Raw genomic sequence first — 142,311 nt, forward strand, 5'->3', positions numbered from 1 at the left:
ACTGGTCACTTGTACTTGTGTTGTTGTACTGTATATTTTTTTTCTATTCTTATTTACATGTGAAAGTTTAGATGAATGGTTGAGTGAATATTTGTTATTACGTAACTCCAGAACGTCTAAGCGTATCTCGCTGAAGTTTGAAATTTGGCATAGATGTAAAATATATCCTGAAAGAACTCATAGGCTGTTAAGTTTTTTTTTAATTCCGTGCGGACAAAATCGCGGTTGATAGCTAGCGATTTATAAAATGGGACATTTCATTATTTATATTTCCTTCTACTTCTATTTATCTTAGACATTTTGAGAGTACTTGCGATAAATTATCCAATGAGATCGTAAATGTAATTTTGTGTGTAATTGATACAAGTTATCATGGTACAAGAGTATAAGCCTTTCATTATTAATCTAATGCTCGAATAAGCGTGTCGCGAAGCTATTTCGCGTGTTATCCGAAAACCATTATGCAAACACAAAGCTCTTGACTTTACGTGATAAGCACTAATGATAAACGAAAGTTGCTTTAAGCTGTAAGCTTTTTATCAATATGCCAAACAAGTGATTGTATGTGACAGTGACAAATTGGTAGATTTGCCCTTAGCTCTATTAACGCTTTGACATGTAAAACACTTTGATATATTCATATTCTTATTACTTTTATTATGTATGAAATCCTTTTGGCGAGCTACTTTAGACTAAGAAAATGTTGTTTACCAATCGTAAAATGCCTTATAAAAAATGTTTTTTAATTTTAATTAATCAATTTGAATGAAATGTAGCATTTATTAGCATTATTTCTATTAATATTATTGAATAACAATTTTTTTTAGCTAATAATCTTACTAATATTATAAATGCGAAAGTTTAGATGGATGGATGGATGGATGCTTGTTAGAAGGTATCTCCGGAACGACTCAACGGATCTCTATGTAATATGGCACAGATGTAGAACATAGCCTGGAAGAACACAGGCTACTTAATAAATTCTTTCTAAGTTCCGCGCGAACGGAGTCGCCAGCGACAGTTAGTTACTGTACTAGTTAGTATACTATTTATAAATAACCTTAGCTGGAACTCCATTTTTTTGTATTAAATACAGAGATAAAAGGAGGCTACTAATATTAATAAATATATTTATGCATTTAGGGTACAGAGTGAAAGTGATAGTGTACAAATGTACTTTCGCTTTAATTCTAATAGACTAACAATTTTTCTTATTAAGTCTTTAAAAATTACAGCATAAGTTAAAATAAAAGCCAGATATAACTATGTCAATTTATTTACATCCAGTATAATGAACTTATCACCTGTAACAGCGCCCTCTATTATTAATACTGACGACGGGCATATTGATACTCGTGCGCGTAATTCATGTGGCCTGTGCTAATTGTATAATTGTAGCTGTCGTATAAGTGTTATACATTGGATCTTGTCCCAACCAGTTGAAACACCAGTTATATTACCGTCAGATATACAATTATATGTACAATCGAACTTGGATAAGTGAGAGTTGAAGGGACTGCGATATTTTTCTCGCTTATTAAGGAGTCGTCCGACGGGACAATGACTCTCGCTTATAGAGGTTTCCCACTCATCTAGTTCTTTCTTAGTCAGGTTCGACAGTTATATTCAGGGGTAACAGTTTTTCGTAACTAGAATAAGTATTTGTTTTACTATCTAATACTAGCTTTTACCGGCGACTCCGTCCGCGCGGAATAAAAAAAAATAGAAAACGGGGTAAAAATTATCCTATGTCCTTTTTCTGGTCCTAAGCTACCTGCCCACCAATTCTCAGTTAAATCGATTCAGCCGTTCTTAACTAACACGACTTTCTTTTATATATATAGATATAAAATTCTCGTGTCACAGTTTTCGTTCCCGTACTCCTCCCAAACGGCTTGACCGATTCTCATGAAATTTTGTGAGCATATTGAGTAGGTCTGAGAATCGGCCAACATCTATTTTTCATACCCCCCCCCCCCCATTTTTTAACTGCGCGCGGACGGAGTCGCGGGCGACAGCTAGTAATGGATATAAATTAAGATTCTATCTATTACATCTTGAATAGTTTACATAAATATCAGTCATTAGTTAAATCTGAAAGAGCACATAGGCATATTATATTAGTAAAATTGCTATTCGACGGAGCTCGGCTTGAATAAAAGATTTTTTCTTTAATACTCATGACTTAAATGTGAATATGTAATCATTATGCCGAATAATTGTAAAGACTATCTCCTCTAGTGGACCGAACAGCAGATCTATGTAACTAGTTTTAATCACTTAACACCCAGTGACCCGATTGGTCGGCAAACAAGCTTTCACCCACTAACGAACGTTTATAAAATTAACTACCAATACTGCGTAAATTGGAAACACATAGTAAAATAGCCTAGTCGCATATTCAGACCCACCACAACGTTTTGGAAACCGAAGTTTGAGGATAAGAAAAGTCATTATTTTTGTCTAAATTGTGGTTTCCTTTTTTTTACTTGTTTGTTATAAATCTAGTTTGTATCTCATATACCAGAATTATCGCATAGATACAAAAAATAAAGTGTTCAGCAATGATGGCGTTTTATTTTTCCCAGATAAGGCGGCAAACAAGCGGCGAGAACAACGAAGAGAACTTAACCCATGGTCAACCACGACATTGAAGGAACTGCAGATGCGTTGCTGGCCTTAGAAAGAGATACGCTCCTTATCGGACCCTAAGACGTTCTGGTTTTGAAATACCGCCAAGGGCAGACCTTCGACAACGCGGCCGTGAGATTCGGTTATTTTATAAAGTTCTATAAGACGTATATACAACTGACCTCATAAGAGGCGCCGAGTAGGTACAAATTAATGGATATTATGTTAGCTTAATTGAACCCTGTCATGTTTATTTATACTCGTAACCTATTATCATGTTAAAATCTTCCCAGAACATTATATGAGCATTAAGTAAACACGATCGTTGAATAACATTGATTCAAACTATATATTCATATAAAATAGTACTATTACTTATCTACTCTTTAATCAATATGTCTATTTATAGAGCAATAAACTTAACTGGCCCGGTAGAAGAGGCGCTGCTATCATAGTTGTATAATAAAAAAAATATGGAACCTACTTACTGCATAGAAAAAGACACAAAAATTAAGCCATAACAAGACAAATAGTGAGATAAGATTCTCGAGAGGCTTTTTGGACACTGACAGGAGAGTACTAGTGAGTTGTTGTAATTTAGTTCCATTCATGCCCACCGGGTCAAATACGTTTGTCGGTCTACAATTGACGCATTCACTATTGATTATGGAATTTAAATACTGTTATTCTAATTGATATGGAAACTCTAATTTATACAAACAATCAACGTTTATTACATTGAACAATAGAAGATGCTCACGCTGCTATTTTATGAGCCAAGTCTTGCAACAGAGAGTTGCGAAGTTAGACATCAGCTCTACTGTTGACTAGATTTTTTGAAACTATTGCTTGCTGAAATAAAATAATAACAAAAATTATTCTTTAAGGATGTTCACTATTAATATTTCTCTAGAGTGGGTGCAATGTGGAAATTTTATTATAATCACAATGTTGCAATGTGTAAAATTAATTACACGATAATTGAATTAAGAGGTTGGTTTACAATATATCAATTTAATTACCTAATATTTATTATTGACTATATATTATTTTATATACAGAATACAAGCAAATCTTAGTAAAATAACAAGTGTAACATTAATTAATTACTTTCTTTCCCGAGATTATGGTCAATAAAAATATGTGAACAATTTTAGTAAGGGAAAATATCACCATAACATCGACGTAAAAGAAATGAGTACAGATTTCTATGGTAACATTGTATTTTTACGAGATAGTCGTAAAATAAAAAGACATGATTAAACGATGTAATTTTCTTGAGCCGCAAAAGCATTTCATAAGTGGTGGGATTATTTTGCGATGTATTTTTTTTCTTTTAAAATTAATACAGCTAAGTCATAACTAGGGTAACTTAGTTATATTAACATATTTTATACTAATACCATCACATATATAAAAATCTAATAAGATTTTAAAAATGTAAGAAAATGAAAACCCCTTAATAAAACAACATAAAGTTATTCAAATCAAGAAAATAAGACTTTAAAAGTTATTAAGCTTTAGAACATAAAGCATAATTTTTTTTTACAACAAATTCTTTCTACTGTATGTAGTTATCTTTATTTAATCACGAGAATCAATTAACGTCCCATTTTTTGCCGAAAGTGAAATGATACGCAAAAGAATCATCATACAGATTCCGTTCCTTCCCCACCGGATGCTGTCAGATATCTGATTAAATGCATATTAGTTCGAGATGCGCGTTGTTGTCAAGTTTTATTTTGTGATGGGTCGCGGAAGCGGCGCGTGTGTCGCGCGGCGGGCGCGGCGGGCGCGGCGTACGCACCGCTCGAGTTCGCTCCGACTGCGACTCGGAGCGGAGTTCATTCGACTAGTAACAGTCGTGTAAGCTGCACGTATCCCGCGCCCGCGCACGACCCAAACTTTACTCGCACGCTCCGACGTAACGTGAATGAAGTGGTGATATTATCATATCGAGTTTTTTTGGTTCTACAATACTTTCATTTTATTTATCTCGCTGACAGTTCAGCGGCTGTTGTGTTGTTCAATTTGTTCTGTGACTCTGCAAGTTGGAGGTGTACGGTTTATTTTCAATACGGCCGTCTGTTTACGGTGAGTGCGTGTTGAATTTCAATGTATGTTTATGTAGAAGTGTCGTCCAGCTGATTTATGCAGACGAGAGGAGATCGCGCCATGAACTGCATCGCCGACCGAAGGTCGTGCGCTGCAACACAATCGGTTTCTATGTCACTTGATTTGTTTTGAGTTCTAAGATATCCGTTTCGATACCCACAACTCATTTTTGATTTATCCTAAAATATTACGACCGACACCAAGTTTTTTTTTTTTATTTTTTTAAACACGATCTGAAGGTAAACGTCAGTTTTTTCACAATATCTCACACTGGCAACAAAACCAATTAAATGCGATTAAGGAAATAATTTAACAATTTTATCGCATTGTTCACAAGCAAATGAAGCACGTTTAATGAGTTTTAAACAGAATTCTAAGCGTTTTATATTCATTAATAACCATTTAATTATCGGCTTTATTATCAGACGTACACGAACCAAATGTGTGCTTTAATTTCATATTGGCATGCGTTGATGTCTTTTCTAGGCTTTTACAAGCTTAGGCCTTCCTTGGTTGCGGATTATGAAATTACAATTGTACACGTTAGTGTCATGTACAAAAATTGGAGCAATTGGATACTGATAATCATAATTGTCCTCACAAATTCTGATAGTTCTTGTCTCGCAAACAACACGAGTCAATATTATTACGATTCGTTGTTTACATGTCCCTTATAAATTATTCCATCGAATGTAATAAATCCATTCATCACATTCTATTACATGTTATGTTTAAGTAATTAATACCTTAATATAATATAGACGAAACTAAGTTGCATTTTATTTTACACGACATTAAAAATAACATAAATTAAAGAAAACATACTTTTAAAGCTTTAAAAAATATAATAAAAACAGTATGTTCGCATAGGCAAGATTTAATATGTTGTTACCGAGTCAGTCACAATTATTTTCAAGGTTATTTAATAAAAAGGAATTATAAACAAATATAATTGATCATCACTAAAAACAATTTGTTACAAGCATCGAACACATAAGAAGGAAATCTTTATATTTCATGAACGATACCATATATCTTAGGACAAATCTAATACTTATTGAAATTGATACGATAATTTGTAATTATGTAGAAAAAAATGATATAATCATTGATAGTACAATTAAGATATGTATTTGAAGGTATTGCTTAAAGTGTGAATTCCCACCTGTTCGTTGTCTTTCTTGAATTTGCATTTATCGTACATCGGCGGTGTTTTATTCTCTGTGTTATGATAACACAAATGTCACAATCTATAAGAAATCAGAAGCCGCGAGTTGGATTACACATTTAAATCAACATTGGTGCAATAGATACTACGCACTTTAAAAGGCTTGAACGTAAAGCTAGTTTTGTAACAGACGTTACTATCAAATATGGTTTTATACAAAGTTATAATACATATCTGTTAAATATATAAAAGTTTTAAAATGGACCAGATATTATGACCATAATCCGATAACTTTAAGTTCGTCTTGTACAAATTAACAGTAAACAAAAGGTATAATTTTTTATGTGGACTAAATCTCACAATATTAAATTCAATTTATTTGATTCTAAATTTCAATTTTAAATGTAACTTAAAATTATAATCAATGTGATTTATTGTGAATGGGCAAAAATTAGATGAAAAAAAGCCACTAAGCCTTTCAGATTCAAATTAAAGAAGAATTAAATATATTTTTGGATAATCATAGATGTTAGCATGATTTACTCATATAACGTGCTGCATTGGGTCAGCGGCCTTAAAGCTCCAACGGAAGGGACAAGGGAACAAAAGGCCGACGAGTAGGTTAACTACTCTATTGATGCCAATGATATCATATGTTTCATCGTATTTACCACAATTGTAAAACTTTATAACGATTTTTAACCAAAACATAATTCACATTTTTGGAAGAAGGAAAAGGCTAATTTACTTAACCTTTATTTTAAATATATATTAGGATCCTATCCTTTAAAAGAAGAATGTTAGTTGTTTATACTAAATAGAACAAGAGCGTTTTAGCTTCATTGTAACTAATAGCTTTGTAGGTGATGTTTAGCACAATTGCTGTCACAATGTTACTAACACAGGTCGTAATGTAAACCGAATAGTCCGTACCGCGCGCGCCTTGTTGAAGATTAGATTACAGAAACTAAACAGATGAGTACACGCTGTGCAGTTATATTCTGTAACAATGCATTATACTAACAAGCATCAACAATACATTTTAATCTAACTGTATACAGTTACAAATTATAAAAGTAAATTTTAATCTCATTGGTTCAGAAACCACCTAACTGTATTCAAGTGTGTTTCATACTGATGAGATATATATTTTTAAAACTCACTCAATAGCCTTATTATTATTTTAAAAGGGCTTTTAGCGTCGTAGTGATAGAAGAGATTGCATTGACATTGGAACGAGCGCTCGAGGCGAACGGAACCTGTCGCAGAACAAACGCGCACTCGCGACTCATAAAACTACCAGCTTATTACTTTTATATCTCTTTTACTATACCTACTTTTACTTACTTATACAGTACAGTACTTGAAAAGAAATAAAAAAACATACTTCATATAACTCCCTTGTTTAAACAAAGGAAAGTATAATAATTAGTTTTTTTTTATATTCAAATTAATTTATGTTACGGTTATTTTAGCGTTATGTAAACAGCTTTAATCGAAGGTACTTTCAATTCAATTGGACATATTATCTTTTTTAATAAAAGTATTTATAAAACCGCTTTCACCGTAACGTATTATCTCAAATCAAAACTTTTACTATAACAAATTGCAATTTTTTTATTTATTTACTACACTCAATAGAGTCAATTCCGGACGATACTTTTTTTTACAAATGATGTTTATTTTAAACAAATTTTCTCAAGCATGGTCAACTAAAACCTGAGTACATGGCAGTGCCCTCGGCGAGCTTAGTAACATTTTGCTTAAGCTGGGAGAACGTCATTGCTACTCCACATTTTTTAATAAGTTTATTAAAATTACATCGGAAACGATCTAATAAAATAGTAAAATGTATTAAAAATAAACATTCAAATACACCTCGGATTGTGCAGCAATTAAGGTGTGGAAAGGCCTCGTAAGCCGAAGCCGATATAACTTCAAAGAGTCAGCGTGAAAGCCGTGTCGCGTTCACGCTGCGCTCGCCTCCATTCACGTCAATTTACGTCTACGTTAATAAACTTAATTATAAATAACGACTATCGCTGTTAAAATAACACATTAAATAACTTTTAAAATGTCTTTCATGATTTAGAATAGAATACTGGTGAAAAATACTGGATTAAAATCATCGTAACTTTGCTGTTACAAATACCGGCCGGTTATCAGTCAGTTGCTCGATCAATAGATGTTTTTCACATCAACTAATGAGATTTGGTTTTTGTATATCAGACCATGTGAACAAAGTGGGCACAGAATGAGTTGTTCCCGCGTCCTCTCCCACGGTTCCCGTCTTTGAGTCGATCGCGCGGACACAACAAAAGCTATACATTAGCCGCCGACTTTTTCTTAGCCATTGTTTTGTTCACCGCTGATACCTGGAAGTTAAAATTTTATTTTTCTTATCTTTTATGGAATCAAGATTCATGATGTGTACCGTGTTACTGATTATTACCCCGAGAGCTTGTGTTTTTTCTCAAATAAATAAATTATAATACACATCTATTTCGTTGTAAGCGTTTTTTTTTTCTAAAATAACAAATTCTTGAATTTCAGGAGTTACGGTTTTTCGTATTTTTACCGCTTTGTACCATTAGTATATATTATACTAACTTTGGTTTAGGATTTACTAACGTCGCCGAAGAAGGTTTGACTTAAAAAACTTTAAAACGAAAACGCAATTTTGCTTATGAAATTATTTGATTTAACGTACTATTTCTTTGTTTATCTATATTAATAACGTTAGAGTCTTAAGTACGACTGCACGCTATGTTTGTTTTTTCTAAGCGTATTATTTTGTAAACTTACGTATCTTTGAATAGTTAGAACGATATTTCCTTGTATAATCTACGTTCTCGTGTTAATATCGTATTTCATATTTCTTACTAATGTTATAAATGCGTAAGGTTGGATGGATGGATATTTGTTATTACGTATCTCCAAAATGCCTTAACGAATCTGGATGAAATTTGGCATAGATGTAGTAAGAACACATAAGCTACTTACTAAGATTTTTTTTAAATGCTCTGACGAAATCGCGGGCAAATGCTAGTATTTAAATAAATACAAGATTAAAAACGTATCCGTTGTGATACAAGCGCGGCACTAAGGTGCCCGTGCGTATAGGAGATGAAAACGTTTTCACTGGGAACTGTGCCATGCGAATACACTAAAGTTGACAACCGACCGAGTTCAACTTATTTATTGCCCTTTTAAAAAGCGACGGCCCTTCTGTCTTACAACGTTTTATCGGTGTCAGAAATAATTCCGTAATTGATTTATACGAGTACCGAATATACCGATGTCGTTCTTACACTCAAATGTAATATGTAACAGCAATTTAGTTATACGGTCTTCTGCACAAATGTAGAATACATTTTTTTTTCTTTTTTTTTGTAGCATTGCCAATGAATAGACCCATATTATAAACGAGTTTTATTAAATTTATGTATTGCGTTTTATTTGAAACAAAGTCTCTGAATCTAAAAGTTTTTGTAATATTTTAGTCAGTCTAATTATTTATTTTATTTATTTTATTTTTATTATTATTTCTGACCAACTTATAAGATTACGCGGTCTTAAGAAATGTCAATGAATTTTTTGTTACATCTAGAATGATCTGATGTTCTCGATTACATGAATGTATGTACAAAAAGGCGAGGCGAATGAATGTGTCGTTTTAATTAGAACCATTTCACGCACAATAGTCTCGAAACTAGCACTGCGGTCCAGTTTGATTTTAATTGCTGACTTATTAGAACTCCGGAGCATCTTGAACTGCATCGCACGGGCGTATTGCAGACCGGCTGCTGCCAGCTAAAGGCCGATTCACACACTAAAAGTATCGTGTTTTAACACTCAAAACTTTAAAATTTCCTTGTATGAAAAAAAACATATATTGCAAAAAAAAATTAAAAACCATTCGTTCGTAAATATTTTCAATAAATAATTCTAATCACAATTCACAATTATAAATACTGAACAATTATAACTCGTGCAAACGGCACCACCTCTTTGTGAATGAGACTTTACGCAGCGAACAAAGTTTACCGTTGCCGGTTGTTATTTTTTTTTACTCCTCTTCATTTAATTCCGTGAAGTGAGGTAACGGTGTTGCTCACATTTGTTTTGGTTCGTCACATACGCTACACACTGTTGCATCTTATATTTTAACAAGTTATATAATACTAAGCTATATATATTAGGTCCTTACATATGAAATTGGCGTTTTTCGTACTGGCCACTTTAATCACGAATTTCTCCTCTTTGGTAAGGAATTCCAAATTCAAATTTGTACAGCTATAGACTCATGTATTTGTGGTTCGATGACCGTCATTCATTTGTTTTTTTTCTTCTGTTTTTTTCTGTTTGCGTCACTCATTTTACAAAATGGAAAACTTAAAATATCGCATTATTTACGAGTACGAGTTCCACCGTGGCACTAGTGCTGCGGAAACGACTCGAAGGGTGATTGATGTGTATGGCGGTCGTGTTGCAAAAGAAAACACAGTTCGTTTTTGGTTCCAACGTTTTCGTTCTGGAAATTTCGATCTGCAGAACAAGCCCCGTGAACGGCCTGAGACTCAAGTTGATAATGAAGAGTTGAAGGCTATTGTGGAAGCGGATCCATCGCAAACCACGTCCGAGTTAGCTGCAGGCTGCGATGTTAGTGATAAAACTGTTTTAATTCACTTGTAGCAAATTGGGAAGATTAAAAAGCTCACCTCACGAATTGACTGAAGCAAACCGGCAAACGCGCGTCGACTGTCGCGTTACATTACTAAACCGGCACAATAATGAAGGTATTTTAAACCGAATCATTACCTGTGATGAAAAATGGGTTCTTTACGATAATCGGAAGCGCTCAACGCAATGGTTGGACCTGGCCAGCCAGCCAAATCCTGCCCCAAGCGAAAATTAACCCCAAAAAGGTTACTTGTTAGCGTTTGGTGGACTAGTGCCGGTATTGTTCATTACAGTTTTCTCAAATCTGGCCAGACTATTACGGCTGATGTCTATTGTCAGCAATTGCAAACCATGATGGAAAAGCTAGCGGCTAAACAACCTAGTCTGGTCAATCGCTCCACGCCACTGCTGCTTCACAACAACGCTAGACCACACACTGCGCAACAGACGGCTACTAAATTAGAAGAGCTTCAATTGGAAAGTCTAAGACATCCTCCGTACTCCACGGACCTTGCTCCAACAGATTACCATTTTTTTCGAAATTTGGATAACTTCTTGCAAGGGGAAAAATTCAACTCCGATGGGGCAGTCCAAATCGCCTTCAAAGATTTTATTGATTCCCGTCCGACTGGTTTTTTTTAGTAAAGGGATCAATGAACTACCTATGAGATGGCAAAAGTGCATAGAAAATAATGGTTCATACTTTGATTAATTAAATATATTATATTAAAAAATATTCGACTTTTTGTTCCACCCATACAAAACGCCAATTTCATATGTAAGGACCTAATATTTCAATTATATCTTTCCCAAACAAAAGTTAGGTTATACATGTAATTATACACTGATAAATGTGCAACTATTATATTCAATAGTAAAAAAGCTAATAACACCCCAATGTTTATATTTTACCTTATTATTACTTTGAAAAGGTAATTTTTCGACATCGCTTTTGAAAAACCATGAAGTCTGAATTTCGTCGTGTCGATATATTTAGTTATTAAATGATTTTAAATTAGCAACGCAAAAAGCTATATCTCTGTCGACAGGACACCTGTTTCTTCTCATAACAAACTGTTTCGAATATTACAGATAAGATTTTTTTCCACACCTATAATATTTTTTCCTCTATCCCCTTAAACATATACCGCCTTATTATAAAACGTGGTCTAACAATAAAACCTGGTTTAAACCTACATTCGAAGTGGTTTATTTAAAATTCATATTACAAAACTTAGTTTAACGTTAAACCTGGACTATCTATGGTAACAACTTTAAACCATTGCGTCCCCAGGTTTAACTATTTAGACCACAGATTTAGACTTATATCAAAAGTGTAAAATTTAAGGTTATTCATTTGAATTTGCTATCCGCTTAGTTACGAGTTTTGTGCCTTATCGGATTTTTGTTAAAAATCTGATTTGGTTAATTTAATGGACATGGAAGACATTGAAGATATTGAAACATCTCCAATATTAGAAATGTCACGTCAACCTAATAAACGTCGAGTTCGTTTGGATCCTTTTGTCGAATTGTCGAATGAAGATTTAAGAAAAAAGTACCGATTTACTAAACGTTTTGCGGAAAAAATAGTGGATCGAAAAAGTAACGCACGATTGTGCGACTAATTGACGCAGTATTTCCTAAAATATTAAAAATTAAATAATTCTTCCGGATTAAAGAAAGTTTTTAAACGTAGTAGTAAATGAAGTAGTAGGTAATTAATTATTTACTTTCTTCTCAGAAGTCCAATTTGCAGATCATTTTGCATATCGTTGATCCATTTTCAATTAGTTTATTGACAATTACACACGTAAAAGCAAAGATCGCGCGGGGCGGGCACTTTCGAAAGAATTCCGTTTGACGTGCTTTATTCTATTCCATTTTATATACATACCCGATAAAAGATAGCCAGATGTTACAACTTTCGCAGAAACGGAACGTTTATTATCGAATGACATTTAGTGAGCGAATGATTATCTGTCATAATCGATTGACCGTGGTTCAAATTCTTAGTTTATGAAGTTCTGCTTTGGTCTACGTTTTGTAATACGGATTCATTTAGACCATGGTTTTAGAGATTAAGCTAGACTACGTAATTCGGGTTTAAACCAGAGTTGTTGAGATTTTTTGTAATAAGGCGGTTAGACTCGTTAATGTTGGGAACTTTTAAAAGGAAATAACACTTGTCAATCAAACAAAATGTAGTATTTGTAGTTTTTGTATCTTTGATCTCATTTAAAAACATTATTTTTACTAAAATCTGTTTCTTTTTCTTGTAATTTTTAACTATATCTTAATTTATTTAAAAAATCATTTAGTTTCCCTTGAAAAGCAATAGTTTGCTTTGTCGTTGCATACATCTAAGGTCCGGAACAATTTATCTACGTCAATATTTCACGCCACGTTAATGTCTTCAACAGCGGAATGGTTTTTCTAAGGAAGTGCGACTTACACTACAACATAACGCCATATGGATGTGCAATCGACCACTATGTTATATAAAAACTTTAACATTTATTGGACTTCAAGCTCGTAAGATATGTAATTTGTTTTATAAAAAATATAAAAATAAAAACTGTACTTTGTAGGATCGTTGTTACCGTTCATATGTACGAGAATTATAATCAAAGGAAATTTAAGAGTAATAAATTGCAAGATATTATATAACATTAACCCATTTATATATTATAATCAGTTTATATAACTAACCTCTAAACAGTATCTAACTGTTTACTTTTTTACTATGAAAATATAAATATATAGAAAAGTCTTTTGTAATTTTTTTCTGAAAATGGAGCTTTCTTGTGATCACTCTTACCTTCAACATATTTAGTTGTAAGACTATCTCACCTGTCTATAATATTTGATTGTACTAAACTTTCTAAATTTCTTCAGTCTAGCTTTCTAAGGCAGTAAGAATGCGGCGTCAGGAATTCGATCATGTTACAAGATTTAAACACAGGCCATCCGATCACTAAGTTATATAAATGAAGTTCTCGAAAGACGTCAAAAATACACGACCTTTAGGAAAGTTGGTAGAAACTGTATAGCTTGATAAATATGATCCGGTGTGCAAAAGTGACTCTTAATTACCATTATAGCACATTAACGCCTGTCACAAAATCCTTGTCGTAATGTTGCTATCTTGTGTGTTATTTTCTATGTCTAAATAAGTCCTCTGACCGAAGTACCCATGATAACAGCACCCCTCTCATCAAGCCAGAAAAGTTTGTCGCACTATATATTAGAAGTATGTTACTCATGTAAGCAAAAAATGTTTATTTGTTATTTATTGCATTCACCTTTCAATTCTCACAACCTTCTTATTTCCATTGAGAATATCGTGAGAAGTGATTTGACTGATGCTTGTGGAATTTGTTGAGTCGGTCCAAGAGTATGCGGCCGACGCACGTGGCTATGTAATTACCTTACAATGATTGTAACATATTTATAGATCAACAATAATACAGTGTGTAAACGATATTATTTACAAAGAATCACGCAGTTCGTACATCCGATCATAAATATCATCGGATTTATAAACATCCCATGTTTCAAAAAGAATGACTCCAACAAAATAAAGTATGTAAATATTTCTTAAAAAAATTAGTTATTACTAAATTTCAGATAGAAGAAATAACAGAAACCATAAATATAAAATGTCAAAGAGCAGTAGGATGGCCAATATTTAGTATATAGGCGGGAAATTAAATTTAAAAGTAACAAAATAACCTATCAAACATTAATAATAAAGCAATCACTGCAATCTATTTATTGTATAGCAGTGATTTTGGTAACAAATATACAGTTAACGAATCATAGAACTTTAAATATTATTTGTGAATATTCTATGAATATTAACTAAGGTTATCAATACATCGTGACAAGTGAGGTCGCTAACGAGTGTGGGCACAGCGCACCGGCCAGTGTATGTGTACTCAAAGTTGCATTGATTAATTGCAATGGACATAATATTTACTATTGCTAACAACTGCTCTGTACAAAGTCAATTTACACACAATAATCATATCAATAGTAACACAATAACGCCTCACAAAAGATAGTTGGTGTAAAAATTATTAATTATATTTCTTAATTCCAAATAATTAAAGCTTCAATTTACGCAGATGCTTGTTCTCTTTCAAGACAATATTCGAATCTCCAACTGTAAGTAAATTGTATCAAGATGATTAAGCTATTAGCGATTGAAACCCTTGATAAGTTAAGTTAGCAAAACTTTAAATAAGGTGTATTTAAAATTAATTTAATAAAACCTAACTACGTTCTATATATACGAAAATTAAATAGGGAAAGCGTGCGAGCAAACACGTACACGAAAAATTAACTATAAACCTAGTTTACTTAAATGTTATAGAGTGTAATTACGCACTCCAACGAATTCGATTAAGTGATTCGTTCTTGAGAAGTCGTTGAAGAAAATCTTTCCCACACACAGTAAGTTCTTATGTACTACTTTACTATTCTAGAAACTTTCTTTTAAAATTAACAAAGTTGATTTTTTTACTAAGTTGAAGTAAATATTTTGTATCAAATTTATATTGATGGTAAGCAAGAATATTATACAATTTATACTCGTATAAATAATTTAATACCATTTGTTAAAGAATTTTAATACTTGTCAATGATCGCTTCTTTGAATCTCGAGTTACTGGTAACCAATAAATCGCAGTTGTAATCGATGTTTTTCTTTTATAACCTTACACAGCGCACTTCTTCACCGGATCCTTTCTGGAAGCTCTAAGATTATACCCAAAGGTGGGCATTAACTCGTTAATCCGTTAATCGTTAATTAACGAAGTTAACATTTTCCTTAACGGATTAACTTTTAAGTTAAATTCAAAAAGTGTTAACGCTCTTGTTAACTTCCGTTAAATTCTACTTCCGTTAATTTAGTCCGTTAATTGTTACAATAGACACTTATTGACGTGTTGTCATTTTATTTAAATTATGCATCAGGCTACATTCGTAAGTTCGGCTATGTTCGGCGACCGTCGGCGAGTCGAATGGAGAACGAGAGAGAACGAGAACGAGCGAGTGTGATGCATGTTATACAATACACCGAGCGGCCGGGATAGACGTGATCAAAAGAGTACCACAGAATCCTTGTTAGAAAATAGTGACGATTAAACAAACTTACCTCTATCAAATATTGCGAAGTTTAGGCGCTAGACACCTTCAAAGTTTATTAATTATTTCACATTTACACAAATATCTCGAAAAGTCTTTATTACATTTTATTCACATTAAAACTGGTTTTCTTTTATTTAACATCACTTTTTTTAGAACAAGACTTTGTTATAAAATCAACATAAGGTTCGAAAACACTTTACTCTTAATACAATAATTGTTATACGTGAGACGCAAAATCTATTAAAAAACGATAAACTCTGCGTTGAATAGCAATCAAAATAATCGAGTGTGCATTACTCTTCAACGTCGTACCTAAAATACAACTAAACTTTGTTGCAGACAAAATGTTTATTTTAATGTTGGAGTTTAAAGACAACAAAAAATATAAAAAAAAATAGTTTATGGTTCATTTGAAAAAGCGTACAAATAGAATTTTTTGTCATTGCCGTAGATAAGAAACAAACAATGAAAAATAAATTTAAAAATTCGAAAGACGAAATGTGCACGCAATAAACGTTCCTCAAAAACAAAAGGGATTTAGGTGTTTATTACCGTCGTTTGTTTTTTTGGAGCTTCTTCATAGTCAACGAAAAATAATTTTAACAACAACAAAAATATGAACAAAGGATCAAATGGACAGCCGCACAGAGAATGCGATAACGAACTCGATAGATTTATGGCCCCAACCCTTCTGATGGTCGGGGATGCACGTGCGCTGCGCAAAGACAATAGAGAAGATAATTAGTTTGTTTACAAAAAAAAAGTATACGACAAAACGAGAAAGAATGAGGAAAAATATAAAATAATTATGTTAGTGAAATAATGTTTAACTGTGTTATACTAAATTTAATATATGAAATGTCGCCACAAGTGACCTTTACAAAAAGACATCGATTTTTTTACGTATATCGAAAGTTTATTTTAAAATTAATCGAATGTCGTTGAAAATAATTCAAAAAATATTCTTACTAATTAACTATAACGATTTTATAGGTGATAAGAAAGAGAGAAGACATCACCCGTTTTTGTTATGTCGTGTAACTTATGCTCTATACACTGAGAGTAATTTAACTTGATTTAACATATAACAATAGATCGGACGATAGATCATTAGATGATAGAAGTTATCGAAGGCATCTCAGCTGTATAGTTTGATGCGTTGAGATGTATCACTGGATTGGTTATATAGTTTATTTATCAATGTTATAATAAGTTTCCTCTTATGTTAGAAGTTTTATTTATTTATTTATTTATTTATTTAGCCTTTTTATTCCAATATTTGGACCCCTTTCTGAGTATAGGCCTCCTCCAACCTTTTCCACCTGTCCCTATCTCTTCCCTGTTTGATCCAATCTCTTCCCACCTCTTGTACTATATCATCTTCCCAACGTTGTTTTGGTCTGCCGACTTTTCTTGCGCCTGATGGACCTTTCCATTTGGTGGTTTCTACTGTCCACCTTCTGTCTTTGCAACGTGCTATGTGACCCGCCCACTTCCACTTTATTGATAGTGCGTCTCTCAGAGCATTTCTAATCTTTGTTTTTTGCCTTATCTTCTCGCTTCGTACTTTGAAAATTTTTCTGATCCGCAATATGCTTCTTTCCATTGCTTTCTGTGTGTTTTCTATTTTTTGTTTTATCTTCTTTGTGTATATCCAGGTTTGGCATCCATATAATAGGCATGGCATGATACACGTGTCCATCACTGTTTTTTTCATGTTTAAGTTATAATTTCCTTTTAATATTTCTTTTAACGACCAAAACTTTTTCCATGTTAAAGATATTCTTCTCGTTACTTCTTCTAAGTTGCTATTTACGTCGAATGAGACTTGTTTTCCTAAATAAATGTAGCTATCGACATATTCTATTGTGTGTCCGTTTGTCTGTATTAGTCTTTTGTCGCTGTTAGTCATTATTTTTGTCTTATTCGGATTCATGTCGAGTCCAACCTTTTTGCTTTCCTGATCGAGTGTTGTTATCATTTCTTCTAGATCTTTAGGTGTTTCAGCAATAATTGCAATATCGTCTGCAAATCTCAGATGGCTTAGGTATTTACCATTTATCATTACGCCTTTTCCTGTCCAGTTTATGTTTTTAAATATATCTTGAAGAACCGCTATAAAAATTTTCGGTGAAAGCGGGTCTCCTTGTTTTACACCTCGTTCAATTTTGAAGGGTTCTCCACTAGTTTCAAGTCTTACTTTGCCCATGCTATTTTTGTATATATTTTTTATTATGTTGATATATTTTTTGTTTATTTTTAGCGAGTTAAGTGCATTCCATATGGAGCTGTGGCTGATGCTGTCGAATGCTTTGCTGTAGTCTATGAAAGCTATGTAGAGGGGTCTGTTAAATTCCCTGTATTTTTCTATCAGTTGTTCTATTGTCTGCAAATGATCGATAGTGCTGAAACCCGAGCGGAAACCTGCCTGCTCTATAGGTTGTGAGTTATCAATTTCTTGGGATATTCGTTTGAGTAATATTGTGGCGAAAAGTTTGTAGATGCTCGACAACAGGTTGATCGGCCTATAATTTCCTATGTCCTGCGGGTTGCCTTTTTTGAAGAGAAGGATAATATCTGACGAGCACCATTCCTTTGGGACTGTCTCTGTGTCCAGGATCATGTTGAATAATTTGGTTAGATGGTGTAGTAATATTGGCGCTCCAATTTTTAAAGCTTCATTGCTAATTCCATCTGGTCCAGGGCTTTTTTCGTTCTTTAGTTGTTTTATATGAGTGTGTACCTCCTTTTCGTCGATTGGTTGGACCGTGTTCGTTTTTGTATTAGTACGATTTGTTTGGTATTCTGGTATGTCCTTGTCTCTTTTCTTATATAGGTTAGAAGTTTTATTAATAAATCTATATTAATAAATAAAAAGTACTTAAAAAATGATGTCTGTTCGTGGGTAGCTGTAGCTAAAATAAAATAAAAAAATATTACCAAATTATACATAAATTTAAATGTCCAGTTTTTGGAGTATGAGCAAATGAATATCCGGGTGCAAATAGTAACAGATAAATGTAAATACTGCACAAAAGTTTTGATTGTTTTCTTTTGAATATTATCACATGTCTTACTGTTTAATAGAAAATTTATGTTGTCTAAATTTAGTTAGCTCTCTAATTCCGTGACATCGGATTGTCAATAAAAAAATTTACTGAAAAAGTCAATTGTCCATCATTGTCAGTGTAGTATATAAGTGTGTGTAACTAGTGCATGCTATGTCATTATTATGGTACAGGCATTAGTACATCGCTCCTATTGTCTAAATTATATTTTAGTATATTATATAACTAAACTATAGATAGGATTAGCGATCGCCCGAGATTTCGTAAGCGCAGTAAAAAAATAGCCTAAGTTCTATTGAAAGTCTCGACAAAATAGGTCCATATGATTCGGAAATTATTCATATGGCCATTTTCCGCTTGCGCCTTATACTCGTAATATAAACAAAAATTAACTTTAACTGTTAACTTTAACTTGCGTTAAATTTTCGTAAATTAAACGCTTTAACGATTAACGAAGTTAAATTTTTATTTAACGAATTAACGATTAACGAAGTTAACTTTTTGATTAACTGTGCCCACCTATGATTATACCCTATTTTAAAGTTCCGAAACGCCATAATCGTTTTTTTATTCTGCTCAAGCAATAAAAATAAATAACCTAAATCCCTCCAAAACATAAAAAGTACAATCGTTAAATATTTAAAAGTGCCACATTTTAATTTATAGCACTTTTTATGATTCCAGTAACAAAAAACAAAGTATAATATGCATAAAAACTAAAGCCAGGTATTTAAATGTTAAGCTAAGCTAGCGATTCAAAGCATAAATAGCACATTCTGGCTTAAATTAAAACATCTATAACGCAAGTGTAATAATGCAAGTGTTTGGGGACAAGACGTACGGCGCGCAATGAAAGTGACAACCGCACGAAAGTGGCCTGCTAGATTTATTTACACTCATTCGGAATAGACGCGGGCACTTCTAAAACTGGTGTCCACTTAACATCTGTGGACCGGCCCGCGTCACTATTTATAACGTGGGGCTAAGATCTGCCTCCATCTACGGCAAACTAGAATGCGCTCAACGACCGACATCAATTAGCTTCGCCTCGTAAACATTGAGACATTTTTATCTATCCCTCTTTGTCTTCGAACGTGTAACTAGCTTCTTCCTACCTGTTTTTACTTAACGTCAGCCATTTTTACACGAGGTTGACGAACCGTGCCCTTTACAGCTCTTTGTTTGTAAACAACCAGAACTAATTCTGCACTCAATGCACTCTTGTTGTGATTTAAAAATGAGTTACATTCAGTTTTTCCGCAGATGAAAGGTACATAAATCATCAAATTGCATGTCCTGCCGCCGAACACGGAACCGATTACGATGTATTAACCTTAATTGGCGCTTTCAGAGCAATTTTGTAAATAGAACAAGTTATAAAATGTTACATAAAACACGATGAGTCCGACTCAATTGAGTGATCCCTCGCTCATCCGATACTTATGCACTCAATACATTGAATTCAAGATTAAAAATCTTTATTCCGATAATCTTTGCAACAAAACAAATAAAATCGTCAGTTTTAAAAAAAACATAGCATCGTATTTCTAATTCAACTACGATAAAAGTAAAATCTCGCGGAGGTCAATTATCAAAACTGTTGAGAGAGAAATGGAATGTGTCCATGCAATAAGATAATTTCGATTTCCTTTTATAGAAAGTAAGTCTATTTTGATAAGTAGCTAACGCATGTAGTCACGTTAACGAGCTGCTAACGCTTAACCCGAGAACCTGTTGAACAATAATAGCTGGTACCAGATAATTAATGCCTCGTTTTTAAGTGGACACAAATAGACACCGCCAGTTCATTGATTGTTGACAACCATTTGTCAACAGAACACGAAGCCATATGATTATAGATTTATTTCTTATGAGCACTTCTTTGACTCTTGAAAGACCATTCAATTTATTAATTTGATGAATAACTCACTATACATTGTGACATTTGTCAATAAAAATTAAGACCTTGTTTATTATTTTAAAAAATATGAAAATAGAATATAGAAAAAGATGTTGAATACAAAAAAGGAGCGGTAACGAAAATGGAAGCGGGAGTTAGTAATGTCACGTCGCTTCATCGTAAGGGACGACGATCAAAGGTTCAAAGTATGTCAGATGGCAACTCCCAATACACTTAAACAGCTGTCGCATCTTCTTATCATCATTACTACTCATGTTACCGTGGGTTTTCGAGACCAAAATACCCGTTTAAAAGATTTAGCTATCGCTGTTTTGTCAAAAATAATTACAGGTATGACAATGTTTTATACATAGATTTTAATCTCAGAAACCAATGATTAGTTTATAAATTGTAATCTTTCTTCTATTTATTCTTATTCCCCACAGATTATTTCCTACACACAATAAATACTACACACTATAGTATTTATATTTATTATTAATACGAAAATTATACGCAACAATAAATTGATTATTTTTTTTAAGGCACATTTACGGTTGTGATATAATAAAGTTTACGACTGACAGTCGCGGCGGACACGGGCACGAGCAGCATAGAGGCATCAAATATTAATGCGAATGTGCATCCCCTTCATCCTCCCTCGCCACTTCGCTTCTTTCTGATAAATACAATGCCTTTCAATATTTCATAAGATGTTCAAACGACGCAAGATCGATTTAAATTTTATAATGTTACTAGCTGTCGCCCGCGACTCCGTCCGCGCGCAGTTAAAAAATGGGGGGGGGGTATGAAAAATAGATGTTGGCCGATTCTCAGACCTACTGAATATGCTCACAAAATTTCATGAGAATCGGTCAAGCCGTTTCGGAGGAGGGAACGAAAACTGTGAGACGAGAATTTTATATATTAGATTTGAATATTTAAAAAAATGTACTTTATTAATGTACCTACTATTGTGCAATCCAAGTATATTAGTGACCAATGGAGTTATTATTTTGCATACTAGCAGTGGACCGCAACTTCGTACGCGCGAAATTAAAAACTAGTAGTAACGAATATAGCCCATGTCACATGGGAGTAGTGTAGCTTCCCAACTGTGAAGGAATTTTTCTAATCCGTTCAGTAGTTTAGGAGCCTATTCAATGCAAACAAAACATCAAATCTTTCCTCTTTATAATGTTAGTATAGATAAGGAAGGTACGAAAAGACGCCTAATAGAAAGCAGTAGTAGAAGTTACAAAAATTACAATTAGTGTTTTAGTTGTGTGCTGGAATATTGTGCAGTTCATTACGATTCTATATAGCCTACTACACCAACAATACTATTAAATTGTGCAAACTAAAAGAAAAATGAATCATAAACAGAATGCAATCAGTAGAGTCCTTCCTTCTTAAGCCTACCTAAGCATGAAAGTCCTGCACAAATAAATTGCAACTGATATAGTATGTACCGACGTCGATCCCCTAAGGGATAATTTCAGTCTCCCCTGTTGTTTATTTACTTTTCTTGCGTTCAAGTGCCACGAACGAGACGGGAAAGCATTTGAGGTGAATACACTACAACTGCGATTTCAAACGCAAAGGAAAATGTAACGCAACACCTATAAATACAGTCAACAAAAGTTTTTAAGTCTTATCACAAAGGTATAAGGTTCTAATCGTCTTTGCAGAAGCTTTTACACAATAATATGTACCATCCTTCCACGTATGATTCTTTCCCAGTAATCTTTTATAACGCTTTATATTGACCTTTTAAATTAATCTTTTAATTACTTGTATCAAACGCTTGTAATAAATCGACATAAAAGTTCAATTTGCAAATTAATTATATTAGTATCATAAAACCGGTTGATTTATTCTGTTGGTGAAATGTCACATAACATTTCATTTAACGTGAAATGCAATGCTATTTTCATCAAAGCGAGATTGAAATTAATCGAATAGCAGAGATAAGCTTTATGACAGGAATAGTTGTTGCAATACGAGTATGTCTATATTCTATCTCTAGTTTTAGCGATTCCAGTATTACACAAGAAAAGACTGTTGTAAAAGGCTGATCTTTTTTGCTGTAGGATCATTAGTTCTCGGTATTTTTATTTTATTTAACAACTGTATTTTTGAGTATATTACAATTTTTCTAATAAGGAAACAAACTCTCTTGAAATTGCTAATTGGAAAAAAAATGAAAACGGTACTAAATTACAATCATAAGTAATTACTTATTATAATTAAATTATATTTCTGGTTATTTAATAGTACTTTAGTGCATGTCATCTAACTTGCTGAGAATTTGTAGCATAGATTGCTGGCGTTATTCACATTTCACGGCCATTCCGTACGCATTCCGTGCAAATCAACGTCTCAAATAACGTGCGCTTGTTTTGACACTAAATTCATGATGCATTCCTACATTACATATTGTGAACGAATGGCATTATTGGAGGTTATTAATATTATATTAGCTATTTTTGTTGTTGTTATAACGTTTAAATTCACAGAGCGTATACTACTCGTATACGCTCTGTGTGTTGTGTTGTAATTAGCATTACAATTTCATTAAAAAAAAATAAGTAAACATTAAAGCCTTCCTAATTGTTGTTTCTAATTTTTTCCGATGGTTAATTTCAATAGATTGTTATTAAATTTTAAAAACTTTCGTGAGACATTATCAGTGAGCTACGGGCCGCGTCTGTGAAATAATACCAGTCCCATTCACCCTGATGAAGGGCTCGAGACAGGCTCGAAACTAGTCGACACCCGACGAATATACGTCAGTGTTTTAGCCGTTTTCATAATAGTTAACAATAGATTGTTGCCCAAAATATGATAGATGGCGTATTGTTAACTGGTCTTTGCATGCCTGTTTATATATTTTAAAGAAGTACCCTCGTCAAGTCACGTCCATCAAACAAATAAAAATTCTGTACTATACGCCGCGCCGCTTTTCCGCAGACCGATTTGTCAATTGTCAATAAGTATGACTAGCAAATGGGACCTTGCCTTGAAAGTTGTGAACATGCGAACACGTTACGTACAATATTCAGTAAGAATTATATTAAAAAAGAGTCACAGTCAGCCGAATCTTGAACTGACAATTTTTTACTTTAGTATTAATTAATCCTGTAATGAGGTACTTATATCTTAAAGGTAGGCCTAAGGTGGTGATCATTTATATAGAGAAGAGATTACCAAACTGCCTACAAACGTAGTAAAATGTACGTAATAATTCGGATAAACAGCACCTCGCGCTTTCCCTCTCCCATAACGTCCATACAAAAGACCGCAACCGAACAATGGTGATTGTCCGTAAAATAAAGTACCAGGCGATCAGAAGCAATACAACAATAATGAAGACATTGCAAAGGTGTCTCGAGGAGGCGAACAATAGCAACGTGCCTATTCGATTTCTTTTCCTTTTCCATCAATTCCATTCTTAACGTAAGAGCTTAATGATTTTTCTTAATATAAATTAGAACAATAAAAACATCGTATGTGTCAGGAGAAGAATTCTATACAATTTATTATTATCCTAGTTCTTGGTATTATCTCCTTCACATTAGTATTTTGATAAGAAAAATATTCTATTACTGTTATGCATGATAAAAAAAATTAAAACTTGTTAATATTTTTAAGGCTGAAACCGTTACCATTCATACTACGAGTATAACTAAGACTGCTCGCAAATTGCTAAAAAAATTGTCTCATTATGAGTCAACCTAAAGTTTTGGGTGAAAAAGTACTTTACTGTGTACACAACGAAAATATAAAATGCAACAACAAATGGCATGCATCAAGGACGTAGCGGATGCAGAAAAATAACACTCTTCTCCGGATACGAATATCAAAGAGCCGCTGCCACGTGTTATCGCTTAACGAGCAGCGTCATCGGCTTTAAAGATCGCCTTTCCCAGAAAATGAACTTTTGTTTTTACCTTTTTACTTTCACCTTTACCACAAGTAGTGCGGTAACTAACCAGATAAAATCGAATAAGATAGGACAAATAACATTCTGCCATATATTTATAGCGACAAAGTAATTAATTTAGCCGACAAAAACATCATATAATAAAGTTATGATACGATACAGCTACGTCCTCATTATCATGGATTCTTGCCAGAAATATCCACCGATATCGGCGCAAAATTTCTAATTATATAAAAATACGTACATAATGCGAATAATCTTTATCAACCAATCTTGATTGGTAAATTTTCTAAGCAGCTGAATTTAATATACCAGTTTTATTAATTGCAATATCACTCAACGGTATTTCAATAACAACTACAATATTGACATGCACCGCAACTGACTTAATTGCATTGACCTCAAAAAGCCTAAACGAGTGCAGGGTATTACCGGCCAGTAATGCTTCTAAAATTACAACATTCATTAGTTTATCTATAAACATGACGCCTATTATTTTATCATAAGTGTTTTTGTACTTGGATCGTCACAAGTTGCCACTGTACATACATTAGGGAGCATTGAATGCGCTTCAAAACGCACGTATATAGACGTGTCATTACCGATGTCCTCAATAATGAATTAGTCACTCAAATTAATCTTTATTTCATAACTATCTACCAAGAATCGAAATTCTAGCAAAAATACTGGCTTTACGAAGACATTTGCAAAGGCTGTGTTGCGTAGCTTTCAGTATTACAAATTCATGGAAACACCATTTAGTAATGGGTAGAACGTATTACTAAGAGGTCAACGTTCTCTTTGTCTCATCGTAATCGTGAAAAAAGTTTTTTAAAAAAGTCGTTAATTTCATGGCGTATTCTGTACCGTTATAAATTTGTTCGATGATTAATAAAATAAACTCAATTCAGCCAAAATACGGTGAAAAGCTACGTTGAAATCCTTTTACATTTTACATAATTATTTCAAACATAGAGTAAGTACGGTGTAAATTACGAGTGTAAAAGTAAACATTAGAATAGTTTTTAGGAAAATTGTTTAAATATTTTCATATCGTTTTCATATTTCTTGAAATTAATTTAAAATTAAGCTGTCTCTCAATTCGTTACTAAGTGAAACATAAGACCTGTCGATGCAGTATGGCTATCGTTCCTAGAATCAATTCCTTGTAATGACTCGCCCTGCATCGGCCGTTCCTATAACTAATTTCACTAATGGCGGGACCGTTGACATCAAGTGCATTCACTTCAATCTATATTCATTGTCTATCGTTACTATGTATGGTGTGCTATATTCTTATGTACAAACATCAAAAAAAGTTTGCGATCAATTACAAAAGTGTTCACAATTTAACGTTTATAAAATAAAATATCTTATGTTATGTCTCACACGGTAGAGATACTTTTTAAATACACCAATTTTTGTTATTGCATGCACTTTTTTGATGTGTGTACTTCTAAATAAAGACTTCTTAACGTTTAGGTTAGGTTGTTTGTTCTGAATAGTATGCATGATTAGATCGACTGTATTTTCTAAAAAGAAAATATATTAAATTAGTGCATACACAATCATACAAGCTCATGTCCGCGAAATATTACGGATTTCCATGAAGCGCAATCCTGATACTTCTATCTCCCATTATTAAAAAAAAAGTAATAGATGTTCCAATCGAATTTCAGGATGTACACTCTGACAAATGTTTGCTCATATAATGGCCACAGAAAAGACACCATGGTCTAAGAATGTCGCATCTTGCGCAATATATGCCCGCTTTCAGATCCGTGAGATAACATTCACGTCCGGTTAAATATATGAAATGGCTTTAGAGTTCATGTGTTATGAAAAGTTTTTGAACAAACATAGAAATATACGCTATATTTTTTGGTTTATCTTTTCAATCAATGTGTATTCATAAATATTATACCATTATCATAAGTTGACGAAATCAAATTATATACACTGGAACTCATCTTTTGTGTACAAAGCCGCATACCTTACAGATAATTAAATTTCAAAATAGATTTTATAAAGTTTACGTCATCACGAATAACGTCAGTCGAACTAAAAATAAAAGTTCCAAAAAATTGTATAAACTAAACATTTCCACGTTTATGTAAATGCAGTAAACATGCGATTTGACAAAGAAATAGAAGGTTTTTAACTGAATAAAACTTTAAATGGCTTGATTTAATCAGGAATTTAATAAAAATTTACGACAATACTAGCTATCGCCCGCGACTCTTTCCTCGCGGTGTAGCACATACAATAATACATAAAGCCATTGTACCGAAGTTATTCTATTCATAAAGGTTGACTATAATGCGGAAGTGACTGTGATGTCCTGCCTCAACCGGAATTTATAATGTTCTCATCCATCATACGAAAGGGAAAAGCGCTACCGAACGCCGTCATTGCGGCTACGCTATAATTCAAAAGTTGCGTTTTCATTACTATTAATATTTAATAGCCAATATTTATCACTCTATTACTCATAGTTAAGTACACTCATCTGATCTTAATAACAACATAAGTGATCTCATGACCGTATACCTTCAATAATTATAGTAATTAGTGAATTTTGTCAGCTTCGTCGTTGATGGTCCTGTAATTAATATCTTTATATCTTGATTGTACGAATGTTTCGCCTTTTACGAATTAATAAAGTGTAATTTTGCAATACGTTTGAATAATCTCTGTTCATACCATGTTGATTGATACAATTGAAAGAAGAGTTGAGTCATTATATGCAGTAATGTATAATGTAGATACATTTATTACGCTAGCACTATAACGTCACATTATGTCGACTTCATTTTAATCTGTTGTTTGTATTGTCCAACGTAGGAGATAGTAAATTTTCTATAAATGGAGCCAATTATCTACAATATTTACAATGTTTTTATAACATAATTTTACGTTACAATAAACGTTCATTCATATAACATACTTGGCACACTAGGTAGGATGATATATACGACACACCTACAAGATAAACCGACGAGAAGGTAAGCAAGAGCTGTTTTTTGCAACATATTAAAGATGCCGTCATCAAGTAATTGTTGTCTATTAGATAATATCGCAGATATTAACTATTGATGCTTAATAAAAAGTATGGGATTCATTCAAAAGTGAATTTCATTCAATACGTACATTGTTAGGTGCACTTGCACTACAGACGTGAACTAGTAATTGTTTTGCGTAACAAGCTCGTATCGTGTCCGAGCGCAATGACCTTCAGCATCATACGACAGAAAAAAAATTAAATAATCTTTTGTATTTATAAAACGAACATCTGTCGACCGCGACTTCGTCCGCGCTGAATTAAAAAAAAACTTAATTAGTAGACTATGTGTTCTTCCAGACTGTATTCTACGTCTATGCTAAATTTCATCGCGATCCTCTGTGACGTTCTGTGGTGAACCTTTTAACAAACTTCCATCCATCCGTCTTTACATCCAACCAAACATTCGCATTTATAATGTAAGGAATTTGTAGAATTTAAACAACAAGGACTTTAATTAAATAACATTTGTTGCCCGTTTAAATAATATAGAAAAAACGATAGGAATGCTATAAAAAGTCATGCCAGGATTAGAAAAAATATTTCCTCGGAAATAAAAAAGCATGACTTCTGCAACCGATTCGTTGCGCCGTTTTTATCGCAAGGCAACATTAATGACTCTAATACACCATGAAGGCAACTGCTGTTTCTTACCGCAAATGCGTACATCGATAGGTAAATATATACCACGAATAAGTAACAATTTTATACGTATTCTTTGATAACTGCGATGTTACTATTAAAAAGCTTGATTGAAAAGCTTTAAAATAATTAAAAGATGTTATAAATATAATATTTGTAGATATTAAATAAATGTCATAAAGTCTATATAATTATTTTAATAGTGAAATTCATTCATAAAACAGCTTCTAACAAATTTTATTAGAACTTGATATAAACATCATCCACATTATCGTCTTAACAAAGTTATTTGCATAGATAACGTTTTAAATCTACTTTAGAGTTGTCATAAATAAAGTGTGAAGGGATTTTAAAGTGATATGCGGTCGAATAAGTCGATAGTTAAGTCCCACACCGGCGCCGGCGCCAGTTGACATTCTTGCCACATCGCTGAGCAACTTTCATGAATAGTTAGCAGACTAGATCGAGACTGCGTCTTTGTTGCACATCGAACACTTGCTTTGTTTACATTTATGGGGAAAAAAAATATATTTATCTTTACATATGATAGCAAAAATTAGATTTATTTTATTATTAGACTACTATTTTTTTTTTTCTCCTTAGAAATAATGGTGCAATAGTACGACAAACATTTTTCATTTTGTTATTATCCAACTCTATTAATTTCTCTTTTTCTTTATCTTCCAATATGTATATGTCCTATGTAAGTATATTTATTTACAAAATCATTGGCAACAAACCGATACTTTTCAGGATCTTGGTATCCTTTCATTAGTTTGTGCAAAAAAAACAAAGGACAGTCAGTCGTAGTAACCGAGAAATCAATTCCAATAGATCACTGTCTCATCAAGTAGGTCACCTTACTTAAGACGACAATAGGCTATGTAACAAAGGTAATTGATTCAAATTCAGTGTCATTTGTGAGTGCTATTGCACACATCTGACCAATTTTTAGTCGTTGATTTTTCTACGTAAATAGTAAGAATACAATTGATAAAATACTGTGAGTCAGGGTACCTAAGGGAACGATATTTGAAAACATTCCAAGAAAGTGAAGATTTATAGGATTTGAACTGTTATAGGCGATAAAAATCGTAAACCTTTGAAAACAATTTTACGACGGTATTCAAGGCACGTGCTGCAATTTCAGTTCTTCTTAAAATATCAGGATTAAAAATAAATCGATTAAAGCAACAATAGGCGCTTAAAATTACGATGAAAATAACAAAAGTGTCACAGCACTATACACCATTTTTACTGTGGCCCTGCTGTCTACCAAGCCTATATTACATACTTCAACTGCCAAGTTTTAACTGACAAAGATATAAAGTTCCTGGGCAGATGATGATGTAGTAATCCGTAGTTACTTGCCAGTGATTCTTTGTCATATTTTATCATGAGATGCACATATGCTCTAATCAGTAGTAGGAACAGTTTACGTTTTAATACGTTCATGCATGGCGCTTATCGTATAACTTTTGCTCTCATAAAAGCTTATCATTTAATTATTAATTTTCTTTATATTCCTCGTGTCGTAGAGTCATAACGAGAGTGTGAAGGCTGAATAATGACGTTACCTGTATTTACAGCCAATCATAAGTCATGATTATAAAACTTAGATCGTAAGATTTTATAACTATGCTAATTTTATGTATATAATATTATGGGAATAGAATTCATAAAGTAAAAACTATTTTTGGAACGAAGTTCCTTATCGCGCGTTGTGAAAGGGGGCTAGACGGAAAAAATTCTTACGAAAAGTTGTCACGACACTTTTTGCTATAGTAAGTATGTTATCGACGAATGAGCGTTACTTCACCATGGCAACGACGTGACAATATATAACGAAAATTCATAAAAAATAAAATGTACTTCTTGTGAAGACTTAAGTTTTTTATTCATAGAATAAACATTGGTTCCTTCGCTAATTAATCGAAAGGAACTTCGTTCCATCCGGGTGTCCCTTGACACCTCTCAAGTTTTTTTTAAATTTATTTTTTGTTTTTGCATTTATGCACATAATTTTGTTTCTTTTATGTTAAAATAACTAACAATTTAGCCACCATCCCGCGTACGTTCTATCATTAGTTTTCACCCCGTAGTTATCATTTGAACATGGATTTGTTAAATTGACTGACTCATTTTAGAAATAAACAAATTCGAAATTTATTCGTATTTGTTTCATAACAATACATTTATGGAATGACATAGAAAAAAATGAATGACACGATAGACCAAACATACAATAAGGTCCTTGTACACGCTTGTTTAGTTTTACCGTCGTAGATTTGCACACAATGTTTAGAAACATATGGCGACCACGTTGTGTGTCACGCTTCGTGTTCTACAATAATACTGTTATTACACACAAATACCTATTCCAAATGTCATACCTTTTTTATTTTGACATAACCCGCGGTTTTGTTTGCGTATTTAGTATTAAGGAAAAATTCAACTAGAAAACTGATATTTTTTCGAATTACATATTTAGAATTAACATTTAAAGTAAACACTTTCAAACGACGGCGTGTCTGCCGTAGCTACCATAGTTTTATCTTACTAATATCTTAAATGCGAATGTTTAGATGGCCATCCTCCATCTATGTTTGTTAGAAGGTATTCATAAAAAGTATCCATGTAATTTGGCGTAAACATAGAACATAGACTGTTATTTTAAATTCCTCGAGAACGAAGTCGCGGGAAAATCTAATGTATAATAATATAAACAAATAAACTTATTAGTTGCAATCAAAAGTAGCGGTGAATGAATCTTCATACATGGACGCTGTAACATGCGCTGTGTACACACATTAAGTAATTGGCATTATGCATTCTGTCTATTATTAATTTACCACTGACATAATTATTAACATAAACCAGGCAATGTTTATTTAAAACACTGCAAATATTTGTATATATGTGTATGGAATGCTTAATTTATTATAGCTAAATAAATACACATAGTTTTTTTTAATATAGTCACTGATACTCAATTAATTAATTAATTTCACTATAGTGAACATTTTGGTAAGTTCAAAAACAAATATGGTTTCTATAACTTAATTCTAACGAATCTTTTAATTTTATTGCCTTTTTAAAATCTTAATTATGTGATCAGATTTTAATAATGACGTTTTATATTATAAAAAAGTAAAATAATAAGGTACGCGCGATAAACGTTAATAATTCGCACTGGTTTCGCAGTCGTGTTACAAACATGGTAAAACGGAACTATATATGTAGTCCCGCCGTAGCTCCACACAAGGGCAACAACAACCATTTAAGTACATTTATAACGTCATAAAAATATCATATACTGCTATTGATTTTATACGTCCAATTAACTAAATAAGACAGTACTACGGTTATCTTTGAAATATCCATTAATAGAAATTGAACAAGTGAACTAACAAATATTTGGTATGAGATAAACGTTTTGAATGCTATATTATGAATAATAAATGGATTCTCGATTTGGAGACTCGATTATAACTATGATAGTTGAATCACATTGTTCCAGAAATTATCTCGATTCATCGTTATATATTGTGTGCAATGAATACCTGGCCGACTGTAGTCAGATTCTCGGGAGCCGGTCGCCCGAGACGTCCAATGTTTATCGTCCATACAGACCAATATTGACATTCTCTTTGTCTACAAACTGATGGCTAATCTCTTTGTAGTGGATTCTCTTTTGTGTTTTGTTATAACGTCGTTATTATTGCTTTCTGATTTTTACTTCAGCCTTTGTACAATCAATGTATTATCTGGAAAGTAAACATGATTAGGCAGTTTTTTCGAGGTTTATAAAGATTTATAAAAATATAAAATATATATAAGCTGATTCAAGGTACGAGTGTAAGGTTTCGACGTTTTTATTACAACCGAAATAATAATTATGATTCGACGAATGACTAACCTCTATATTGGATCACAAATATCTATAGATTAAAATAATTTGGATATGTATTAATTGTTATGCTATTTTTTATACTTTACCCAAGTTACAAAAAACTAGAAATAATTATGATTTTGAGTTTTGTCTGACGATTGACTGTCGGAAGCGTTTCCTTTTTCCTTTTCACTTCCTCCTTAGCTTTGCTTTACTTATATCTTTTATCTTTTAAAAGCCTAACAATGCTAATCATATTCTGATATCTGAGTGCTGATATTGTTGGTCACTTAACATTACGTTAGCCACACTCGTTTGCCTTTTTCCAAAAAAACTTTCTCTTAATCACATAAAAGTACAAATATCGGTGAAATAAATAGTTGTCTAATTATCGATCACATACCCATCGGAACTTTTTCTTCTCTAGCACTGGCTAGTTTGGGACGACACGTGGGCTCGGCCGGTCCACTTTCATGGTTTGTGTGCCATCGCGAAGCATCCACAATGTTGCACCGCCACATTCTGCGAGACGCACATCACAGATATTACTAGAAAGCGCTCCCTATGAATTATGTCTGTGGGACACCAGACAGGAACTATGAGAGGAGGCCAGTTTCAAATTAAATTTTCGCACTATGTAAACCGATATCGAAATACGAAAATCAACGAAAACCGTGCAAAATAAAACTACGAATCTAAGTTTGTAAAGTATATCAATCAATCAATACATAGTATAAAACAAAGTCGCTTTCGCTGTATGTCCGTATGTATGCTTAGATCTTTAAAACTACGCAACGGATTTTGACGCGGTTTTTTTTAATAGATAGAGTGATTCTTAAGGAAGGTTTGTATGTATAATAAATGCATAATATAGTAGAGAAACACTGATAAATTTAAAGGTTTCTAATGTGAACGCTGTGAACGTTGTGTATAAGGACATTCTGTAGTAGGTATATTTTGCATTGCACCCGTGCGAAGCCGGGGCGGGTCGGTAGTATGTATATAAAGAGAAAAATTCATACCAAAGGCTAAAAAAGATATTTACTTTTGGGCGTTGGAATTTCTAATGTGCCAGACATTTTGTTTACGAAACTTAACTAAAATAACTATAAATAGTAAAACAATTTCAATAATCTTATAACCAACGAATGTGAATTGAGTAAGCAACATTCTCGACTATTTGAATAACAAACTCGAGTTGCCTTTTATACTAAATCAAGTCGGTTGTTGCTTATATACTCGTATGCTTTTGCTCAAATATGCTGCCAGAACTTTCTTAATTTGGGTACTGTGAAACTTTAAATCGTATCCCCGAACACTATTTATTCTAAACCAAGGACTGAAACTGCTCGATGTTATTGTATTATTCCTATTTGTAAATACTTTGAAAACTAGTTCTAGAACAACATCTTCAACAAGTCGTCGCAAACATCTAAATCAAAGTGTTGTAAGCTAGATATTTTCGATTTTCCTTTAATGTTGAATTGAACTCTAGTGCTTTTCATCTCTAACTCATATTATGAATAGTCGCATTTATAAGTGTGCATAAAACCATCCACTAAATTAGACACGATATACTGTCACTCATATCCCGATTGCTGTAATTTCATAAAACCAAAGTATAACAATCGCGAATTATAAACGCGACAGGTTTTTCCATAAATGTTATGGAATGTTTATGTTAATGTTTAGACTTGTGATGTGTTGTAAACTATAAGTATTGAAATACCCAGTGATAGAAAGAAAAGTGCTTACTGCAATAGAGGTATCTTATTAAACATTTCAATTAATACTCTTGTTTCCTGGTTGCAGGTCTGGGCCGGGCGACTGCCGACGCCCGTTATAATGTGACCGGCGCACGACAACGCGCGTCTCTCCTCAAGGTAAGCCTATCACTTGCAAGTTACTATTTACGCACAAACGAACATTGTACTGTATACAACATAAATCATAGCGCTACAGTGATATTAGTTAGGAACAGAAACAGACAATGTGAATAGAAGTTAGGATGTTTCTTTGGCACTTCACTTATCCAACGTAACCTTAGAAAAGGTCGCAAAATTCCATGACGTGTTCTTTTTGGTCACAATACTTTCCCAGTCTTGGTTGCTATTATCTCTTAGAACGTACGTTAAGTAAGTAAACTATTCTTAATATAATAAAGAGGAAAGATTTGATTGTTTATGTGTTTACATTAAAGAGGCTTCTAAACTACCTAACCGATTCGAACAAAAGTTTCACTGTTAGGATGCCACACTATCCCCGGGTGACATAGACTATTTTTATCACAATTTTTTTTTAATACTTCGCGGACGAATTCGCGAGCTACTGTTAGTTTTATATATACATACAACCTTTACAACAGCTACGTAATAATACCAGTATAAACTCAACAGTAACGTACTCTAAAGAGACATTACCTACGTATTCAGTTAATTAGCCTTGACCTTAGTATTTGACTCTTTATAACTTGACACATGCAATGTTGTTAAAATTTAGATCAAGCATGAAATTAAACTAATTTACCTATTATTATAGTTCAGAAATTTATAACAATACGCATAGTATTGTAAAGGAAATTCAGTGTATAATAAATAACTTACGGCATACATAAATACACCTTTATAGACCGATTTTATCACTCGTTTATTCGAATTCAATTTTTGTTTTTAATAGATTACCATTACCTTATAAATAATTATATCGATGAAATCAAAATACCGAAGATTTGCAAAAATGTACACGAAAAACGCATGGAAATACAATTGTTAAGGCGAACTTCACTCTTACCGCGTTCGTCGAAACCAGACGTCCCCAGACGTGCTGAAATTTTTCACGGTCTTTCGAGTGTAACGACACCAGCCGAAACCTAAATATGTACCAGTGAAATTACCGAACACACATTGAGATAAATTCGTCGCTAAAACAAGTCTCGCAGCGATCAGGTAACCTTTAAAGGTCTGATTGTTCGCGCTCGCCGCTGGGCGCGCCGCACGTGGCCCTGAATCCGCGGTCAACGAAATCTCTCACTTGTATTATATATAATATACTTTTTCAATCACATTATACATATGTACTATTTCATATAATTTAAGTATTTATGCCTACTATCAGAAACCTTTGGTTTTCAACATTAGCGACTCACTGTAACATACTTTATAATCATGGAAGGTATTGAGATCAATCGGTTTTCGATAAAGGATCATAAATGTTAAAGTCGCACCATCTGTAATTTAAATGGTTATCATCAATGTATGACTTAGTGATCAATTGAATACAGGTCGCATGACCTGTACTGGTAAACATATATGCACATATACGTACAACTACTAAACCAGACGTTTATGCGCTAGGTGTCAACGTCTAAATTGAACGGACCCTAAAAAATTATCGGCTCTAGCGACAATTTCCTGTTTGACACTCCGAAGTGAATATGTTTAATCAATATTTGATCTCAACATATATTTGATCGCATTTTTTTATACCCGATTGAATTTTTCCAATTTCTAATGAAATGTAGTTTTAAAATAAAGTTTGTAAAAATTTAACTTTGATATTGTGAACCTGAAAAAGATTATAACTTTATAAAATGTTCGCTAAGCAACAAGGTGAAAATTACTGTAGTTAACAAATTACTTATCGTTACCACGCCCATTTTGTTAAGAAGTTATCGAAATAAATTTTCACATTTGACAAGGATAGAAAGCTGCAAAGTCTGTCTTCGATGTAGACAAACAAATGTTTATAAAACGTCACACATTGCTTAACAACCGAAATGTTTTATACTTTACGAATCGAATCGCTATTAGTGACAACCGTGACTGCCGAAAAGTAAAGATGTTTCGGCACATGTTTCACTCTATAGGGTCACAATATTTCTTATCATTTCAGGACAATTATTTAGATAAACCTTAGGGCTAACTTGATGAATTCTTGGTGATTCTACATGGCGTATCGTATTTTTGTCTGACTGACAAGAGGTAAAAGTTTCTTGACGATATGTTTTTTCATAGTACAAATAGCTTAGGAGCAAGCGACATGAAATCGCCATGAACCACTGCCTACAAATAATGGATTCGGATACGATGACGATGTACAGAAATTGTCATTCCTCTTACCAGGCCCTTCTTATCCAAAAATGGCGGAAAGGAGACAAGGCCTCCATCATCTAACTCATTAGATGCTATCGTTTTTGTTGACTCTTGTAATTTATTATCCTAAAAGGTATAAAAGCTTGGTGAATTTAGTCTCCAGTCAGTAGGTCGGCGGTCGCTGTTAGCAATCAGTGGCACACTTACCCAAGCGAGTGACAAAACGCGCAGCTGCGGGGAACCGAATCATTATTGTTAATATTAATAACATACAAAGCGGTCGAACCAGATCAAAACCAGTACAAACTTAACAAACGCGGCAAATTTAGTAACATGTTTAAAAGTTTAATTAAACTTAATAAAAACTTGTATAATGAAAGTCTTGACCGTGCACCAAATAAAGTTTCTTTTGACAACCACTTTAATTTAATACAAATACTGTACGTTTTTATCAATACCTGATAAATTTCGAGAAATGATGATAATGAATGCGATGTTTATTTAGGGTTGTATTGCCTTTTGACGACCAATTATTTCACTCACATAGACATCATTATTTAGTGTATGTCAAAAACATTGGATAGATTGAATTTTTAGTTTGCATTTTTAGAATATAATGATCTATAAACAAGTTGCACAGTTCAGCGCTATTATAACCAACGCTAGCTATATTTATAATAAACATTAAATTTAACACTAAGGAAATGGGGATTGCCAGACATCACTTGAATATCATTATAATATTTCCCAAGACCTACAACAGCAATGAGTCACGTAGAAAGCAAAACCAACAACATTCTTTTTAAATTACATTCTTTCACAATCACATAAAATATACCTACTAATTAATTTGATATTTTACAAAAATATGTCATAGTTTTAATATGATGATGATATTGTCTACACACGTGTTAAATTATCACAAATTGTAAACATGCTAAGAGTATTGTTAACTTCCTATGACCATGAATGTATAAATTCACTGCCAATTTGCATTGCCAATCTATTTACTGAATAATTTTAGTTGCCCAAAATATTATAATTACATAATAACGTAAAAAGGACTATCCATAAAGAGTAAATTGTAAACAATATTAGGTTATCCTGCCGTTTAGTTTTACTCTATAGGGTTTTTAAACAATCAACCATTTGCCAACAATTGGCAAAAAAGAGGAAAACTGTTAGCTATGAGAAAAACATAAAAAACAACAACTTAGTCACTTTAATCATGAAGGAAAGAAAAACAATGATATGCTAAAAACTGCTATGACAAAATTCTCAGCAAAGACGACCGGTCTACCACCTGTTTATGTATTGACAAATTTATCACTACTAATAGTTCCCAGAGCAACCGCACTGTGTCAATAAGCTATGTCCCGAGCTAGACACGAACTTCGCACGGTAGTTACCTAATATGCAAATCTGCCCGATATCGTGCTTGTCCAGTTAGCGGACAACACTTTCTCGACGCGGACGCTTTATTACCATACAATGGCAATAGTCTTTTTGCCTCCGATGCCAGGAATACATGCACGAACGACCCTCCTCTAACGACATGTAAAATCATAATATCAATAAACTTGGAGTGGTATCAACGCACGAACTGTTAACTGTACTTTATTACCTTACATTCTATACTTGTCACAATGTAATAGCCCTATTTACCTTACAGCCAAGCTAAACAAACAATTCGCATCACACTAATACAAGCTGATAAAATGAGCATTTTGTTACATGACAACTCTGGATACTCCTACATATAAACTTTTTTTAAAAGCGAGTCACCCCTCGCATTCATTATCACATCCCACCTGCGGCTGGGGTGACGGCGACGGAGTCCAACCGTGACTGTAGAAAGTTGGGAATGCACGATCCCCTACTTGCTCAACGTGTCGATTCACGCACTTGTATTAATTAAAGGAAACAGATACGCATCTCAGATATATATGCACTAAAGCCGGCACTGCTGTTAGCTGTAGACTCAATTAACGGAGCCCTTATCATTGCTTTGATGAAGATTCGAGCTGCACACCGTGGCGCCGAATATTCTCAGAAGCACTCGACGCAGCTCGAGTTGAAAGCTATATTTGTGTGCAACCCTGCACTCGCACCTCTGTTCCGCGACTGTCGTCTCGCTCACGCATGCATGTCAAGGTAGGGTTCAACATTCGAGGATTTAGTACGCGCCGATAATAATACGTCGAAACGGAACATTCGAAGCGATGTCTTGTGGATCTGTTTTAATCTGTATATATGAACGATTCCATTGGGTCAGATTCTTATCGAACGTCAGATCCGAACTAAACGATCTAATTTACGATGCATATCGATCGATTTCTAATCAATTCAGGTGCAGAATTTTTGATAAAGTCGCATCAAGCAAGCTTTAAAATTACCGAAAGCTTCCGCGTGCGTGTTCGAATTGGCCGGCTCGGTGGCGGCGGCTGGAGATCATTGCCAGATGTCGGCGATAGATCGCGACTCGCGACGGGGTCAACAGCCACTGCCCTTGTTTCGCAAGTAAGTTATTTACGCGACCAAACAATAGCCATCCACATCGCCATGACTAGGTTCAAGGGAACAAACAATGTTGACAGTCGGACATATTGTTATTACACAATAAGCCATGTCGTAACATACTTACGATCATCGCGACTGTATTACCGTTCAACAATAACCGGCATACAGTTTGACCCCAATACATTGTTCAACAAAAGAGTTTTGCGCGTATCTTATTTTTACCAATATAATACAAGACACGTGAGGGGTCTATAGACAATGTCATCACATTCAAAAACACACAATACAGATTATTGGAGCCAAAGAATTTTTGCACTTTATGCATCACATAAAAATGTTTTTAATTTTTAACAAATGTTTAGATATTCTTTAAAAACGTTGTATAAATCATACCTTTAGCTCGTTGGTTGCTTTCACTTTCCTTATTCTTATTCTTATGTTAAGAAGACTTCAAGGTCAGGTTTATCTACTGGTATTGTGGTAAATAAGTACATTTTAATTTTATTAACGTTTCTTTTTAGTCACACTGTAGTCATGTTAAAATAGCGAAAGATAATTTAGTAGTCAGGATTCTTGGTTTTTTTCATAACATATACTCTTATTCGATTAATTAGTGACTAAAGAATAAAATCTTATTACTAACCAGCTTGTCAATCAAGTGTAATGGGAACGTTTGATGTAATAAAACAATAATAATCAATAACCGATACAAAAGTCATGTTACCATTGCCCGTACTCCTTTTTTGAAAGTGCAATTACTTAACCATTCTTTCACTAATGTAAGTAGGCGTCGTTGAATTTAAATCAGTGATGCATAGAAATTGAAAGTAGATGTGTCTACATATCAAAAACGCACGCCTTCCCTTACTATTACCGAGGCAGTGGCTTCGGATGAATGAGCTATTGAGCTAATGGATAAGGTCGAACCTTGATCTAATAATTGACAGTGACAATTCTAGCTCATAGTCAATCTGTCACCTATCTCCTTGAAAACATGCAGATACTTTGCTAATATTAAGATGTATATTTATAGGTTCATATATAAGTATGATTTAACCCTAGTTTTCTTAAAATATGTATTTGAAAACTTCTAAAATAAATTAATGAAAATATTTTAACTTTTTTACACTTTTACATATGAGAGAATTAGAATGTAACAACTTTAATTCAATCTTAGTTAACACTGATCATAAAGAAATGTTATGCAAACATTATAAAATTTAAGACAAAATTCCGCGATCACGAAACAAAAGAGAAATTTAAGTACACCTCTACGTGCTAAATTATGTATTGAGGATAGAAATATTGTTATCTCGGTATTGATTTTATTTGTAAACAATTAATTACCAGCTGTTTTTCTCCCTCCATCTCGTATCTGTCGCACGGAGTTCACATCTGCATTATCACTTCCGTAGTTTATATCTATAATAAAGTTTCCACTTTGCAACACATGTGAGATTAATATTGTACGCACTTCCATACACAAATATGTTTGCATAATACATTATGTATTATGAATACTTAATATCAAAAAGTCAAAAGCACAATTTCAATAACATTTATGTACTCGTATATAAAAAAGGTATTCAGGAACACAATTTTAGATGGAATGTAACAATTAAGTACATATCTGAACATAATACATTCACGTACACACTTGCCCAAAGGGATCAATATAAAACATAGAATATAGTAAATAGAATACAACACATAGAATTTTAAAGCTGGTACTTGAATCATTATTTATTTAACTTGTCAGGTGATTGCGATGTGGTACACGTGGACCGTGTTACTGCTGGTGTCCTGTGCGCTGGTCGCAGCGGAGGGCCAGGCGGAAGCCGCAACGGGGGCGCAGCCGGAGGCCCCGGCGACGGTGACGCCCGGGCCCACCGCGACGCCCCGTACGCCGCCTCGCACGCCACCCCGCACACTCGATCGGCAAGCCGCCGAACTTGCCTGGCGCACCTGGCTGCAGAGCCCGGAGAGCGGCAACCCCAACGCTCCAGCGAGACGGATCACGACCAAGTCCTTATTCATAACGCCGCTCGTCTGTCCCAAAGGACAACGGCTCGATCGGAACGGCTGTGTTCAGGTAATTGTTGTTTCTATTACAATATTTATAAGTTTATATACTATCGACACTTGATATCAAGTATAAATGAAGTTTTAAATGTGCTATGTCTTATCATTCTTCTATTAATTGTTATTGCAAATATAAATAGAACTGTTAAGAGTTTAAAATAAACGACAGCAATCAGCAATCAACAACTGACCAGTCATTCCACTTAGTCTGCAAATTATGGTAATCGAGTCGTAAAGGTACTGGTAATGGATTGGCGTCATTGTGTCAACTGAGAACGTTAATTTACTTAGGTTTCTTACGATGGGTCCTACGTTTAATGATTTCTTCTAAGACAGTAAATGCCACCGCACTAATTGCACCCTTCATTATACAAGTTTTATTTCAGGCATACGCATATGACTAATGTTATATATTACTCAATCTTTTTTACAGGTGGTGACAGTCGACAAAGATGAACACGAGCGCATCTTACTTGAACATTTAAATGCGTTGTTCACATCGGCGCCAGGCGGCAGCGATGTGCAGTACGACTACGGTGACGAAGAACCGGGGCCCCTGCAGCTCTCTATACCCATCGGTTATGATGCGCAAGCATCTCCTCTGCAATCTCAAGATCAAGGCGACACGGTAAATGCTTTAAAATACCATATTAAAGCCAAAACAGTTAACATTTTCCTCACAACAAAAAACCAAGTTTAGTTTATCCAATAATTCGTTGACAAATCCATAACTGAATAAAAGATTCATTAAATTTTTGTTTTCAGGGGCAGGACCTCAACAACATGAAAATCGACAAAAAAGGCGATAATACTCAAACAAACGACGCCAGCATAGAGGCTGAATTAGAACTGCTGAAACTACAGCAGGGTCATAACAATACCACTGGCACGAAAGGCAGCCACGTTATAAGCCAAAACGCACTGGCCAATTTCTTAGCCTACCACGAAAAACCAAAGCGTGACAGTCCCATGACCAATTCTAGTGAAATAGAAACTTTGAATTCGACAGACGTCGGACAAAAGGAAGAAGTTTTTGGACATGTAGCCGTTGATCCCGTACTATACGATACTTCTTATCAAAATCAACAATCGTCAACAGAGCATGCAATTGAATATTCTGGTGAATCATCATCGACTGATAGCCCATTAAATGCTTCCAATAGTACAAATATCGAAAGCAGCTCTGCAGGCTCGTCGAAACAAACAGACACGCCAGAATTGAAAAAGGAAAACGATAATTCTAAACTAAACCCTGAACACGATTACTCCGACATCGGCGAAGCGATAAAGATAATAAGCCGATTCGCTGAAGTTACTACTGATGACAATTTTGCTAAAGATAAAAGTAATTCGTCGAAAGAAGAAGCTAGCAGCATTTTGGGCACCCGTACGAAGCTGCAATACCGGCGAAATAAACCGAAGCCGGCAGAAAACGCGGAAGATACAACGGTCAAGACTCAAGACAAGATGTCGAGTGACGACAAACTTCAAGAGAACCATCCAACTAAGAATCTATACTTTAGATATTCTTGGCCAAACCATTTACGCTCACCACCGTCTGATTATCCTTTTAAAAATGTACAAGACTACTGGCCGGGACAGCGCCATGTGGGCGGGGTGTACGCAATGCACGAGAATCCACGGCGACATCACCACACTTATCCCCATAATTATTTCCGGCCACGTTCGTATCCATACGCAGACTACTCACAACTGAACCCGCGGCTGCGTGAAAACTACTCCGGACTTCATCGATACCCCCACAGAGTGGTGCATCACGAGGCTAGTCCGATCAGACCCCACACCAATGATCGAGATCTATACACCTTGCTCGGTCTCAGACATTGGTTCAGCGGCGAAGGCACCTCCAAGAGATAGTTCGCTTTTCCAACATGGTAGATACAATTGACGTTACCCGACGACATATAATGGAAGCTATGGGAAAATGTTTTAAACTCAAATATTAACTCTCAATTGCATTTAAAATTAATATTTGTTAACAATTATCAACTTAGAAACTTCCTGTCGTCTTCTTCGTCCATAGCTTTCAATATATTAGCTTATTTATTTCAAAGCCAAATATTACAGTCATAGTTAATTATTTTCGTAGCTGTATAAGTTCTTGTAAATACTCTTCATATTGAGCGTTTAATTGCAACTAAAAATTAAATTGTTCTAATAGTATTATCGTTGTTTTGTATTATGTAAATTGTTGTATCAATAATTATTTAATTTTTATCTATTTTAACGATGTATATTTTTCTCGCTTTATATTTGTTGTTGTGAATTAGTCGAATGTACCTAATGCAAAAATATGTTGTCGTACAAATATAACCGGCGCGGGCTTGCCACAGATAGTAATCAAAATGATTATTATTTTTAAGTAGGTACTTAAAGCGCATTCGTACTGGCGCTTTTTTTAACCGCCTTAAAACTGGACTATGGCGGCTCTCGAGCAACGAACGCTTTATAATCACTCTTGTTCCTTTAGCCTAGCGCTCAAAATACAACACTGCGCGTTAAAAAACCGAAGCGTTTTAAAAGCGCTGCCGTATGATCAGATACATGAAAATTCATTTGTTCTATTTGAACGCTTTTTTAACGCGCGATAAAAAAGCGCCAGTGCGAATGAGGAATTACTGTAGAGCTGTGGATGCACAATTTTTTTACTTTTTCAGTGTAGATAGAATCATTACAACCCACCTAACAAATCGCCTAGTATGAAAACTTTCTCAATGCAAGATTTTTTTTTTAAGTTTTGTAAGAAAACTTATCGAAGTAACAATTTTGCTTTAGATAATAAATAATCTTGCCAAATCTTATTTCAATGCATATAAACTTAATTATTACATGTGTATATGCAACATAATAGTTACTATGTCTTGTCTTGTATACTATACAAAATTTAATTATCTATGTGGTGTTTTAAAAATTAAATCCTAAATAAATAACTGAATAACTACCCATATAATGATCCCACCAAAGTTTAGTTTAAGTCTTTAGTTTCTTATTACAATAAAATTATTTAATACTAATATGTAAGATGTATGTCTAAGTGAATATTTTCAGAGTATTTCTTAAAATATAGTATTTAAATTCATACTAAATTAAATTACTTAATTCTTTGGAAAGATGAAATTAATAATTTAATATAATATCATTTGTATCTATAAAAATCTAATTAAATCTATTTAAATACATATTTTAAACCAGTGTGTCACATGTAGTATTCATAGATATATAAATAAATATTTTACTATCTCAATATTTGTTACTATTTTTGGATGTAATGTCAGTTTCATAAAATAATTTATAACTATGTTATAACATTTATTGATTACTGAACAAGATTTTTTAATCAACTAAACTATAACAAAAAAAAAAACTATTGGAATTTTTAACTATTATGTACAAATAGAATAAGAATTAACCATATCAATGTTGGAAACTTTGATCTTTGATAAATTAAAAAAAAATCTTATTCCTGCATACCGATGAATAAATAATCAAAAAATTATCAATGCCAGTATTTTATTGTAAATATAAATGTTATATTAAAACGATTGAAATGAAATCATATAATGTATTTTTATTTAATTCAAAAATAAAAGACCTCCATGCATTTAGGATATTTTATTGAAAAAAAAAAAAACATTTTCTTACTAAGAGTATGAACTATTAGAGCTACATATGATAAACAATCTTGTTCACATAATATTTGAGATTCCCTGATCTTGCATATACATCAAGGCTCCATTCCGTCAACCCAAACATACCTCAGCTCAACAAACATAATACAAACAATTGTAATATATAAAATTGTATGTCAGTAAAAACACTTAAAATATTGAGTAATAATCATGATCATGTTATAATTTACATTCTGATTTTTTTTTATTCTTAATACATTTCAATAGCCAGCTATATAAAATAAAATAAAAAAAATAAAAAACATTATTTCCTAGTTTTTAGTGTCAACATTTTACAAAACTAAGCATTAATCTTATGAGTAAATATTTTGTACAAAATATCACAATGAAAATACTTAAGATATCGGTGACACAAAAATTTCACTATAGGGTAAGCATTACGCTTAAAAATTTACTCTTTATGTGTAACATTGCATTGCTCAAAAACATTTAAAACATGCTAAATATGTCTACCAATTTGCTAATTGAAGTATATGCAAGAACAGCTTGAATTTGTAAAGAAAATATCGGAAATATTTACTGGGCATTTTTTGTTCAAAGTATAATCTCTATTTCATCACCCAGCCTATAGTTTGGACAAAAACTTAACATTGATACTTTGTCTTTTTGAATATATCATGAAATTACAACTTAATAATTATGTAAGTACTATCGGAAACAAATATCCATCCAAATTTCAAAGTTTCCATTTTGTGATTTCATCTGAACTCATAAATTTGGATGCTGTGTTCCGGGACATGACTTAAAGTCAAAGATTGATACCTGAAAATTATTAAATACTCAATATGGAAACATAAATTAAATTTATGTACATAAAATACATAAAACTTATAACAACAATGAATACACTTTCTTACTCCATACCTATTTAATAAAGCAACTTAGAATTAAAAAAAAATACAATTAAACATTAGCTTACCATTCAGAACTTCTATGATAGTAGTAACCCTCTATTGTAGCAGCAGACTTATGGAAGCATATGTAATAGAAACCAGCAAATGAAGCACCATTTATATCTTTTATTGTATGGTCCGGCACAAGAAAATGTTCTTTCCATCTCATAAATACATAATCGGCTTTTTCAAGAGTGTCATAGTCGAAGGAATCTGAATTAAATGTCTTCAAGTATGGTACAAATAGGTCAAATTTACTCTGGAATTTAAACGAAAAGAAAGTTAACAATACAATCAGAACATAACATGTAATGTCAACATTTATATACAAACATTATAAAAACGAGATAAATGAGAAAAACAATCATTCGGGGCAATAATAATATAGACCAATGCCAATTCAAAATATCAGACTTATTTCATAGTTTTATTAATAGTATAAAGTTGTTAAAGCAATCAAAAGGACTAGTTTAGATAACAATGTATTCAATAGAACATACTGCTTCCCCACTCGACCTCTAAACAAAAAAAAAATGGAAGCATCAATCTACATAGAGGAAATGGGATTGATATAACTAGTGTTCTACTAAGGATTAGACTGCAAAATTTATATTTGCGTAAAACTTACCCAATGTTTTCTATCAACATCCTCATCGGCATCCCATTTTCTTGTGAGGAAAGGATATTTTGCTGATATAATTTCGCCATCAAAAAACGTGGTCAGTGTCGGAAATTCCTCTGTTAGTCCCTTAATCTTAAGATAGCCACAAAGATATGAATTTTCCTCATCGACATGCTAAAACAACAAAGAGTTATATAATTTAAGTCATCAAAACAATGATTACCCTAACCACAAATTCAACTGTTTGTATTCTTATTTGTTTACAATAACATACATATTGGCTATGTACTAACCTAAAATACTGTTAAATACAAAAGTTCTAATAATAAAAAATAATCTTGAGATACACACAAGCGGTTTTTCTCTATTTGCGTATTTTGTTGTAAAATACTAACCTGTAAAACTACTTCAACTTCATAAGAGTTTCCTTTGGATGCTTGATGGCCGTGAAATTTTGATCCGTTATATAGTAATGACTTTGTTACACCGGGTTGTTTTGAGTTTGCAGGGGGAGGTGGAGTTATATCAACTTTAACTGGCATTATTTTCCATTAAAACGGTGACCTATCTTTCACAAAATAAACTGTATGTAATGATGACAGATTATTTGACAACCACATTCATAATATCTTTTTCTTTCCAATGTTTTCTTTGACAACTTTGATTTCCAGTTTCCAGTAAATTCTACATAAAGTATATCAGTATCCACATTCAAAATATCAAAAATATTATTCGTATTGATTTATACTGTATTTCAATGAAAAAATTATATTTTCGTTATTCCACGGCGTTGTTTCAACAATTAAAAAACAAACAATAGCATATACTAACTGAAAACACATTGCAAGGTTTGAGGAGAGTGGTTTACTTTTAATTTAACATATTAAAACATAACTAGGTGTGCAACCTAGGAAAATAACTTATTTATTTACCATAATAAAAATTTGGTGGAATCAGGTATCAGGTGCAATAATTTTATCTGGTATACGTCATCTACAAATCTATGGTTTTATTATAATGGTAGGGTTTCATCGTTTGGTTGGTTTCGTTGACCGAACAACTTGTTTATAAATTGTTTTGTTTTGTAGTATAATTTAACAAAAGTTTTTATAATTGTTGCTGTAACATCATGATTTCTTGTGTAATTGTGGGAAACATAAGTATTACTAAGCGCCATATTTCTGTGTACCTTTTGTGATCAAAAAGCAATAGTAGCGATATTTTCTCACATAATTATGGTTAACTGACGTTACTCTGTGCATCCTCAATTATGGCAGAGCCAGGTTATTATCACGGGGATTATATTCGACACCCTGTCCTTTATGAACTTGGTATCAAATATGGAATTAAGACGGAATGTATTCCAGAAATAGCATTGCCGTCTAAGTTGGAGGAACTCAAGGATGTCATACGTAGAGAGATACGTAAAGAGTTGAAAATAAAAGAAGGCGCGGAGAAACTCCGTGAAGTGGCAACTGATCGAAAATCACTTTCTGACGTAGCAAATCTTGTGAAAAAAGCTAATCTAAAACTAAATGAACTCAAATCAGATTTACAAGAACTGGAATCCCAGTTACTTCTATCCCGAGGTCAATCGACTCCAACCTCACCCGAGGACTTATCGTACGATGAAGAAATCATCCTGGCATCGGAGGCAGCGCAGCAGCAGCGGCAGCTGGGCGAGGGAACTGCAGATCGCAAACTGGCCTCACTTGAAAAACAGTTGAATATTGAATTAAAGGTAAAACAAGGTGCCGAAAATATGATTCAAAGTATAAGCAGTAGTAATCAATCCCGTGATAAAAAGTTGTTGGCAGAGGCACATCAGATGCTTGCTGATTCTAAAGATAAAATTGAATATCTTAAATTACGTATATCTAAAATGTCTAAACAACAAAAAGAGGATAATGCCGGTGCTAATGGTGATGGTAGAACCTCAGATATGAGTGGAGTAGATCCATTGCTTGATGAAAGGATAGCAGAACTAAGAAATCGTTTGCGCATAGAAGCTGCAGTTGTTGAAGGATCAAAGAATGCTATCAGATTATTGCAGAGTGATAAAAAGGTGACAGATAAAAAAGCACTTCAGGAAGCTCAGACAAGTCTTCTGGAATCATCTCAAAAATTGGATTTATTACGCTTATCCTTGGACATGCGGCGTCAGGAGCTGCCAGTGGAGAGTCCTGCATTTATTGAATTAGGTCATGAGTTACGCAGTACCGGCTCGAGCCCTGGATATGTAAGCTTAACTTGGGGTGGTGGATCAAGAGCTCAGTTTATGTCACCAACACCAATGATTAGTCCTTGTGTACAAGTTACCGGTACCCTTGAGGTAAGATTAATGGGTTGCCAAGATCTTTTGGAAGAGGTGCCTGGTCGCACCAGACGTGATCCATTAGCCAGTCCCTCAGACTTGAAGTCTTTTGTAAAGGGTGTCACAATTCGTAATTCTATGAAGTACACATACAGCATTAAGGAAGATACAAGTAATGAAATTATGGCTGTCCTAAAATTGGATAATCATACAGTGGCTCAAACAAGCTGGCGGCCATGCTCTCAACAGGCCTGGGATCAGAGGTAAGGCATTAATTAAAATTTCTAACTGACATAATATCCATCAACTAGATAGGTGAGCAAATAATGTTTTGTTTGATTTTTAATTGGTTTACACTTTATGAACCTTAATTTTTCACATAATAATATTATATAGGAATAATTGCTTAGTAACGTAAAGTAAGTAAGTAAGTAGCTTAAAAATTGTTTATAAACTTTTTGGAAAAATGAATACATTTTCTCTTCCCTCTAATTATTGTAGAATCAGTTAGAACTTTAGTATCTAGACTTGCATACAACTAATCAATAATTTTGCAAGATTCCATGTAAAATCTGTTTACTTCAATTTTCATAGTACCCGAGTTCAGATGTGTTCTTAACTTCTCATTTTTCATAGTACAATATTACTACGGAAACTAAAAAAGTTGTGATTATGTACAACTGGTCTGGTACAATTGGATAGAAGGAATAAAGCCAAGGCCTTATGCTGTATTTTGATACCTTTAGGGTTAACATAAAACCTCTAGTAGATATTTCATAACTTGAAAAAGTAAGAGTACTGTTTCATTTCAAGACATATTTTTGTGTAACAGTATTGAATCTTACATCACATATTTCTACATACATTGCCTAATTGAAATTTAAATGCCCTTTCAATTTTTGACCACATTAATGTTTTGTGTATTTTATTTTAACATTGTGTAATTTTGAACGAATCTGATAATGAAATATTCAGAATTAATGTTTTCAATTTATTTTATTAATATGCAATTTGTAGGCCTTGTAGGTTGTACTCATATTCCCTCTTCCCTTGAATTGTAATCTTCAACTTAGTATGATTACTCACCTAATCTTATCTGTAGGCCATGTCACATATTTATATAATGACTAAGACACCTGACACACATGCAATTTTATGGTACCTATATAACTTTATATAACTTTGTAATTGTACTTTATCATTTTTAAGTTTTTGATAATTATTTAAATTATTGTTATTAACGTGATGAAATTCAAACTATGATTTGACTGAAAATAGAAATAAATCTACTCTTTACCTCAATTATTGATGCTTCTAAAGAAAACAATAAAATATTTCTAATAAGAACAAAGAACATCTTTTATTAGGAGTGTTAGAAACTTTACTGTATACACACCAACCACCCAATCTTTCACCTATCATCTATCTTAGTTGCGACAAGTTTTCTAATGGTGACAGAATTTTAAAAATTGTTTTGTATTTTGATTTATTCAATAGTTTTCTTTTATCTTTTAGTCATCTATTTTTTCTCAACAATAGGCCATTTTTAACTTAAATCTAACTAAAATTAAATCAAGTTTGTTACATGACTAGTATTTATTGCAGTAATAAATTTTGTTTTGTCATAAAACTGCATTGTGTAATGCAGTATGATGTAGATTTTAATAATAAAATGCTCTTGCATTTTCACTGTTCTTTTTCACTTAACCCTAGGAGTAAGATAAGGACAGGGCCAATGATAATCAGCATTTTCATTTATTTTTATTAAAATCAGAACTAGAGTTGATTATTTTAAAAGTAGGAAACTAAGGTATACCAATGAATCACACATATTATGTCCTAACTGGGAATCAAACCTAAGCTTATAACTTATGAGGTTGTTAAGTATGATAGTCGCTGATTCCTGCAGGCCCTTTTTACATGTTTCCTCCTCCGCTGAATAAAGGTAGGCAACGCATATGAAATTGCGTATGTCTATGAGCGGTGGCATCTCTATTTCGACAAATTTTGCTGCACGCTTTCTCGAGACCTTACTTTGTACCATGATACATATATATGTGAACACACAACTCATGCTAGTAAACCAGAGGGGTAGGCAGAGATCGCGGACCTCTATTTGGCGTGGCCAAAAGAACCTCCGCAATTAACTTTTCGCTATTTCGGGAGACGGAACGTGACGGGTGGCGAGCCGCGTCGCTGTCATTTTCTCCCGGGAATTCACACATCTTTGAAATTTCTTTTCGCTGATATGTCCAGATTGCATCACGATGTTTTCCTTCACCGTAAGAACGTCGAGTAGATGTCATATGTAAATCGAAAAACACATTGATACATGGTGGGATTCGAAACCAGGACTTGCAGATTACAAGCTAAACCCCTGAGCCACCGACGCTCTAAAAATTATTCTCATGTAGAGTAGAAAAAAATTAATGTAAATTCAGTCTTTGTTAATAAAAAGAATTAAAAACACAAGGTAAATGAGGGGGGATGAGAGTGGTGGGAATAGTGTCTGTAGATGTAGTGGTATCCTTGGTACATATTTTAAATATAAAACCTCCTAAGACACAATTTTTTTTTAAACCTTTACATTCAATTTTCAGATTCACTATCAAGCTGGACAAATCAAGGGAACTTGAAATAGGCATTCACTGGAAAGATTGGCGTGGACTGTGTGGAGTCAAATTCTTAAGATTGGAAGAATTCATTGATGATATTCGACATGGGATGGCTTTAGAACTGGAACCTCGAGGCCTTTTATTTGCTGAAATCAAGTTCTTGAATCCAATAATTTCGAGAAAACCAAAATTGCAGCGTCAAAGAAAGATAATTAAACAACAGGGAAAGAATATTCCTCGGCCACCATATGGTGAAATGCATATTCCAGCTGTTATACTGGGTAGACTTTTAAAACGTTCATCACCATCTATTCAGAATATTCAATCTGCCCATATTAGTCAACCCCAGCAAAATATTTATGAGCCATCTTCTATCGACAGCAAGGATATAGAAAATCCCAATGCTACTCTTGTAGGCATGGCAGGTGTGAGGCCACTTGGTTTACCTGCCACGCCAATTACACCACAAGTGCCTGTCACTCCTCCGCCAAAACCGAGTCTGCCTTTACACCCTCCCCCTAATGTTTCAACACTTCGAATGGAAAAAGAACTTCAGGAGGCATTTGCATTTTTAGAAGACTCCTACACTAGGGATAATTATGTTCCAAAAGACCCTCAAACTCCATCATGCAACACACCATTAGTTGAATATCCACCATCACCATCTCCTAAACTTGTTTTGGAATATCCAAGTAATGAAGATCAGATTGTTGAAATTACTGGTAACATGAGGTTATCATCTTCTCGCTCGTCTTCTGTTATAGAAACATTAGGCAAGGAAATTGATTCTAGAAGACAGTCTGGTGAAATGTCAATGGAAAGTTTCAGACTTCTTAGTGTCCTGGGAAGGGGTCATTTTGGGAAAGTAATCTTATCACAGTACAAACCTACTAATGAATATTTTGCAATCAAAGCTTTAAAGAAGAGTGATATAATTGCTAGGGATGAAGTAGATTCACTTTTATCTGAGAAAAGAATTTTTGAGGTAGCTAATGCTATAAGGCACCCATTTTTGGTGAATTTGTTTGCATGTTTCCAGACAGAACAACATGTGTGCTTTGTAATGGAATATGCCGCAGGAGGTGATCTTATGATGCACATACATACTGATGTTTTCACAGAACCTAGAGCAGTGTTTTATGCAGCTTGTGTTGTATTAGGCCTACAGTATTTACACGAAAATAATATTATTTATAGAGATTTAAAATTAGATAACTTACTGCTTGACACCGAAGGATATGTTAAAATTGCTGATTTTGGTTTGTGCAAAGAAGGAATGGGATGGGGAGATCGTACTGGAACATTCTGTGGTACTCCAGAATTTTTAGCACCAGAAGTACTAACAGAAACTTCTTATACAAGAGCGGTTGATTGGTGGGGTCTTGGGGTTTTAATATTTGAGATGTTAGTGGGCGAATCGCCATTCCCGGGGGAAGATGAGGGTGAAGTCTTTGATTCAATTGTTAATGATGAAATTCGTTATCCTAGAACTTTGTCTTTGGAAGCGATAGCATTAATGCGCCGTTTGTTAAGGAAAAACCCAGAAAGACGTTTAGGTTCCTCTGAAAGGGATGCAGAAGATGTCAAAAAACAAGCATTTTTCCGTAATGTTAACTGGGAGCAACTGCTACTACGAAAAGTAAAGCCGCCATTTGTGCCAACTATACACAACTTAGAAGATGTTAGTAACTTTGATAGTGAGTTCACTTCAGAAGCACCAGTGCTGACCCCACCAAAAGAACCACGTCCACTAAGTGCTACAGACCATAAACTGTTCCAGGACTTTACATATATGGCAGATTGGTGCTAGGCAGCTAGTAAAGTTGTTATTATTAATTTATAGTATAATTTCATTTTAAAAACTATAAACCCCCTTTGCCTTACAAAACTGAGTGAATTTCTGTATTTTGATATCTCTCTAATCTATAATATGTAAGGGTGTCTGAATAGATACTCATTTTAACTTGTATTTAATGCAGTTAAATGCAATATTTTATAATTAATAAAATTGTGTAATTTAAGACCATAAGTTTTAAATAATGCTAATCTTTATTTTTTTAAACATCATGTTTATGTAGTTATAAAATTGAATAACTTAGAAAATAACGATTATTGTTAAGAAAAGGCGTGTCAAATAAATCTTTACGTTTTCAGTCAATTGTTTACTTATTCTTTTTAAATAAAGGTATCATCAAACACTATTATTATTTTTAACTAAATCTGTAAAGACGTAATATCTTTATTTATATAAATAATGAGCATAAAAAGCATAACACCTTCAAGGAGAAGTTATCTATTTACAACAGTTTATGTTTATAACAATTTAATTTTTTTTAAAACATTACCAGCATTAACTTAAGTGAGTATTTTTCCAAATACATAATTTTAATTAAAGACAAATATTTTACGAATCAAATATCTTTTAACTAATCTGAACATTACTTCAAAGTGAAACAAAAATATGAATTTGAAAAATACGATTTAAAGATGAGTTGAAAATATATGAAGTTCACACTATGTACACAACTCACACACAGAACTAAGTCTCAAATATGAATTCATGTAAAGTTCACATCCTTGAGCCTTTGTGTTGGAGCACCTTGGCTCTATCCGTTGGCTCTATGTCATTGCTGTTTAAAGAATTTCCACATTCTCTACTCACAACGCAAAGAAATTCAGAATGCTCATCATTGCCATAATTGTATTGAGAGCCAATATTTATCAACTGCTCGAACTTCCACCCGTCAGACAAAGTAGACATCATTTGCGTCAACTCTTCTTCATGGAATTGTAACACTCTGTAAACATGTTTTTTGGAATCTTTTAGTGGCCGTCGTTCCCGTAGACATATTCTTTCCTTAACTAGTCTTATGAGTTCAGTTATGTTATAAAACTCAGCTTCTTCCAAAACTCCTTCTTCGGCAATGTCGTTATTGATAACGAGTTTGCCGTGTCGAAGATAGTTTAATACAGGCGAAAAATATGTCGGATCTCTATCTATTAAATATGCACCGGTTTCATCCTAAAACAAATATCTTTATATTATTTATGACCAAAGGTAGCAATTAAAACTTATGATGTAAACAGAACCAAAATCATACTAACCCTGTCTGAAATTAAGTCACTATCCTCTTGTACCAATCGATAAAGAAACGAATTAGGATCTCTCGACAACGTTGTCTTTGTGGTTAAAAAGTAAGTTCCTCCTACGTTTAGTTTAACCCATTGCTTACTACTTCGTCTTTCATTGTTAAATTTTTGTGTATTTTCTTTTAAATAATCGCCATCACACATCGAGTCCGCCATGGTTTTAAAGCATAGACAAAAAATCGTACATAAAGAACTTTTAATGTTGACGTCGAAACTTTTTTCAGTTCAAGTTCATTGAAAGAGTGAAAATTTTTAAACAACCAAGCTCCAATTATTATTATGGTACTCGATGGCCTTTAATCATTAAATATAATAGATGCCCTGTGAAATGTGAACAACGGCATGTCCTGAAATTTTTTATAAGCAAATTCGTAAGTAATTTAAGTATTGTATATTCTGTGGTGCTTAATTTTTTTTTCTTGTTATTGAATCTTTTATATTGTCTATGGAAAGCTTACTTTCGTCCGTCACAGAAAGTTCGAATTTTTATTTTGGAGATTTAATTTTAACATTATTTAGCTTTGAGTGATCATAGTAAAATAATATCGTAGAATGCGTTTAGATAGAATGTCACTTTCGTGAAGTAATAGAACTAGTTAATCATGATGAGCAACAATATAGAAAACGACAGATCAAACTCAACTGGAAAAATGTATCCAATAGATCTTGCACCACAAAAGATTACTATAGTTAAAAGCATGTCGAATACAGAAGTGAAAATGGCTCATTTAATTACTGGTCAATCAAAAACATCAGGGTCCGGTCAATTAATAACTCATGCTGGCTCCGTTGGCCTAATGCGTTCAACTGCACAAATTATAACTCCTGGCGTCTCATCTCAGGTAATTAACTATTTTTAACATTTCACTATCTCAATTTTACTATATTTCCCAGTTTAATTGTAGTCTTACATTCAATCGTAGTTTTAGCGGGCAGAACTTAACTACATTATCATAATGCGCGTCACTAATGATGGTTGGCAAAAACTACTACTACTACTAAATTTTTGCATAACCGTATGCTTATTTCCTGACTAACGATGCATCTTTAAAAACAATTGATGCATACATTTACAATATTCATAAGTATTTAACAAGAAATCATACCTATAGAAGCTTGATAAATATACCCTTTCCTTAACCTTTCTCCAGTTTGTCCTTTGTTGAACTATCCATTGACATAGCATAAACTTCTTTTATATCCATTCAGATTTATCAAACTTTCAAATCTTATCCTAATTCTGGTTGCAACAAAATTAAAAGTCATTTTCAAACAATTTTAGAACATTTCCTTTTTTCTGTAATAGTTATCAATCACAACCTTACAATATACCTTCCACAATCAAGCACATATTTTCACACTTTCTCCTTTGTCCTGCCTTAGAATAAAGTTTTCTTCATCCTCTGATTTTATAAATTTATGCTTATATTGCATGCACATCTTTATTCTCTTTCTATGTGTTTTTTACATTTTTTACTTAGTAGTCAAGTGCTGGGTATTTTAATGCTTGTTGGAATCATATCACTTTTAAGTTATATAAAGATTCTAATAAAGCAATGAAATGTTTATTTTTTATGTTACAGCCACAGATGATTGTGAGCGGGCCACCAATCTTTCAAGGCACCCCAATAATAAGCCAAGGCTCACAGCTGTTAGGTCAAACTTCACAGATTATAACACAATCACAGATAATAAACTCCAGTGGTATCATAAGTCCAGGCACACAAATAATCAGTCAAGGAAGCCAACTATCGGCACAAGTTTCTAACTCCAGTAACTCTGTGTCTAATATACAATCAAGTGTGGCATCATCTATAAGTGGAACACAAGTGCTCAATGTTGGTGGACAGCTTGTGAGTGGGTCTGGGAACCTAGTGGTCAGCTCTTCTGTGAGGACTATACCTCCAAGTGTGCGAGTGTTGCCTCCTCTCCCCCACAATAGACCAGGTAAATTAAGACCAATCTCTTAAAAGTACATCTCTTACAATATCTCATAAGAGAAGTAACTCAACTTTGATTGGTTGATATAATATTCCTCAACCTTATATTGACTATAAATAAACATATCAATTCATCTCTTGTTTGTATTAATTTGATTTATTTGTTTTATTGTAGTTTGATATAAGCTACCTATATGCATTATTATTTTTTAGCAAACCAATAATTAAAGTATTTGTAGGGAAACTTGAATCTGTCAGTTCAAAATCTTTGAATTACATCCAATAACTAAGAATAGGTTTAATGTATACCAAAACTAAAGACATCAAGTTATAGTTTTGTTAGCATTTACTATTCAGTACTTTTAGAATATAGGTAAGTCTTAACAATTTTTTTTTTTTCAGTACTGTCAAGTGTAAATGTGAGTACAGCAAGTGGTGTATTAGTTAGCAAAGCAGTAACAAGTCACGTGCCAAGAGGTCTGGCAGCCGGGGCATCACTAGCAGTGCGTCCCGTTACTCCCATAGCTGCCTCACAATCTGCCGGTAATCAAGGTAAGGGCATTACCAATATATCCTGTTCAAAATTTTTTTTTTATTAGGAAGATAAACAATTGGAATACCAGCATCAAGTAACTTCAAAGAAATATTTTATCAAATTCATTTACAAAAGTTGTAGAATGTAATTGAGAATACAAAGATTCAGCAAGAAACAAACAGAATTTTTAATAATAAAATGTTACATTACAGTTTAAGTATTCCTGTTTTTAACATCTTTGTTAAAATACCATGGTTATATAATCACACTCACTCTGCATGTTATGCAAAATTGCTGTAGATAATTTTTTTACTTATACTTAAAAGATGAATAAATGTTTACATTTTTAGTAAAGTAATGTCATTTTAATGTCATAGAGTAGATAACATAGACACAACAACATAGTGTAGATACACACTCAATTACCACAGATAGGTAATATGTTGACAAGCTTTACTTCAAAGTTAATTATTGTTTTTTGTTCTGCACTTGTTTCTAAGTCATCTTAAAAAAAACAAGTGAGATCAAATTCTTATTTATATCTAAGTGACTTCTTCAGTTATTTTTACTACAGTCAGTACATACTTCTATTTTCTATGCACAGGGCATAAAACTACTTGTTTTAGTAAAAGTAACATGTGTCTAGAATTGTAATTCAATTGAATTTTCATAAGTATTATTCTGATGACCATATGCTATGTAACTAGATAAGTGTGCTAGTGAACTTGTTTGCAATAAAGTTCATTTCATAAGTTTTTTAATATGCCAATGGCTGCTCTTCAACCGAGGTAATGTAAATCTTCACCGGATTCAAGGATGGGTGTGGGCTCAGTACGATCGGGCTCAAGCTCACACCATCATCGGTGTAGAGTAGCGGAGATGGAGCAGCGGCGGGACAGGCAGTACCCGTCCGCCGCATCCGTGGAGCCATTGAGCGGTGGTAGGTACCTCCCTTGCAGGGAGACCAACAAAGTGGCCGTTACCACCGCGGCATTGTTATTCTGTCGACAGATAGTATAGTCAAACCAAACCATCCAACAACTACATATACTGTATTGTAGTTATTTAAAGTTTGTGGCGAGGACTATACCATTCCATTCAAAAAGAGTGTGTATGTACTGAACTAATTAAGTTATATGGCTCTAGAATTTTGGAAAGAAGGGTGGAATAAACGTCGAATTATTGGTAATTATAATTTTACTAGGAATTTATAAAATTAGTCATATGAATATTAACACTGAATTTGAACAGTATTAAGTGCTTCAGTGCTTACAGGTGGTGGTGCTTGGTCGAGTGGGAAAGGACGTAGCGCGTTAGTGTACCAAGGACGCGGCGTGGTGCCTCGTGGGGCCGCTCCTCGCGCGCCCACGGCCACGCCCCCCGCGGCATCGCCCACGCCCACGCCGGTGTCAACGCCTACGCCGCAACCCAGCCAGTCCCCGCACTCCTCTATCATCACTTTGACTACCAGCTCCATACTTACTTGTAAGTTATTATAAACTTCGTCAAATATTCAGTGTCAATAGAAGTGATAAATAACTTAAGTTACCCAACAGCGAGCGGAGTGATATCTAATGCGGTTCGCGGTACGTCGCCCCGAGCGCCCACGCCCACGTCGACCGCCGCAGCGCCGCGCCCACTGCCGCTGCTGCAGAGAAACTACCAACCCACTAAGGTTAGTAAATACTGTTTTTTTTTTTTTTCAAAAAGCTTAGGAACTCATGTTTATTTTGTCATTTTATTTTATGTCACCAGATAACGCCAATTTTGTTTTGTTAGGTTGTAAGCGTTGCGAATGTGGGCGTGCGCGGTGTGGTGGGCAACAGCGCGCCCTCACAGCTGTACTACGAGGTGCCTCTGGGCAGCCAGCAGCACGTCGCACACCAGCAGCAACAGCACCACGCGCCGCAGCTGCTACACCAGGTGCAGCAGCTGCCGCGCCCGCTCACTCCTTACAACCACAACCAGACCGCAGTACAAGGTTTGTGCAATTGATATAATGTGAAATCTATTATTGTGCAACAGAATTTTTGCATTTGTGATGATGGAAATACTTTTCACTAGCGCTAAAATATCTATATCCGCATGGCACATGTTTATTTACGCTAATGTATAATTATCTCACAGTGAGCGTTGTGAACAGCGGCCAGAGTGTGAACGAGGCGCGGCAGCTGGCCACCTCGCTCGCCGCATCCACCATCCTGCCGAGACCTTCCATTCTCAGGAAACGAGACATTGATGGGTAAAAATTATATTTAATTAAATATATTTAGTTGGTTAGTAGCTTGGATTGTTCTTAATACAGTTCAGGGTATTTAAGCAATAATACTATACTACAGTTGCTTCCTAACTGCTGCGGTGCGATAATTTAAATATACAATTATTTTGCAGATCACCATCAAAGGTTGGTAACTTTTTGTCGAGTGGTGGAGCGGTTGGTTTGAGTGTGTACCGCGAAGTTAACAGCGGCGTCGGTGTGGGCTCAGTGGGCGGCGGCGCGCCGGGCTGGGAGGACGTGCCGGCGGGCGCTCGCGGCCCGGGCTCCGGCTCCACCACCATGTCGGCCGCATCCTCGCCTCCGCACGATGACGCCGAGCCCGCGCCGCCGCCGGCGCCACAGCCCCCTCACACGCCTGACCTCTCACCCCGCAAGAAGCCCAGGAAGCAAATGTAAGTTTAACAATTTTGTTGTCTGCGAAATTAAATGAAAATTCATTGGCTTTACGCACTATGCGTTTTGCAGCTTTCGAAGATAAGACTTAAACTGAGTGTATGTTGTTAAAATATAGACGAACCTATTTGGTTGTGGGTAACCAGGTGGTTCATAACCAAAAAGACGATTAATTAACAATTATCAATGTTGCAGGTTAAGTAATGAAGTGCGGCAGTGCGAGTTGACTGCGGAGGACGCGCCGCCTACACCCCCGCCGCCCGCCAACCCTCCCAAACGTAAGATCTCATACTACTTTAATTTAATAAGACCTTTAACATGTTTGGTGCCGCTGACTCACAAATCGACTTCAGTAAAATGTATTCGGCGTATATGAAGACATAGATAACATCATAATGGCATAGACACGTTACCTCGTCTGTGTTAGAACAACTGTTTATTTCAAGTTTCTATTACTTTTTTTTGGGATGACGTAATAACTATGCTTGTATTTCTTTTTATAATGTTGCAAACGGTGAAGCGGCCATCTGAATTTACCTAATTGGTGAAACGTCCGATGCCCATAGACATCCGAATTGCAGATGCGTTGCCTACCTCTAATCGATAGAGGAGGAGACGTACAAAAGCATATTTCCCCTTCCTATGAGTCTCTTATCTATTGTGCAGGTCCCCAGCTGGGGTCAGGGTACGTGTGTGGTTGGCGCGGCACTGCGCTGCACTTTGTACGGCCGGCGGACGTGAGGCGACGAGAGCCGCGAGCTCGCGACATCCTCGCCATCGCCAGCCAGCGACATGTCCTCGCCAGCGCTGACGGGTGGAAGGTGCACCATCTCACTGCGCAGATGGACGACCTGGTAACTGGCACACTTGTACAGGCACATTTTCATATTCTCCACTTACAAAAAAAAAAGTTAGACATTGTAAAATTATCTGTAACACTTAAATTTAGCATACAGTCGAACCTGGATAAACGAGAAACCTCTATTATTGAGTCATTGGTCAGCCCCGGCGGAAGATCTCCATAAGCGAAAAAAATATCGCGATCTCTCTTGTACTTTCGTTTATGCAAGTTCAACTGAAATTATATTTAAAAATAAAATTAATTATAAATGGAAGAAAATAATGCTTTCACATATAAACATTTCTTAATTTAGCATACGTATGATGCGATATAAACAAGTTGACACTAAACTGGTAATAAGTGAAACTGTGTCATTATGAAGGTATCGCTGGAGGCAGACGTGGGCTCTCAGCTGGCGGGTGTGCTGCGCGCGCTAGAGACAGCTTCGGGCCGCGCGCTCGCCGCACTGCAGCCGCATGAACATGCGCTGCTAGAACTGCTCAAGGTAACTACATACTACACCAAGGATTACCAAAGTGGTTTCGGTTTCCTAGGTGTCCACATAAACGAAAAATGATTTTGGAGGTCGACGAGATCTAAAAATCGACCCCTATTAATAATAGTCTGGTAACTTAAAGCATTGCTAGTTCTCACTTTGTCTTCTTCTATTGACCTAAGTTAGAATGAAAAATTACACGCAGTAGCAGCTGTTTTAAGTTAGCTTACCATTATGAATAAGGGGGTTGATCTTAAAAGTAGGTAATTTGACCATGGGGGTCTGAAGTAACAGTTCATTTTGGAAAAGGGGTCACTTGTCCAAAATAGTTTGGGGGTCCCTGTACTAGACAGTTTGTACTCTATGCAGTACACGAAACTCGACACTCATTGTTAATTGTACCATTTTTTTATTTCAAAATATGTAAAATATTCCTTTAACAATATTTAGACAGTAAATAAATAAGTATTTATCAACGATATTCTTCCAGGGTAACATTCAAAGGAGCAAGATAGTTTGCGAAGGCATACAGGAGGCGCGCGAGGACATACTGCGTGTGTTCAAACACAGGAATTTTGTGTCCGACATTCTGACGCGGCAAGCGGACAAGCGATGTTACAGAAAACATCGCTCACAGTCGTAGCAAATAATTATAGCGTTTTGTTTTATTTTTGCCACAGAATATGCAATTATACAGAATCCTATAGACATATGACAAGTCTATGGTATGAAATGTCTATATAAACTGTAAATATTGTAAATAGCGTTTACCTTTAAACTTATATTTTGTATCATTAACTATGAAATTGTTAACTATAAAATGAACGAGTTGTGTTTAGATTGTAATTAGATTTTATGAGAATAATAAAGCAATTGATGACTCATGATGACTTTGTTTTTATTACCATTGGTTTCTGAAACTAAAATTTTACTAAATCTTTGACAAAACACATATTTTTGTCTCAGAAACATAAGGCTAGTCATTTTAAATTTTCTTTTTAATCTTTAGTTCTTCATACAACTGAAAGTATTAGCAATGCTAGTAGAAGATGGTAAACATGCAAGGAGTGGCCATTCCATGTCACGCAAACAGCGTCCATTACAAACATCATATAAGTTGACAACTTATATTTCGACAGATAAGACTTGTCCTAAATCCCTAGCTTGGCCGAAATTTTCACCTTAAAAAACGCCGAAAGTTAAAGTCCAAATAAAACATTTTATGGTACAGTCAGCTTCATAAATATAGTGGCAGTCAAGATATCCAAATATATAGGAACACCTAAAGTGATCAATTATATAAGTACAACCAAAGTCATCAAATTAATTGAAGCATCCACTCTGCTCAAAAAGATCGAAGCGTTCACATCGTCATATATATGAGTACATTCAAAGTGCCCATAATTATAGTAACAGACAGAGCGTCAATAGTAACGAAGCATCGAAAGTATGCAAAAATATCGTAACATTAGACAAAATTGAACTCTGTCTCTATTCGCTTAAGATACACTTTGAAATATACTACTTCTGTTAAATTCATTTGACATTTTATAATCAAAACATTTTTTTGCTATTTACTACAAGTTTACGTCCCGCATGACAGATACTAGATAGATAAGCAATATCAAATTTTAATTTGTCACCATATATGCCAGTTTGGCTTTACGGCTTAACTGTTCGCTGTAATACGCAGTTTTGGCGATTCGAATCCCAAACTTTTTTTTACATTTTTTAAGGTTTTTAATTTTATTATCAAAGCGTTATATAAAATTGAACTTTATCGCAACAATTATTGGTTACATTAGTAGTCGAATACGACATCTTTAAAAATTAAGGAACCACAATATTCCTTGTCCCTTTTTTTAACCGAGTCGTCATTAGCATGTTTTTTTATTGTTCACGTTTGTTATTGTAAGTTTCGTCACTTAATTCCGCGCGGACTATGTCACTGGCGACATCGAATACGTGTAATAAATCTATGCTTGGAAAATTCTACTGCAACCGGACTGAAGATACCTAACAGTAAGAGAAAAATATTTTGATACAATTTGTCAATTAATTTAACAGAATTTGTATACTTTCAAAGTGTATTTCAAGGATATGGATATACGAATAGAATTCAATTTCAGTGACCGCAATGACAAGTGAAAACACTCTCCGCCCACTCGCTTTATTCCGAGATGGCCGAACCTAATCGTTATTAATTTTATATAAATATTTAATACCCCAAAAATAAAAAATTAAAATTGTTTTTGTTAAGTAAAAAACATATTCTAAGTAAATTACCAGATTTTTCCTTTTCATTAAAAAAAAACAAGCTCTATATGTGATTGATAATATTGAAAAATAAAAACCTTGTAAGCCTGGGATTCGAACCATTAAACTTACGTACTGCGGCGAAAATAGTAAAACACTGAAACTAGCACATATTGTGACAAAGTAAAATTTGATATTACTTACTAGCTTTTACCCGCGACTTCGTCTGCGCGGAAATAAAAAAAATGCTCACAAGATGAAAAGTTCCTATGTCCGTCTCCTAGTTCTAAGCTATCTCCCCATCAATTTTCAGCTAAATCAGTTTGACCGATCTTGAGTTATAAACAGTGTAACTAACGCGACTTTCTTTTATATATATATATATATAGATTAGGTATCTGTCATGTATCGTCAATTTATAAATTTTAAACTTTATAATAATAAGAAGAAAAATGTTGGGTTGTCCGATAAGTTCGTGCCCATTTTTAAGGGAAGTTTTAAAGGCCCTTAAGTTTTGGAATACCTACGTCTTTTAAATTATATTTGTTCGATTTTATTGCAAAACGTCTTATGTATTTCGGCAAAAATTAAGTGAATCAGTTTTTATAAAACTGATAGAAAAGAACGAATCGTGTCCTACCATTTGTCAAAATATGGCTGAAGTTATCCTCGTTTAGTATGTACTAGCTTTTTCCCGCGACTCCGTCCGCGCGATATAAAAAAAAAATAATAGAAAACGGGGTAAAAATTCCTATGTCCTATTCCTGGTTCTAAGCTATCTGCCCACCAATTTTCAGTCAAATCGATTCAGCCGTTCTTGAGTTATAAGTGGTGTAACTAACACGACTTTCTTTTATATATATAGATGTGTTATCTAAACATGTCATATGTTTTTAATAATTGTAATATATTCGGGTCTATTCTAAGCTACCTATTAAAAATCGGAACGAACTTATTAGACAACCTATTATGTTGATACAAAGCGTCAAATGAATTTAACAGAAGTAGTATATTTCAAAGTGTATCTTAAGTGAATAGAGACAGAGTTCAATTTTGTCTAATGTTACGATATTTTTGCATACTTTCGATGCTTCGTTACTATTGACGCTCTGTCTGTTACTATAATTATGGGCACTTTGAATGTACTCATATATATGACGATGTGATCGCTTCGATCTTTTTGAGCAGAGTGGATGCTTCAATTAATTTGATGACTTTGGTTGTACTTATATAATTGATCACTTTAGGTGTTCCTATATATTTGGATATCTTGACTGCCACTATATTTATGAAGCTGACTGTACCAACAGAAACTTTCGTGGCTGTTACTCGACAAATTCTGCATTTACTTTTTAAAAATTTTGGATTTGCGTTATCCTAAATTTTACTTCGTTAGCTTATAATACTTACGACTTTATCTGCTTTATTAACAAATAATTTTAAAATTTAAATAAATCATTTCAAAAAAAAAAAATATATATATAAAATTAATTGATGTGCATATAAATTACGAAATATAAGTGTGCCTTGTGATGTTTGCCTTTTCAACAGAAAATACTAAAATTGTCTATAATTTTATTGGCGGGAAAATCAGTTTTCATAAGTATTCCCGCGCTACTTGTTCTTCATTACTGTTTAACAGTTTAAATTAAATTTTGGTTTAAAATATAACATTGCTATAATTACAATGTCCGTAAAAAAGTCTGCTAAACTAAACTTTATGTCTGGCGATTTTGATGAATCTAACTTTTTAAAAATCTCGCCTAAGAACAAAAAGGTACAAAAGCGGCAAAGAATTGAAGCACAAGAGGAGGAAAATTCAACAGCTAATAATATCACAGCATATAAGAAAAAGAAAAACGTTGAAAGTAAAGAAATTGGCAGCGAGCCGCGTCAAAAATTGGTGAATGTTATGAATGACCAAATTCTAACGAGGTAAATATTTTATGAAACACTGTTTTTTACATTTTTCAATGTGTACTTATTACATTTATTACACTTTTCAGGAAACAAACATACGAAAATTTACTCAAAAGTTTAATGGAAGTTGTAACTAATCTAGAGGCAGATTACAATGTTTTAAAAGAAAATGAACAGAAGCTGGAACACCTAACAGGATCATTCATCAAATGCATTCAGCAAGCTACTAACTCACATAAACAAAAATTGAAGACTTTGAAAGAAATTCATGGTGCATTTAAAAAAGAGTAATATACACAATACTTTATGCATTTAATGTAGTGTTATTTTGTATCATATTCAAAATTTTGTCTTTTTATAACAGATGTGAAGAAATGGAAGCAGATCATAAAGCAGAAACCAATAAACTTGGAGAAGAATTAGAAGAGGATATGAGAAAATTGCAAGAAAATCTTGTTTCAAAAATAAAGCGTAATGAATGGGAAAATTTGCAAAAAACCTTCTTTCAAGCAATGCAAAAAAATTTTTAATTTCTGATTATTTATTATGCCTATGAGTAAAAATATTCAATAATTAAATGTACTGCTTATTATATGATATGTTTATCTAATTTAAAATTTAATTAATTCTTTGCTTTGAATAAAATACTTGAAACCTTAATTTTTAGCTTTATTTACTTAATCTGTTGTTTTACCAAAAAAAACCTGTTTCTTATGTTTGTTTTTGACTTAATTACTACACATAATTAAGCTTCATAATATGTAGTACTGGAACTTTCTACTGATTAGAAGGGTATTGAGTGTCTAGTAATATATAAAGAAACAACTACATAAAACTCATTTATTTTAATAACTTTCTATATAAATATTATACTAAACATTAAGGACTACAACATACAAAATATGTTACATTTATTCTTTGAATATATTTTTTATGTCTGCGCTTCCCAATACTTGAGCAGTAACTGAATCTGGATTTTTAGGAATAGTTTTGGAAGCTAACTGCCGCTCCACAGAAACTGCAGCAACTGATTTTTCAATTAGTTCTTTTTCTGGTACTCCCTCAGATTTGAGCTTTTCATATTGTTGTATTAATCGTTTAGTTTGTGTCTCGCCTGAAGGATTTAACATGTTTATTCCTAAACCATGACCCTCTGAATGGAACTTTCTGTAATCAATTGATATTTTTTTATTAATTCACATAAAAAACTCTTACAACACCACAAGAATTAAATAATAATAACAAAATACAATATAATGCAAAGAAAGCAATGACTCATTATAGTTTTGAGTACTATTTATAAGTAATTTGAATAGATAGACCAACTATTGAATTCACTTACGATCTTATGGCATCCTCTTTATACAGAATTTGTCTAATTTTTTTCACCTCGGGTTTAGGTCTAGCAAATCTGGGTTCTTCATTTGGAGGAAATGCTCTGTACACATCAAACCAAAGAGGCCGGTCATCAGGTTTCATTGCCCCGCGTGTAAGGAGACCTTCCACTCTATAAAATTATATTAAAACCGTTCATTATGTTAACTGACAATGTTTATAAGACTTAAAAATCAGATATTACAGTAGAGTACTAAGAGTTTTGTATAAATTTATATACCTTGTAAATATTGTACCAATCCTTTCTAAACGACTAGTAGCCATTATATATAAAATTTAATTTATGTTTGATTATAATAAAATGAAATTAATTTGTAGTATTTAGTTTTAAGGTTAACATAAGGCTTTAGGCTTTAGTAAAAATAATTTATTGACATTTTAACTTTTTATCACCGATCAAAGAGTATAACGAATTTACTGTCATGGATTGCCTAGCTTTTGTCATTTTAAAATCTACATCTACAGCTCCACCCTGCCAATCAATAAGATGAAATCTAGATAGGAATATTGAATTACATCTCGGCCCCCTTTATGACCTTGTATTTCATAACGAAAAAGTGAAAACTCTGTCGCTTGATGCATAACGTGGCTTGGCACAATTTGATTATAAAGGCAAGTTCACACTAGAGAAACAGAAGCAAAAAACTGCACCAAAATTGATCTGCCGTGCGTTAGATTTGCCTACCACATAATAGCTATTAGCAATTACATAGATAGGTATTATTATTCGACTATACTTAATATAGCGCCCTTTGGCTATAAGCGACCATCGAGTCGTAGTTTTCCCCCCTTTTGCGCGCCTATATGAATCTGTATGAAATGCGAATGTATGGTACAGAACCATTTTAAAACTAAACTTATATTTAGATACTAAGTCTATATCAAGTTTACTTATCAGTGGATACATGAGGGAAGATGAATACGAATTTAATTTTAGCGCACTAATAGCTCTATTATAAAAGAGATGAAATCAGCTGGAATATTAGAAACAACTAACATCATAGTATAGTATAGTTGTATAGGGATTTTGATCTCTTACTACATTCCTAATTGTAATATTGGGGAGCGATTAGGATATCGTTTTCATAAAATTCTGTTTGAAACACAAAGTATTTCACAAGTACAAAGCGCGGACGACTCACGTTTATTAGTAATCACTATCTTATCTAGCAGTGATAAGCCTGTGCTAAAAAACACACCCGTGCTCCTTGTGGCGTACCGTAAACTTAAGTTTTATAAAAACTCCCTTTTATTATTGTGATTACTTTATTAAATCTGTTATTAAAATAACTAAGATGGCTCAAAAGAAGCCCCTTTTGTTCTACATTGCTGCTATTTTAGGTAAGCTTTGGCATTATATGTACTATGGCTATATGGTCTAAGTAAATCAGATTAATCGTAATTAGTTTAGTAGGTAAACTGTCCGTTAAAAATAATAAATTCTAGCGCTCAAGAAAAGTTTAATCGGTCCAAAGAAAATAAAATGCTAAAAATGATTCATTCATAAGTTTTGGTTTCGCTTAGTTTGATATTTTATAAAATAAGTTTTGTCAGAAGGCAAAACTAAATTCATATATAAAATTAATGCATCATTAAAAATGTGTAATTTTCAGTTATATTAAGCACCATCGCTCAAGAAGCAGAAGCGAGAAGAAAAATTCTTAGAGGAAGACGTGTTATGACAAGGACATACTACCGTGAGTCATTGTTTTTGTATTTTACTTTACTAAAAACAGAAATAGAATTCCACAATACGCGTTTTAAACCCATGTGAATTATCAAGAATAAAATTCTCCTACTGACAGACCTAAGCCAGTAACAGAACAGCACCACTGTCCACTCCTGTATAATGACAATACTGCCTTCCTTCTCATATTATTGAAAAAATTAGCTGTCGCCTGCGTCTCTGTCCGCTAATTATAACTTTATAAGTAGCCTATGTGTTCTTCCAGACTATGTGCTACAACCGTGCCAAATTTCATCAATATTCGTTCTGGAGATACCTTCAAATAAACATCCATCCATCCATCTAAATATTCGCACTTATAATATTAAGTAAAATAAATAAATAGATAGCAGTTCTTGGTATAAAAGTGGTGCCATTTTTTTAAAACAACGTTTAACTTTAAACACAAAACGGTTTTTTCTAGATGGCAACGCTGTACCGGCATGGGCGATCAGTCTGATGGCGGGAATAGGAATGCTGCTCGTTGGTGGAGTTCTGTACGTTGTAATGCGTAAAATAGTGCTTTCGTCTGAAACTGGCTCCCTTAATACATACCAGCCGGCGTTACAGAACGAAGATGTTTAATTCGCTATTTTTTTATAACTTTATTTAATTACGAAATTTTCTAGGTTTTAATAGATTAATTTTATGTTTAAAACTAACTTGTAACTAAAATACCATCCGGATCATTATAAACTTTGAGTAGGTGAAACTACTCTATAATCACAAGAGTGCATGTTAACCCTGTTGATTTTGGTAATTCGGATTTACGAGATTTGTAAAATTTTCTGTTACAAATATTCGTATAGTAAACAAAAATGTGAAATTATTTTACACATCTGTTTCAAATATCATGTATTTTAGTTAAGACTTTTACAATAAAACACAAATAAATTAAATGAAACCGAATTAAATCATTTTATTGAACCTTGAATGTCTGATTTGAATATATTACGAGATTAATCATTTAAAATGAGACGCGATGCGTTAAGACAGACAGGTTAGAACTCTCTGCGGTGATATTTGTCGGGGTCGTAGTATGACGTCACGACGACCCGATTGCTGAACTTGCGCCCGGTGAGAGTCTGCTGCGCCTTCTGACAGTCAGCAATACTGTTGAACTCAACAAATACCTGAAGAAAACAAGCAAGAGTTATTCAACATCTTAATCTGTGAGTTTTTGTTGTTACCTAGAATACAATTCAAGTGACATCTATATAAAACTAGCTTTTACCTGCGACTCCGTCCCCGCAGAATAATAAAAATGCACACAAGATAAAAAAGTTCCTATATCCGTCTACTAATTCTAAGCTACCTCCCCATCAATTTTCAGCTAAATCAGTTCGACCGATCTTGAGTTATAAATAGTGTAACTAACACGACTTTCTTTTATATATATAATAAGATATCTCCTCACCTTTCCACAGCCGGGCACATCAACACCCTCTAGGGGTCTAGGTATCTCAATACTGCGGACACAGCCATATTTATTGCACTCCTCTCTGAAAATAATAAAATTATATTAGCAATTGCCGACAATCCACAAAAAAAAACATTTTTATTTATTAAAAAATTAGTTTGATAATCTTCTGAAAAAATTAATTTGCTTAACCCAGAAACTATGAACTGAATTTAAACTTTTTTAATAACTTTTAACAAAGGATTAAGTTTTTTTATATTGAAAAAGCTAGCACTTGACCACGATCCCACCCGATGAGGTGATGATGTGGCATCATAGTTCACATGGTGTTGCAATGCATACATATCATATAAACTTACTTGATATCCTCGAGAATGTCTTCATATTCCTCTTCGTCGCGCAGTTCATCCGGTGTGACCATGTTGAGTAGACACAGTACTTCAGTGGCTGGACCAGCGCCTGCCAACGTCAGCCCGGCCACTTGCAAAGTCACCGGTGCTGCGCCCGTCATTGCTGCATACCATATATATATTTTATAATCTTATCCTTGTAATACAGGCTGTCTCGAAAAGCTGTGTATTAGATAATTCGTTTAAAATTTACAATTAAATTATCAAATGGTCATTGATGATTTGTTAAGTTAAATTGTACACAGTATTTCTGAACAGCCTGTATATGTGAAATATGTTTATTTTATCCAGTAGATAATTTAAAAAGTTGTTAATCTTGATACTACTTGTCATATACCTCAAAAAGATTTTGTAATTAAAATATAAAATGAACTAAAATTGATATTAAATCTGACTTACCACATTTCATACTAAAGTTACACACAATACATAAATGGTATGTTGTCAACATGCAAGCCAATCTTGACCTAGATCATGGTACGTAAACAAAAATAATACAAGGTTTAAACAATGTGCTATAAAAAATAGATTAGAGATTAGAAATTTTAAAAGTAAATTTGTTTTCAATTACATTGGATGTACACACCCAAGGTGGAATTCTTGGCACCGATGCTCGCTCGCTGCACAATTAACTTCTTATCTCCTAGTTGCATTCCATTTAAACCTGCAATTGCCTTAAAAACGAAAAAAAAAATATATATATTAAGAATCTTAACCAAAGACATTTACATATTTTATGCATTTATTAAAGTTATAATTAAATTTTACAATGGTAGACACCAGCAACAACAACTGTTGCACGAATTGGCCGGTACGCCCAGTGAAATACCACGATCACACAGAAGACAGGCGTCAAGTGGAAGTAATTCCGCGTACAGTCTGACGAGTGTAGTGCCGGAGGCCTAATTGTAGTCCTTTTTCCCTTCCCACCCTTTTCTTATAAGGAAAGGATGAGAAGGGGAGGTGGATTGGATGGAGGAGATGCATAGGAAGGTTAAATATTCTCTTTTTGTGCGTCTCCTCCTTCGTTAATTATACAGTAGGCAACGCATTTGCAATTGCAAATGGCTATGGGCAGTGCTTGCTTCGCCATATCGGCGAATTCATGTGGCCGCTTGCCACCTTGTAATATAAAAAAAAAGTTACCTGATCCGTCATGGATATGTCTACATATTCAGCAAATGCATAGCCCTTGCTGAGACCTGTAGAGGAGTCCTTCACCAAATTGAAAGCACGGAGCTGACCGAATGACATCAGAAGTTCTTTCACCTGTCATATATAAACATATGTAAGTCTTTTGCCATTTCCACTTCTACACGGACTATATATAATAATTACTTTATTATATATTGATACAGCTAATATTTGAAAAAAAAAAATAGTTCCCGTTACACATTGTTTGCAGCATACATATAAATAATACAATCTGACCTGCGACTAGCTGCATGTTAGAATCAGATATGAATGGAGCTGACTTGCCTTATCATGCCGGCGTCTCGGGCAAGTACGAGACTTGTGTGAGACTGAGAGACAACAGTGACACGCGGGCCGCGAATGTGCCAAATCTAAGCTAGGGAGGGGCAGAAAGCAAACTATCAGTTACTTGTCTCAATTGTATCTCGAGCGTGTAATGTACACACTCGTCCGTTTCGAGTACCTGAAAATACCTGAAAGGGACCAAAACATAACGCGATACGCTGCTTGCTGCACCAAAGCCCTGTCAACTGTTGAATCTCGTCCTGAAAATGGCAGCGGCCTCTACAGTCTATTTAATGGGAACTACCTAAATAACCTAAAATCGACAATATCTATGCAAGGCACATCCTGATCTTAAATTTGATTACTGAAAAACAGTAATTAATTATCTATGGGAAATTTTGTGATGTTTATGTGAAAGAACATTCTTCACCGTTTTTGCCTCTGGAAAATATTGCATTGGTAACATTTTAATGTTAATAATTCTGTGCAATATTTTCCAAGGCAATGTTAAAAGTATCAGAGATGGTTGCACCCAAGATGGTACTTCATCTGAAACATATAATTTATGCAGTTTTAGTTGCACTTTGAGAACTATATATATACTATATATACTATATATATACTATATATTCTACTATATATATATACTATATATTCTAAGATTTTTAATGTGAACAATCACAATAATCCCTATTAATGAATCAAATACGGAATGGCAGTCAGCTTTTATCATTTAAATTGTATTATTGTTTTTCATTTATTGTAAAAATTATAGCATGTAATAGTAATTAATTATTGAATAGAATTCACTATTCTTGGTCATCAGTACGGGATATGGAAACATATATAGTAAGTTGCATTAAAATTTATATTGGGCGAAAAGACTAGTCAAACCTGGATTAGCGAGAAACCTATATAAGTAAGAATCAATCTCTGGCCCAACTGACAATTTCCATAAACCATGACCACAATAGCACTGTTCTTTACTTTTTTATCCCGGTTTGACTATTAAATATATATATATATATATATATATATATATATATATATATATATAAACATAAGAAACAACTTATGACTTTCAAAAATATTTAGTATATATCATTTTCTTTCACAAACAAATCAAGTGCATTGTCAATGCAATATACTGATTTGTCCTAGAGCTTAGTTTTCTAATATAAAAAATAAATAAATAGTATATTTAATAATAACTAAATAAAGCCCACTTACTTGATCTTCATTAAGATAGTTGGGGAGGCCACCAATGAATATCTTATGTGGTGAATCTGGCACAACTGTACTTATAACACCAGCTGGAAAAATATCTCTCATTATTATAGAACTTAATCCATATCATGGACATAAGCAGATATTCCAAGGTAATTTTGCTTATTAAGACAGTATTTATGTGTTCATAATCAATAACCAAAATAAATATACACATAAAAATATATTGCCTCACCAATATTGATGCAAACAATATTTGTAATTTACTAAAAGTTAATGAAAAATTACCTGGCACATTTATTGCTGGATTCTCGGTGCCAGGCATTGGTTGATAATCATGCGGCCTCCTTATCTTCAAACTCTGACCTTTGAAGTTTATCCCATCAAAGGCCATAGCTTGGGTAGTTTCATCAATAGATCTAAACTCAAGGAATGCAAAGTTTTTGTCCAAGTTTATTTGGCAAGCTAATACTGGATTACCAGCCGCTTGCGCTAAACCTGACAGGTGCATCTGCTGATTGAAAAACTCCATTGTCTCTTCTTCGGTGACTCCAAACGGTATGTTTCCGACGTACAATCTTCGCGCTTGTCTTGTTATTGTTGATCCGACTACAGGTACTGCAGCTTGTGGCGTGTCTGCAACGATGTTCGCTGGTATTTGTCCGGCTGCCTGCATGGCCTTATATTGCAAAGGAGTAATATGCTCAAATCCCGGTGGCGGTACATCCCAATACAGCGAAGGCTTGCGGCGACGGGATCTCTTAGACGGTGATCTTGATTTACTTCTCCTCTTCTCTCTTCGGTCTCTCGATCTAGACCTTGTTCGTCGCCGTTCTCTCGAACGAGATCTGCGTCGCCGATCTATGACGCCAAAATGTTTTGGATTAAAATGTGCTTAATATGTTATATACCATATATTTAAAATTACACATACCTTTATCTTCACCCATGGTATAGTCGAAGTTATTAAAATATGAATATCTTTTTTCTGAAAACGTTTAGTGAAACATCAAAAACAACACACAGGATTCACAAAATGGCTTCCTCTTCCTTTCGATGCTTTGGATTTGACATTTGGTTTATTTCTTAGGTTGGTATTGCAATTACTTTTCATCTGTGGTGCGATAGGACAGAGAGGGACTTAGTGGCACTTTTTGTTTATGGACACAGAAGTAATACATCAAAAAAGATTGAAAGTTGAATAATCTTTGAGACTGAGTGAAACATCTGTCAAATTGTTTGAGTTCAGTTAGTTTTGATTTGACGTTGGCGAGTTTGCGGCTGGTGATGGAGGGAGGAAGTGGAAGTGAAAGTTTCTTCTTTAAAACAAGTTCTATTAGTGTTGTAATAGTTTTTAAATAATTCGATGGATTTAGAAGTTCCTTAGTGTAAAATAAGTCCATTATAGTCACCCTTGATAACTTTTCATAAACAATGGTGCGTGTTAAAGTTTTGTGAATATTTTTATTTATTATTTTTGTGATAAAATTAAGTATTTATGTATAAGTTAATGTATTAAATAAAACTGGATGTTACGAAGAATGCACTACACAGTACAAAATATTATTTATGTACACTTAACGATTGAGGAAGTTTGAAAGTAGCGCCAGTTATCGAGAAATTGAGGAGCAGAAGAATAGCGTGGTTTGGACATGTTATGCGGAGGGATGATAATCATATAAACAAAAAAGTGATGAGATTGAATGTGGATAGCTATAAAGGAAGAGGAAGACCAAAGAAAGTATGGATGGATTGTGTGAAAGAGGATATGCGTAAGAAGGGGGTAAGTTCAGATATGACGGCTGATAGAGATGTATGGAGGAGTAGTAAATACTGTGCCGACCCTCAATAGGGATAAGGGCAGGTTGATGATGATGATGAACGATTGGAATTACTTTCAAATAATTTAATAATTTTTTTTTCAGGATCACTTACCTGGTGATGGCTTAAAATATAGAAAAAATAACAACAACTATAAAGAAAATGGCTTGCATGATAACGAAAATAAATTAAACAATAAAAGTGATGATATACAAAAAGGGAAAGTTATTGGCTTAGTTTTTGTGTCTTTGCTTCTGGATCTTTTAGCTTTTACTATGATTTTACCATTGTTGCCGTCATTACTTGATTATTACGACAAGGAGGAGGGTAAAGGAAATTCTTTGTATGCATCTTTAGTGTATGCTGTGAGAAGCTTTCAGAAGTTGACTGGTGCACCGGATAGGTTTGCATCAGTGCTTTTTGGAGGAGCACTGGGCTCTATGTACAGTTTCTTGCAGTTCCTTACAAGTCCTATTGTTGGCAGCTTATCAGATGCCTATGGAAGAAAACCCATGCTGTTAATTTGTTTAGTAAGTGTTTTGAAATTATTTGCTCTACAGAAGTTTATTTTTTTTTACCTTCATTCTAAACAATAGTAGTAAATAATACAGTTTCTTGCAATATTTTCTGTATCTATTAGTGCTTGGATTCTTGTTTTTGATTCAATATCTAATAAGTTAGAGTATAGTACTCATAGATAAATAATATATCTTATTAAAATAGAACATGATAATATAAGAGATGATACATATAAAAGATAATGTAAGTACATGTTTCAAATATCTATAGGTGATTAGATAATAATTGTATGTTCACAAATGAGTCACTATGTGTTTTTCTATATTAAATAATGTTCTTGTAAATTTAAGATACTAATAAGTAATTTCTAGTCACCCGTAAAAAATAATAATGCATAAAGATGTTATGTGTTATAAATAAACCAAAGAACTGTAAAATCTAATTGGATAATTTTAAATGTTTTCCTTATAATGATCGGTTTTGTCAAGGATAAATGAATGTGAAATTTTCCTTTATTTAGAATAATGATTTCCTAATTTAATTAACCCTTTAAATGTAATGTAATGTATATTTATAATTTATTTTGTAAATAAACTAGCTGTCGCCCGAGACACCGTCCGCGCGGAATAAAAAAAGCATAATGAGTATAGCCTATATGCCAAATTTCATTGAGATCCAATGAGCCGTTCTGGACCACCATTCAAACAAACATCTATTCACTCAAACATTGGCATTTATAATAAGTAGTTGTGTTTATAATTTAGTAAGTTAAGTAGTTGTTTTGTAACATAATAATTTCTTTTAGTTAGGTATAGCAGTGTCTCACGCATTATGGAGTTGCGCAAGTACATTCAGTATGTTCGTATTGGCGAGGTTCATAGGAGGTTTGAGCAAGGCAAATGTCAGCCTTAGTATGGCGATTGTCACTGATGCTTCAGGAGAAAAGACAAGGGCACGCGGAATGGTGAGATTTTCTTAGAATAATATTTATTGAAGTTTTTACTGTTAGCGGAGAATGTTGGAATGTTTTTTCGTATATTTTATCTATATTCTATTTAACTCTCTTGTATAATTTGATTTTTCTTTATATTGTATGTCTTATGAATTGTTGTTTATTTTAGGCTCTCGTAGGTTTAGCATTTTCGATCGGATTCATAGTAGGTCCCATGGCGGGCGCCTGGTTCGCGATGACAACGGACACTAACTTCGGCCTGTGGGGCCAGAGACCTGCTTTGTATGCTCTCTCTCTGTCACTTGCCAACATTGCACTCGTGTCTTTGTTTTTGCCAGAAACATTGTCAAAGGTTGGTATATATACATCACATATTCATGAATGTAGCAAATAGTGTAAAACCCTGTTTCCACTAAAAAAAAAATCGCCACCGATTTTAGGTACACCTGACTCAATTGTATTCAAAATGGTACATAATATATTGCCCATAGAAAAAGCAGTGTCTTGTGTAAAATAGGTCTAATATGTAGTTATGAATATGGACTTCATTCTTTGATGTACTGTTGGCTTATAAGGCTTTTTCTTTCAGGATAAAAGAGCACCTCTCTCGCTGTCTCTTTCTAAAGCCATCGAATATGTGTCCCCTTGGCACCTATTAAAATTCTCCGCCGTTGAAAATCTGTCGCAGCATCAAAACAAAGTATTATCTAACCTGGGATTGATATACTTTTTATATTTGTTTATTTACTCCGGCCTTGAGTTTACTATAACTTTCCTGACGCACCACACCTTTGCCTATACAGCTATGCAGCAAGGGAAAATGTTTCTAGTTATAGGTAAGTTAATCAGTTTCAATAAATACCCTAATTTTTAGCTGTTTAAATAAAAAAAAATGTTCCGTTATTTTTATCTATCCAACCGTAATTTAATCTTGAGTAATTTCATAGTGAGTCGCGCGGAATCTACCAGGGTTTTAAAAAAATTATATACTTTCTTATTGAAAATATCTTATAATATGTTCATATGAAAATATAATTGAAACATTCTTTCTCTCTGTAGACAATGAGTAGCATTTAGTTTAAATAAACATTTAGCTCAATGCATGCATGCATTAATTATATAGTAAAATGAGGATATTGAATATTTCAACTATAAATTCAATGTAACATAAGTTTTTATACAACTGTGGAAGGCAGATAGTAACTATAATAAATTGTTTTAAACTTGTATTTATGACTCAAATAGAATATTCTATTGTATATAAGAATGTTTTTTTTTTGCGTTGGTGTTATATCTTAAATTTTCATAATAGTTATTGATACATATTCATAATATGTTAATGAAATAATTTAGGATCAAATTAATTACGTATATAAGTTATACCTTTAATCGATTTACCTTCTTTAGGTGCTTCCAATAAGGGAAAGTTTGTTTACAGGATTAACTGTAGTAAAAAGATATTGTAATACGAGACAGAAGCCACACACATTTTTAAAACTATTTTAACTAACGATTTTCATTACTTCGTGACACAAAAGTCTACCAAATGAAAGTACAATGACTGCGTAAGAAATGTTACTAAGGTCAATTTGGCCATAAAAGATATAGAAACATAATTTAGTCGTGAAAATTAAGCTGTGTATATATCATGTCGTGAGCTATACTTATGTATACTTAGTCCAGCCATAAGTTCTGTTACAAATGAAAATGCATTTTTTTTAAATGAAGCAATGTAATATTAATAAAATTTATACCTACATATTTATTAAGGTCTCAGCAAAAAATAAAAAAATATTCTATTCAAAATGGCCATCTTTAGTTTTTATACAGGCCTTTAATCTGTTTGGCCACGAATCTATGGATTTACGCACTGTATCCAAGAGAAATTTCGCCACTGCTTGCTCCAAAGATTTTTTAAGAGACTCAATGCTGCCGTGTCGTTTAGAGCAGGCCATGTCCTCTAAAACTGACCATAATTTGAAGTCTAAAGTGTTGAGGTCTGGGCTAGATGAGGGCCAGTCTTCAACTCTTATAAAGTCCGGAACGTTGGTTTCAAGCCAGCCTTGGGTAGTTCGTGCCTTGTGACCAGGTGCAGAGTCCTGCTGGAAAGTCCACGGTATATTTTTAATAATTGTACTGCTGAGAGGTTTCACTGCATGATCCAAGACTGTATCTTGATATACTTTGGTTAAAGTTTCCACTCCTTTTCCACAAAAATGTAGTTTTGTGACTCCTTGACACGCCCCACCAAACCATCACTGACGCAGGATGATGACCACGTTTTACCTTTCCGACAACTTGAGCAGCTTCTTTAGAACTGTGAGCGTATACATTATCATTTTGCTTAATGTAGTGTTCTTCAATCGTGAAAATTTTTTCATCGGTAAAGAGGATATTTCTGTGCCTTTGTCCTGCGTATCGCGACAGAAGGCATTTGATCGATCCACTCTCTTTAATTGTAAAGATTGATTTAGGGCATGTCCTGTATATCGTCGATAAGCACCGAGCTTCAGGTCTTGTTTTATAATACGCGACAGAGTTCTAGCGGGAATCTTCATTTCTCGCGATAAGATTTTTTGCTTCCTCATGGGGTTTCGACGAATTTTGGCTTTAACAGCATTAAGAGCCTTTGTAGTTCTAACAACACGCGGCCGCCCCGATCTTTTTTGGTCTTCGACAGACGAAGTGATGCTGTATCTGTTAATAGTACGATATACGAACATACGGCTGATACCAAGCTTTTGAAGTGTCTGGAATATGATCGACGGCTCCATACCCACTTTGTGTAAGGCGATCACTGCAATCCTATTTTCTTTAATACCCCATTCCATATTGTAATTTGATAATGAACACAAAAAAATATGTGAAATGGCGCAAAAACGAATTAAGTTTTTAAAATAATATACGTGTTCAAATTTAAAAATAATTAAAAAGTAAAAAAAAAGAAATGCTTTTATGTAACAGTATTTATGGCCAGACTAGTTATATATGTATATATGTTGTATGTGTTAGGTGTGATAATGGCGGTGCTGCAGGGCGGTGCGGCGCGGCGACTGGGCCCGCGAGGTGCGGAGACAGCAGCGCGGCTGGCGCTAGCGCTCACACCCGCCTCCTTCCTGTGCGTGGCGCTCGCCGCCAGCGCTGACCCCGTCCTCTTGTCACCCATCACCTGGCTGTGGGCAGGACTTGTACTCTTCGCATTGTGTAAGTGGATTTTGTTAACTCAAATCTGTGTAGATAATTCTTTTGGTCTTCTTTGTGTCTATGTTCAAGTTTAGTAGGTATATTATACATGCATTAGATTCTTAATACTACCCGTCTAGAGATGTTATCCTTCATATTTTAAAATTCTTCTTGTCATCATTCGCCCCACTTTAAAATATATAATATGCCATCTCTCCTTAGTATTTTTGAATTTGTCTGTATGTATGTGTGTAGCGACAGCGTTCGCGGTGTCGTGCATGACGTCACTGGCGGCTGCGCAGGCGCCGGCGGGGGCTCGCGGCGCCGTGCTGGGGGCGCTGCGGTCGCTGGGTGCGCTCGCCCGCGCCGCCGGGCCGCTGCTCGCCTCCGCAGGTCAGTAACACCTTCATTTATATTATCTATACAAATTAATAAAATTGCAACTGTCACTAAATAAAGATAATAGTATTCAATCCGAACTATTTTTTTTATAATTCTAGCCTACTGGTGCTCCGGCGCTGCTGTGACTTACTCTCTGGGCTCAATCGTCCTCATCATTCCAGCTGTGATGTTATTCAGACTGAAATCATGAACAATTAAATATATAAAATGTACACAACAAGCAATATTTAAATCTTAAGACAATTTACTTATTCTTACTTTTACAATTTTTTCTACTATTTACTATTTTCGTATTACGATTGTATTAAAATCCAACTCGAATAACAATCAGTATTAAATTATTTATTTATTAAAAATTGTTTTATTTTACCTATGACTTATAAAGAAATAATCAATTTTGTCTTAAAGACAACGGCTCTGTGTTAAAATGAGAAAATCATATGCTTTTTTTTCAGATACATTTTCACATTCACTTCTTTGATAATATTTTAAATAAACTCAATTGGGTTTTTGAAAAAATTTTTTTCTTTGAAAAATGGAAAGATCATATTATATAAGTTTCATTACAAAACTATTTTTGTTTTTCGCAATAATTAAAAAGTTATATCAAAATAAAATAAATTTTGAATCCAGTACCGAAGACGAGCCGACAACTCCCGAATCCGAGCGCGTGTGACGTCATAATGTTAGTTTTTACTCAGTCACGTAAAGAGACAATAAGTACAGGAGCTTTGAGCTTTGATTTATTCCATTCTGTCATTTTTAAATACTCAAAAATATATTAAAAATGTCAAATCTCAAAAGTTACCGCTCTTGTTTTGTACCATTATGTACAAATACTACAAAGAAAACTCCTGAAAAAATGTTTTTAAATGTTCCTCAAGACGAGAAACGTCGAAAAAAATGGTTTCAAGCAGCGCTTCGAGATAATCCTAAAACAAAATCGAACTTTTTTTGTTGTGAAGATCACTTTGATGTAAGTATTTCATAATCATATTGTTATTAGTTATTTTTTGTCTAAATGTTTAAAGTAAATAACTAAAGTTCAATCAATTAACTTTTTTGACTGTTTTAAAGGTTATGATTTATTAATTATTTTTCTACTGATTATCTAAACTGCTTAAATAATACATTCATAAATCGTAATCTGATAACTAGAATTCAGTTCTATATTTTTATAATTTCGTGACTTTTTGTTGTTGTTTTGTTATGCATTGAACTATATTAATACAGTCAAAACCGTTTATAGCGACATCGTTTAGAACAACATACCGGTTAAATTGACCAAAATCAAAGGTCCTGGCTGAATGTTATTACATATCTTTCCTATTAATACCTGTCACCGGTTGTTACAACTATCGGTTTTTACGACTCAATATGAGTAGTCCCTTCGATGTCGTTATAACAGATTTTGACTGTATTTGTAAAGTAAATTTTAATGTTTTGTTATTATAAAAACATTTAAATAATTCTTATGATTTGATCTTTTCCAGCTAAAGGATGATATGGAAAATTATATATACTACACAACAATGGGAGGTAAAGCCAAAATTAAAATTGATGTGGTACCACACAAGTTCGAATGTCAACCAAATCGTAAACGACAGGGGACTTCAATGATTCTTAGATCAGCTGCAGAAAAAAGACGAAGACAACAAATAGTTCAAGACATTTTAAGTGAATCTTCGGACAATGTGGAAATTGGTAATCCTCAAGAACCAAACTTTGATGCCGTATCAGTCGACACTTCTAATAGTTGTACTGTTGCTGTTCAAGTGAATAAACGTTCTAAATATCCTAATGTGTCAGTTCAATGTAAACTTCCATCAATCGGTGTAGATAAATCCTGCTCACCAAGTAAAACTGGCAGCATTAGTACTGCAACATCTCCAATTAAACCATTACGTCAGAAATTAATTTTCATAATTACTCAAAGATGTTCAGAAGAGTTTATCATCTAGTAGTTTTACAACACATTTGAATAGTTCTCAAGAAATTTATGAAGCTTCAGAAAATACCAGCTCGAGTACTATAAATTCTAGCTTACAGTCTCCTGTAAAAAAAGCTGAAATCCTAAAAGTTACAAATTGCTTAATTAATGACAATTTAAAAGCCTATATTGGAGTCCCTCAAGAATGGAATGTGATGTTAGAACATCTTAGTGTTATATCTAATATCAATATTACCAATATAAAATTATCTTTCATTAAAATACGACGCCAAGATAGCTTTGAAAGATTGAGTGAACAGTTTGGAATGAGTGTCAGCAATGCTAGTATTATTTTTAATAAAACAGTTCCTATATTGGCACATTTCTACAAAAAGCTTGTTTACATGCCTGAGCTTAATAACATAAAAAGAATACTACCAATACCATTTAGAACTTCATATAGTCATGTGATAGCTATTATTGATGCATTCAAGATAGAAATTGAAAAAGCAAGTGATCCAGAGTATCAATCTTTAACTTTGTCAGAATATAAAAGTGTAATACTTTAAAGTATTTAATATCTTGTACAGTCAGCTTCATAAATATAGTGGCAGTCAAGATATCCAAATATATAGGAACACCTAAAGTGATCAATTATATAAGTACAACCAAAGTCATCAAATTAATTGAAGCATCCACTCTGCTCAAAAAGATCGAAGCGTTCACATCGTCATATATATGAGTACATTCAAAGTGCCCATAATTATAGTAACAGACAGAGCGTCAATAGTAACGAAGCATCGAAAGTATGCAAAAATATCGTAACATTTGACAAAATTGAACTCTATGTCTATTCACTTAAGATACACTTTGAAATATACTACTTCGGTTAAATTCATTTGACGCTTTGTATCGACATAATAGGTTGTCCAGTAAGTTCGTTCCGATTTTCAATAGGTATTTTAGAATAGACCCGAATATATTACAATTATTGAAAACATATGACATGTTTACATAACACATACATACTAAAAGAGGATAACTTCAGCCATATTTTGACAAATGGTAGGACACGATTCGTTCTTTTCTATTAGTTTTATAAAAACTGATTGACTTAATTTTTGTCGAAATAAATAAGACGTTTTGCTATAAAATCAAACAAATATAATTTAAAAGACGTATGCCAAAACTTAAGGGCCTTTAAAATTTCCCTTTAAAATGGGCACGAACTTATCGGACAACCCAACATTTTTCTTCTTATTATTATATAACGCTTAAAATTTATAAATTTACGATACATGACAGATACTTAATCTATATATATATAAAAGAAAGTCGTGTTAGTTACACTGTTTATAACTCAAGATCGGTCGAACTGATTTAGCTGAAAATTTATGGGGAGGTAGCTTAGAACTAGGAGACGGACATAGGAACTTTTTATCTTGCGAGCATTTTTTTTATTCCGCGCGGACGAAGTCGCGGGTAAAAGCTAGTAAGTAACATCAAATTTTACTCTGTCACAATATGTGCTAGTTTCAGTGTTTTACTATTTTCGCCGCGGTACGTAAGTTTAGTGGTTCGAATCCCAGGCTTACAAGGTTTTTATTTTTCAATATTATCAATCACATATAAAGCTTGATTTTTTTTAATGAAAAGGAGAAATCTGGTAATGTACTTAGAATATGTTTTTTTCTTAACAAAAACAATTTTAAATTTTTATTTTTGGGGTATTAAATATTTAAATAAAATTAATAACGATTAGGTTCGGCCATCTCGGGATAAAGCGAGTGGGCGGAGAGTGTTTTCATTTGTCATTGCGGTCATTGAAATTGAATTCTACTCGTATATCCATATCCTTGAAATACACTTTGATAGTATACAACTTCTGTTAAATTAATTAACAATTTGTATCAAAATATTTTTCTCTTACTGTTAGGTATCTTCAGTCCGGTTGCAGTAGAATTTTCCAAGCGTAGATTTATTACACGTATTCGATGTCGCCTGTGACTTAGTCCGCGCGGAATCAAAAGACGAAACTTACAATAACAAACGTGAACAATAAAATAGTAATAGTAACCAATAATTGTTGCGATAAAGTTCAATTTTATATAACGCTTTGATAATAAAATTAAAAACCTTAAAAAATTTAAAAATAAACATACATAGTTTGGGATTCGAATCGCCAAAACTGCGTATTACAGCGAACAGTTAAGCCGTAAAGCCAAACTGTCATATATGGTGACAAATTAAAATTTGATATTGCTTATCTATCTAGTATCTGTCATGCGGGACGTAAACTTGTAGTAAATAGCAAAAAAATGTTTTGATATAAAATGTCAAATGAATTTAAACGAAGTAGTATATTTCAAAGTGTATCTTAAGTGAATAGACATAGAGTTCAATTTTGTCAAATGTTACGATATTTTTGCATACTTTCGATGCTTCGTTACTATTGACGCTCTGTCTGTTACTATAATTATGGGCACTTTGAATGTACTCATATATATGACGATGTGAACGCTTCGATCTTTTTGAGCAGAGTGGATGCTTCAATTAATTTGATGACTTTGGTTGTACTTATATAATTGATCACTTTAGGTGTTCCTATATATTTGGATATCTTGACTGCCACTATATTTATGAAGCTGACTGTACACCGGATGGTTTTATAAATTTCATATCAAAAGGATTCGGAGGTCAAATTTCAGATGAATTAAATTAAATTTAAAGAAAGAGGATTATTAGAAGAGTTACCCGAAGTCTGTCATGGCTGATCGAGGATTCAAAAATATTGTTTCACTTCTTTGACCACCTTCAATTAATTCTAGAGTTAAATTATTACAATCTGATGTCTTACAAGGCAAACACATAGCTGCTCTACGTATTCATATAGAACGCGTCATCGGAAGAATGAGAGAGTTTGATTTTCTCAATCCTCATGCGGTTGTTAATCATAGTATGTTACCTTTAACAGACTATATTATTATTATTGCTGCAGCACTAGTGAATTTACAGACGTCTATAATTTCAACTTAAATTTTTTAAGAATATTTTTATTACAAAATAAATGACTAAATGTTATGTTTCATTTGAAGTAATATATTTATCATTAATTGCATTTGTAAACCAACATCAAAATATTATGATCAATAATTAATTAAGACTACTGAATGTTTAAGTTTGTACAGATTTTAGCAGTCTTGTAAATATATTTTTGGACCAAAATACTAGACATGTTTTAATGAGAACTTGTGTATGTGCATGCATATTTCAATTTTTAACACAAACTTGTTCATTTTCTTTATAATTTGGATCAGCAACACAAAAGATACCTTCTCTTTTACCAGCCATTAACATCTGTAGATGCATTTGAGCATTACACTTCAAGCTTATTTTGCCTTTCGGCAAAAAAGTGTCCACTGATTTTTTACTAGAGGGACATTTTATCTCAATTATTGCATTACCAATAACTCCATCAGGAGATGCTGCAAAAACTGGATGACTAGGTACAAGATAAATCCGTGGACGCGTAATTTTTACTTTTAATTCTTTCTCCAGAACTTCAATTATCTTTTTTGATTTTTTCCTCGAGCCATAACGTGAAAAACGAATTTTTTTTGTCGTTTTTCACGTTACATATCAATAAAATTAATAATTAAGTTTTAAAACATATTAAATTATGCATACAAAACAAATGAACATTTCGATTACACTAAAATGTTAATTTGATATTAACTGGTATTTTATCAAAAATTTCAGGCACGTGACTTGTTATAGATTTAACAATTTAAATTAATTGACAACATAATTTTGATTAAGAAATATAGGGTAAATATCTTTTACAGGTATTCAATAAATTAATAGGTAATTGTCCTAATTTGATTTGCAAGACGTTCTTTGCGTCCGAATTGTAACAAAACCTTTTTAGATAAAAAATCCTGGCTGTTTACATAGATATAATCTACTTGTTTTCATTATTGTTTCCATGGCAACAGTTGTTTGGATGTCACATTGGAGGCATTTAAGATATTGCTTTATAAAATGCCATTATTTAGCAATAAATTCACTCCTAAAACTATACCCGTCCGTCGAAATGATACTTCGGTGATAAGAAACGAGTTTGGCAGCGACTACGCAGCAAAGGAATTATCTATAGACTTGAGTCCTCTTAAGATAAAGTTGGGCGACTTTGAAGTGTCATTTGAAGAAGGCCAATGGATACCAGGTAGATTACAATTTGTATAAACAATTCGCCTTTGTAGAGTTTTATTAAATGCATAAATAGCGGTCATTTAATTTAATACATTCAATTATTTTAACTTTGCTTATTTTTTCATGTTATAAAACATAACCGAGAAATATCACTGCTAGAAAAGTACGAAAACAATTGTTCTTTTTTTAAATAGCATAAGAGATGTTAATAAATTTTTAATAAGTTACTATGGAAACTTATTCACAAAATTTAGCGTCCGGTCGAGCGGGTGCAGCTCACAAGGAGAACCTGCGTCTTAAAAAGGAATTGGAGCAGTTGGAGGAAGAGAATAACATGTTACGTCTCAAGTTCGAAATCCTATTGGACATGATGACTGACAAGACTGTAGAAGCGGAGCAGCAGCAGCAGGAAGACATGCAGCGCGCTCAGAGCCTCAGCTCATTGAAGAAGACTAAGAAGCAGAAGTGGTGAAATATTCAACACTTCTGCTTCTTAATATTACTTTGAGCTTCACCTGCGATAACACTTGTATTATTGTTGTCTCTGCTTTGTCCAAAGATAATGAAAGGGATGATAGTATGATTTACAAGTGTCAATGCTGAGTTCTGGGGTTTATTGTAAATAATGTTGTAATCAGTCTGTCAATCTCTATATATCGATATAAACATTAGATTGTTAAGTAAAATAACAAATAAATTAAAGAATTATGTTGTTTTGATACAACTCTTCTTGTATTAATCTTCAGAGTAATAATCACACTCAAGAAAAAGTGTGACATATGTATTTTTTATGGAATCATAGAAATTAATCAACACACTTAAGATATAATTATATATGTTATTTAAAAAAAGTGCACGAATATAAATTAAAATAAATGTTTTATTTACATTTTCAATAATATACAACAATAACGGACTTACATATAAGAATATTAGAGTAATGGCAGGGGATGAAAATCTTACAAACAATATATATATGGCACGTTTATATAAACAACAATAACCAGCGGTTTTGAATAGAATTTTAAATATCATTTATACTTATAATAATACAGAATGAAAAATTTACAAAATTTAATTTTTATTGCTTTCGACAATCCATTGGACCTTTGTGTATTTTATTGATTGTTTGGGCATCGAGACCTCGTGTGCCCCTCCTGCCTGCAGAGGCCGCACTTTCTGCCCCGTCCAGCTCCGCCCCCGCCCCCACCATCACGACTGTGTCCCCCGCCCCTACTGCCCCCGCCCCCGCCCCGCCCGCGCCCCCTACCTCTACTATTGCTAGTGCTGCTGTTGTTCCACTCCACTGAAAAACGTCCTCCTAATTAATAATAAATACTTCAGTAGGAGAGAGAAGACCCCACGGTAGGAAGCTCTCCGGTTTACAGTTATCCAAGAACATTTATCGTATTTTACTAGGTCTGTGTATTTTGGATTTCTGTAGAAAATATATTTGGAAAAAAAAAAGTTGTTACCATTTGTGCCGGAATCCGCCCATTGGAAGAAGTTGCAACGCGAGCTGAAGTCTTTCGGACATCCGTAAAACGGTCGGCCTTTATTAGGACCTTCTTTTTGAACGGTTACTCTGAAACAATGGATGAATACTTAGTACGAGCTCACTTATACTATTTACATACTAATAAACTATTTTCAATCAGTGTAAATTAATATACTGGTACAATTTAGACGTGCGTTATAGGATGCGTAAGTGACAGTGTGCGTGCGTGATAGTCAGCGTTCGTGACAATGAACGCGCGTGACAGTGTGCATGCGTGACAGTGAACGTTCTTGACAGTGTGCATGCGTCACAGTGAACGTTCTTGACAGTGTGCGTGCATGACAGTGGCAATGTGCGTGCGTGTTCATTATTCTTCGTTGTATCTTTAAATTACCGTCTGGCGGGGACGCCACAGTTGCACATAACATTGTCTTCATTGGGCGTGTAGTCTGTCCTGCTGAAGGTGGGCGCTATGCCCCAGCCTCTCGAGGAGTTGGAGGTGCCGGCGCTGGGCGGCGCTGAGCCCCGGCCAGAGTCTGGCGGAGTCTCGAACTGATTCTGGACTGTATTCTCAGACTCCGGTGCCCAAAGGAAGAAATCACACCCACCGTTTTCTCTCATTGCGGCACATTTGTAGAATTTTTTACCTGTAATTTATAAAAATACTAGCTGTCGCCCGCGACTTCGTACGCGCGCAGTTAAAAAAAAACTAAATGGGGGGGTGGTTATGAAAAATAGATGTTGGCCGATTCTCAGACCTACTGAATATGCTCACAAAATTTCATGAGACGTCATGACGGTCAAGCCATTTCGGAGGAATACGGGGTTCGAAAACTGTGACACCAGAATTTTATATATTAGATTAAGATAATACGAAACTATTTCATTCGTTGATGATCTTACGTAGATTTTGATGAAGAAATAAGTATAATATTCATTTTTAATAGTATTATATTACAAAAGAGAATAAATTATTTTAGCCAAAATGCTGATTCACTGTTGGTTTCTAAGACCATATCGTCATCCATGTCTTTATCTTTGACAAAACAGAGACGACAATATGTTTAAAACGGGGATTTTGGTCTCAGAACCTCAAGGTTAGTAAGTCTAAATGCATGAAGGAAAAGAAGTGATTTTAGTAAACACACTGACCGAAATTAGCGTTCTGTTTTCGCACAGTGAGCTGTATCGCCGGCTTGTTGCAGCTGCAGAGGACGTTGTTATCCTCAGAGTCGCCCACTATCCTCGGCGCAGGCAATCTCGTCTGCGCTGTATTTTGCACCCTATTCCCATTGACTGTGGGTGCAATTTGCCCTGTTTGTCTATTCCCAGTATTATTTCTTGTCGGCATATTTCCTATAGTCGTTTGTCTTTGTGCTTGATGTCTGATGTTATTTGTGCGATTTTCAACTATCGGTCTATTGTTATTAGATATATTTTGGTTTGAATTAGGTTTGACAGAGGACGGGTTTATTTGAAGTATATCTAAGAAAGCGGGATCGCAGCCGCCGATACAACCATCGTATGGCGGCGGATACAAATGACTTATTGAATTGTTTCGCCATTCGAATTTCACAATGTTATAGTTTGGACCACACTGAAATTAAATAATAACTGTAATAGTATAACTGAAAGAAAACAAAAACATGATCCTATTGCCTCTTTCTCAGTCTAAAATTAGTAGATAGAAGACTAACTTACAATAGGACAAGTTCGATCTTGTACTTGTAACGATTTGACAACATTTGGCAGCCAAACTGCGTTCTTACAACTTGGATACGATAGACAACTAATAAATAATTCGTCTGCATTATTCTTTTTCTGTCTCAAAGTCATTCCGGATCCGCATTTGGGACATTTTAATACTAAAAAAAAACAAAGTTAACAAAAATAAGAAATACAATTTCACTACAATTTGTACACTTGCAAGACATTGAATGGTACAATTTATAAATTTATGTAAAATTTAATTTACCTGTAGGCATATTGACAGGCAATGTTTCTGTTGTAGGAACATACTCATTGGGTCGTTCATTGAAACGTTCCGCAAGTGCGTTGTCTATTTTATTAGCTTCTGCTGTTACCATTATATATGCTTCTTTGTATCTTGCTATCTAAAATGTAATCAAAGGTTAATTTCGTTCAATTACTGACAAATTTTTAATTTATTTACAGTACAACAATCGTACTCCAGTCACCCCATCATATCGCTAATAAAAAAGTTTTCAATTGAAAAAAATACGTACAGACAAATCTGACTAATATTATAAATGCGAATGTTTGGATGGATGGATGGATGTTTGTTTGAAGGTATCTCTAGAACAGCTCCACAGATCTTGATGAAATTTGGCATAGATGTAGAACATAGTCTGGAAGAACAAATAGACTACTTATTAAGTTTTTTTTTAATTCCGCGCGGAGAGAGTCGCGGGCGAAAGTAAGTTTCTCTATATAACATAATTGTTTAGACTGTTTTCCACTGAGCTACTAGTGGCAAGACGCGTTAATGAAAACGTGGTCTAAGCTGTTAGTTCTACTAATTAAATCTTATACGACTAAATGATTACAATCTTTACATTACCTGTTCAGCTAAGACGATGTCCGGTTGCTTGGTGCCTTCACTGATGGCCTTGAGGTCAGCCTCCAGCTGCGCGCGCAGATGTGGCCGCGCCATGTTGAGACCCATCGCATCGTAGCCCTCCACCAGCCCCATGCCCAGCAGACCCGGCACGAAGTGTACGGCGTCCGCCAGAGCTACATACGAACGATTTTTTATCGTCTCTATGTGCTCCGCGTGAGTCGCATCCGTGCCTATAATCAAAGAATTAAATTTACTACCCACTTAATATCATAATCATCAGCTCACTATACGTCCCCACCGAGCGGCTCGGAGCCTACCCCAAGTTAGGGGTGTTTAGGCCATAGTCAACCACGCTGGCCAAGTGCGAGTTGTTTGACTTCACACATATCATTGAATTTCTTGTTTCGATGTTTTCCTTCACCGTAAGAACGTCGGATAAATGTTCATATGTAAATCGAAAATCACATTGGTACATGGTGGGATTCGAACCCAGGACCTGCAGATTGCAAGTCAAGTGCTTAACTCCTGAGCCACCGACGCTCTTAATATTATACATGGTAAAAATTAGAGCTGTAATTTAAAACAAATACTTTTTACCTACAAGGACAAGGTTCAAAATGTTCAGATATTAGAAAAATTTTAAGTAATCAAAGTTGAAAAATATAAAAACTGACCAATGCCATGTTTTTCCATTAAAGCAATAAGATCTGCCTCCGTCAACAAGTTGGGCGGCGATGTGTTTCCTTCAACTAAGTCTATACTTGTCGGATTGAACGTTTGTCCATTCTGTAAAAATATTAACCATTACAAATACAAATAAAAATATGAACCTATTTTACTAGAGTTCAAAATATTTGCGGAAGTCAACTTTCAACCTCAACTCAGTAATGTAGCCATTACTGCAGCACATGTGTCTTTAGTTGGTGACCGTTATGATTCATTTGCACGAGCGCTTTTTTTAACGCCGCGATAAAACACGGCGTAGAGGACTCTCGAGCGACGAACGCTTAAAAATAACTTTTTTTTTTCATTCGTCTAATTCTCAAAATGCAACACTGAGCGATAAAAAGGTTAGCGTTTTAAAGCGCTGCCGTATGTTTTGATACATGAAGATACATTTTGTTCTATTGGAACGCTTTTTAACGCGCGTTAAAAAAACGTCCGTACGAATGGAAGCTTGATACCATTTTACCACTTTGAATGCGACTAGTTTTTTAATATTTACCTCATAGACGTGTATTTCTTTGGAAGACCATTTATCATAGGGATAAACTTCTAGATAATTCCTTGCGATGATCATAAGTCCACTGGCTGAGAAGGTCTCGTTGGCGACGTCAATGCTGACCGTAGTCTCTTGACCTTGCGCGTCTTTCGAGCAACATGCAAGGAACGAGCGCACTATGAACTCGTATAAACGCTGTTCATTACCCGACAGACCTTTAAGTGAGAATATATTATCTATATATATATATCTATATATATATATATATATATAGATAAAAATACCTATATGTTTATGACTTCGATAGCTATCTTTATAAATTCACATTAAAAATGAAGAACTGTTTTTACAAATGATATTTTATATTTATTTCATTTACCTTGAAGCAAAAACATTGTACCTCTTTTTTAAGAAAATTACGAGAAAGGATGAATTTTAAAAAGTTAAAGTTAATATGGAAAAAACCCGTATGGATGAGCAATATACAACCACTAGTGTTATTTAATTTGGTATTATTATCTATAAAATATCTTACTGTTGGTATACTTTGTTGGATGTATGGGAGGGTGAGCTTTATCACTCTTGTTCCCCTGGCGCGGCGTGGGCCCCCCATCGTCCAGTATCCCCTGAGCGAACCTCCCCCAATTGGGGTCCCCGGTGTGATGTTCCACAAGTTGTCGCAAGTTCATCTCCTTTGGAAACTCATTAGTTTCTGTACGCGGGTAGCTGATTAAACCTTGCGTGTACAATTTTTCCGCTAAACGCATGGTTTCTTTGGCATTTATTTTAAGTTTTCGAGATGCTAATTTTTCCAGTTCCTGAAAATTATACATCTTGGATTAGGTACCATAGAGAATTTTAAGTCTAGTTGTATTATCCTATTTCAGGTGTAAACATAGTCTAAAAACTAATTTGTGAGTTTACAATTAATGGTATCACAGGAAAAAGAAGACCAGGAATAAAATTAGGAAAAATTTCATAAACATACCACTGTGTCTAACGGCAAAGGTCTCCATTTAGACTTAGGTTTTGTTCTCACATTTACAACCTTTGCAAGTGGGTTTTCTATGCAAATATCATGCAGGACTTCGCAAGCTTCCTGGTCAAATAGTCGTATTCTGTCCCATGCAAAATCAACACTTAGATTGTTTATTGTATGATTCACTGGAAAAAATAAAAATAAAATAAAACTATTCAACCTCTTTTGAAATTTAAATAAAACAGTGATTTAAATGATATTTACTTTTATTCAAGGATTTCTGTTACTATATCTATAATATAAAAAAGATTTTTATACAAGGGAATAATTTTAATTGATCTTCTACCTTTTATTTTCCAAAATGTTTCAGCAACAAAGTTGTTAACTGCCCTATACCTTTCCACAACAAATCCAAGTGTTGGAAACTGACAAGATCCGTAGCTAATAAGGCTATCTGCCAGTTTTGTTGGGAAAACTTTTTGTAACCGTAATGTCTGAAATCTTGTAAATGCAGCTCCTATAGAAAAGGAAAATTTAATTTATATATTATATTCGCGTTGTAATATAACATCATTAATGTATGATGTATTTAAACAATTACCTATCCTTAAATCAAGTTCTTGCCTCACATCAACTGCGTTACTGATATTCCTGTTAGGTTGCTCTAAGTTCTGCAATGCACGACGAACGGACACAGATGTAATCTCAGAGAACTTTGCACGGAATATTCTCAGGTTGCTCTTAACTGCGCTACACACCTCTATTATCTCGAAGCCTATATTTTCCCCTTCTCTGTCGCAATCCGTCCAGATGATAAGGCCTTGACAACTTCTTACTTCTTTTTCTAGTGTTTTCTATAATAAGCTTTTAGTCATTTTTTCAGATTTAACACTGTCTGAAATCCTGAACTTAATAATCCTTACCTTAATTTTTTCATAGTTTTCTGGACAGTACTTTATAACTGGCGCGTCAAAAAGTGTTAAGGGGTTACATGACTGCCAACTTTTATATGAACTTGCAAATTCTAATGCAAGGAGATGACCGGATACTGAAGTCATTACCATTTGGCACTTTTGACCCATTACTTCTGCTTCAAACTCATAAATTTTATTGTACTGCGATAGTCCTTCCCGCTAAAATATTAAAAAAAAATTAAGACAGGCCGATAACCTCTCCAAGATCTTTAAAATACATTATATGTTCATTACTCTTTTTGATGTTCCTCTTGATAAATGAAGCGCAATATTCTTAGCAGCGTCATTTTTTTCCGCGACATTTAGATATTTCATCGTGTGCGATTTGCTTCTTTGAACCAAAATTGAACCATAACTCGAAGTTACAACGAAATTATTTTTTCTTATAAGACCAACAGAAAACCGACATATAAAATACATATTCTTACTGTTATTACATCTTAATTAAAATTGCATGTTGTAATAATCTTTCACTTGAGTTAAGGAAATACAAAAAAATGCCGCCAAAAACAAAATTAACAGAATCAAGGCAAAACAAAACAGATATTTGACAGATTTGTCATTTTTATTAACACCAATTTTTTTAATTTTATGACCTGGTAACACAGACCTTCAAGTCATATGTTATTTGGAAAATGTTCACTAAATTGTTGGAGTCACAACACTTCACTTCACTAAGATTTGTCGTTTAAATTGTTTGAATTGTATTTTTTATGTGTTTATAAATGGGTTTATAGGATGTTGGATCTTGTAGTAAAATGTTAAGTGGCGGCGGTTTTAACACCAACTGTTATTGGTATCAAAGAGTAAACGTCGTAGCATTGATAAAAGATTCTACATTTATCAAGTTTCTTGTCTATTGTTCCAAATTCTTTGTTTTGTTATGTTTTTACTTTGATATGTGTGGTTATTGCATTTATTACAAAAGCAATTGTGTTGATTACATTAATATACATATATATCAAATGTTAGGATGATAACTACGCATTTGTTGTCATCTTATGATTTGAAGATAGTTAAAATGTGTTTTTTAGTTAATTGTCTTAAACGATTTAAAAGTTCACAACAATGGTTGAGTCGACAAAACGCTGATCCCTACGTTGAAAAGGCCAAAATATATAATTACAGGTCATTATTTATTAATTTGTAAGTACTAGTTTCCTGGGGGAAGGTTAATAAATATATATTACATAAAGAATAATTTTTAGGTGTCGAAGTGCTTTTAAACTTTTGGAAATGAATGAGAAAACCAATATTCTCACACCTGGATTAACTGTTATCGATCTAGGTGCTTCTCCTGGCTCATGGACACAAGTCGCCGTTCAGAAAACAAACTCTGATGGAGCTGATAAAAATAAACCAAAAGGGACTGTACTGTCAATTGACAAACTTCAAATATATCCTATACAGGTGTGTATAATATGTGTAACAATTATTATTTCATTAATTAGATATACAGTTGGAGATTAGAATGTTCCATCACAATCTTTCTATTCAGTCTCATAATTTATATTATAAATGAGTATAATAAGCTAAAAGTATTATTTTTGAACTCAAGGTTAGAAACTAATCACTAGTCCCTACATAATTCTTACAGCTTTCATCATCTATTGTTCACATTGTATAATATACAATTTACATTTCCAGGGTGCTACCATTATGAGTAATATGGATTTCTCAACAATAGCAGCTCATGATAAAGTTGTGGAAACACTTAATGGTAAAAAGGTTGACTTAGTGTTATCTGATATGGCCCCAAGTGCTACTGGCATTAGAGAATTAGACAAGGATAGAATTATAGGTCTCTGTTACATGGCAATTAGATTTGCCGCTCTAGTCACTAAAGTTGATGGCAATTTATTATTTAAAGTTTGGGATGGGAAGGAAGTACCAATATTGGAAATGGATTTAGAAAGATTTTATAAAAGTACAAAGATATTGAAACCAAAAGCAAGTAGGTCTGATTCATCTGAAAAGTTTATACTTGCAAGAGGGTTTAAGGGAATTCAGAGGCCATTGCAAAATGGGCGATGGGGTTGAAAAACTCATTAGTATGACTAATTATTATAAAAAATTGATTACAATGCAAGCCCTATGTGTTAAAAAAGAAAATTATAAAAAAATCATTACATACTATTATCATGTAAATATTGTTTTATCTGTTTTAAATATAGAATTTTTTTAATGCTAAACAAGATCAATAATGTTTGCAATAATTTTTTTAACATGTTCTGTTTTATATATTTAACAATATATAAACTCTCATCTGTCACAACCCTATTTAAAATGTTTCACAAAAAAATGAAAGGATTGTCTATGGTAGTACATTAAAATGTTACTTTTGGTTTATTAATAAACTTATATTATGTGACATTGTTAGCTATTAGTTTGTAAAGTCATAATAAAATGTTACTAGTCTTGTAGTAATAGTGTTGATGTCTTCCATTTGTTTAGTATTCATATGTTTATTAACTGTATCATTTTTGTAACAAATGTCATTTGTATATAAGACATACTTATCAAATAAAAGACGATATTTTAATAATTTGAATATATTTATTTCATTCTATTACATTATATGAAGCATATATTTTTCTTCGTTACCTACTACTTAGTACACCCTAGACATGCAAGTATAACCTTGATTAATTTACTATTGTTAATTTGTGCATGTCATAAAACATATATATGTTTTATATCTTAATATGTTAAAAATGACCAGATAAGCTTTAAATTATTAACCAATACAAGATTCTCCTGATTTAAAGATAAAAAATATCACAAGTTATTGTTGTAAAATGCCACCAAATATAAGCATCAATGTTGTAAAATTTGGACGTAAATAGTTATAAATAATCTTTTTAAAATTATTAAAAATATATGTCTCCTATTTTATATGTGGCCAGTTGTAAAGTCAGCTTTTAGCTTAGTTGTTTTAATAAAAATAAACTAATCTACGACGCAAAACTAATGTTATTTTTTGCGAATGCCTCCTGTGCATGACACAACCACTTGTTTTGCCTTTATGACGTAATAATGCAATAAGTCTTTAAACACATATGTAAATATCTACGAAAGCATCTAATTTGTCGTCATTTAAGGCGTTTGCACACTTCGACATTAAAAAGATGAAGTACCATCATTGATAGATGCGCTAAGCGGCCAAATATTAGATCGATAAAGAAGGCCATTGAAAAAAGGGACAAAACTCATGTGCGTTAAATGTATTCAGAGAGAAGTGTCTCTAGGCCATAGAAATTTCTCTCTGCCTACTCTTTTATTTAAACTATTACGGTTAGATTATCTATGATCTTATATTTATATATAGTAAATAATTATGTATTATATACAGTAAATTATGTAGGTACTGTCTATAACGCATATAACAAACACATTAAAATGGCGCGGCACATTATAAAACACATCTGGTCTATCAATGACAAAGCTGTAATATTTTCAAAATTCATATTCAATTGCTGCATCGACTGAAGGCACTGCTGTATATGAAAATATTTTCTTACGACATTGATGCACCAATGTGCTTATAGCTTTAAAATATTTTATATATTTTAACACATTCAGTGTCATTGCGATGTAGAACTCGCCAGGCGAGCTGATGGCACTGGACGTGTTAGGGACGTTACATCAGCCCATTCTATGAAAAGAGTTACATGCCTCAAGAGAGGTAACCCTTCGTCGAATGGGTTGATATATCCGTGGTGTGGTTTTATACGAAGTGCGTGCGTGTGCCGTGTGAGAGTTTGTTGAGTTGTGCGGCGGAGAGCAGACTGGAGTGTGCAGCGTGGTCGAGCAGTAGGAGCCGCTCTCCGCGCTCGTCAGCGAAGTGCCGCGCGCATTGCATTGCCGACACCTCCATGGAGAAACTAATCACAGCGCAGATCGCGTACACAAATGATGCCACGAACAGCGCACACGTGAAGTCTGAAATGAATTAGAATTAATTAATATAGACTGAATTCACCTGTTATCTATGTTTAAAAATAAATTTTGAATAAAGTAAAAGATCGCGGTAGGCCTTCTTTATTAATTGATGATGGCAACGACAAGGATTGTCATTTCTTAGTGACAATCCTTGAGGAAAACTTCCTACAGTTGTATAGGCAGATAACCATAAATTCATTGCTAACAGGTTAACTGTAAAAGAAAGATCATCTTGCTTGAGTCTATATGTCACAAAAGTATCGTTTTGAATATACCAGAATACTTACGGTACATGTTGTGACCATTGAAAAGATTGATGACACACGGGTACCCGTCTCCGATAATGATGGCTGATATCAACAGTAACAGATCAATCATTGCTGCTACAATCCATGGGAATATGTACTCCTTCTTGTACTTGACGGCTCCGTGGAGCAGCGAAATGGAACACATCAAATATATCGAAGTCAGAATCGTGCTGGTGTAGAGAACTATCACTGTTACTGAAAAAAAGTATAAAAATTTAGTAACTTTAGTTTTTTAGACATTAGTGGGCGGAATGCAAAAATACTTGTATATTTCATTACCTAATTGTTAATCAAAATATTATCGCTACACTAAAAAACACATATAAATACAATACTTAAAGTGTACCAAAAGAAGTAGACGAGTATTATAAGTGTCGTTATTTATTTTCTTTAGATGGATTTTTTTTAGTTTGTACAACTAAATAAAATTTACGTGTTGTATTCTTACATTGTATTGTTTTGTAAACTTACCAGATGCTAGATATTGGGCATTAGCAAATCTCCGTTGATTATTAGTGCTAATAACATCGCCCTCGTGAAATCTCAACTGGTTACCATAAGCTACTTCGTAGAACCCTCGCCTCTCAGCATCGTCTTCCATGTCATTATGAAGCAAAGTAAGCATTTCGCCAACATGAGAAATGCCAACTAACAGTATTATCAAAATAAATGATGATAGCGCCTGAAAATATAAAATAGCTATTTATCTTGACGAAAAAAAATACGCATTGCGTTTTTAGTTTATACTTACAATTTGATGGACGGCAATAAGAATTGTGCCTTGACGTAAATTGAAAAAGAACAGAAAATTGTTCACACGTCTTATCATTTTGTTTAATAATTTACATTCCTTTGGGTTATCGAACATTTTTGTTATTTATATGAGACGGAGTGATTTACAGCATAGTTGGTGAGTGATATAAACATCCAGGCGTTTCAAAGCATTCGGTAAGGTCGAAGTATTCGACATTGCGCATGTTTTGTACGATCGATTTTCTACTCCCCTGGTGCGCATGTTTTTAATATTTGATATTCTTTTCTCTAAAAGTTCATAGGCACCACGCAAATAGTTGACAATAGATTTTATTGAAAAACTGCTGCATAAGACGTTCAAAAACGTAGATAAGAATGCGCAAGGTGTTATATTAGAAGAATGTATGTTTAACTCTGATAAATGCAGCATGTAGTATAGACGTGCATTTAATATCTACAAGACGACTTCTACGGTGTAAATTAGCTTTTATCGCAGGCAGTATTTTTCTGTTATCCATAACACAAGAAAAACGATGTTTTCTCTTCCTATATATGCTTCATTTTGTTTTTAATCAAATAGGATATTTCTTTTTCATGTACATCCTCTCCTCTATCCTTGAAAGGCAGTAAACACAACTGCAATCACAACGGTCGGTATTTTAACCATTTTAGATAGCCGCTCGTTTGCTACCATATCATATAAAAACATAGGCTAAAATATATATTTTTCCGTTTAACAAGAAAAGCGTGTTTTAATTTCGTGGCTTTCTTTTTTTTTGGAACCGAAAATTCGCTTCATGCAGTGTAGAGAAGCTATGCTTTTATCGAGTAGTTGACAGTTAAAGGCATTATGATATAACATTTCAAACACATTTAATTATTATAAATTAGTTTTAATTCACAACTTACAATAGTAGTGATAACATTATGACTTTATGTACCAAACTTTTAGTTGGCGTTAGTATATTTGGATTATATTGAACTAAAATCTATCACAAATAAAAAAAAAATATATGTACACGAATTTTGCTTAACATGTTGATTTCGAAAATCATGCCATTGAAGAGATAAAAAGCGATTTACATTTGCAATTAGCAGTTCGTATCTTGGTTAACTATGTATGGATTAAAAATAAATTATATCAAGTAGGTGCGTTAATGGCAGATATTTTTTTTTATTATTAGAACAAACCATTTGGTGCCATGAGAAGTCTACTTGATAAAGGACATGACTTAATTTCCTAAACATATTGCCATTTATATATAGTGTCTGTATGGAATTTGAGTACATTTTTGTGATAATTTGTTTTGTGAAAGGGTGCTACTGAATAAATATATCTAGAAATTATCCAAAGCTGTGCGAACAGAATCAGATTTTGTTCGTAATTATTTAAGTCGTTGATTACATTGTTAGTTAAAGAAAATACGATTTATGTGACAAATCCTCACGTAGTCGAAGGCAGTTTTATGCCGATCGCTATGAATAAGTTACGTTCTAGGGACGGATTGAACTAAATTTGTTTGAAGTTGTTACAAAGTTATCTTTATACATACGTACACGTCACAAGCTATTTGTTATATTGAAATCGTAATTTTTTGTATTTAAATTTAGAGCCCCGTTATAAAAACGATGAGTAAAAAGTAATCAAAATAAAATTGACTTACTATCCATCTTAGCAAAAAAAAAAATTATGGCATTTTGTGTAGATCTTCACTTTATGGGCTCGTTTTATTATGTATTATACAAAACAATTAGTTGTGTAATTTATTAAGAGGCGAAGTGACAACTATTTCCAAAAAGCAGGCGCTAAATTTTCAAATATTAAATTGCAGTTAATACGAGCAAACGATAAATGCAAAATAAACTATTTATTAATTAAGCCTCGCCACACACTTTCAGTTTTAACTGCACAGTTCAACTGGCTTTACTGTGTTTTCGATTACCTTGACACTTGTATTGACAAATATTGTCTGTGTTCTGTCAAAAAGAATGTCAAAGATGACAGTTTATGTCAACACAAATGTCAGTGTAGTCAAAATCCACAGTTATGTACAACCGAGATCTAAACATACGAAAGGTAAATGTTACGATTACAATATTATACTGACTTATTTGTAAAAAAATATGCAAATGTATCATATAAATAATTACTACAAAAATAACAGATAGGTTAGATTTTTTTTTGGAGTTGCATTTGTTAGATTCAAGTTACATGAATGAAACTAGATTTCAATTTAGACGAAATGAAGTTAGCATATTTAACATATTTAAATTTCAAAATTTGTACAAATAGACACTTCAGGAGTGTTACGTACGTTTTTTTAAATTCAAACAAATAACAATCTCCTTGGCTTATCTACATTTTGGTGTTATTAAATGTTAGTGGACAAGTATACACAATGTAAAAAAAGTTTTTTTTTAATCTTAAATTTATCACATGTTCAATGAAACATACATGAATGACTTATTAATGTAAATTCAATGTTAGAAAAGATGTTTAATTTTAGTACATACATTAAAAATTTAACGAGTTATACAAAACATTAAAAAAATACATTAGATAAAATCGGTATTTTACATTCACACGAACTAGATTTAACTATTAATAAATGATACAAGGTACAAAATTATAAAATACAGCAATACTCAAGCACTATAAAATGAGACCTGAATCCGATGATGTAGAAAGAATATTTAGTACGCAAGTATGTGTGGGGTGCTCGGTCTCATGTTATTGGCCACGCGTAGCATGTTATATTCTGGGAACCCTCATACATATATAGGGTATAAGATGATGGACGAAATATGTGTGGAGTATGAATCAAGTCTCATATATGGTCAATATGTCTAGATGTTTTAAGATAACATTACCTGATAGCTTTCAAACTAGTTATACCCATACTTTATATCTGTAATCTAAAATGCAGCTATATCTTGAAAATAAAAAAGATAACGTTATTTTTAATTCCATTTAGTCAATATTCCCTTATATTGTTTTCATTTATAATTTTCATGTATTATAGAATCAATTCAAAATAGTCACCCCTAACTTGGGGTAGGCTCCGAGCCCATCAGCGGGGATGTACAGTGACCGGATGATGATAGAATCAATTTAGAACCATTTACATATTTTGACTTTAACTCGCTCACATTTATTAAACTGGCTGTACTCATTAATATCACCACATTACACAATTAATGCTAATTTTTTTTATAACTAGGCACATAATGATAATTACAATAGTAAATAGCTAAATATAAGTTGATTTGAATAAATGGACAATCGGGATGCTACGCGATATTCACATAATGTTATAAATACATAACACTTATATTCACAATGTATTTTTGTTAAGTAACAATACCTTACACTAATAGCTTATATTACTAATCACAAATCCGTTGTCGTTTACAGCCTGTAATTTGTTAATGTTTATAGTTGGACATGAATTAGAATTTATCAACCATTTTTTTTTATAGATTTCTTCATTTTTCCGATAAATAGAATAAAAAAAATTAAGTGAAAATGTCAGTACAGTCTTGGTATACTTTTTGGTTATATAATTTTTTCTTGTTAATTTTTTTATTGGAATCTCTAATAATTTGTGTAATATATTGTGATTGTTATAATATGTGTGAAAATTTCATTTTGCAACTATTAAATTTTTTATATAGTGATTGAATGTTTAATACATAATTAACTGTCAGAGTCGTAGAATAACATCAGAATGTGTCGTAAATTCAAATAATATTGCCTTTTCTCATTACACAACTGATATATAAATGTTTATAAGCCAATTGCTTTGAAAATACCTTTACTTGTGTAGTTTCAAAAATGTATATATTTTGATGTTCTTTCATATTTAATTTCAGATAAACTATTTTCAAAGATCACCATATAGTGCATAAATTTAAAAAGTTTTCGTTGTAATATTTTGTATTTGATTTTATTACATTTGAATGCTTCAATTGCCAAAACGATTCTACCTTTTTGAATAACCATAGAGCAAGATTCTTTTGATTTTAAATATTATGTGAGAAAAATTATTGTGCAAATGACACATTCAAATATAAGGGATCATTTCTCTCTTTGCCCAATTAAAAAAACTTTTATATCTATAAAATAGACTAGAAAAATAGCATTTTTATTTCCAAAATCCAAATAGCATTTACAGTCAATAAAAAAGGAATTAATATAGACCGGGCATGAATAAATACATTTCATCAGTGCATTTTTAAGGAAAAGGCTTATGCTACAGGAGTTCGGTAATTAATATTCACGTAATAGTACAAGAGTTCCGACCTGTGCAGTTGAGTCGGGTGTTATGAGGGTGCTTCGGTGGCCGGGCTCGATGTCTACTGGGGGCAGCCGATATCGCGTACGACTTGAGATGAGACTTCAACGTGGTCGGTAATGGCAGTCGTTCCAGCCCATACACGGACGTACGCGCCACAATTGCACGACAACACAACTCTTGAAGACTGAGAACTGACAACAAAGCATTCATTCACTCACTCGTTTTATATGGAAGTAATTATAATCAAATCATAGATCGGAATTTAAATGATTGGGTGACGTGTTTTTGTAAGATTACTTAGTAATATAAAAATCAAGATAAATACGTCAGCGACTACGTAATAATATTGATAACAAGAGACAAAAGATTTATTCAACACATTCCTAAAATCAACTTTACAAAAGGAATATTATGGTTTAGTCATACAATAAGGATGTAGCAATTCATTATTTCCATTTTCTGCAAAATTTAAAAAAAATTTAATATATTTACCTTTATTACTTCTCCAGAGTCTCTCCATGCCATTCCTGTGTAGGGCCATGCGGGACAGTTCACAGAAGCTCTCACGAATATTAAAGTCACAGAGTGGGCTGACTTCAAAGAAAGCCATGTGGTTCTTGGCTGCATACAGTTCAGCGTCGCGCTCTTGTACTTGACGTTTGAATGCAAGGTGCAATCGGTTACCGACTAACACTTTAGGTACACCCGGTGCATGCTAGAATATGAGATATTTTTGATTTAGAACGAAAACCATTAGCAGCATTTTAGAAAAAACTATCAGTGAAAACATGATAAGTTGCCTCTACAATTTAGTCAAAACAAATGATAATAATAAAAAATAGGGTCTAAGAATTCTGGTAAGGATTGTTTAGTAATAGGAACATTCAGTGAATGCTGCTTACCTTTTCAACTTCTTCGAGCCACCTATCTATGCTGTCAAAAGACCATTTGTTTGTTATATCGTAGACTAGCAGGATACCTTGAGCACCACGAGAGTATGAGCGAATAATTGTACAGAAACGTCCTTGGCCAGAGGTATCCCATAGCTGTAGCTTCACTCTTTTACCGTCCAATAAGATTGTTGTTGTTTTATAAGCTGGAAAAATAAGTCACCACATACTTATAATAGTTGCAATACAAAAAAAAAATGATTTAACATTTTTTTTTATAATTTTGTGCATTAAAAATCTGATAACTCGTTTTCAATTAACAATAGCCACAGAATTAAAATTAATTGCCACAATAGTGTGAACCATTAACATAATTTTATACACCTTAAACATTTTTGTCTTGTTACTTAGAAAAATTATTAGTGCAATAAAACTTTAATCTGTATGTTACAATTAAATGAAATTACCACTTCCACTGCAGAAAGGTGAATCCGCAGATCCATCCTCTAAGTCTTGAAGAATTTCCTGTTTGCCTACATCAGAGTCCCCCACAAGTAGCACCTTCAGGAGATAGTCATATGATTTAGGAGCTGCTGGTGGTCTGCCTATAATCAGAGTTTCTATGTATAATATTTAATATATAGTAACTAGAACCATATATTGTGATGGTATGAAGCAAGATGAAGGAAAATTGCTATGTATATAGCTATTGTTATGAGACAGAGAATTTTGTCCACTAAAATTGTCAAATAATGTGCCAATAAAGGTATAATAAATGATCATTTTGTATTTTTGATCTATTAATAAACATAAAAACGTTGTTAGACGAATTAAAACAGATTCGCTCCAGTAGTTTACGAGTGCTAGTAAACTGGAACATGATATAGTTGTAAAAAGAAACAATACCTGTTCTTTGATGATGAGATCGAGGTAATGTGGTGCTGCCATTTTGCGCGACCTGGTTAGTCGCTTGCTGTGGTGCTGCTACCATTCCTGTCGTCGTAAACATAGTTCCAAATAATCTCTCCTGAACTCCAGGTGGTCTTTACCACACGCAATCGTATACATAATACCGTCCAAAATTAATCGATTGCTCGTCCCATGTACAAAACCAGATCATGCAATTATTATCACTTCCCACGTCCTTTTTATGGATTTATAAATAATAAAACTTTTAAGCACAACACTTTTAGTCTGTACACAAAATATACATACACAGTTCACAAGGTCGACATATTTTATTGCACTGTCCTACTCGTTTGTTCTAATTAACAGGAAGAGTTAATTGACATGAAATGTAAACTTTGTCACCAACAAAATTAGTTTACATTTATGCGACACAAAAACAATTCACCTCACACAAAAATAGGCAAAATTTGGTGAACGACGAAATTTAGATTGAACACAGATAAAATAAGCAAGTAATTTTTTTGAGAGTTTCAATGACACCTTTATAATCTATAGTAATAATTGTCTTTTGTCTTGGTTTAATTACGTTTCGATTTTTTATGTTTTAAACAAAAAACAAATCCGAAGTTATAGAAAATAGATTTTAACTACATAAATTACATAAAAAAACCTTCACAAACTAGACTCTGTAACGCACTGAGAAGCGTATAGCAGTCCAATCGTACTTTTTCTTAATTTAAATACGAGTTATTCTAATATTCAGCTTAATTTTTTTGATACTGTACAAAGGTTGACTTTAGGTAAAGGTTTCAGTAATGCGAGTCGAGCCCTCAACTCCCATTGCCTCTGTCTCTGCAAGATTGTTTACACTAATCACTAAGAAATTTAAAATAAAAACACTTGAATATGAAAAAATATTTATTCTTATAATTTATAGTATAAAGGCACAATAAAATATTTGTCTTTCAAACAATTACATTTTTTTATAAAAGTCTATTAAAGTATGTTTTAATAGCTATACCAAAAAAGTGGTAGTTAATCTTAATAACTTTAACATCTTAAATGTATATATTCGAATTATTTAGGAACAATTAAAAAAGTATCTTGTAGTATAGAAGTTTTCTATCTTATTAATAGGTTTCATAGCCAGGCAATTGGAATGTCGCGCTGAATTTTTCCACCTCGGCCCTAAGGTTAGCTACCTTTTTATTGAGCTCAGCGTTTTCTTCTATAGCTTTGTTGAAATCAACTATTTTCGGACCTGATATTTTTGTGATCTCTTGCCCAAGTTTAAGAGCCTTGTCGATAAAATCAACTACCCTATCAATGTCGGTTTCCTTAAGGCCACGTGTGGTCAATGCAGGAGTACCTGTAATATAAACACGTGTTAATTATACATTCCTCATTAAACCATTGTAACTCTTGTTTCATATATGATAGACATCTAACATCTATTTTAGGTGTAGTTCGAAATGTTTGCAGGTCTTTTTTATGTGTGCTGTACTAACATACCAAGCTTATTATTTTCTGGATGTCGGTGTATTATATAAGCTTGAATGGTATCTGTTCACAATAATACAAGTCATTATGATGACTGCATACAAAAAAAAAATGCAATGTGTTGTTTACCAAGTCGTATGCCACTAGGGTTGAGTGCACTCTTGTCACCAGGTACGGTGTTCTTGTTGCAGGCGATGCTGCACAACTCGAGGATGCGTTCAGCGCGCGCACCACTCAATCCAGCGCTCCGCATGTCAACTAGCACCAGATGTACATCAGTACCGCCAGTTGCGATGTCATAACCACGTGACATCAGACCCTCACATAACCGCTTTGCATTCTTTATTACCTGTAGGAATATATTATGGCATTAATTGAGCAAACTTCTATTCTTGTAACATTATGTTAGGTTTAAACAGGATTTAATTCAATTTTACTGAAATTGTCACCATTCAACAAAATTGGTTAATACCAAACATAAACATTTATAAACTTTATAAGACAAGTGATTGGAAGATAGTTAAGATTACAAACTGGTTAACTATAAAAAAACCTATTCATTATTTTAAAAGATAGCTAGTAATTAAACATTGGAAAGAAAAATTCAGTGTTAACTAACTTGTTTTTGATATTCAATGAATTCTGGCGAAATTGATTGTTTCATAGTTGTAGCGATAGCTGCAATAGCATGGTTATGAGGACCACCCTGCAGGCCGGGGAATACAGCCTGGTTTATCTTGTTCTCAAAATCATACATGACTTTAGTGCCATTTGCATTCACCGATCGAACACCTTTGCGGAAGAAAATCACTCCCGCTCTTGGGCCTCTTAATGTTTTGTGCGTCGTAGTTGTAACGATGTCACAATATTCGAAAGGACTTGGAATGACACCTAAAAATAATATGAAATATTTGATGATTTAAGCCAATAATTTAAGAAACAAGATATGGACAGAGCAACCAGCATAATTTGTCTATAAGTTGTACATTGTTATGGTAAAAAATTATTTTTGGTCACCTGCAGCTACAAGTCCTGACACATGTGCCATATCAGCCAGCAAATATGAGCCATTTTCATCAGCAATTTGTCTGAATCGTTTATAATCCAAACAACGAGAGTAGCAACTGATACCAGCTATTATTAAACGAGGCTTGAATAACTTTGCAGTTTCTGCCAACTTGTCGTAATCTATTAAGCCAGTTTTAGGATCCACCTGTAACATATTTAAAAGTTAAAAATTAATAATGATAATGAATATAATTTTTTTAAATACAGTTAACAATATCTATGCTGGGAGCAGATAACATAAACAAACATGACATATTGTTTGGTTATGTTATATATGTTTATTAAATAAAGTTATCTTATAATTACCTTGTAAGGCATGCTTTCAAAGAAGATAGAGGTGGCGGAGATTTTCTTAGTAGCAGTGAAGAATCCATGTGTAAGATGACCACCATCTGGTAGATCTAATCCCATAATCCTTCCATGTGGTTCCACAACACCAGTATAAACGGCAAAGTTAGCCGGAGAACCTAAAAATCATATTGATAGTATTGAGGTTTCCAAATATCTTAATGACTCGGAACATCATATGAGTTCCTGGACAGAACACAATTTTAGCAAGGTGTTATTGATGTATGCATTTGCCCATAGGACCTTGAGGTGAAAATATATTTGAAAGAGCCTGTACTTTAAAAAAATACTGTTTTTTTTAAAGACGAAGTAATCAAATTAAACTACTATGGAAGAAACTACTTTCCTTTTTCTTTTTAGCAAACTACAAGTTTTTGTTAATAATGTAATGAAACCATCAGCTTCCACTAGTTGAAACACTTTTGAAAGTATTAGTAACACATACCTGAGTATGGCTGAACATTGACACCCCACTGCTCACCACTCAATCTAAATGCTTCAAGGGATCGTTTTTGTGCTAATATTTCTATTTCATCTATGTATTCATTTCCTCCATAGTATCTGTAAAATACAAACATGATTACATCATATCCAACAAAGTACATTCATTGTCATTAATTTGAAATTGATCATGATTGATAAATAAAATAATTAGTCAATTTTATTATTTAGAATATTTTGATATGGTTTTATGATTCAGCTAATAGAGGGCAATTCATTTATTTATCTAAACTGGATGATGAGAAATTTTTTGAGATATACAATCTTTTAAAAAGTGTTCTTGTTTAATATTTCAAAACTAGAATTAAACTGCATGAAAAATACAGTACAAGACTACTTTACCTTTGATGTGGCATGCCTTCTGAATACTTATTGTGAAGACAGGAACTGAGGCATTGTAGTACTGGTACTGATGTAAAATTTTCGGAGGCAATCATCTCCAAGCCATGTCGTTGCCGCTGCTTTTCTTTCTTTATTATTTCGAACAGCTCGGGATCCGTGTCCCACAAATTACCATTCAGAAGACTGTTCATAATTGCTGAATTATGTATGAACTTCTTTGATACAAAAGTCTGAAATTTACTATATTTTACTTAAAGTAATAACTGTATTCAACTGGCGAGCGCGTGTTGACTACGATGCAAATAATGGTTAAGGTCTTTTAATACAGAGATCGCGGTCGAATTGACCTCACAGTGTTATCTTCATAACGCAATCACAAACAAATGTTGATTCTTATTTGTTTCGACAACTCGATATCATCAATTCTATATCGTCACTACCAAGTCACTACATGCGTAATACATACTAGATTCTTAGTAACAATTATGTTATTAACACATCGTACGTGATATTACTTACTTCTATTATAAGTTACTTGAGTTAACCTCTTATTGACATGTGTTTGAATTCATGTAACAACACAAAAACTTTTCGTCCCTAATTGGTTAAATTAGAAAGTAAACGTACCTTAAAGTTTATATTCCTCTGTGCTGAATTTATACTGTTCTCTACCAGTGACCCCGAAGTTGGATAAAATTTTGAGATCGCTGTACTGTAACACTGTTTGAATAATTTACCATTCATTTTTGACATAAAATCGGGCTGTTTGTCTTGGAGACTCTGTTTAATATAGAAGTGTTTTATATTAACATGAACGAAATTAATCAATACTGATAACCCATTATGAACTTTATAATCGTACACCTTGACGTTTGTCGATTTAAGAATAATAGAGTTGCCAATCTGACCCCTCTTGTTGATAATAAAATTGGACGTATTTTTTGTTGTTAAAATTTAATTAAATGGAACATTACATGTTTACATAACATAATAAAGCATTTATTTTTGGTAATTATAGCCTAACCAAGAATATAAAATCCTGACCTGAGGGCGCTTCAAAATAATTCTTTACTACATCATTTTTCAATGTGCTCAAAGTAATTAGTTCCATATTTTTCCGCTCTATGGCGAGGGTTTTATGTTTCTGGTCAAGCTATAATGAATTATAGGCAATCAAATAAATAAGGAGTCTTCCATTATTCACGTGATATTTTTTAACAACTTTGACTAAACCTCTCTCGTTACCTGAAATCTCGTCTATTTTTTTTATTTCCAGGAATTAATGAAATTTCAAATATATTATTTATTAATAAAATTTTCGTCAACATTCAGAAAATACACATGGTGTCATATCATTTAGCCTCCCTTCCCTTCTCATGTTTCACGACTTTTTAGAAAGTCGTACCTTTTCGAGTCACACTTAATTAATGAACGGTCCCAAATTGTATTTGTGAATATCTTTGAATTTCTAATAGGTATTATGTAGATTGAGATCGCTTATGTAAGTAACAATCTCTTGTAGCTCTCGTTAAAAGACAACTACAATGTCTAATCTAAACGGGATTCCAGAGAAGTATGGAAAAGTGCTATGTATTGCGATGGTTAATGGGAACGGGAAGAAGATAATAAACACTCTAGAAGCTAGCCGCTAGCAAGCCATAATCACATGAACAACGCTAAGCTATATTTGATTTAAATTTTAAGTGATTCTTATTTCACGCCGAACACAAAAACAAATGTGTCTTTATACTACTTATGTATTTATATTACCACTTTATATAATATATCGCAACGTAATTTGAACTACCAGTTATAATTCACATATAGCTAATATTTTCACTGTCCTATGCACTCGCGGATGTTAAACTAACTTAACTTGTAACGAATGTCGAAGCACAATGGTTTGTTTGAATTAATAGTCTATAGACATCCTTATCAATTATTATACTCTCATTACCAGTGACTTATTGGCCAATACAATGACAATCGGTCCCTTCACACCAATTTAATAATGATATACTATAACCAAACCGCGATTATAAAATTAAAAACAAAATTATTAATATTAGTAATAGTGGAGAGTATAATGTTATAGGTAGTATTTCAACAGTTTTCAGTTGTATAGCATGCTAGTTTATTTTTCTACAAAATAAAAATATTTCTAATATAATTGTTGTTGGCTCCAATATCGTTCGGGATTTAAAGTTAATATTTCGATTGAGATGTCATACATAATTTAAAAGTTAATATCAGAAAACCGATACACGAGAAAATCTTTGTGAAAAAAATTCTAAAAATGTATCTAATGTAAAAATTTATTTGTGTGGACTACAAAGCCGTGATCGTCTGATTATTATTTTGCTTGAATTATTTTTCTAACCATCGCTATTCTTACTATTGTTACGATGTTGCACTTGAAATAAAAATCCAAGAGCAACATCGTAACCCTTGGAAAATCATAATAGGAATTAAGCAATACCAAAGGCTAGTGCGACTCCAGAGAGCCATTAGCTCGTAAAGAGATGTGGCCTTTAATATAATCCAAGAATTCCCTTGAGCACTTACACAATTGCAAGACTGCAAGATTCTTTTGTCGAGAAATATTTGCTAAACGGACTTGAAGAATTTATCTGAATATCTTTTAGATTCTTGAAAAGGAAATCTTTATTTGTATAAAAGACTAGACAGAATTCTTGTTCATATTCATTATCGATCTCGTTAATAATATTGCTACGTGCTTTGTAATCATTACAAAGTTGCTCTTATGATATTGGCCATAACACTGTTAAGAAGGTTTTAAACGTCTGGTTAGTGAAAAGATATCTGAGAAACAAAGAAGGTGCGATACGAGACTGTTTTTATCGGATAAGGGGACATCGGTTGAGGGAAACACCAAACGTTCAGTGGTATCCGAAGCGCAGCAAATACGTTGGAGGCATTTGATGATGAAGTTTACTTTCTATTGTTATAAGTTCTTAGTCGTATAATTTTGGAAATACTGTCTCCGTATCTGTATTTGAACTTGCATAAATATGGTAACCTCTATCAAATTTCTGGGGCATAGATATAATTATAGGAAGTTCAAAATGTTAATGAGCAATAAACAATTATAAAGTCATACAGTTGATGTTAATCGCACGATTAAATTGTATAATTAAGTTGATTGAATGCTTAACAAATTAAATTACACGCATAAATACAACAGGATTGTCAACCAATTATTTGGTATTTAACTACAGCTCTACATTTTGATCTGTAATTATTAATTTGATATTTGTACAGAAATAATTAATTATAATTAAGTTTCTCGTTTATTATCTGTGTACGTTTGAGAAACGAAGTTGGGAACAGCTAATTTAATGACCGTGTATTATGAACGACGAAACTTTCTTTAGTGGATAGTTTCTGATTGATTGGATAATCAAACGTCTAAAGAGTAGATCAACAAACTTAAATTATCCTTAGAATCTTCATAACCCTCATTAAATAACCCTTTTATGTCCATCTTAATCAATTAAATAGACTGATGGTTACTGATCAACTCTTAATAAAAAATGAAGTAATTATAAAACTATGACTACCATATAAAACTATAAATCCAGGTTTCAATTTATTTGTCGTCTTCCCCTTAGAAAATAAAGATAATATAATAGCGTTTACCATAAAATTCAAGTGTAACACTAGTATTACAAAAATGTTTCGTCAGTGAGACCGAGAGGAATGAAATTACATTTCATGTAAGTGAAACCCGCAAATATACAGCTGTCGTTGGTTGGCTATGACCGACGACATAGTAACACGTTGTGTTATAAAGTGTGCCCATTGTACGTCAGCGTCCCTTTTATTAAACACATCGTCCTCATTCTATTCACTACTTATGAATTGGTTCAAGGGAATTGTTATCTTCAATTTAAGTAAATATACTCAGTATTATAATTATTATTATTCAAGCGATGAAGTATATTTATATAATTCTGATAAAATATATTGTATGTGTAAACCTAAAAGTTTAAATATAGTAATTGAAATGTTTAAAAATGAGAACTGCTAGAAGCTATGAATTGAATAACATTTAAAAACTAAGCCTGTAGAATAGTCGCAATGTGAGATTTATATTAATAAAACAGTTTGTACAAATTTTAGACACAACCGTATGAATTGGGGAACATCAGACAAACGTTCCAACTTGATTGAGCATTTACTGTTTGTTCTTTGTTGAAAAATTATATTTACTTGTCTAGCTGTCTAGACAATAATTATATCCTACGGTTTAAAAGTAACCTCGATTGTATATATTTTATTAACATTATTAAACAGAATGGTAGATTAACTATAACTGTCAAAGCTTAATGAAAGGGTAATTAATCAGTGCTGTGAGTAATTAAGGGTTTATGAGTCTTTATGTAGTGCCGAAACTACTAAAGTTTAACGCAGTTTCTTAACAATTAAAAGCATTCGAATTAAAATCTATTGTTTTTATGGGGGTCTACAGTGACACATGTTATGCCCCAATACTCTTTTACGAAACAGAGAAAGCAATATGTGCCAACACAATATTCATGGCAGTCGAAACTCATGAGAAACCATAGCGAAAAAAATTGTGTTTATTTAGAGCTAACTTTGAGTTTTATAAACATTAATAGCGAAATGAACGTTATGTGTGATACGATGCATATCTTTTACATATTTTCGTTTAAAAAGTACTGTAACAACACTTTTCTACATTTTTAAAAGGAGAGTTGTTTGTTTTTTCATTTTTTTTTGTTCATTTTTCTTTCCCCCAATTCGAGTTAATGAGTAACAGAGCTCGTAAGGCGCATGAATTGTTTTATGTGCTTTGTTTATTTCAACGAATTCTTTTTTTCGACATACTTGTAATATAGTGATAACATTGAATGTATTTCTTTAATCAAAAGAAAACAGGTCCTAAACTAATGAATGAATATAATGTAAACTTAATTAGCACAGTATATTGTGCACATATTGTATCACTTTAATTAATTTGTTCTGGCTTCTGATATTCGAACCCTAATTAAAATTTAGTCAGCCAATATATTACGATATCGGTGACATTTTACAACAGTTGCTATAACCTCGTATAGTTTAATCTTTTTATACAATGAACTAGCTGACGCCCGCGACTCTGTCCGCGCGCAGTTAAAAAAAACTTAATTGGGGGGGGGGGGGGTATGAAAAATAGATGTTGGCCGATTCTCAGACCTACTCAATATCCTCACAAAATTTCATGAGAATCGGTCAAGCCGTTTCGGAGAAGTTTAACCACAAACACCGCAACACGAGAATTTTATATATTAGATAAACCATTCTATGACAATAATCACCTATTCAACTTACTATTGAAGGCAACCAAGACATGCTTGGATGGAAAATCGACACTTCCAACGTGTTCCAATCTTTTGATGTACACAAAAAGAACGATTATTCAAGTCACTTTGAAAAAAAAAAATTACTTTATAACATAAGTTCTTCTTTGGTAAGTGCAAAACTTTAAAGCTTATTCCATTATCGTTACTTTTCTGACATTGATTTTATTTTGTGATAATCCAATCAATTTATTATTTTTCCAAACAATTTTTTGTGATTATATAAAATTCAAACTAATTATAAAAAGAGCGCTATTATACTGACTTCTTTTTATTGTTATGACAAAATCCTCAAAGAAAAATTACGAAATTCACTCAACAAGATTGGAAAAGATAATAAATCTAGACCAAAAATTTGACATCGAAGATTTTACTATATTTTGTTAAAAATCTTACGTACAAATTGGGAAATTGATCCTAATTTGTGATTGTAGACTTTACTTTTATTGTATAAGATTGACCTCAATAATATTTTCCAATTTAAAATAATGTCGAAAGTTTAAAAAACTTAATTTGTATAAAATTTAAATGATATTCTCATTATTCGCAATTAACTTTGTTGTACGCCATGACGACGTCAGAACGAACACATAATGTGTGTTAATTGAAATTTGATTACAGTCGTCGACACGAATATATATATATTAATGATTATGACAAAGAAAGGAAATAAAATTAGAAAGTTAAACAATGACATTATTTGAGGTCGAGAAAGTAATGGTGGCATTCGTTAAAAATCGGATAATTTAAATTTCATCAGATGGACGTCTTGCAATTTAATTTGGAACATATTTCGGACGAAGCAGAGAGGTTTAGAAATTTTTTGTTCTGTATTTCAGTTCTTCATCCATCCATTCCTTTTTCTTCCATAGAGGTCTGCATTTATTTAGTCAGGAAGACTTCAGGTGATCACATAAATATCAGGTTTTCTTGCATATTTCATAAAATACAACGCATTTTAAAAAATCTTCTGAAAGCAATTTATATCTGAAAGTAGAAACGTGGTAAGAATTTAAATGGAAGAGAACGTCTAATGAAAGAATCCTCTAATGTCGGCGACGTTCATTCAATACAAATTAAGTTAAAAAGGAAAGTCTTGTCGTAGATTTTGACCTTTTAAAATATTAGAGGCTTTCACAGATAAATACTATGTATTTAATTATAAAAATACATAGGAGCAATAAGTTATGTGATAGGATACAAAATTATCTAAATATTAAGTTATAAGAAAAACCAATGAAGTTGGATAAAACGTTCTGAAACAAAGTACACTTTAATTAGTATTAAAAATTTAATTAGTATAAATAATAAAATTTATTCTACTCCGACGTCGCAAATAAACGCTTACAAAGTGTATACCGCAATAAAAACTGTGATGCGGTTACGTTCTGCGAGAACTGTGGCTGTTAAAACAAGTTGCCTACAGCGGTAGAAGCGCTACCACAATACAGCGCGCGCAATTAGAGCGCTTTATTAAATGCATTTAAAAGTAAATAGAATATATAGGTACTATAAACTTATCTGTTTGTTAATCCTAGCGTCCGAAACTATCCCCGGTATAAGAAAGTTTTTATTGATATGACCTTTAAAGAAGTGCCGTGAAAATTTGCTATTGTGTACACAGAATTTTACAGCTGAGATAAAGACGCGTTAACTCCTTATCTTTATCCTTTATACGTGGTAGCTAAAGAACTCATACAAGCAATGGATTACGGCTACCGAAATGCAGATTAATCTATTCCAGATATTAATGCCGAAAGTGGAAATCTTAAAGTAGATTGTAAATCTATTTAGGATAGAAATAGTCGAACAGGGTCATAGCTTGATTCTACGTAACTGGGTCAGGTTAGGTGCACGTGAAATAAAATCTGTTTCGACACTTCATGTCACGCCGTACGACAGTTTAAGGTCCCACAAATTCACGTTTCATATTTAATGTGTTCAAGCTTTTGGAAATGCTTTATTGTTAAAAAAATAAGAATAAATCTTGAACAAATTCAATTTAGGTAAGAGAATAGACTAATATTATTTATGAATACTGAATGATTAAAAACAAAGTAAAATTCCTTTGCAACTTCAAATTTTCTTGAATAATGTTTCTTTGTATTGTAGATTATAATGTTTTTAATAATATATCCATTTTTTAAGGTGGAAAAATTGTATGGCACATAAAAGTTTTAGAAAACTGTTTCTGTCACGGGTTATTTACTGTTTGTCGAAAAACATAGTCGATGCCCGATAAGAAGCACGATTAGCGTCAAAACTCAAATTAAGCTCAGTACCTATCTATCTCTGCAACCGGAAATAGCATAGACTGGGATTAGGCGAGGCCTGGATACTGTGCCAAATTCTGTTTTACTAGCGATATCTAATAAAAAGCAATATTTGTAATATATATTTAAAAATAAATTAATGACCGGAATTGAAAAGAAAAAAAAATCCGAGTTTATTACAGTTGTCCATTTCGCGTAACACCACCGTAAATAAAATTCACGTAACTACTGACAAGTCTAAAGTCATAGTTTTGGTTCAATTTGTAAATCTTAAATTAATTTTAATCCGACATACTTTTGTCAGTTTTTATAAGTACTTTATATAAACAAAGTTATATTGGGGAAGAAAAATATCCAAACTACTTGTATGTGGCTCACGAAACGGCATATAAATTTGTTCAGTAGTTTGTAATGCGAGTTGAATCGACTTTACACTTTAGAAGTATTTGTTGAACAAAGTTGTGTTACGATGTTCACTGTGTACAGAATAAACTATGACGTTTAAATTATAACGCGTTATAATACCAATAAATATAAAGCACTAGCTTTTACCCGCGACTCCGTCCGCGCGGAATAAAAAAAAATAGAAAATGGGGTAAAGATTATCCTATGTCCTTTTCCTGGTTCTAAGCTACCTGCCCACCAATTTTCAGTCAAATCGATTCAGCCGTTCTTGAGTTATAAATGGCGTAACTAACACAACTTTCTTTTATATATATAGATTATTTAATTAATGATAACGAATAGTATATTCATTTCGTTTTAATATAGTAATATTTTCAATTACAGAGATAGAACAAGTCAAAGTATATATTAGGGACTCAAATTTGATCAATAAGCCGTGATTAAAATTTCAATTAGCAATTTCATTAACTAAAGGAATCAATCATTCTGTCGAACCAGTGCTCGGTCACTAGTCTCTGATGTATTAGACATTTAACTAAGTAACTTGTGATTAATGAAGCTTAACAAAAATTACGATTTCAAATAATTTGCTAACTTTTTGTTGTGTCTATTAATTTATCATGAAACAGCAAGTATTTCAAATTTAGTTTTTATAAAATGTAAGCCACACAACGTTTCTACTTACTAATTTCATTAACGCTAGCATCTAAGATCCAGCGAGATAATTCCATTCTTAAATTGCAGCAAATTAAATGTATTATTCAGTATACAACATTGGAAACAACCTACATAGTTGTGAGCGAAGTTTCATTGAAGTTAATCTAACCTCAGAGGAATATTTTGAAAACAGCTTGAATATTTCGCTTAACTAGTTAAAGCGGTAGGCTGTTAACGGAATTTATAATTTCCTTTGAATGATTTGGCATTTCTTAGCATCAATTTTGAGTTAAAATAGTGGTACTTTCGGTAATAGAATTATTAACGTCAACTTTTACTTTAGTAGTTTGTTAATTGGTGCTTGGATCGGATCGTAGGTCATTATTTTAGTAAGGTAAAAAGGGTTGACTTTTATGTAATTTAAAATTATTATTTTGTCAACTATTTGGTTGAAGAACTTTTGATGATTTTATATTTTATAACCTGTATAATACCTTTTTAACTTTTTTTAAAGCAAGTAAGTAATACGTTAAATCTAGTTTTATTTATGTGTTTTAAAATTGCGTCGTTTCGCGCAGCTTACGACCGCAGTTTACTTGATGAGGGCTATCTTTCTTCAAATATATTGTACATTGTAGCAATAAATAATAACATGAAGAATGATCAAAAATATTAAAATATGCTGCCAAGTAACGCATTCTGAAATATACATCGTTTATTTAGTGTAATGAGTAATAGTACATATTAATTTTTAGTTTATATTCAATTAATTCAGTAACGGATCAAAGACACAGATTACAAAAAATTACATTTGGTTGTACTATAAACCACTACTGATACCTCACAACAAAATAAACGTTATGAAATGGATCTAAAATATATATAATGTAAATTTAAGAATTAATTTCTGTACCACTAATTGTATTTCTTTTAATTTTGCGCTGCAATGTTTGCTTGAAGTGTTTAAACTTTCATGGCAAATTTTATTTCTAAATGAAAAATGTGATCCTTGCGAACGCAGCGGATCTCGGGTCGAGGGAGACAATAAATCAAAAACTTCCAGAATAAAAGCTTTTCGCTGTGAATGGTTTTAAAATGTTTTAATTTAGTACTGAGATTGTTGTTTAAAGTTAAATTGGGATACTTCAAATGCACTTCTTGCGATATTGAAACGGTTGTAGGTTTTTATTTATGTTTAATTTGTTGTAATAAAGCTGACGTATATTGAATCCGACATATGAGTACAGAACTACTAAGTAATTAGGCTAACAACAAATTGCAATTTACCGCTCTTGCTTCATATGCGTTCAATCGTGTTAACTTCGTAAACGGACCCGTGTAAACATTCAAGATACGTGCGCTACTTCATCTTTCCACTGACCCTAAACAAAGATAAAGCTTTGTACAGAGTGAGCTAACACGATGTTTACGTGTATGTATGCTGGGGTATTCAACAATTTCCACACCTGTATATGTAATCGCCCTCGTATTGCCATCCCTTTCATTCCCTTTGTAAAAACAAGGAAAGCAATCTATTTATGTACAGTCGACCGTGGCAACTCACGGTACAGTGTACCAACATCCGAATGTAAGCTTACTGCCGTAAACCAATCCTGCTATCACAGAGTTTCAATGTGTCAACTAAATCTGACAAATTAACTTGTAGCAGGAATTAATTAGATGGAACAAAACAGCACTGTTTTAAGATCGATGAAAAAAAACTTCTAAATTTAAACTACTACACACTAAGTACTATATTTCATACGCGTATTCTTTGATAGAATTTAAAAATGAAGTAGAAACTTGTAATTTTTTTTACATATAAATAAAGTAGATATATAAACGTAGTTTAATATGTGCATAATGTTATCTTACAAAGTTCTCCTTTATTACAAACGGCAGCGAGCGACATAGTGGTCATAAAATGCAAATTATTCAAATATATATCTAACCGCTAAGGAACTTCGCACTTTTGCGAAGTACATACTCTATCTTTTCCTATCTTTCTCTATTATAATTATTAAGTTTTTACATAAGATGATTTATACTTTTTAAAAATAGCTATAACAAGTTTCGATGACAGATGATTTGGGGAGTATATAGCATTTGAATATATGTGAATCAGCATGTTATGAATACGAAAGATTCTATGTTCAACACATAAAGTGTGTTAATTTGCTACCACGCAGCCATGAAGTAAGGTCTTTACTATCCGGGTGTAAAATAACCGTATAATATGTAATAAAACGTACACGAGGTTTTGTCATAAAAACGTTTTAGGCTTCATCTTTAAAAGGCTATTGTTATTTGACTACCATTCATCTTTTGCTTTTCATCATCTTATCATTAAAAGTAACGCTGTTTTAAAAGTTATTTTCTTTATGAATTTAAAAAAAACCCAACAAAGTCCATGTATTTAACTGCGAGTTTCTACTATTAACAATATATATTATACAGATCCGTCGTCGGTAGATATTTTCTAGGTATGAAAATGTTAAAAAATATACAAAAACATCTTATAAAATTCACTTGATGGTAAAAGCCTAATGCGAGGTTTGTATAATAAAATAACAAACGTACATTTTTATATTGAACAAAAAACTTTTATCTTGTTTTCGCAATCGTATATTCAAGTATAAACTTTGCATACATTCCCATCATTCCTTTATCTATTGAAGATGAATTTAGGTTACGCAAACATATTCTGAATTTACTATTGTACATATTCGTACACTATGAATTTGCTAAACTAATTTCATTACCGTTGCCTTTTTTTAACCTTGTTAGTAACTAATTATTTTTCAGTCTACGAAGATTCTAAGGTTTTGTTTTTAAAAATAAATTCTTAGTAAGTCTTAATATCCAGCATAAATTCAAGAAATTCATCCTCCTTGCATATGATTTTCTCTGTCTGTTTAAATAATTTTCCTGCGTAACCATCAATGGACAATTCATACTGAATTTTCTATTATATCGGTAGATAAAAAATTGTGACTACCTATTGAGTGCAGAATTAAATATTCTGCGAAAGACGTGGCATACTGGCCACTAAGAACCTTTGCCTTTTTAATTATGATAAAATATAGACGAGAAAAAAGAGAAATGCGCGGAAAGTAGAAGTGTTAACATGGGGATGTAGGAGTGAATAGAGTTCAATGAAATAATATTGTAAATATGTAAATAGTTTTAGTATAAGTGATTTTAACAACGAAATAAAAGGATTTTGGAGCCGTGCCGTTTTCAAATTATACACTAGCACCTAACAGGCAAGTATTACTTTCATGTAATAGAAACAATATTTTTAAATAAAATGTAATGACTGCACTAATTATGTCTATAGGAATTACTTACCTGAGCCTTTAATATAATGGCAACCCGCGGAGCGTTCTAATTAATTGCTAGCTCTGCTCACAAACATAATAACTTGGATCACTTTACTACATTACCTTCATTAAAGTAAATAGTTTACATAATTATATCTATTTAATTATACGCGAACATTATGAAGACATAGAAATTCCATTCTCTTTGAAATATTTTATACAATGTCTTGTGCTTGGTTCCAAAGAAAAACTGAAAAAACTGTGACATTTATGTATAAGGATACTTATGCAGTAATAACGCTAAAAAGTGTCATAAATAAAATTTTCAATGTATTAAATTTTAAATTTATTTTATTTTAAGGTCACGTAAGTTGCAAAAAAAAAAATAAATAACATTTAGGAGTGAAAATCCGATACCGCTTAAGTGACAATTAGTGATTCATTGGTCTGTAAATCGGACGATATGCTATTTGACTAGTTATTTTGGTTTATATAATAAATATGCTACTTTTTCTATCTCAAATTATTGTAGGATTAAAACATTTTTTGAATCATGAAAACAATCAAGTATATTTTTTATTTATATTAATAGCTATTGAATTTGTAAATATTTTATAAATGAGATAACTTACATTCGGATTTAAGTCTTGGAATATTAACAGAGTTTATCAATCATGTAACAAGTTTTACGAACTAAGTTAACTACATAGTTCAAGTAACACAGAGTATCTCCGGGCAAATTTATCTTTGCCAAGGAGCCAAGAAGGCTAATTTTTGAGTTGGAACGTGTTAATCACTAACAATATATTATAATAATTCCACATATTCCTTTGTATGAGTACGTCACTAAATTCAAATACCAACACCAATTTTGATTTTAATGATTAAGTAACTCGCCTAAATAAAAAATCAATAACATTCACTAAACTCATCAATAGCATCAAAAGAGAATGTAACTTTTCATGTTGATTAAACCTTTATTGCTATGAACTGGGAAAATATTGGTATCAGCAATTTCACGTTACTCCTAAATTGATAAAGGTAATGAAATGATGACATGAAATATTATTTTTCCTCAATTAAAGGATGGTAATTTTGATTTTTGATTTAAATTTGATTTCCAAAAAAGGTGAAATTTAAGAATACAATCTTAAATTAAAAAATAAATAAAATGTCGTACCACAGAGTCACCACTAGGAGTTCTATCGTTTTACTGCGCTCGCACGCCTTTGTTATTTTTCGTTACCTTTAATCAATTTATTTTATGCAAATTCAGTCGATAACACAAAGTTATGGTGCGCCGGGAAAATAGGGATCAGTGTAGAAATGCTTGCGGAGTTCCAACATAGACAAAATATATTTAAGCCTACTAGATTGTTACTCCAATATCTTTGTTATTTAAAACATGATGTGAAAGTTTAGAAATCGGCCATTGGCTACAAAAATTGATTTATCAGTAAATTCATCCAACCAGGATCATAAATGAATTGTGAATGTAGGAAGATAATAATTCGTTGATAATGAAAAGGGTAAGCAGGAAAACGGGTCTTTTAAAATAGAAAACTGTTCATTTTTAATAAATTCAGATGACAACTCATACTATTTTACTAAATAGCAAAATCACTTATAGCAATATGTATATCATTATTCTGTTTTATCAAACGTAACATGACCTCAATGGAAATATGAATATACCTCTCAATATTCATATTTTCTCATGCAAAGATTGTTGGGGAATGTGTTCTTTGTACAGCAATATAAAGGATATCAATATTGTAGCATATACTTTGCTCGGATTTTAACATTTTAAAATCTTTTATAATAATATCTATTGAAAGGGATGGGAGAATATGTTTGATTTAGCACACTTTATTTCCGTTATTATTTATAAACCTCTGCATTAACCATAATTTTATAGGTCACAAATAAATTACTCTAACAATTCCTTACGGTTTTAACGCGCTGTGTAATAGACTTACTCTTACTGAAATAAAAACGAACGATGTTTGTGTTCCCGTATGATAATTTGATTTGTTTCCGACGAAAACAACTTAAGCACATAATTGTTGGCTCTGGAAATGTTACGTGACGTGTTCTCTTAAAAAGTACTGTCATAAATTCTTTGATTCTTTGATATAAATAAAACGTTATAGAAATTAGAAAAATAGTAAGTAGTACAAAGAAAGAAGAGTGAAAATAAGTAGTTTCTCAATGTGCCTTCGAGAAGATTTGAGCAAATATTATTATATGAAGTCGCGTCGCAACAAATAAATGTGTCATTTGTTAAAGGAACGAGGGTGAATGATAATATTGTACGGCGTATAACGAGCTACATAGTTAACTTAAAGTTAACATCGTGCTTACAATTTGTGCCTTTAGAAATACACAACAAAGGGTAACGTTATTATTGTATTATACTTTCTACTGTAATTGTGTCTTCTATGAAATTTCTAGTTATTTATTTGCAATCCACCAATAGGGCAGTTCCATTTGTAATAAAGAATTAAAACTTAAAACGTACTAAGGGAAAGATTAACGAAGAAAACGTAGTCTTTATTATTGAGTTGTTGAATATACTTTCATTTTATTAGATTTATATAAATGTTATCTTGTTATTTTCCGACCCAAAGCTAAGAGTAATACAAAAAGTGTGCGATAAAACAAATAAGAGGATATGACACTAAAACAAATTGCTTCTGGCGTAGCCTTTGGTGGGTCTCTTTATAGAGGTTAGAGTAGGAGAGAGAAACTTTGTCCTTACGTATTTTACTTACCAATTAACATCATTTAAGTTCATACTCGCTGTTGTTAAACTTCTGATTGTTTGTTACTGTTTCAATATAATGAATAGCGAAGTGTTAAGCAGATAAATGACTGACTTCATGCATGAGTGACATTAATTAGTTAAACTTACAATAATTGTAGTTGCGAATAATTATTACTCACTCTATAAATTAAAAAAATAATGCTTATTCTCTACATAAAAAACAATTTATCTGATGTAATATTTCATTTAGGTACATTTATATTTCAATCAATCTTTAGGTAATATTTAAAGCTCGACACTGGTAGAATTGTAAAATAAATCAATATTGGGAGACAGGAATAAAACAAACGCACGACGAATTCAAGCCAATACATCTTGCTGGCGTATTTATTCATTCTGTTCTATTTAATCTTTTTGTTTCATTTTGTTTCATTCTTTCAAAACGTAACACGGAATTTAAGGTTATTATTAGAATAAGAATGTATTGTATCATGAACCGATTAGTTTTTAATAAAAAAATAATTTAAAAGTTAAAATTAAAATGAAAAAAAAATATCCGTGGTTGGAAAATAATATTTATTTTCACTATGTTACTAAGACACTGCAAAAGTAAAGTGGTACTGAAGGCTCAGCTGAAATGTCAACCTCTTTAACTCATCAAGATAAGATTTAGCGTTTTAATTTATCAATGCGAGATTAACTCCCTCGGATACGGTTATAGTGAAGAAGAAATTTTGTATTAAGCGATAGAACGTTTTGGAATTACCGATATTCAAATTTTCTACAAAAATTAATAGAGGTAACGAAGAGTAGACTAAAATAGAGTATGTAGAAAAGAAAAGTTTGTGACATTTTACTTATTTTATATACTACTCGTACAACTTTAATATTTAATTTTGCTGAATACATTTTCCTCGAAACGCTTTCCTTCAAAACCCTGATATGACAGCGAAACGTTTGTACTTCATAATTGTAGTCGGTAGTTCGGTTAATAGCACAGATCCATTAAAGCGGAAATTGCACCGGCTGTCGTTAAATGTTGCCATGGATACTAGACCGCTGCGAAACGAACCAGCATTTTTCCAACCATTTTTAAAGGTACACGATGGAATTTCAGTTCTTTAAAAATGTCCTTTTATATTGAGTAAAGCTCGAATACTTGTAAAATCTTACCGACGTAAAAAATAGAAAAGGAACAAAAAGGAAAATAATAACGGATTAGTAGATTAATTAAAGTAACATTTTAATATTAAATTTGTGTACGTTTTTTTTATAAACTATTACAAAACAAGTTTTTTCTAGCATTCAAAATAGTTGGCTATAAGTTTTAATCAATATGAATAATTGAAACAAAATAAAAGCTATATTTCGCAGTACGTTATAATATGAAGTACCGAACAAATTGCGTTAACCTTCCCAACCCGACCCAGTTACCGGGAAATTACGCTTTTGCAACGATCTACCATCGATTTGATCAAAATTATTTTACAATATGTCGCAAATTTTCTTTGATTTCTGTCGATTCAGATCAACTCCACACCTGTAAAGTTCTACGACACGATTTAAATTTTATCTTGTGGAGTATTTATACATTTTATGTAGTATTTGTGGGTCCAGGAGTTTCATCTACCAAAAGACCTTTAAGACTAAACTTTACGGTATTTTGTTTTAAATACGGTTGTTGCATTAGAAAAAACAAGTTTTTTTAAAAGAGCTTGTGTTAGTTTCGATTCTTTAATTGTCTTGCTCTAGATAATCGGAGAGCCACTCTAAGTAGTTATTCAAGTCAGTTATTGTGTGGAATAAAAAAACCTCCGCTAAAGTGCTAGTTTAAAGTTTTACTTAACATAATGTCTGTAGTTCAAATACTTTCCATTGTTAAAACAATGTAGTACTCCAGTCTTTGTAGTACATCAATTGCCGTAGATGACACTTGCACTTATAATCGTGGTTCTAGTTGTTACATTTCTCATTGTATTCATAAACAAATAGATTTAAAAATGTAACTGAAAAAATATTATCCCATTTATGAAACATGATTTGAATGAAACTGTAATTTGTTATATTTTTCTGTTGCAGATAAATGCTACGAACATTGTAGTAACACTCAAGTATTTCAGGTATCTATTTGTTAATTACTATAACTATTAAGTCCATCCATAATTTATATGCTTTTTAGGAAAAAGGGCGGACTGATGATGATGGTGATAATGATCTACATATATGGTATTTTCTTTATGTATAATTTATGTTACTCTGGTTCTGCATGGCCAGCTCATTCTTTCTCAGAAGCTATACGAGTATTGATCTATTTTAGTTATATTCAAAGGTGGGCATTAACTCGTTAATCCGTTAATCGTTAATTAACGAAGTTAACATTTTCCTTAACGGATTAACTTTTAAGTTAAATTCAAAAAGTGTTAACGCTCTTGTCCGTTATTTAGTCCGTTAATGACGTGTTGTCATTTTATTTAAATTATGCATCAGGCTACATTCGTAAGTTCGGCTATGTTCGGCGACCGTCGGCGAGTCGAATGGTGAACGAGAACGAGAGAGAACGAGAACGAGCGAGTGCGAGTGTTATGCAGTTTATACAATACACCGAGCGGCCGCGAAAAACGTGATCAAAAGAGTACCGCAGAATCCTTGTTAGAAAATAGTGACGATTAAATCAAACTTACCTCTATCAAATATTGCGAAGTTTAGGCGCTAGACACCTTCAAAGTTTATTAATTATTTCACATTTACACAAATATCTCGAAAAGTCTATATTACATTTTATTCACATTAAAACTGGTTTTCATTTATTTAACATCACTTTTTTTTTAGAACAAGATTTTGTTATAAAAATCAACATAAGGTTCGAAAGCACTTTATTTTAAATACAATAATTATACACTTTGTCTTATACGTGAAACGCAAAATCTAGTAAAAAAGATAAACACTGCGTTGAATTGCAATCGAAATAATCAAGTGTGCATTACTCTTCAACCTCGTAACTAAATTACAACTAAACTTTTTTGGCGACAAAAATGTTTATTTTAATATTGAAGTTTAAAGACAACAATAAATATTTAAAAAAATCGTTTATGGCTCATTTGAAAAATCGTACAAATAGGATTTTTTTGTCATTGCGTAGATAAGAAACAAACAATGAAAAATAAATTTAAAAATACGAAAGACGAAATGTGCACGCAATAAACGTTCCTCAAAAACAAAAGGGATTTAGGTGTTTATTACCGTCGTTTGTTTTTTTGGGGCTTCTTCATAATCAACGAAAAATAATTTTAACAACAACAAAAATATGAACAAAGGATGAAATGGACAGCCGCACAGAGAATGCGATAACGAACTCGATGGATTTATGGCCCCAACCCTTCTAATGGTCGGGGATGCACGTGCGCTGCACAAGACAATAGTGAAGATAATTTGTTTGTTTACAAAAAAAAGTATACGACAAAACGAGAAAGAATGAGGAAAAAGATAAAATTATTATGTTAGTGAAATAATGTTAAATTGTGTTATATATACTAAAATTAATATGTGAAATGTCGCCACAAGTGACCTTTACAAAAAGACATCGATTTTTTACGTATAAAATTAATTTAAAATAAACTTTCGATATCGAATGTCGTTGAAAATAATTCAAAACATATTCCTACTAATTGACTATAACGATTTTATAGGTGATAAGAAAGATAGAAGACATCACCCGCGATCGGTTGTTTTCGTTGTCGTGTAACGTATTACTTGATTTAACATATAACGGATTTAAGATCGGACGCTAGATCATTAGATGATAGAAGTTATCGAAGGCATCTCAGTTGTATAGTTTGATGCGTTGAGATGTATCACTGGATTGGTTATATAGTTTATTTATTAATGTTATAATAAGTTCCCTCTGATGTTAGAAGTTTTATTAATAAATCTATATTAATAAATAGAAAATAAGTAAAAAAATAATAAGTCTGTTCGTGGGTCCTTAGCTGAAATAAAATAAAAAAATATTACCAAATTATACAGAATATTAAATGTTCAGTTGTTGGAGCATGAGCAAATGAATATAGTACAGGTGCAAATAGTAACAGATAAATGTAAATGCTGCATAAAAGTTTTGATTGTTTTTTTTTTTAAAATATTATCACATGTCTCACAGTTTAACAGAAAATTTGTGTTGTCTAAATTTAGTTAGCTATCGGATTTAGCTAGTCGGATTGTCGATAAAAAAATTGACCGAAAAAGTCAATTGTCCGTCATTGTCAGTGTAGTATATAAGTGTGTGTAACAAGTGCATGCTATGTCATTAGTATGGTACAGGCATTATCGCTCCTATTGTAGAAGTTTTATTTTAGTAAATTATATTACTAAACTATTATTGGCGATCGCCCGAGATTTTGTAAGCGCAGTAAAAAAATAGCCTAAGTTCTATTGAAAGTCTCGACAAAATCGGTCCATACGATTCGGAGATTATTCATATGGCCATTTCCCGCTTGGGCATTATACTCGTAATTTTTGTTTATAAACAAAAATTAACTTTAACTGTTAACTTTAACTTGCGTTAAATTTTCGTAAATTAAACGCTTTAACGATTAACGAAGTTAAATCTTTATTTAACGAATTAACGATTAACGAAGTTAATTTTTTGATTAACTGTGCCCACCTATGGTTATATTGTTTTAGTTGAATTCTCGAAACTGAAAAAGTAATTAATTTGCTGAAATGGTCCTACTATTTGTCACCTTGAAAAGGCTCTAGACATTTGTAATAATTAGTATGTAATGAACGTGGCCAATGCTTAATGGTAGAAGTTATGAGACAGCTACGTCCCTCCGGCTTTCAATTCTAATCACGTTTTATTTCAAACATGTAACTGGAATATGATGTGGGTTGATTGGTTGAACAAATTTAAAAGCTATTAATGTATGGGAAAATATTGGTAATTAAAGATTTTTAACATTAATAAACAAATCTAAGTAATATTAATGAACTTGTAAATACAAAAATGTTTTGTAGTTTGTTATTCGTAAACTTTAAAAGCTGTTATGGTATTTTCAAAAACTGGACTTGGTTGCCTTTTAGCATTTCTGGACGAGACTTAACTAAAGTTTTTTGTCTTTTCTTCTTCTTCTTCCAGAGCCTCTTCAGTCTTGAAGGTTGGCCGCTAACTTGGAAAATTATTTTTGTCTTTTAGAAGAATGTAAATAAAAATGACTTGACTTAGGACAAACAAATTGTCAAATCTATGTTAGAGTATTAGTATGTTTACCAATTTTTCCAATCACGTAATCGTTCAATAATTCACATATGGGCACGTACATAATGTAACAGTAAGTCATATACTATTTAGAAATGAGTTTGTATTAAAGTGCGCGTTGCAATCAATATGCTTAACATTTCCGGAAGCGCATCGTCTGACCTAGTTGCGGTATAATACTGGGCTACTGTTATCACAATTTCCTTTACACTTGCAATATTTTACTACTAGAATAGTTTTGACAACAAACTTACTGACATTGCAATAATATGTTAAGATTTGTAGAAGGAAGAGTAAGTTGTGATTAGACCTATATTTATTGTTGAAATATGCCTTAAATTGTATAATTATAAGGAACATATTGAAAATGAATTGAAAGCAAATGTAGAACTGAATTAAAAGATTTATAAATAAAATAAAGGAAAAATTTCAGAAAGTAGTTATCTGATTAGGGTGTAAAATTTCACTACTTGTGTGACTGTAAAGGTAAAATCTAGTAAAGAGAATGGGCTGTTAAAAGCGGCGGTAAGCAAGTCTCAGATTAAATTACGTAATTGGAACAAATTGCTTTGGCCCTACAAATTGTGAAACAGAAGCTACTCTATGTAATTACTTTTAGTATCGTTACATAAAAAGAAAATTTTGGTCTTTTTTTCAAACATCGGAACAAAAAGCAAATAATCCTTACTAATATTATAAATGCAAAGTATCTCTGTCTGTTTGTCTCGCTTTCACGCCAAAGCTTCTGAACCGATTTAAATGAAATTTGGTATACAGATAGTCTAGAGCCTGAGGAAGGACACAGGCTACATTTTAACGCGTAAAAGGGGTTGTAAGGGGTTGAAAATGGGGGTGAAAGTTTGTATGGAAGTATCGCCAGCTATCGTTTACTGAACCGATTAAAATTAAATTTGATACACAGATAGTCTAGAGCCTAAGAAAGAACATAGGCTACTTTTAACGCGAAAAAAGGGTTGTAAGAGGTTGGAAATGGGGATGATAATTTATAAGGAAGTATAGTCATTTTTACAGTTAGAAGCTTGAAACTTATTTTTTAGGCTGCTGATTTGATATAAATAAATTGGCATTTGTAAAAGTTTTACTCTCAAGGCTGCAATGTAACAAAAGGGAATATAAAAATATTCTGTTCTTTTCTCTGTTCTGTTCTCAATTCTGTGCTCTGTTCTGGTCTCTGTTCTGGTCTCTGTTCTGTTCTCTGTTCTGTTCTTTGTTCTTTTCTCCGTTCTGTTCTCAGTTCTATTCTCTGTTTTGTTCTCTGTTCTGTTCTCCGTTCTGTTCTCTATTCTGTTCTCTGTTCTATTCTTTGTTTTGTTCTGTTCTTTGTTCTGTTCTCTGTTTTGTTCTTTATTCTGTTCTGGTCTGTTCTTTGTTCTGTTCTTTGTTCTGTTCTGTTCTCTGTTCTGTTCTCTGTTCTGTTCTTTGTTTTGTTCTTTATTCTTTTCTCTATTCTGTTCTCTATTCTGGTCTCTGTTCAGTTCTTTGTTCTGTTCTTTATTCTTTTCTCTGTTCTGTTCTGTTCTCCGTTCTGTTCTCTGTTCTGTTCTCTATTCTGTTCTCTGTTCTGATCTATGTTCTGTTCTCTGTTCTGTTTTCAGTTCTGTTCTCTTTGTTTAAAGATATCTCCAGAACGGCTCAACAGATGATGACAATGTAGAACATAGTATGAAAGAACATATTAGATATTAATAAGTTTTTTTTAGTTCCGGGCGACAGCTAGTTTTCATATAAAATGTTACATACAAAATTAATTTACAATTTTTCTAGTAAAAGGTAACAAACGAGCTACCTGATTACCTAAAATAACAAAGTTACCACTGCTCATAGATATCTGGAATAAGTTTAACTGTTAAACAAATTATATTTTGTTGATTGTACCAACATTCATATGATAGTCAAATATCGTATTTCAATAATGGAACTATATAATAATTACTATGTATTAAGTATATCCTAATAAAAAGTATTTAAAGTGGTAAAAAAGTATTCATAATAACGACATAGATGTAATTTGCTAATCCCACGAATCAAATTAATCAATAACTTTGTATAACATTGATACATAAGACAATATCATTCACAGTAGATACATGTTGCTTTATTATACGTGTATTGTGATATCGTATCGTAATTAAACCCAATATGTGCTAACATTGTCGTATCTATAACGACCTGAAACCACCAACAAACATCCATCCATCTAAACTTTCGCATTTATAATATTAGTAAGATATTCATATGTATATTATTCAAAATTTCAAAAAAGCATAAAATTTAAACAATAGGTTCTGAAATTTTTGTTTAATTAATAAAATATTGAGCCTTCATCAAAACAACGTTGTAGTCGCGTAGACGATCTGTGTACGCGTAGGCAACAGCTACGCCATGTAATCGAGGCTACAAGTTCCTTAAGGTTGATAGACATGTCTACACCATAAGATCAAACTCATTACTACGATGAAAATATAGTCCGAATAACCTTTCGATATAAATTTAACACATATATTACATTATATAAATGAAATAAAACAACTCTGATGAAGATAAATAAAAACTTACATTGTATCATAAATATTGCGGAAAACTAATACGTGACCTATCATACTAAAAATAATGGTAGAAAAACTTCAAGCTCTACGAACAGGACAGAAAAATTATTCCATGCATATTTTAAAAATATTATGAATCATATTTGTCAAATACACGTAATGAATTCGCGTGAACAAATTCGCAACTCGAATTTGAAATTTAAATTTATCACTTGTATACCTGAAAATAATATGATGCAGAAAATTTGTATCCCAGGGATATTATTAAAAATCATGAGATGTTTTTTAAAACCTTGCAAGACGTGTTAAAAGCGGATTATATTCTTCCTCTTTCTAAGACTTTCAGCCCACTTTAGGCTGGTAGAGACAGTAAACTTTATTATATTTACGGGTACAATTAGTTTGAATAAACAATTCTGTCATTTTGGTATTTTGTGTAAGAGATAATGATTTTTTTACCTCTACTAAGCACGTCTCGTTCGTAAAAATGTCTCACTATCTTCTTTCTTGATATTTCGTAGATAGTCTAAGAGCGGAATCGAATCCGCAACATTATATTTTGTACGTCAAATAAAAAAACAAAATCGCACATTTGTTTGATTCAGCTGTACTGTTTCGTCGTGAACAAAAAAGGGATAGATCATAACATTTCGTTTTATCCCTTTGATCCAAATTCCTTTGTCAAAAGCTAAATGTCGTGGCCGTAACTGGCTGTTTCTCAACAATTCACTTTTATGGAGCGAAGCCCTTTTCATTTATCGAGTGAGGACGGTCGGGTATTCAATGTTTGTAACGGATGTCCCCTTTTTGCGCTTCTTAGCAAATTCAAGTATAAGTAATTCGTATAATGTAGAACTTGTATTCAAGTGTAGTGGATCAAAAGCCTTTTGATTAATAGTCCTTCAGTCTTTTATATGCTTCTATGAGTCTACTAAGATCACTTGTACAAAATATTTAATACAAAATTTAATTATTTGTTTCCTGGCTAAAACGTTTTTAAAAATGTTGCATATGCAAAAGATATGGAAAGTTATATAAGTACTGCAAATAAAAGACTTAGATTTTATCTAACATTTATTACGAGAATGGCTATTTACAAATTATTTTACAATCATAATATAATATACTCATTGATCACGACGGAAAAATACATATTTAGGACTTTTTTGTGACTTAGCTCTTTTTATGTAGTATCTAATTTAAGGTATGTTTCAACTGTAAAGAGAAGTATAATATAAGTCAAATAAAAAACTCCTTTTACGTGTTTTATTCATGAAACGTGTAAGTTTTATTGCGTTAGTTGGTTCTATTCAGAAATATTGTTTTGATAAGTTTGTTTTGGAGTAAAAAATAATTGGGAACGACTCAGACGGGTCGTAATTCTGGACAAATAACTTTATTGAATGAAATTATAGCGTGTATAAATAAGATTGGAAATTGCGATTTCGCAACCGTTAGAGGGAGATTTATACTATTTTTTATATGATTTATAACCATTAACATCGTATGTAAGGAGTATAAGCCGTACTTTTCTATCACAGTCACAAAGTACGTCGATGTACGGATATTAAGGTTATTGAGACGATTAAAAATGATTAAGAAGAGACCTATATAAAAAGGATTTTCTTACATCGAACACCACATTTTCAATTCCGATTAATTTTATACATAATACAGACATTTTCCGCAATATTATAGATTATATCTCTAACATATATATTTATAATTAATGCTTGGTACAGTACGACACCATTGTCGCGTAAATTCGTCATAATGAACATCGTCCTCAAGCGAGACATACGTCTTGTAATCACGCATTTATATAAATATCGTCATTTATTTGTATAGAATTTATTGGATATTCCTTTGGATAGTCCTTTGGGGGTAGTTTAAAACTGTCTTTTAAGTATGAGAAGCGATGGAAGTTGTAGAAGTATTCGGTGCCGTCGGGCGAGTACTGCGGGTACAGAGTGTAGGAGGGGAACTCAAACTCTGAGAGGGAATCCGCAAGGGCGTGCCGCGCGAACTCCTGCTTGTATCGTCATGACTGTTCCCTGTACGACTGCCGCTTAGTGCACTTCTCCTTCAGGATGTAACACAACGCGATTGCTATCAGCACAGCTATCGCTATTGCCATACTTATGCTTATCCATATTATTTCTTCGTTGATGCCGCTCGTCGATTTTCCTGCAAAACATTAAATCACTTTAATTACTTGGTCTGTATCCATAATTTTAGTTTAGAATTGTAAAAAATAGACCTTATCAATTATCTTAATATTTTAGTATTCGACTCTATCATATTATAAATTTATCTGTATTTACTTTGGAATCATTGAATTTTAGCTTCTAAAGTCAGACTAAAGTTACCTTTTGAGCAAAGTTTGATAAGATTGTAATGACAGAATAATTAGTCCAGTGAATAATATTCTAATCTTTTGACTACAAATCGTTATTGAATGGGAAAATACCGAATTACCGTTCACTAACGTGTTTATTTATTACATGTGAGTGAATGGTAATTAGGCCCAAATATAAATTTGTATATACATACATGTACATACGTATACCTCAAATTAGGGTTTAGCTTACCTAAGGTTATGTATAAAACGTTTGTTTTTTCGTTATTGTGTATATTATGTGTTTGAGTTGACAGTAATTATATTGTCCACCTTACCTCCCATCTTGTTGGAGTAGCCGCCCATTTTGCCAGCGACACGCGCCGAGGCGCCGCCTGCCACCGCGAGCACCACGACACCCGTGCGCACACATATTCGACCTGGTGGATAATAACACATATGACACCAATACACTTGACAAATGCCCTTGACTGACACCAATGCCCATTTCTTATTATAAGATACACAGTTTCTTTTTCTTTCATATACAAGTGTTGGTAACACATGTTTTTCGTAGCGATAGTCTGAGACTGGACTCAGCGTTCACTTCATGTCGTATATTTTTTCCCGATAAACAGAAATAATATCTGAGATATTGGCGAAGTTAGTTTACTACTCTTTTATGCCCCAATGATATGAATAGTTTTCTCTTGTTTTACAATCATAAATTAATTTAAAGAGACTGGTTTACTTACCGACGATTATTACCATCTTGTTTGAAGTAAATTTTGTGCTTTACTTTCGTACTCCTTAACTCCGAATTAATCTGAAACAAGAATATATTAGTTAGTTCTAAGAATAATCAGAAGATCCCTTGATTAATGTAATGTAGCATTTGGACACGGTCCAAAATTCTTTCGGTATAATAACGATATTTTGTTTATTATTCCACACATATGACCAATTCGTAAAATTAATTCTCGTTAACAGAATATCCGATCCAAAATAAAAGGAACAATAAAAGATCCTACTTTATCGTATTTTGATGTTAAAAGGCCCCAAAATTATCACTAGGAGAGGATATGTGTGATTGGTGACTTTTTCTTTAAGTTTTCTTTGTGTATAAAAATATTTTCTTAATTTATATTTTTTGCATTATGATTAGTATTTTTTAAAATTTAAGATATGATATTTTTAGTATGTACGTTTTTTGTGTACTAGTTTTACCAAAGAAATTCTATTGTTCTTTAGTTTTGTAACTATATAGATATCGTAAAAATGTAAATAGAGGTTTTTAAGCATTTAAGAGACAGTTTTTTTATGCAAAAAGTAGTGAAAGTAGTAGTTCTGTGGAATTAGTGAAAAGATAAATAACCTTCATTCGTGTACGTGCAGCTAATGCTAAGCGTGCGAAATGTTGTTTACGACTTGGTTTTTTGTGTTATACTGCTACCGTTTAGCTAAAAGTTTTTTGTCAGTGTACTACATGAAACATGAACAAAGTATCTTTATGTATATTATATATTTTTAAAGTATAAACAACTTTATAGTTATAATCATGTAAAAACACAAATCAATAAAGTTAATAAAAAGATAAGAATTGATCCGTAGGTGACGGTAATAGTGAGGATAATTTAAATAATACTTTCGATTATTTTTTCTTTTAATTAGATTAGCGAATTAGACCGAGAAAAAGTACAAATCTAGAACGCATCATTTTATTAAACTCAAATGTTATGTTGAATTTTGTGATCATGATGATTTTTTAACATTTCCGTGCGACTCGCGAGCCCGATGTAGCGTAAAATTAGCGAGGCCGTAATCCGACGCAGCTAATATTAATTTTATACTCTGGGTAATGAAAAATTAAATGGACTTATCTAGTGCCTACACTTTGTTTTATATCATTATTATCTATGTCTACGCTAATATTATAAAGAGGAAAGATTTGTATTTTTCTATGTAACGAATTAACGCAAAAACTACTTTACTAATTTAATAATTTGTTATTAGAAAGCTACACTATCACTGAGTAACGTAGGCTATATTTATTGCTAGAAATATTTTATGTTTAATTCTACGCCGACGAAGTCCCGGGCAAAAGCTAGTTTGTAAATTATTATTATGCGAGCTTTGACTTTTTAATCTAACTGCTGCATTCAGAGTCAAATGGTATCCAAGGGTGTCTTTTATTGTAGATTTATTATAAGAAATCCACACTAAGGGAGTGGGAAAGTATTTAGCCATTAAATTACTTTGATTGTGGACGTTATTACGACTGCATAAGTTCAATTTTAGTATGAATCTCTTACACTTTTAATAAAAGCCCTTACATTTGAAGAAGTACTAAATTTTAATATTATGAAGTGAATAGACGTATGGGCCGTTGACTCGATTATAAGTGAACGATAAACAATGCAGGCATCTCGGAATTTCAATATCAACCTTGAGACATGAAATGAAATACCTCGCGAGTCTAGGGTTCTAATCCTTTATGGAGTTTCAATGAACAGCAATGTCGACTACAATACAATGATAAGTAGTAAGTTCTACTACAAATTTTTTATTATCAAGTCCATGCAAAAACGAAAAGTGTATGCAATAAACAAAAATCAATATTAAAATTATGTTTTTTATACAATTTAAGCTTGACAAAAACAGACCTGGGATCGGGATTCATAGGCACAAAGTATAACTTAAAAAAAAAACGAAAAATGAAAGCTCACATCAATCGTCTGACATCAAAATATTATATGTATGTAAAAATTTATTAGTTTACTCATCATGCATTTTGAAATAAACAAGGTTCAATTTATGCAAAAAAAGAAACAAGTAAATCCACCAAAGATGTTTGAGTAAATAATCCAGCTTCTTTGGCGTAGCTTCCTATATTCAGTGTAGTTTACTGTAAGATTTATCTTTCCGGCAGCGTCCTGCATACCTAATCTCATTGCCACCCTCTGACCTTTTCAGTTTCCTTGCCACTGACCGATCTTATCGTTTGCTAGACTACAATTCACACACAACTTTAATATATTTCTCTTTATTTTTAACGGTTTTTGTCTTTTAGTGGCAAAGTAAATATTTGAGACTGAATTTTGCAAATTTTTACAACCGTATCAGAATAATCTGTAAGAATCTTTCAATTTCATAGTGTAAATTTAACAAAGAAAAATCAAAATCTTAGACTACCCTATATCTGAATTCAACGTGTGAATCTTCAATTATTTCGCTATCGCAATTTCACCCTTAGACCCCTTGTGAGCCATCTGCACGATTTGGATAAAGATTGGCCAAAATTGACCTTATTTTTTTAATTCATGTTTTCACTGGACTGATGTAGTTAAATAATAAATTTGATCGGGTCTCAGTTTTTAAATTCGTTAAAGTATTTTTTCATTTCGCTTTCACAACTAATTAAAGCATCAAATAAAATATTCCTCGAGCAATACTTGAGTAGCAATAAAAAGATGACGAGTCGTACATCGGAATGAGACTAAAAGATAAACATAATAAACATTAATTAATTCTGAGGTTCCCAGCGTCTAGTAGCACTTACACTAATGAAAGGCTTAGATAGAAATACTTTTTTTTTTCAATTAGTTTAAAAGAATTTTTTTATGAAAAAATCGTCAGTATGCAATTAAAACTTATTTAAACGATTTTCGTAAATTCAATTCCAGGCATCGGCGATATTTTCCAAACCTGTCACGTCTTATACGCGGACCTACCATATTTCTTCTGTACCAAATCCGACGAAATCCATCTTACCTACACCCTAATCAAAAAATCCTAGTTTGGAATATTTACATGGCCAATAAATAGACCTTTTTTCCAACGCTACATTACAAACAACGGAGAATTTGTTGTCCATTAAGTTATCCCCAAGTAATTTTTTAAGTTATCAAAGGAAAGACAAAGACGAATGAGAGGGTCGAGAAAAATGTGTTAGGCAGATTACATAGAGATATGTCACGTCGCTTTCACCGATAAAATTGGAATTAGTTAATGGATGAAATTTAAATTTAGAATAGAACATATTTACATAATTATCCTGGGTGATATTAAAGACAGTATGTATACAAAGTATTTAGTAGTAAAAGTGTAGTTATTTAAAATTTGTCACGAACTTTGTACTCTTAGAGATTTTTATTAGCTACTAATGATTATAAACCTGAGGTAAAATTTGCGATTTTAAAGAAATGTTCTAATAAGTGTAACGAAATGTGGTAGAACTCCTAAAATTTTAATTTTAATAATTTCTTCGCCAAAATATTTATTTATAAGTTTTTATTGTATAACGTGGAAAATGAGCAAGTGGTGACCTTAATTCGTCAAAATAACTAAATGATTGCTGCCTATAGACATCTTTATTTGGAGATGCTTTGCCTACCTTCAATAGATAAAGGAGAGGACGCACAAAAAGAGGATATTTCCTTTGCGTCGCCTCTGCCATATCCATGTTCCCTACCCATCCTTTTTTTATAGAAAAGGGTGGAGAAAGAAATAGTTTTCTTTTATTCATGACATTAATTATAATTTAAATATCACGTGAAATTAATGCCGAAATAAAAATATATAAATATGTTAATTATTTTATGGTAATCAAATACTTTATATCCAATATTTATTTTTAACTAAGTAGAGCTTATTTGTAGTGCCGTAGAGCTTTGTTTATACAATGGTTTCCTCGAAATAATATTCTAACATTTCATTATTTAATAACAAATTTTAAATTAAATCAAAACATATTAATTAAATAAATGTAATAGAATATACCTGCAAGTTAAGTCCTGAACATTTCAGTATAAGAGTAATTTCCTTTCCCCTGCGCGAAACACTTACTAAAAGTATCGCTTTTAAACACAATGGACACTTCACATTGTCGATTAACAGACATTGAAAGCAACGAACCCGTTCATTCTTACTGTCCGTTCGTTCCGGAGAAGTTGGTGCCAACGAGTTGATAACAAAAAACAAACAGACGTCCAGTCGGAACGATGTCCGGGCGAGCACTGAAAGCTCACCCGGGGTGTGCCCACCGCGCCCTCTAGTCCCCAGCCTCATGCCTGTTGGATTTGTGGAGATATTTTCATACTTTAACCCCTTTATTCTTTTTATGCCCGTGCACGCTTAACTCGTTCGCATAATTTCGCGTTTAAAGAACTCTATGTGATATTATATAAAGAAGTACATTTGTAAGGCCGCAGCTTGGTCAATTTTGAAAAATATTGAACGATTTTCAGATCAAAGAATTACAATTAGGTATGGACAATGACAACCATTTTTTTATATAATAAGAAAATACGGAATTAAATGGTTTTTGTCATTATTTTTATTACGGCCCATAGAAGAAAACAATACATCTTCTTTTTAATATCTTTTTTTCTGTCTACCCCGTTAAGTTTGAATAAAGACTATATATTTCAGGTCCCGATATAAAAAAAAAAAAAATCGCACGAAAAATCAAGTCAATCTTCAACTGAAAAAGCCAGTTCATATTTTATCCGAACTATAATGAGCATATTTAAAAAGTTTTTAACTAGAGACCGTGCTTTAATTCATGCTTAAGCGATGTGCCAAAACTTTGTTTCACGAAAACTCCTGTTTTACATAGCGCAGTTGTTGAGAAATAACTCCATAGATCTTTATGAATTCGTGGATATAATTTAATAAAAATGCACAAGCTGCCATTACGGGTTTTGTTTTATGTAATTTTATAAAAGAAACTAAAATAAATCCTCGTAATATCTAGTAACAATTTTCTCTCATAACTGTTGAAAATAAATATGATATTGTAGTTAACTTTGTCGCTTTATTTAAAATATTTAAGAAAGACATAAGAAACACACCCTCACTATAGTGTTATCCCTTAATCCAAATCTTAATTAAGCCACGTAGTTCTGCCTAAAATACACTTTTCATTATTTGAACAAACATGAGGACTATTACAAATGATAAGGTTACGTTGGTAGTCTTCAGAACTTAGAGACAAGGCCTATGTTTACTTGAAATTTAAATAACAGTTGGAGTTTGGACTTCTTCTACAAAGCATTGTGAAAAATTTATAATATTTATTCAAAGGAAGTACGTGAGGACAACAAACGGTCTCCGAAATAGTATCCCCGGCAGTTTTACGGCCGTACAATAATTTTTTATTACGTTATCCTTCTTGACAAATTCAACCCTACGAGATTAAATACATTGAATTTATTCGTTTACGGCTGATATCGACTTTGTCACGTATTTACCTGTAATAAATCTGATTTACTCATAAATTTCAACTAGTATAAATTCTTTATCAATCATTATCTGTTATGTTATTATTAATTTGTTGTCACTTCTCGATGACCTCCTTTACTTATTATGTTAAAGTTATGTAAACAGATAAAAATTTAGCTTTCTTATTTCAATTTATATTATTTAATGTACTAAAATAACATTCATAGAATGTTATTTTTATGCAAATTACAATTGAAGGTTTCAGCAACAAATTAATTCAGTTACTATCTATGTACAGTATAAGGTTATTTGTTGAATTATGAATATGTTAATTTGACTTTGTGTATATCAAAATCGTCTCTAGCCAGCTTAAATTATAATTTAATATTCTTTAATATGATAAATTTTTCTTTTAAGTCTTTCTGGTTAATTTTTTCATGATTACAAACAATGTCAGATAAGAGCTATACAATCAAATTTGGTACATTTTAAAGCACAAAATTCATATTTTTCTTTCAGAATGAGAACAAGCAATAATTTTATCTTATTGAATTGGGGTTCCCAATTTTTAAAATACCTTTGATTCGTATATCACATAATGCGACCATTTCTATTGAATAGAAAGGAAAATTGATTCTGTTATAGGTTGGCGAGGAGCCAAAGAAAACCTCTGTAATAATGTATTAGAAATAAAATATTGTAGGAAAAAAAGAACATAAAGGAATATTTTTAAATTTCGTAAGAAACGGTTTTTTCCATACTAAGTAAGCATTAACATAAATGCTTTTAGGTAAAGTACTTACTCAAGATAAAATAAAAAGTGAATAATTAATTTAAAAAATTCAAGTACAATTAATGTATTTAACTCATTTTAAAGGAAATGTTGTGTTAAATTGATTAATGACCATTCAATTGATTTAAAATTAGTGCCGGACAGACATAAATAATAAAAACGATTGAAATAATTAGCTACTTAAGGATATTTGAAAGAAAGTGGATTGCAGCCGTAATAATTTGGTTTAGTGGGCGCGTAATCACGTCATCAAATCAACGCCCCGGCTGATGTCCCTCTTCAAGAAACATACTACCTAAATATTTTACGAGAAATTCTTACTTCTTAGTCGCATATCAATTTACATTGAGGTTTTTGTGGTGTAAAAAATAAACAACCGAAGGAGGCAAATTTAGCAAATGACAAAGTTTAGCGAATTTCTCATTTGTCGATAGCATAGGTACTGTCATTTTATGAACGTAAAAAAATGCACACAAGATAAAAAAAGTTCCTATGTCCGTCTCCTAGTTCTAAGCTACCTCCCCATCAATTTTCAGCTAAATCAGTTCGACCGATCTTGAGTTATAAATAGTGTAACTAACACGACTTTCTTTTATATATATAGATGTATATTATAGTGCTGCAAGCTTATCTGAGCCAGCAAGAGAAGCGGTTTTTTCGCGGTTAGTCCTCTCACAAAATATGTAAAACCTACGAAGACATAGAAAATGACAAAAAAGAGAAACCTTGACAATATAGCTACAGTACGCCAAGGATCTTTGACACATATTTGACATCGACAAGAGGGCGTTAGTGAGCAACCATAATTTAATTTTAATTTATGCTCACCGGGTTAGATAACTTTGTCAGTCTGTACTATTTATTCATCATGTCGACATGTACTATTGTAATAAATAATAATGATGAATTTTTCCTCCCCACCAAATACCGGAAGATTAATAGATTTCAGGCCTAAGTAAAACAAGCGAGAATCAACTAATTTAAAAAATAAGTTTATAGTGATAATAAGATTAAAACTCATTTTTGTTCCTACTTTAAAGTTTGCTTTCTGTACGAGATAACAACAGCAGATACAATGCTTTGAGGATTAAGAAGCGTGGGAAAGATTTTATTTTTACTCATATAATTCGAGAGATTTGATAGAGGATTTGAGATTTCGTTGTTGGAAATAAACGTGTAAAGCCGCAAAATTCATTTTTATAAAAAAAGGGAAACAAGATGACAATTTGGTTATTGGAAAAAGAAAGAATAATAGATAGACTGTTAGGCTTAAAACATTTCAATATTAGTTTTTTACTGTGCGATAAATTTTATGTACGAAGAATTTGCTCATATTGCGAATTTTCAAAGAAATAATTTCGTTTTAAAACTTTATTATAGAGCTATGAAGATATTTATCATGTAAACATGAACAGTTTTTATAACGATGCCTTCGAAGCTCGAGTCTACTAAAACTCTAGTATGTAAATCACAATATTTATGCGGACTAAATTTATCAAAGCTCAAAGGAATACAAACACATTATTTCTTGAATATGAACATTACTGGCGAGATATTATTTCCTATTAGTATTCTCTATCTTTCCACTTCAACTGTTCCGACATAACAGGAATAATATTAAAAAATCCATTAAATTTTTATACTTTTTATCATCATCCAAATGATAAAACTTTTGATACTGCTAAATGAATTTACTGTTGGAAACAATGACCATCCAATAAGTTACGTATGTGGTCCCGTTTCACAGATAATAAAACTTTAGATTATCCGTAATACGGCTGTTTACACTGGAGAATCCGAACTCCATTATGTTGAATTTTTACCTGAAATCTTTTATAAATGAGCTTTTTATATTTCAAAAAGAATTATTTAATATTAAATTTGATCAAAGCTCTTTTGTTTCTTATATAGTATAATAGCTTTACTCTAAATGGCGAAAAATATACCTTTATATAGACATACTACATGTTTGGATATACTACAGTGTGTGTTACAAGTATGTCTATATCACCGTCATTATGTCAACTCTCGAAATTTCCATAAAAAAATCTTCCTTCACATTTTCTGTGTAAAACTGATATACTATGTTATTGTATGAGTGTTTTATTAAAATCTATGGTTATGTGATCCGATCGTTTGTAGCATGTCATAGTATCTCCGGTTCTAAATGTTTCGAGGGACACAATCTGTCGAAATTTCAAATTCTGTATTCAGATATTAGTCCTTTGTGACGCCTGGAATTGCGACCTGACTGACCTACATGCGACGTAACGCATTTGCTGCTATTTTTTTAAGCTCTCAATTTTAGACAGCACTGAACTAGATAGCTTACTCACGAAATGAACATCGACTTTGAATACCATATTTTAGGTTTCAAATATATCGTCCTATTAACATGTTGTCTAGAGGTTAAAAATAGCATTTTTCTTTTACATTAATGTGAAAAATTAAATGTTTATATTAAATCTAATTTAATATTTTTTCGCTTTTAAAACTTTATGACACTGTTGCATAAACGCTTTGACTTTTTTTGATACTAATAATTTTGAAAACTAATATTCTAGCTTAGATTCCATAAATTTTACATATGTTGAATCGGAACCTTATTATTCTAATAAGGACA

General features: G+C 32.9%; 17 protein-coding genes across 19 annotated transcripts; 8 read left to right on the forward strand and 9 right to left on the reverse strand.

Annotated features, from left to right (window-relative positions):
* The first annotated feature begins 4,497 nt into the window (after positions 1-4,497).
* Positions 4,498-43,052, forward strand: LOC106717493. The gene is made up of 5 exons (XM_014511364.2): positions 4,498-4,725; positions 34,073-34,143; positions 40,631-40,963; positions 41,387-41,581; positions 41,719-43,052. The coding sequence occupies exons 3-5, from the start codon at positions 40,640-40,642 to the stop codon at positions 42,829-42,831; spliced, it is 1,632 nt and encodes a 543-aa protein (XP_014366850.2). The 5' UTR covers positions 4,498-4,725; positions 34,073-34,143; positions 40,631-40,639; the 3' UTR covers positions 42,832-43,052.
* A 1,898-nt stretch (positions 43,053-44,950) lies between these two features.
* LOC106717509 (glucose-induced degradation protein 4 homolog) lies at positions 44,951-46,858 on the reverse strand. Its single transcript, XM_014511380.2, has 4 exons — positions 46,574-46,858; positions 46,185-46,352; positions 45,583-45,815; positions 44,951-45,425 (listed from the first exon to the last, which is right to left on the reverse strand). The coding sequence occupies exons 1-4, from the start codon at positions 46,718-46,720 to the stop codon at positions 45,362-45,364; spliced, it is 612 nt and encodes a 203-aa protein (XP_014366866.1). The 5' UTR covers positions 46,721-46,858; the 3' UTR covers positions 44,951-45,361.
* A 310-nt stretch (positions 46,859-47,168) lies between these two features.
* Positions 47,169-53,017, forward strand: LOC106717543 (serine/threonine-protein kinase N). The gene is made up of 2 exons (XM_014511420.2): positions 47,169-48,755; positions 51,093-53,017. Exons 1-2 carry the CDS (start codon positions 47,449-47,451, stop codon positions 52,915-52,917), a joined length of 3,132 nt encoding a protein of 1,043 aa, XP_014366906.2. The 5' UTR covers positions 47,169-47,448; the 3' UTR covers positions 52,918-53,017.
* A 604-nt stretch (positions 53,018-53,621) lies between these two features.
* On the reverse strand, positions 53,622-54,510 carry LOC106717548 (BTB/POZ domain-containing protein KCTD5). Its single transcript, XM_014511429.2, has 2 exons — positions 54,213-54,510; positions 53,622-54,129 (listed from the first exon to the last, which is right to left on the reverse strand). The coding sequence occupies exons 1-2, from the start codon at positions 54,411-54,413 to the stop codon at positions 53,677-53,679; spliced, it is 654 nt and encodes a 217-aa protein (XP_014366915.1). The 5' UTR covers positions 54,414-54,510; the 3' UTR covers positions 53,622-53,676.
* Positions 54,511-54,678: 168 nt separating this feature from the next.
* Positions 54,679-61,445, forward strand: LOC106717471 (dual specificity protein kinase splA). Its single transcript, XM_045679543.1, has 12 exons — positions 54,679-55,099; positions 55,841-56,204; positions 56,600-56,749; positions 58,008-58,217; positions 58,289-58,407; positions 58,512-58,713; positions 58,860-58,974; positions 59,124-59,402; positions 59,599-59,681; positions 60,070-60,257; positions 60,627-60,749; positions 61,231-61,445. Exons 1-12 carry the CDS (start codon positions 54,860-54,862, stop codon positions 61,381-61,383), a joined length of 2,226 nt encoding a protein of 741 aa, XP_045535499.1. The 5' UTR covers positions 54,679-54,859; the 3' UTR covers positions 61,384-61,445.
* Positions 61,446-64,612: 3,167 nt separating this feature from the next.
* LOC106717526 lies at positions 64,613-65,446 on the forward strand. Its single transcript, XM_014511398.2, has 3 exons — positions 64,613-64,931; positions 65,003-65,203; positions 65,281-65,446. Exons 1-3 carry the CDS (start codon positions 64,684-64,686, stop codon positions 65,444-65,446), a joined length of 615 nt encoding a protein of 204 aa, XP_014366884.2. The 5' UTR covers positions 64,613-64,683.
* Positions 65,447-65,806: 360 nt separating this feature from the next.
* Positions 65,807-66,657, reverse strand: LOC106717516 (28S ribosomal protein S23, mitochondrial). The gene is made up of 3 exons (XM_014511387.2): positions 66,532-66,657; positions 66,259-66,423; positions 65,807-66,083 (listed from the first exon to the last, which is right to left on the reverse strand). The coding sequence occupies exons 1-3, from the start codon at positions 66,573-66,575 to the stop codon at positions 65,828-65,830; spliced, it is 465 nt and encodes a 154-aa protein (XP_014366873.2). The 5' UTR covers positions 66,576-66,657; the 3' UTR covers positions 65,807-65,827.
* A 746-nt stretch (positions 66,658-67,403) lies between these two features.
* Positions 67,404-68,734, forward strand: LOC106717518. Its single transcript, XM_014511388.2, has 3 exons — positions 67,404-67,652; positions 67,925-68,008; positions 68,462-68,734. The coding sequence occupies exons 1-3, from the start codon at positions 67,607-67,609 to the stop codon at positions 68,620-68,622; spliced, it is 291 nt and encodes a 96-aa protein (XP_014366874.1). The 5' UTR covers positions 67,404-67,606; the 3' UTR covers positions 68,623-68,734.
* A 211-nt stretch (positions 68,735-68,945) lies between these two features.
* Positions 68,946-73,640, reverse strand: LOC106717538 (splicing factor U2AF 50 kDa subunit). 2 transcript variants are annotated; one of them, XM_014511413.2, is made up of 8 exons: positions 73,508-73,640; positions 72,862-73,434; positions 72,577-72,659; positions 71,014-71,136; positions 70,454-70,541; positions 69,817-69,970; positions 69,455-69,539; positions 68,946-69,170 (listed from the first exon to the last, which is right to left on the reverse strand). In XM_014511413.2, the coding sequence occupies exons 1-8, from the start codon at positions 73,521-73,523 to the stop codon at positions 69,039-69,041; spliced, it is 1,254 nt and encodes a 417-aa protein (XP_014366899.1). In that variant the 5' UTR covers positions 73,524-73,640; the 3' UTR covers positions 68,946-69,038. The 2 variants fall into 2 exon arrangements, with proteins under 2 accessions (XP_014366899.1, XP_014366898.1); XM_014511412.2 differs by having other exon boundaries at positions 70,439-70,541.
* A 62-nt stretch (positions 73,641-73,702) lies between these two features.
* LOC106717536 (major facilitator superfamily domain-containing protein 10) lies at positions 73,703-86,346 on the forward strand. Of its 2 annotated transcripts, none has more exons than XM_045679876.1 (8): positions 73,703-74,010; positions 74,499-74,924; positions 75,719-75,877; positions 76,035-76,217; positions 76,455-76,701; positions 78,878-79,069; positions 79,304-79,441; positions 85,847-86,346. In XM_045679876.1, the coding sequence occupies exons 1-8, from the start codon at positions 74,008-74,010 to the stop codon at positions 86,062-86,064; spliced, it is 1,566 nt and encodes a 521-aa protein (XP_045535832.1). In that variant the 5' UTR covers positions 73,703-74,007; the 3' UTR covers positions 86,065-86,346. The 2 variants fall into 2 exon arrangements, with proteins under 2 accessions (XP_045535832.1, XP_014366895.2); XM_014511409.2 differs by lacking the exon at positions 85,847-86,346 and adding an exon at positions 79,549-79,763.
* Positions 80,172-81,883, forward strand: LOC106717539. Its single transcript, XM_014511414.2, has 2 exons — positions 80,172-80,426; positions 80,944-81,883. Exons 1-2 carry the CDS (start codon positions 80,238-80,240, stop codon positions 81,409-81,411), a joined length of 657 nt encoding a protein of 218 aa, XP_014366900.2. The 5' UTR covers positions 80,172-80,237; the 3' UTR covers positions 81,412-81,883.
* A 364-nt stretch (positions 86,347-86,710) lies between the features above and the next one.
* LOC106717470 (DNA topoisomerase 3-alpha) lies at positions 86,711-93,331 on the reverse strand. The gene is made up of 15 exons (XM_045679782.1): positions 93,081-93,331; positions 92,796-93,005; positions 92,474-92,726; positions 92,219-92,389; positions 91,882-92,057; positions 91,429-91,711; positions 90,897-91,108; positions 90,346-90,457; positions 89,672-89,901; positions 89,066-89,204; positions 88,792-88,955; positions 88,243-88,687; positions 87,485-87,737; positions 87,068-87,177; positions 86,711-86,898 (listed from the first exon to the last, which is right to left on the reverse strand). Exons 1-15 carry the CDS (start codon positions 93,264-93,266, stop codon positions 86,711-86,713), a joined length of 3,132 nt encoding a protein of 1,043 aa, XP_045535738.1. The 5' UTR covers positions 93,267-93,331.
* A 405-nt stretch (positions 93,332-93,736) lies between these two features.
* LOC106717512 (rRNA methyltransferase 2, mitochondrial) lies at positions 93,737-94,947 on the forward strand. The gene is made up of 3 exons (XM_014511384.2): positions 93,737-93,974; positions 94,055-94,256; positions 94,494-94,947. Exons 1-3 carry the CDS (start codon positions 93,820-93,822, stop codon positions 94,884-94,886), a joined length of 750 nt encoding a protein of 249 aa, XP_014366870.1. The 5' UTR covers positions 93,737-93,819; the 3' UTR covers positions 94,887-94,947.
* Positions 94,948-96,249: 1,302 nt separating this feature from the next.
* On the reverse strand, positions 96,250-98,219 carry LOC106717505. The gene is made up of 4 exons (XM_014511377.2): positions 97,848-98,219; positions 97,568-97,778; positions 97,076-97,291; positions 96,250-96,788 (listed from the first exon to the last, which is right to left on the reverse strand). The coding sequence occupies exons 1-4, from the start codon at positions 97,962-97,964 to the stop codon at positions 96,574-96,576; spliced, it is 759 nt and encodes a 252-aa protein (XP_014366863.1). The 5' UTR covers positions 97,965-98,219; the 3' UTR covers positions 96,250-96,573.
* Positions 98,220-101,757: 3,538 nt separating this feature from the next.
* On the reverse strand, positions 101,758-104,442 carry LOC106717498 (ras-related protein Rab-40C). The gene is made up of 5 exons (XM_014511368.2): positions 103,944-104,442; positions 103,505-103,642; positions 103,050-103,243; positions 102,640-102,862; positions 101,758-102,338 (listed from the first exon to the last, which is right to left on the reverse strand). Exons 1-5 carry the CDS (start codon positions 104,044-104,046, stop codon positions 102,127-102,129), a joined length of 870 nt encoding a protein of 289 aa, XP_014366854.1. The 5' UTR covers positions 104,047-104,442; the 3' UTR covers positions 101,758-102,126.
* A 546-nt stretch (positions 104,443-104,988) lies between these two features.
* Positions 104,989-108,584, reverse strand: LOC106717549 (serine hydroxymethyltransferase). The gene is made up of 8 exons (XM_014511432.2): positions 108,333-108,584; positions 107,706-107,935; positions 107,308-107,423; positions 106,821-106,981; positions 106,464-106,659; positions 106,066-106,337; positions 105,576-105,795; positions 104,989-105,315 (listed from the first exon to the last, which is right to left on the reverse strand). The coding sequence occupies exons 1-8, from the start codon at positions 108,456-108,458 to the stop codon at positions 105,077-105,079; spliced, it is 1,560 nt and encodes a 519-aa protein (XP_014366918.2). The 5' UTR covers positions 108,459-108,584; the 3' UTR covers positions 104,989-105,076.
* A 23,444-nt stretch (positions 108,585-132,028) lies between these two features.
* On the reverse strand, positions 132,029-137,838 carry LOC106717525. Its single transcript, XM_014511397.2, has 4 exons — positions 137,453-137,838; positions 133,429-133,499; positions 133,012-133,113; positions 132,029-132,522 (listed from the first exon to the last, which is right to left on the reverse strand). Exons 2-4 carry the CDS (start codon positions 133,442-133,444, stop codon positions 132,377-132,379), a joined length of 264 nt encoding a protein of 87 aa, XP_014366883.1. The 5' UTR covers positions 133,445-133,499; positions 137,453-137,838; the 3' UTR covers positions 132,029-132,376.
* Between the last annotated feature and the right edge of the window lie 4,473 nt (positions 137,839-142,311).

The sequence above is a fragment of the Papilio machaon genome, chromosome 10 (genome assembly GCF_912999745.1).
Source record: "Papilio machaon chromosome 10, ilPapMach1.1, whole genome shotgun sequence".
Lineage (NCBI taxonomy): Eukaryota > Metazoa > Arthropoda > Insecta > Lepidoptera > Papilionidae > Papilio > Papilio machaon.

What these genes read in the sequence shown, in the direction of transcription:
- LOC106717493 (XM_014511364.2), top strand. Translation starts at nt 40,640, where the DNA reads ATGTGGTACACGTGGACCGTGTTACTGCTGGTGTCCTGTGCGCTGGTC. An exon ending in ATCGGAACGGCTGTGTTCAG is followed by an intron (nt 40,964 to 41,386) that starts GTAATTGTTGTT and finishes TCTTTTTTACAG; the next exon opens with GTGGTGACAGTCGACAAAGA. An exon ending in CTCAAGATCAAGGCGACACG is followed by an intron (nt 41,582 to 41,718) that starts GTAAATGCTTTA and finishes TTTTGTTTTCAG; the next exon opens with GGGCAGGACCTCAACAACAT.
- LOC106717509 (XM_014511380.2), bottom strand. Translation starts at nt 46,720, where the DNA reads ATGCCAGTTAAAGTTGATATAACTCCACCTCCCCCTGCAAACTCAAAA. An exon ending in ATGTTGATAGAAAACATTGG is followed by an intron (nt 45,816 to 46,184) that starts GTAAGTTTTACG and finishes TTTAAATTCCAG; the next exon opens with AGTAAATTTGACCTATTTGT. An exon ending in TATCATAGAAGTTCTGAATG is followed by an intron (nt 45,426 to 45,582) that starts GTAAGCTAATGT and finishes AATAATTTTCAG; the next exon opens with GTATCAATCTTTGACTTTAA.
- LOC106717543 (XM_014511420.2), top strand. Translation starts at nt 47,449, where the DNA reads ATGGCAGAGCCAGGTTATTATCACGGGGATTATATTCGACACCCTGTC. An exon ending in CAACAGGCCTGGGATCAGAG is followed by an intron (nt 48,756 to 51,092) that starts GTAAGGCATTAA and finishes TTCAATTTTCAG; the next exon opens with ATTCACTATCAAGCTGGACA.
- LOC106717548 (XM_014511429.2), bottom strand. Translation starts at nt 54,413, where the DNA reads ATGGCGGACTCGATGTGTGATGGCGATTATTTAAAAGAAAATACACAA. An exon ending in GTGACTTAATTTCAGACAGG is followed by an intron (nt 54,130 to 54,212) that starts GTTAGTATGATT and finishes TATTTGTTTTAG; the next exon opens with GATGAAACCGGTGCATATTT.
- LOC106717471 (XM_045679543.1), top strand. Translation starts at nt 54,860, where the DNA reads ATGATGAGCAACAATATAGAAAACGACAGATCAAACTCAACTGGAAAA. An exon ending in TACCAGCTCCATACTTACTT is followed by an intron (nt 58,218 to 58,288) that starts GTAAGTTATTAT and finishes GTTACCCAACAG; the next exon opens with CGAGCGGAGTGATATCTAAT. An exon ending in GCCCGCCAACCCTCCCAAAC is followed by an intron (nt 59,682 to 60,069) that starts GTAAGATCTCAT and finishes TCTATTGTGCAG; the next exon opens with GTCCCCAGCTGGGGTCAGGG.
- LOC106717526 (XM_014511398.2), top strand. Translation starts at nt 64,684, where the DNA reads ATGTCCGTAAAAAAGTCTGCTAAACTAAACTTTATGTCTGGCGATTTT. An exon ending in AATGACCAAATTCTAACGAG is followed by an intron (nt 64,932 to 65,002) that starts GTAAATATTTTA and finishes TACACTTTTCAG; the next exon opens with GAAACAAACATACGAAAATT. An exon ending in CATGGTGCATTTAAAAAAGA is followed by an intron (nt 65,204 to 65,280) that starts GTAATATACACA and finishes TTTTTATAACAG; the next exon opens with ATGTGAAGAAATGGAAGCAG.
- LOC106717516 (XM_014511387.2), bottom strand. Translation starts at nt 66,575, where the DNA reads ATGGCTACTAGTCGTTTAGAAAGGATTGGTACAATATTTACAAG. An exon ending in ATTGGTACAATATTTACAAG is followed by an intron (nt 66,424 to 66,531) that starts GTATATAAATTT and finishes ATAATTTTATAG; the next exon opens with AGTGGAAGGTCTCCTTACAC. An exon ending in AAAGAGGATGCCATAAGATC is followed by an intron (nt 66,084 to 66,258) that starts GTAAGTGAATTC and finishes AATTGATTACAG; the next exon opens with AAAGTTCCATTCAGAGGGTC.
- LOC106717518 (XM_014511388.2), top strand. Translation starts at nt 67,607, where the DNA reads ATGGCTCAAAAGAAGCCCCTTTTGTTCTACATTGCTGCTATTTTAG. An exon ending in CTACATTGCTGCTATTTTAG is followed by an intron (nt 67,653 to 67,924) that starts GTAAGCTTTGGC and finishes TGTAATTTTCAG; the next exon opens with TTATATTAAGCACCATCGCT. An exon ending in TATGACAAGGACATACTACC is followed by an intron (nt 68,009 to 68,461) that starts GTGAGTCATTGT and finishes GGTTTTTTCTAG; the next exon opens with ATGGCAACGCTGTACCGGCA.
- LOC106717538 (XM_014511412.2), bottom strand. An exon ending in ACATATCCATGACGGATCAG is followed by an intron (nt 70,542 to 71,013) that starts GTAACTTTTTTT and finishes TTCGTTTTTAAG; the next exon opens with GCAATTGCAGGTTTAAATGG. An exon ending in CTTGGGTGTGTACATCCAAT is followed by an intron (nt 69,971 to 70,438) that starts GTAATTGAAAAC and finishes TATGGTATGCAG; the next exon opens with CAATGACGGGCGCAGCACCG.
- LOC106717536 (XM_045679876.1), top strand. An exon ending in CCATGCTGTTAATTTGTTTA is followed by an intron (nt 74,925 to 75,718) that starts GTAAGTGTTTTG and finishes AATTTCTTTTAG; the next exon opens with TTAGGTATAGCAGTGTCTCA. An exon ending in GCCGCTGCTCGCCTCCGCAG is followed by an intron (nt 79,442 to 85,846) that starts GTCAGTAACACC and finishes CACAAAATTTAG; the next exon opens with CGTCCGGTCGAGCGGGTGCA.
- LOC106717539 (XM_014511414.2), top strand. Translation starts at nt 80,238, where the DNA reads ATGTCAAATCTCAAAAGTTACCGCTCTTGTTTTGTACCATTATGTACA. An exon ending in GTTGTGAAGATCACTTTGAT is followed by an intron (nt 80,427 to 80,943) that starts GTAAGTATTTCA and finishes GATCTTTTCCAG; the next exon opens with CTAAAGGATGATATGGAAAA.
- LOC106717470 (XM_045679782.1), bottom strand. Translation starts at nt 93,266, where the DNA reads ATGTATTTTATATGTCGGTTTTCTGTTGGTCTTATAAGAAAAAATAAT. An exon ending in AAGAAATACACGTCTATGAG is followed by an intron (nt 90,458 to 90,896) that starts GTAAATATTAAA and finishes ATATTTTTACAG; the next exon opens with AATGGACAAACGTTCAATCC. An exon ending in AATGGAAAAACATGGCATTG is followed by an intron (nt 89,902 to 90,345) that starts GTCAGTTTTTAT and finishes CTTTGATTATAG; the next exon opens with GCACGGATGCGACTCACGCG.
- LOC106717512 (XM_014511384.2), top strand. Translation starts at nt 93,820, where the DNA reads ATGATAACTACGCATTTGTTGTCATCTTATGATTTGAAGATAGTTAAA. An exon ending in GCCAAAATATATAATTACAG is followed by an intron (nt 93,975 to 94,054) that starts GTCATTATTTAT and finishes AATAATTTTTAG; the next exon opens with GTGTCGAAGTGCTTTTAAAC. An exon ending in TTCAAATATATCCTATACAG is followed by an intron (nt 94,257 to 94,493) that starts GTGTGTATAATA and finishes TTACATTTCCAG; the next exon opens with GGTGCTACCATTATGAGTAA.
- LOC106717505 (XM_014511377.2), bottom strand. Translation starts at nt 97,964, where the DNA reads ATGTTCGATAACCCAAAGGAATGTAAATTATTAAACAAAATGATAAGA. An exon ending in TGCCCAATATCTAGCATCTG is followed by an intron (nt 97,292 to 97,567) that starts GTAAGTTTACAA and finishes ACTTTTTTTCAG; the next exon opens with TAACAGTGATAGTTCTCTAC. An exon ending in CAATGGTCACAACATGTACC is followed by an intron (nt 96,789 to 97,075) that starts GTAAGTATTCTG and finishes AATTCATTTCAG; the next exon opens with ACTTCACGTGTGCGCTGTTC.
- LOC106717498 (XM_014511368.2), bottom strand. Translation starts at nt 104,046, where the DNA reads ATGTTTACGACGACAGGAATGGTAGCAGCACCACAGCAAGCGACTAAC. An exon ending in ATCTCATCATCAAAGAACAG is followed by an intron (nt 103,643 to 103,943) that starts GTATTGTTTCTT and finishes CTCTGATTATAG; the next exon opens with GCAGACCACCAGCAGCTCCT. An exon ending in GGCTCGAAGAAGTTGAAAAG is followed by an intron (nt 102,863 to 103,049) that starts GTAAGCAGCATT and finishes CTCATATTCTAG; the next exon opens with CATGCACCGGGTGTACCTAA.
- LOC106717549 (XM_014511432.2), bottom strand. Translation starts at nt 108,458, where the DNA reads ATGTCAAAAATGAATGGTAAATTATTCAAACAGTGTTACAGTACAGCG. An exon ending in TTGAAAGCATGCCTTACAAG is followed by an intron (nt 106,660 to 106,820) that starts GTAATTATAAGA and finishes AATATGTTACAG; the next exon opens with GTGGATCCTAAAACTGGCTT. An exon ending in CCCTAGTGGCATACGACTTG is followed by an intron (nt 105,316 to 105,575) that starts GTAAACAACACA and finishes TTTATATTACAG; the next exon opens with GTACTCCTGCATTGACCACA.
- LOC106717525 (XM_014511397.2), bottom strand. An exon ending in CTACTCCAACAAGATGGGAG is followed by an intron (nt 132,523 to 133,011) that starts GTAAGGTGGACA and finishes AATGTTTTGCAG; the next exon opens with GAAAATCGACGAGCGGCATC.